The 127,007-nt window shown below is 41.9% G+C and overlaps 8 protein-coding genes and 6 non-coding genes across 23 annotated transcripts; 8 read left to right on the forward strand and 6 right to left on the reverse strand.

The window, feature by feature from the left end:
- The first annotated feature begins 415 nt into the window (after positions 1-415).
- LOC113150059 (zinc finger MIZ domain-containing protein 2-like) lies at positions 416-19,679 on the forward strand. Of its 3 annotated transcripts, none has more exons than XM_026342442.1 (21): positions 416-542; positions 5,156-5,259; positions 5,652-5,766; positions 5,983-6,191; positions 7,029-7,188; positions 8,349-8,591; positions 9,122-9,281; positions 9,594-9,712; positions 9,812-9,901; positions 10,649-10,838; positions 10,980-11,121; positions 11,241-11,319; positions 11,404-11,535; positions 12,010-12,115; positions 13,044-13,201; positions 13,422-13,489; positions 13,579-13,647; positions 14,112-14,401; positions 15,730-15,902; positions 16,174-16,371; positions 17,179-19,679. In XM_026342442.1, the coding sequence occupies exons 2-21, from the start codon at positions 5,210-5,212 to the stop codon at positions 17,284-17,286; spliced, it is 2,859 nt and encodes a 952-aa protein (XP_026198227.1). In that variant the 5' UTR covers positions 416-542; positions 5,156-5,209; the 3' UTR covers positions 17,287-19,679. The 3 variants fall into 3 exon arrangements, with proteins under 3 accessions (XP_026198227.1, XP_026198225.1, XP_026198226.1); XM_026342440.1 differs by having other exon boundaries at positions 9,809-9,901; positions 17,179-17,286; XM_026342441.1 differs by lacking the exon at positions 416-542 and having other exon boundaries at positions 5,210-5,259; positions 9,809-9,901.
- Positions 19,680-21,601: 1,922 nt separating this feature from the next.
- ppiaa (peptidylprolyl isomerase Aa (cyclophilin A)) lies at positions 21,602-26,003 on the forward strand. The gene is made up of 4 exons (XM_026342491.1): positions 21,602-21,761; positions 24,294-24,413; positions 25,170-25,342; positions 25,557-26,003. The coding sequence occupies exons 1-4, from the start codon at positions 21,696-21,698 to the stop codon at positions 25,687-25,689; spliced, it is 492 nt and encodes a 163-aa protein (XP_026198276.1). The 5' UTR covers positions 21,602-21,695; the 3' UTR covers positions 25,690-26,003.
- A 2,484-nt stretch (positions 26,004-28,487) lies between these two features.
- Positions 28,488-32,473, reverse strand: LOC113150096 (dickkopf-related protein 4-like). The gene is made up of 4 exons (XM_026342486.1): positions 32,059-32,473; positions 30,691-30,795; positions 29,582-29,696; positions 28,488-29,027 (listed from the first exon to the last, which is right to left on the reverse strand). The coding sequence occupies exons 1-4, from the start codon at positions 32,170-32,172 to the stop codon at positions 28,717-28,719; spliced, it is 645 nt and encodes a 214-aa protein (XP_026198271.1). The 5' UTR covers positions 32,173-32,473; the 3' UTR covers positions 28,488-28,716.
- Positions 32,474-35,238: 2,765 nt separating this feature from the next.
- Positions 35,239-48,192, forward strand: LOC113150068 (chromaffin granule amine transporter). The gene is made up of 18 exons (XM_026342452.1): positions 35,239-35,356; positions 35,495-35,554; positions 38,274-38,372; positions 40,061-40,353; positions 40,653-40,774; positions 40,987-41,045; positions 41,131-41,214; positions 41,315-41,407; positions 42,138-42,227; positions 42,826-42,869; positions 43,737-43,797; positions 44,249-44,344; positions 44,651-44,729; positions 45,072-45,123; positions 45,788-45,851; positions 45,937-46,056; positions 46,830-46,963; positions 48,082-48,192. Exons 3-18 carry the CDS (start codon positions 38,276-38,278, stop codon positions 48,190-48,192), a joined length of 1,599 nt encoding a protein of 532 aa, XP_026198237.1. The 5' UTR covers positions 35,239-35,356; positions 35,495-35,554; positions 38,274-38,275.
- Positions 48,193-52,107: 3,915 nt separating this feature from the next.
- Positions 52,108-57,214, forward strand: tti2 (TELO2 interacting protein 2). The gene is made up of 10 exons (XM_026342454.1): positions 52,108-52,237; positions 53,176-53,653; positions 53,833-54,050; positions 54,405-54,462; positions 54,735-54,863; positions 55,260-55,352; positions 55,616-55,809; positions 56,048-56,191; positions 56,297-56,456; positions 57,084-57,214. Exons 2-10 carry the CDS (start codon positions 53,177-53,179, stop codon positions 57,168-57,170), a joined length of 1,560 nt encoding a protein of 519 aa, XP_026198239.1. The 5' UTR covers positions 52,108-52,237; position 53,176; the 3' UTR covers positions 57,171-57,214.
- On the reverse strand, positions 56,724-87,473 carry cntrl (centriolin). Of its 6 annotated transcripts, none has more exons than XR_003297632.1 (39): positions 86,689-87,401; positions 85,444-85,553; positions 84,896-85,026; positions 84,392-84,533; positions 83,884-84,070; positions 83,583-83,776; positions 82,402-82,521; positions 80,889-81,090; positions 76,803-76,894; positions 76,466-76,642; positions 72,538-72,691; positions 72,302-72,390; positions 71,600-71,722; positions 70,766-70,924; positions 70,549-70,644; positions 70,010-70,221; positions 67,691-68,030; positions 67,396-67,467; positions 66,304-66,474; positions 65,549-65,755; positions 64,728-64,878; positions 64,421-64,653; positions 63,643-63,749; positions 63,148-63,277; positions 62,704-62,909; positions 62,470-62,533; positions 62,146-62,256; positions 61,545-61,662; positions 61,005-61,411; positions 60,607-60,701; positions 60,161-60,276; positions 59,958-60,031; positions 59,803-59,886; positions 59,362-59,461; positions 59,044-59,237; positions 58,735-58,818; positions 58,364-58,426; positions 57,634-58,095; positions 56,724-57,351 (listed from the first exon to the last, which is right to left on the reverse strand). XR_003297632.1 is itself a non-coding variant. In XM_026342421.1 (39 exons), the coding sequence occupies exons 2-39, from the start codon at positions 86,741-86,743 to the stop codon at positions 57,970-57,972; spliced, it is 5,496 nt and encodes a 1,831-aa protein (XP_026198206.1). In that variant the 5' UTR covers positions 86,744-86,767; positions 87,412-87,473; the 3' UTR covers positions 56,724-57,969. The 6 variants fall into 6 exon arrangements, 5 of the variants coding, with proteins under 5 accessions (XP_026198206.1, XP_026198207.1, XP_026198208.1 ...); XM_026342421.1 differs by adding an exon at positions 87,412-87,473 and having other exon boundaries at positions 56,724-58,095; positions 86,689-86,767; XM_026342422.1 differs by having other exon boundaries at positions 56,724-57,763; positions 57,953-58,095.
- trnaa-agc lies at positions 68,285-68,357 on the forward strand. Its single transcript has one exon. It is a non-coding gene; the product is annotated as a tRNA-Ala (tRNA).
- On the forward strand, positions 77,672-77,744 carry trnaa-cgc. Its single transcript has one exon. It is a non-coding gene; the product is annotated as a tRNA-Ala (tRNA).
- On the reverse strand, positions 78,534-78,615 carry trnas-gcu. The gene has a single exon. It is a non-coding gene; the product is annotated as a tRNA-Ser (tRNA).
- trnas-gcu lies at positions 79,553-79,634 on the forward strand. Its single transcript has one exon. It is a non-coding gene; the product is annotated as a tRNA-Ser (tRNA).
- Positions 80,218-80,290, reverse strand: trnaa-cgc. Its single transcript has one exon. It is a non-coding gene; the product is annotated as a tRNA-Ala (tRNA).
- A 1,012-nt stretch (positions 87,474-88,485) lies between the features above and the next one.
- c5 (complement component 5) lies at positions 88,486-102,146 on the reverse strand. Its single transcript, XM_026343756.1, has 42 exons — positions 102,024-102,146; positions 101,577-101,772; positions 101,340-101,493; positions 101,126-101,196; positions 100,945-101,042; positions 100,609-100,691; positions 100,447-100,537; positions 100,236-100,344; positions 99,810-99,942; positions 99,485-99,600; positions 99,138-99,326; positions 98,839-99,042; positions 98,540-98,752; positions 98,043-98,192; positions 97,713-97,839; positions 97,567-97,632; positions 97,077-97,268; positions 96,769-96,853; positions 96,201-96,283; positions 95,728-95,867; positions 95,372-95,605; positions 94,720-94,780; positions 94,550-94,639; positions 94,252-94,464; positions 93,923-93,998; positions 93,588-93,747; positions 93,384-93,488; positions 93,126-93,297; positions 92,828-92,952; positions 92,487-92,567; positions 92,264-92,416; positions 92,093-92,155; positions 91,921-92,011; positions 91,791-91,830; positions 91,104-91,206; positions 90,676-90,750; positions 90,356-90,461; positions 90,010-90,093; positions 89,791-89,880; positions 89,258-89,350; positions 88,969-89,107; positions 88,486-88,882 (listed from the first exon to the last, which is right to left on the reverse strand). The coding sequence occupies exons 1-42, from the start codon at positions 102,089-102,091 to the stop codon at positions 88,744-88,746; spliced, it is 5,061 nt and encodes a 1,686-aa protein (XP_026199541.1). The 5' UTR covers positions 102,092-102,146; the 3' UTR covers positions 88,486-88,743.
- Positions 102,147-104,344: 2,198 nt separating this feature from the next.
- prdm12b (PR domain containing 12b) lies at positions 104,345-108,510 on the reverse strand. Of its 3 annotated transcripts, XM_026343760.1 has the most exons (7): positions 108,249-108,510; positions 106,729-106,794; positions 106,260-106,384; positions 105,816-105,971; positions 105,163-105,277; positions 104,479-104,847; positions 104,345-104,448 (listed from the first exon to the last, which is right to left on the reverse strand). In XM_026343760.1, exons 1-7 carry the CDS (start codon positions 108,508-108,510, stop codon positions 104,345-104,347), a joined length of 1,197 nt encoding a protein of 398 aa, XP_026199545.1. The 3 variants fall into 3 exon arrangements, with proteins under 3 accessions (XP_026199545.1, XP_026199544.1, XP_026199543.1); XM_026343759.1 differs by having other exon boundaries at positions 104,345-104,847; XM_026343758.1 differs by having other exon boundaries at positions 104,345-104,880.
- Positions 108,511-113,926: 5,416 nt separating this feature from the next.
- Positions 113,927-114,008, forward strand: trnas-gcu. The gene has a single exon. It is a non-coding gene; the product is annotated as a tRNA-Ser (tRNA).
- Positions 114,009-127,007: the final 12,999 nt, after the last annotated feature.

Here is a 127,007-nt window from a genome sequence, read left to right on the forward strand (position 1 = left end):
CTCTCTCCCTGCCTGTCTGTCGGCCTCGTCCTGCCCCCTCCTCCCCCTGCCTGTCTCTCTCTCAGTAGCTCTGCCTCCAGACGCTGCATTCCTCCTGTCTAACCTGCTGGTTTCTACCACCGGCAGCAGCAATGCAGAGGAGACACACCGAACCAGCTCCAGTGTCAAACTTCATACAGAAACCGAGTCTCGGGTATTAATAATAGATCTGATTCATTTCCCTATCTACACTCCTGGAGCTGCGGGGGATGGTGTCGCCTCCTGAAGCCGGATAATCGGACGCGGAGGCCGGCGGCGGCAGGGACTCGGAGGTCTGGGTAGCTGGCCGGAGGTAACCAAAGCCAGCACCGCTGGTGGAATCTCGGCCTTCGCGGAGGATTTATTGTGACATCTGTCTGGATATTTTGGATCGTTTCGGAGCAGACTTTTCCAGCTGTGGTGTTTGACCTAAGATACGTTCGGATCTTGATGCCCTGGAGGCCCGAAGGAGCTCGGACCGCGGAGCCCCGGAGCAGGGCTCGGACACCGGGAAAGTAGAGGAGGTAGGTCGGCTGTGGGAAAACCAACATTTCTCTTCGGTGTTTCTGTAAATAATATAAACATTTATATAATGAAGTTGGTTTGACCCTGGTGATAATTAAGACATAGAGCGGACTGGTCCGTGTGGATCCAACTGTTGGCGACATTTACACAAAATGAGTGTTTTGTGTTGGAGGAAGAAGCTAGCTGAAGCTAACTGTTAGCCTCGCAGCATTCTATTGTCACAGCCCGTTGGGCTAGCTAGGCTAACGTGTTAGCTTGGTAACAGTCCATATGGGAAATTATTTTCTCTTCATTCGCCGTGATTTTAACAAATTATCTGATGTTTGGTGTGTCACTTTGTGGCTATATGAACAACAGCGTTTTGTAAATGATTTTCGGCCGTTTAGACGCATCGGGCTGTTGCCTTCTCGTTAGCATGCTAACGCTAACAGCGGTGCTCCCCTCAGCTAGGAGAAGCCTCATTGCCCGGCCGCTGTGCTCACAGGGAGCCGCCTGTTAGCATGTTAGTGTTAGCATCTCCACGGTTGTAACACTACGAGGAATCTCAAAATGTCTCCTGCAACAGTCATTTTGTCCGAGGTTTTTAATTCACACGGAGATTAGAAGACTACAGACCCGGGACAACACAGTGGTTTATTTAGGGTTTGATTATTCGGGATAAAGTTATTATTCCTAGTAGTAGTAGTAGCGTGCGTGTGTTTCGTGCACATCAGTACGGAGCCCCTCAGGGTCGTGGTGTGGAGCTCTTTCAGAGCCACTTTGCGTCACATCGAAATAAGTTTAATGAGGATTTTGCAAAAAAAACAAACGCATAGTTTAAAAAACGAAGTCACAGCCATGACCCTCCGGGGCCTCCGTAAAAAAGGTGAGTGGCGCAGATCATTTACCTGAGTAAACAGTCGTACCTGCTCAAACCACCAACAGCAGCAAATCTTCATTTGTCATTTCTGTGTGTAAAATGATGAAAAGAGATTTTGTAGATTAAACGAACTTTTTCAGCTCCACTTATTTGACTGAAGCTACGGAGCCCCTGAAGGGTCACGGCTGTGTTTTGCGTTACCTCGGGTCTGTAGCAGGTCCCTGCTGGCTGTGTCCACAGAGAGTGGGTTCACCCTGAGCAGCAGGTATCACTGTAACTCAGAGAGGGTAGAAGCAGCACTGCTGGGATGGAGCTGGCGATTATCCACTTTATAAATCCAGCTATAAACTGAGAATAATAATAATGATCATCTGATGGTGATGGTCAACTCTCTTCTTCGTCCACTGTCCCTCACTTCTTCTGTAGTGTTTACACCTCTCTGATTGTTTGGAATAATTTATCAATTATTTTATCAAACAGTTGAAATTGTTTGTTCATAAACAGACGTCAGCCTCCATGAGAGTGGAGGAGAATAGATGTGGTCGGAGGAGACCCAGGACGTGTTGGTCAGTAATGAAGAAGCTTCTGTTCAGGACAAACCGGAGGGAACATATTGTAACCTGCCGGTTTGTTGTTCTTGTTCACACATGGCTCACATTTCAGTTCAATCTGAGCATGTGTTTCAGTTTAGGAGTTCATCATGTTCACACCGGAGCTGGACACATGTCAGTGACAAACAGAAAGAGGGAATTTACAAAACAAAATCCAATTCCAGACTCTTAAAATGAAAATATGACAGCGGAGATTGATTAGTGAGATCCTCGACACTCAGCTGTGAGAATAATAGATGGGTTCAAACAAATATGTGATTAAAAATCCAGCAGCATGTGGGTATCAGCACATTCTCTTCTTTTAAAATTATATATAAAATGAAGTTTTAGTGTTTGGCATTACTAGTAAAACGTCACTGAACCCAGGTGAGCAGGTGCAGCAGGTAGGTTCACCTCAGGTGAGTCACAGACTTGAACACCCGATAGGTGTCATCAGGTGTTGGAATGAAATGCAAATAGCTGGGAGTGTCACCGTGCAGAGGGAGCAGTTGGAGAGTTAGGAAATTGTTGGCCGGTGCTGGTTATGGTTTGTTTGAACTGATTGACATGTCTGGTTAAATGATTTGTAGAAAGTATAAACTGTATCATCAGGTTGTTAGTACAGTGACATACTTTCTAGCATTTTGACTCTGTATGACACCACAGGGGAAACAAAGTGACCATGATGTGTTTAAAGTGTCTGACTTTTATTTAAGAGTTTGGTTGAAAATATTGTTTGGACTGTGTGGGAATAGCGATCATTCTTATTCATAGACTCACATTTGGTGGCTCAGAAACACTTGGTATAACGATGAAGGTTAAATTCAGTTTTAATAGTTGGTTTCTGAAGTTTTGTAGCCAGTGACTAATGTCTGAACTCATCATCAGATCCTGGGTTTCTGCACTAGTGATCAATAAAAAACTAGAAAAGCAGTTCCTTTGGCAGCTGTACATGTCCACACCATAACACTCCCTCCACCCTGTTACAGATCATGAGCTGTTTGTCTCTTCCCATCGTTTTAGTACAAATTGATCTTTGTCTCATCTGTTCATCCAGAACTCTGCAGGTTTTTTTTTTTTACATGTTTTTAACAAACTCTAATCTGATTTACATGTTGTTTTAAACTCACCATGTTGTATTTACTCTAGTGAACTCTTCTGTTGATTGACTGTGACACTGATACCAATATCTCCTTAAAGCTGCTCCTGATCTGATCTGTTGAAAAGGAGTTTACTCAGTCACTGGTGATTTGTGTTTTCAGTCCAATGATGGGTTGTTCACTGGCAGTGACATGCCGACAGTTAACAGCGCTTACAATCAACTCTAGACCTTTTATCTGCTCACCTGTAAATTATCTAATAAGGTAATAACACACCTGGTCATGGAACACCTGAGCAGCCAATTTTCCAAGTATATCAGAGACCCTAAAAGCAGTTTGTCTATGATTACAGGGTGATTGTAGGGTTGTAATTTCTACCCGATTCATACGATATTCACAAGAAAAACCCTTAAATTAACACTGAAAACACGTCTTGGTTTGATTTAAATCCATGGTGGTGGATATGTTCATTGTTGTTTTCTGTCTGTTTTATGTGGATGAGTTCCACAGTCTGCTTGTTTCCACAAACATTTTACATAATGTTTTTATTAAACATAAATGGGGTTTTAGTTGTGACATGATTTTCTTCAGAGGAAATTTAGATATCAGCCTGATGATGATGGTGGTGATGATGTGTTTAATGACACACAAACATCCAGGAAAGTTTAAACATTCATATGAAGAAAATCTGAGTCACCAGACTGTGGTTTTATCACATTTTTGGGTTTTTAGTTATTTGTGTTTTTTGATCTGATGTAACTGAGTGAAGAATAATATCTTCTGCTGCCTGTTACACGTGGTTCAAACTGGGGTGTTGTGAACCATGTAATCGTCATTATAATGTGTTTATCAGTGATGTGATTTAGTTCCGTCGGGTCAGAAGTTGACCGATGTCACTCTGATCTGCTGCTGGGGGGGGCTGATGCATCTTCATTACATCTGAGCTTAGAGTCCTCGTTGGAAAAACACAGCAAGAAATCTGTGTTTGATTGACTAGTCAAACTGACCAGTATGCTAATATTCAACTAGACCTTAACCAATTAGAAGTGGTGTAAACTAGTCAAAGGGAAAGCGAAAGTGGTCGGGATGACTACTGCAGCCATCAGTGGTGAGCAAACTAGTCTTACACACCTGAGTCTAACAGATATATACAGCAGTGACTGTAATACGTGAACTAGTCAGTATGACTAACTGGGAGACTAGTAAAACAGGCTGATCTGAACTAGCTAGCAGCTGTTAGTTGATACTAAACAAGTGAAATTTTCTCATGAGCTGGTCAGTGACACCAAGTAAACTGGTCAGACTGGCTAGCAGACTAGTATTTAGTGACTGTGAAACTAATGCAACTAATAAAACAGACGAAGTAGTTAAACTAGCCTAAGTAAACTAGTCTAACATGCTGTTGGGTGGAGTCAGTAATAGATTAGTAATCCAAGAGTCTTACTGTGCTAGTTAAAGTGACTTGGCCGAGCAGCTGGTCAGAACGCCCAGTACCAAAGTAAGAGGTACTAATTCTTTGTAACTCTTAGTTGCAGTAGAAATCTGGTTTAAAGGTTAAAGGAAATAAAACAAAATAGTTGAAATTCTTTTAAGACAAAGTGTTTGCAAGGTCATCAGGAACTCTGCTATCACTCGCTGTTTATTTGCCCTTTAACCACAGATAGTTACTGAACGTTAATCAGTAGTTAACTGTTAACGTTAACTTTAGTTTTCAGTCTGGTCTGATTTCACCAGTTTTTCACACTTTATAAATTAAAATATAAAAATTCTGATCAGGTAGTTAGTGATTTCATTTATTGAAAACAGTGCTGAACTATGGGATGAACACTGCAGGGCATTGTGGGTATTGTAGTCGTTATAGTTGACAGGCTGCATTTTCTTTAAATCTCTACATTTTTCAATGTAATTTGGCAGGCGTCAAAAAAATAGAGCTTTAAGGCTTTGTTACTCACAGATCACGTCTGTCAGGGGCAGATGGGAAATGTAGTTTGTTGGTTATAATTGAATTGTATCAGCTGACTGCATGTAATTAATCCTCTCTCTGTCTCTGTTTCTCTGTACAGGACTCTCTGTCTCTTTCTGTGTGACTGGACCCCGGTGAGCCCCGTCCCCCCACTATGAACCCTCTAAACCAGATGAAGGCTGGACTGGCCAACAACCCCCACAGGTACACACACAGCAGAAACATTTATAAACTGATAAAACGCCAAAAACGAGTTTCTTGATTAACAGTAAAGTTGTAAGAAGTGAAAGACGGCTAGTCTGTTCTGTTAAACATGTCTCAGAGAAAACTGTGAAGAGTATCAAAACATTCAGCTTCGTGGGGACCAAACTTTAGTCAGCACTGGTATTTATCTGATGTGAATGAATCATCCAGAGTCAGATCGAGTGCAGACTTAATGAATCAGAGGAAGTAGTGCTGACATCCAGCTCCACAGACTAAAGCTGGGTTTTTGAGTCAGAATCATCTGTAGAGTTTCAGAAATAATTCCTGCAAATAGAATAAAGAGTTTCCGTAAACACACTCACACACTGATTTTTCTCTCTGTATATCTACAGTGAGGGTTCGTACCCCTACGACCCCTCCAGCTGGCAGCAGCCCCCCAATCAGCCCACAGGATCCCTTTCTGTTGTAACCACCGTCTGGGGAGTGACCAATCCCTCTGCCAGCCAGGTATCACAGCACAAAACAAGACGGGGAAGATGTGAAACTATGAATTAGTGTTTGATAAACGTGTGTTCCTGTTCCTGTCTTCTGCTGTTTATTTGTTCTTGACTAGTTCTTCAGCTGTTGTTACTCACAAACAGGTCTAGAGGAGGTTTTGTCGATACGAGGTCCCACATTTTGATTTATGAGGTGTTGAGGAGTGTGTGTCTCTGTTTTCGTCAGGGTCTGGGTGGAGGGGTCATGGGACATGGAGCAAGCCCAGCTGGGGGGCCAATGATGCAGGGTCCTGGTGGGCCAGGCATGGCTGGAGGACCTGGAGGATACATGGGCCAGCAGGGCTACGGAGAACCCAGCAAAGGCTACATGAACCAAAGCATGTATGGAAGGACCACTGGGGGCTACGGCGGAGGCCCAGGAGGCTACACAGGGAGGTGGGTGTTGATGTGGCATATGTTGCACACACCGTCTTTTCCAGTATTATCTTAGAAACAAGCTGACCTACAAATGTTGAAGTTCCAGGAAACAACAATAGTACAAGTTAGTGGGAGTGTTTATGTGGCACAGGCCCAATAGCAACATACCTAAAGCCAGACGGTCTTCGTTCAGTCCACTTGGTGTAAGAACATTGTTGTCCTGAGTTTCTCAGTGACGTTTGTTTGTACAAGTGTTTCAAGTCAGATTCCCCAGACTGCACAAGCCTGTCATCAGTATGAAACGAGCGATTTATGAGAACCACCTACTGTTGAGGTTCGATCATTAGTGTAACCAGCCCCTTAAAATCACCTTATCAGGCTCCTTTTCTGCCTTAATTATGGAAAAGTTTAATTTCCTGAAACAAACAGGAGTAAAAAGCAGAATGTGACAGCGTCTGCCGTGGTCTGAGAGCAGCAACAGAAACATGTTGACAGTCCATACGTCAGTGAGCTGTGATCTGAAATAAGGAGGGAACGGCTCAGACTGCAGGAAGTTACACACTGAAAAACCATGTTTGTAAAGTGATGATGTTTGAGGAGGTGATGGAGACGACGGAGAATATTCCAGCTGAATGTTTCTGTTGGTGCAGAGGATGATCCCAGACTTAGACCTGAATAAAGACCATGAGACTAGTTTTACTTTATTTCAGATTAATCTATTGTTGTGTACAGAGGAAGTTGCTGGGACTAAATATGACAAGAAAAAGGATCTGATTTCTATGAGCTTCAACACTCCTCTATTAAAACAGGCCTGACATGTCTAATATAAACTATATCTCTAATATCTGTTTCCAGTTACCCATCGAACCCGGGAGGCTCCAGAGGTTCAGCCGACTTCACTCAAGCTGCTGCCGCCGCCGCCGTTGCTGCTGCTGCTGCTACAGCAACTGCCACTGCTACAGCAACAGTTGCTGCCATCCAGGAGAAACAAAACCAGGAGATGAACTACGGACAGGTGAGGAGCAGAGAGTGGTTACCATTCATAACAGTCTGTAATTGTGTAATTGTCTTTGTAGGTGGTTCCTCTTACTATCTGCTGAGCACCCATAGGAGAATCGCAAACGACAAAAAATAAAATACTTGCTCATGGTGATAGTTGTTGAAAAAGAGAAACTGCAGCTGGCGTTGATTCTCAAATTTTAACAGTTTATAGACAACAAAACTAGAAATTAACTGACAGATTTATCAATAAAGATAATATATAATTATATTTAGCTTTTCCTTACCTTAATTGATAAAGTGCTCCTCATATGAATTGTAAGTGGATGTGCTGTGTTTTAAACTGTCAGTAGTTGGTGAACAACCTGCTCTACCACCTGAGCCACAGCCGTCCTACAGACTCTCGTACGTTCACACATGCAACAGTAAAGTGCAGCAGCTAGATGTTTTTCTGCTCATGATCCCTGTTGGCTCTTGCCTGAACTGCGTCAGAGGATATTTGCATAAAGTTGAGTCTTTCTCAACTTTTCCTTGTTGTGGAGCTGGACTCGTTTTGAACCTCTGTGGGGGGAAGTAGGCTGCAAAACCAGGTCTCAGTCACGGTGAACAGCAGCTGTTTCTGGCCCAGCTTTCTAAAAAAACTGTGAACACCCCTTTGTGTTTTAAAGTGATTATTCTGAGTGGCTGGGTGTGTTTGCTCAGTGGGGAGCGGCACCTCAGGGACGCAGAATCATGCAGAAAGAAACCTGGATCTGCTTCAACTTCTGTCGTGGACGTCATCTGACAAGACGCTGTGTTGGCCAGTGACGTAGATGGAGACATGTTCATGGTGGATTACTGCGTAACAACTTGTGTTTGTATGACATCATCACAGCTAAAGATTAATAAGTTGGAAAAACTTTTCAGAGAACATCCTGTCTTTAAACACAGAAATCTCTTCCTTTAACCAGACGTCCCAGATCATATTTCACATTTTTGGAACCTGATCCCACGTTTTTCTGACCTTTCTCTCTGAGCTTTGTTCACTTCAGTGAGATTCACCAATTTAATTTGAGATGCTGAAACACTCGCTGAGCTGCTCATGACTTCCCATCTGAGTTTACGAGGTGACTCATGAGTCCGTCACAAACAAACAGTTCCAATTTCTTTTATTTATTATGTGTAATTGTTTCTTAGATGGGGGGGCCAGCCTACAACAACCAGTTCATGGCTCACTCTGGCCCCCGTGGTGCTCCTGGCATGGCTCCCGGAGGCATGGGTCCCGGTCCTGGCCCTACCAGGGGTCCACCCTCAATGGGCCCAATGTACGGACCTGGCGGTGGCCCCCAGAGGGTCCCACAGCACCCAAACTACGGCCCTGGACCACAGCAGGGCCACCTGAGGCCCCCACAAGGACTCAAACGTCCCTACAACTCTGAGGTGTGACTCAGGAGGTCTGATTAGACTGTCTGTAATTATTTGTACATTAGTTAATATAATTAGTGTTTAAATAATTAAAATGAACTGAACTGTAACATCACAGCAATATCAGAAATATTTCAGTCTAAATGTCCAGAATCATTCATTTCTTCATAATTAGGACACCACTCTGATTCAAACGGCTGTTTTCACTTCCAGTTTTTATTGTTGATCCTCAGTCTTTTACACTTTTCTCACCTTGTCATTTATCATGCTGTCGTCTCGCTGATACTGTAGTTCTATATTCACCCTTCAGTGATCCTGTTAAGATAACAAAAGCAGGTTTTTAGTGACTAGAGTACTGTAAAGTTCAGTTTTGACTCTGAGGTTTCTGGAGAAGTTTTAGTTTTGTGGCCATTTGAACCTATGATTAAATGTCAGGTTTGAAAATAACTCTGAAGTCAGTGTCACTGACCACTGCGCTATCCAGTCTGCTTACGTTGTTAATAATTAATAAATCCGTCATTTTTAAATTTGCTTTCTTCTCTCAGTCGTTCCCAGGAATGTCTCAGCAGTACGGCATTCCCGTTGGTTCCAGTGTGAATGTGATGCCAGGTCCTGGTGGTGCTGGCGGTTCGATGGCAGGTACAGGTGCAGGCGGTCATGCAGGACCTGGTCCGTATGCTGGACCCAACATGCAGTACCACCCAGGTGAGTCGTCTGCAGGTGGTGTCAACAGTACTGCAGCTTGTGTTCGTTCAGTCGTCCTGTCACTTCCTGCAGCCTTCTGATGCTTTATCATTTAGTTATATCGTTCTCTTGTTCTATTATTATTGTTCTCTCTGTAATTCTGTTAACTTGAAATTGGATCCAAAATGGAACCAGCTGTCAGAACCTGTCCCTTTTCAGGATTCTTAGCTTAGCTTAGCACAAGGCTAGGCTAAGTTAATTAGTTTCTGTAGTTCCGCAGGTTGTCTTCCAGCTGTTGTTCAATGTTCCAGGGTCTTGTCTGTTTCCCTGCAGGTCCTGGTGGTCCAGGTCCCACCCCACAGCGTTCTGGTTCCTCTCCCTCTTATCAGAGCCATAAGATGACCCTTCCACAGTACCCCCCCTCTGGACCCCCTAACTCACAGTACTACAAGGTGAGGAGGAGTACGATTCACTGTGAGCTAGTTAATTTATTTGAAAGTGATAAATGAAAAAAATCGAACTGTGTCGTTGATCATGTGTTTGTGCAGCAGGACCAGTTCAACGGTCAGGGCGGAGGTTTAAACCCTCTGACAGCAGGTGGCGCTGGTGGTGTCTACAACTCCTTCAACCAACCATCTGGGGTAAGAGGAGCTGTGTGTGTAACGGAGGCAGTAACAGAGTATATGTACTGTACTGTACACGAGTGTTATGACTGAACGTATGCAGACAGTCCAGATATAATGAAAATAGACATAATGTAAATGTACTCAACTCAATAAATGATTTCAACTCACCGCTAAGCTGAGGTCAGTGTTGTAAAGTTTGCTATCGCATATCAGTAAATAACACGTAAGTGCCAGGAGTCTTAATATATTCCTATGAACTAGGATGAACCTGTGTCAGGTGTCACAATAAAAATGTACATGTTATCACAGAGATGAGAGGGAGATTCAGAGTGTTTAGCAGGTGTCTGAACCCAGGTCCAGGTTTATGTGGAGCTGGATCTGTGGTGGGAACAGTGTGAGAAGCGGCTGCTGTTAGTGGCTCAGGTGAAATAGTAGAGTACTGAAGAAACTGCAGCAGCTGTCAGTCGCAGGTCCTGTCCACAGGTGAACTCATTCTAAACAGCCATCGATCTGTCCTAGCGGACTTCACTCTACACGCTTTTAAAGCCGCGCTGCTTCTCACATCGACTTGTGGACAGTTCATTTTTTTATCAGCAGTTTTGTGGTTTCAGTCTCCTGTGGCCGGGTTTATACATGCTGCTTGTAGCAGTACTACTGCTACTACTATACTGTGGATTCTTGATACTTATCAAAGATGAAAACTTTATCCGCCACAGTAAACTACGTACACAAAATAACTTGAATGCTTTCTCGTTCTCTCAGCCTGGTCGAGGGTTGCCAGGTTACCCCTCATCACCAGTACCCGGTAACCCGACTCCCCCCATCACCCCCAGCAGCTCCATGGCCCCACCATACATGTCACCTGGCAGCAGTGATGTTAAGCCCCCACCTTCTTCCTTTCTGCCAGACATCAAGCCCAACATGGCGAGCCTGGTCCCGCCTCCGCCTACAGGTAAACACACGTAGAAGAACATGCAGATCTTTCAGTCACAGAATAATCCCATTATTATTATTATTATTATTATTATTATTATTATTATTGATGTCACAGAAGGAATGCAGGTGTCTGACCACACTAACTCCCTGTTAACAGGTAACCCCAGTGACGACCTTCGACTGACCTTCCCGGTGCGAGATGGTGTGGTCCTGGAGCCCTTCAGATTAGAGCACAACCTGGCTGTCAGCAACCACGTCTTCCAGCTGCGAGACTCCGTCTACAAAACACTCATCATGAGGTAAAAACCCAGAAAACACCTGGGCCACGTTGGAATCAAGTGTTTGTACCTGAAACAAACGTCTGAACTATCTGGACAATCACCGTCCCTTCAGATCTTCACTGATGTGTGTTTTTCAGGCCGGACCTGGAGCTCCAGTTTAAGTGTTACCACCACGAGGACCGACAGATGAACACCAACTGGCCCGCCTCCGTCCAGGTCTGACCTCCGTCCTCATTCTGTGTTTGTGATAAACCTGTTTCATCACTGAGGTTTTTACTCATCTGCTGCTCTCGTGTTCAGGTGAGTGTGAACGCGAATCCTCTAACCATCGAGCGAGGCAACAACAAAACCTCCCACAAGCCTTTGTACCTGAAGCACGTGTGTCAGCCGGGCAGGAACACCATCCAGATCACCGTCACCGCCTGCTGCTGTGTAAGAACCGAACGCACGGAATATGTCGACTCTTCAGTTCACATTCAAACACACAACGTTTCAGACTAAACATGAAGAAACAGGAACTTCTGGACTTTTCAAGAAGTTCCTGTTTCTTCCAAATCAGAGGAACCTTTCTCAGAAAGAACAAATGTAAAAGCTGCATGTTTTGATATCATGACAGAAACATTTAAACTAATTTATGGAAGTTTGTTTTCCAGAAAACAGGTTTTATTTTGGTGACTGTAAAATCAATCAACCTGTGAACAATGATGAATGAGCACAAACTGGAAGCAAACCTGGAGCTAGAAAACCTCACTCGGCTCGTGCAACATTCAAACCTATAATCTATCCTCCATTAAACCAAACTGTATTTAGACCCTGATTCAAATACACGAATGAACGTGAATTTGAAGTAACATACATGTTCTTGATTTAAACGTTGACGTCTTTTATCCGTCTCTGTCTCTGCAGTCTCACCTGTTTGTCCTTCAGCTGGTTCATCGTCCGTCGGTTCGCTCGGTGCTGCAGGGTCTGATGAAGAAGAGGCTGCTGCCTGCAGAGCACTGTGTCACGAAGAGTAAGTTCATGCGCTCAGCTGCTCTTTAAAGGGTTGTTCTGTGTTACTAAAGGATTTCAGAGAAACGACTGAACTCTAGTAACTTTCTTTCCTCTCCCTGTTAATAGAGTATGCACATACATATACTTAAGTATCATATTAAATGCACAATTTATACTTTATTATTTTGATAGTTTTGATAGTAGTGGTACTTTTACGTATGTATGCACATACATATACTTAAGTATCATATTAAATGCACAATTTATACTTTAGTATTTTGATAGTTTTGATAGTAGTGGTACTTTAACGTATGTATGCACATACATATACTTAAGTATCATATTAAATGCACAATTTATACTTTAGTATTTTGATAGTTTTGTTAGTAGTGGTACTTTTACGTATGTATGCACATACATATACTTAAGTATCATATTAAATGCACAATTTATACTTTAGTATTTTGATAGTTTTGATAGTAGTGGTACTTTAACGTATGTATGCACATACATATACTTAAGTATCATATTAAATGCACAATTTATACTTTAGTATTTTGATAGTTTTGATAGTAGTGGTAGTTTTACGTATGTATGCACATACATATACTTAAGTATCATATTAAATGCACAATTTATACTTTAGTATTTTGATAGTTTTGTTAGTAGTGGTACTTTTACTTAAGTAAAGTTTCTCTTTACTTCTTTTACAGCTAGTGTTGCAGCTGTTTCACAATAAAAGCTTCATGATCAGTCAGTAAATGTTTTCCCTTGTGAAGCAGCTGGAGAAAATGCAGTTAAAGAAGAACTGAAATAATCCAGTTCATCAGAGTTTCTAATAACTACTGTTCAAGTCGTACCTGTTGCTTAAACCGTCCCCAAAAAACGTATAAAAACTGCTCCCCGAGTCACAGACGTGTTCCAATACTTTACACTCTGTGTTTCAGTAAAGAGGAATTTCAGCAGTGGTTCCATCCCCGGGACTCCCGGGCTCAACGGAGAGGACGGAGTGGAGCAGACGGCCATCAGAGTCTCTTTAAAATGTCCCATCACTTTCCGCCGCATCCAGCTGCCCGCCAGAGGTCACGACTGTAGACACATACAGGTGAGAGCTGCAGAGCAAACTGAGCTGGTAATCACCAGTACACAGGACCAGAACAGTTGGAACTCCTCATGGGTTCAACATTTTCAAGAGTGGGGAACCTACGTGAACCCAATGTGCGCTGTGTATTTTTCACAGTTTAATCATCTGATACAACACAACACAGTCGCTGCGTCTTCTGTGCCTTAACAAGTTGTGTGTGTGTGTGTGTGTGCGCGCACAGTGTTTTGACCTGGAGTCGTACCTGCAGCTCAACTGTGAGAGAGGAACATGGAGATGTCCTGTGTGCAAGTATGAAAAAAACACAAACACACACACTCAGACTGTTTCTACATGCTTCATATCTGCTCTGTAACGTCTTTGTGTTTGGGTTTGTGCAGTAAAACAGCTCTGTTAGAAGGTCTGGAGGTGGATCAGTACATGCTGGGAATCCTCATCTATGTTCAGAAGTAAGAAACTTTATTTCTGCAGTGTTTCACTTTATCCAATTAGTTAAATAAAATGAATTCATGCTGGTTGTCAGGAGAGTTCGTTTGTCCTGCTAGTGTTTCCTGTGACTAGTGTCGTAACTGTGAGTTAAGAACAGGACAAAATAAAAAGACAGTTTCCTCCAAAGTGTCTGAAGATTCTCAGTTATCGAGATTAAGTTATCTGGAAATTGAGTCATGTTGTTAAAGGTTTTATTTAAATCTATTTTCTTACATATTGGTTTAACTGTGTAAACTGTACAACAGCACTATAATGTCTAAGACAAAGTGAATAAAGTTCTCAACCCCTGCACGTCGTTTCTTTTCAGCTTGACGTTTTTTTAAAAACTACTTTTTGTGCATTTTGTTGTAACAAAGCTAAAAACTCTTGTTAATTATCCTTTCACCCTCCTTCTCCTCCTCCTCCCCTTCTTCCTCTCTGCCAGTTCGGAGTATGAGGAGATCACCATCGACCCGGTGTGCAGCTGGAAGCCGGTTCCCGTGAAGCCGGACCTACACGTGAAGGAGGAGCCGGATGGTCCGGTGTTGAAGCGCTGCAGGACACTCAGCCCGAGTCACATGGTCCTTCCCAGCGTCATGGAGATGATTGCGTCGCTCGGCCCCGCTTCTTCCTCCTCCACCTCTGCAGCCACCTCCTCTTCCCCGATGCCCTACCCATCCCTACCTGCAGGGGGCGGCAATAACAGCAGCAACACACCTGATTATCCTGGACCAGGTAGGGAGGGAGAAGGAAACTCAGCATGAGATCATTCCATTAGTCATTGCGTTTACATTCACTCATAATGATCTGGCTACTAGAATTCCTAATATACATGCAGCAGATGGGTAACATAATACAAACTGTGAGAGTTGTTCTGGATTAATTAATAATTAATATTTTAAATGCTTGGATAAAGTTGTTCAGATGAGGGACATTATAGTATTTCACTATTTTACTGCATGTCCCTCAGTTTACTTGAAAACCTTTTTCAAGACTGAACTCCCAGAATTGTTCATTGAAAACAGGCTGAAATCTTTTCATACTTTCATACAAAATTGAGTATTAATATTTATTGAGGTTCATCTGTTGTGGTTACATATGGTAAAACAACAGTAACTAGTTCGGGTGAAACAGACTGCAACGCAACAGTCTCCATTTTAAAAAGATGGACCAGTGGAACATATGCTACAGTCGTTTGTCATGAAATATTGATGCAGATCGATTTGAAGTCTGCACTGCATCTATACAACAGCATGTCTCTGACAAACACAGCTACAGAGAAATGTGAAGGATTTTCTCTCTGCAGCTAATTTCAAACCAACATCTGTCTGGAATGACGTTAATACAAAATCCTTTAAAACTACGACACGAAAACATTACAGATGTGCTCCTGCTTAGTCACAGTTCTACTGCATTTAACAGTAAGTTTTCATGTTTTATAAAAAAAAAACCCATCTGCCTGTTTAGCTGGAAACAGATTTGTGATGTTTTGATGTTCCTGTCATCTGTCTCCTTTATTAATTTCTAATGAGTGCACATTAAACTGAGCTGACAGTCCTGCAATAAAATATTAGGAAACCAATGAAGTGATTAACAAGACAAGAAGCAATAAAAACAGCAAAAGCAGTAAAATATTCATTGTTGGAGACAAACCATGTAAAACAACAAGAAGCAGCAGAACAATAGTTCAGTACAGTAACGAGCAACAGTTCTCATTATTCAATACACAGCAACTACTTTGAGCAACTACACACAGCTGATTCTAACATTATGATGTCACAGATCAATAATAAGAAAACAGAGCAATCAATGTGTTTCTCACAATAAGACACTGTAGAAGATTTGTCTGAATTTAGAAACTGGTTTATTGTTTTTTGTGTGGACACAAATTATGGTGACCAGTCACAATTAATCCTAAAATCTGGGGAAAGGTCTGTTAAGTCTGTTTCTTGGAAATTAAAATAAAAGCTAGTTGAAGTAGATGAATGAAACCTCTGTTGTTGTAATGTGAGGATGTTTAGACATGACGTGATGATTTGTTGATGCATCTCTGTCCCCACCAGCTCCGTCCTATCCAAGTCAGTCCAGTAGTTTCTCAGACTTCAGTGGTCCTGGGACTCCAGGGGTCGGAGGGGACTTCTCTTCCCCCGGTCCTCCCCCACTGTCCTACCAGTCTGAGCTCTCCAGTGCCCTCCTCACCCCTGACAAGCCTCCTCCACACCCACTGGCTGGACAGGTATGGTAACCTACCATCATCATCATCATCATCATCGTCTTATTTTCACCTTATTTCTTAACCTTTTTACACATTTCCTTCCCTCCTCTCCTCTCCCTCTGTTCTTTCTCTTCTACTTTCCTTCCTTTTGTCGTTTAACCTCCCATCCTCTCTCCTTTCTTCCCTACACATTTCCTTCTTCCCTCTCTCATTCCTTATTCCCTTCTTCCTCTTTTTTACCTTTCTCCCTCCCTCTCCGCCTCTCCTCATCTCCTCGCCTCTCCTCTCTCAGATGTCAGTGTCAGGTCGTCTGGACTCCACTTCCCATGGTGCTCCTCTCTCCCAGCAGCAGTCGCAGGGTCTCCACGGCAACGCCCAACTCCCGGGCAGCAACCAGATGATGCAGCATAGCAACCAGAATCCCCGTCTCCAAGGCGACGGCTCCTTCGGGCTTGGAGGGTCTGCGGACGTTCCAGAACCTTCTCTGGACGTGAGTAGAAACCAGATTCTTCTGAGTTTTACCTGGTTTTTAATATTGATGATAATAATAATTTTAAAAGTATATGCAATGTATTTTGTAACACGTTTAAAGCAGCTGTATAATTTTACAACTGCTGCATCTAACAACTATTTTCATTGAATTAACTAATGTAAATTAACAGCATTTGACTGTTGCCTGAATCTTTAGATTTTCTATTATCAGATATTATCAGATAAAACCATCTTTACCAAACCTTTAGACTTCAAATAAAACACTGTCTAGTTGTAGCTTCTCATTGCAGGTGTCAGAAGTTTTGATCTCTAAACGTCTCATATGATCTCATTTTAATATATATCTTTAGTGTTTTATAACCAATAAGCAAATATTATAGATTGGAGTTTCATAACGTCTCGTGAACCCTGTAGATTTATCCTGTGACCACTGTCATCACTGACATAAAGATAGCTGTAACAATCTGTACACCTGTGTGTCATCCTCTTGTCGCGTTGTATGTGAGCACTGGAAGTACTCGGATCCTTTACTTAAAACTGTTTGCAACAACATGCGACTGAGGCCCTTTGGATACTGGTAGTAGTTACAATCAGATCCGTTTGGTTAGAAATGCAGGTCTATATCTAAATTACTCATAAATTAGGCATTATTGGGAAAAATCTATCTAAATCATAAGTAACCAGATAAAAATTTGGATAAATGTATCCCATTACTTTCCACCACTGGAAATGTGAACAGAACTGGAGGACCATGTATTGAGCTCTGTGGAACACCATAGTCAATGTGACCTGTTTGTTTCTGCAGTTGCTTCCGGAGTTGACCAATCCAGATGAGTTGCTGTCCTACCTCGGACCCCCGGACCTCCCAAACAACAATAATGACGACCTGCTGTCCCTGTTTGAGAACAACTGAACACACACTCGCACACAAATACACTCGCACACCTCCAGAGTTTAACAGAAGACTTTACTGTAAAATACAAACTCTGCACAGGACAGAGCAGACAATAAGAAGGAAACAAAAAAACACAACTTTTAAATATGAAAACCCTTTGATGTGTGACTATGAACTTGATAGTAACTTTATTTTATTGTTTTGATTTTTTTGTTTGTTTGTTTTTTTTTTCCTGTATTTCAATGCTTCATCCTTCATTCCCTGTCAGCACTGACAGCCTCGCTGCTCACAGGCAGCAACTATTTAAAGTGACCACACTGCTGCTTTCACATGTTTTAGCTACCAATTGCATTCAGCATCACTGCTGCTCTTAATATCCATCACTATTTAGATTTCATTCCCTCCTTCCAGACAGATCCTTCAGGGAGTTTCAGTTCATTTCTATGATAATGCAAAGAGAAAATGAATCAGTCTGTTTTAGTTTTTCTCAAAGTTGTGTTATGGATATTCAGCAGTGATGAGGAGTAAACATTATTTGTAGCTAATGAGCTAAAACAGTGGTATGCTCCTTCAAAACCAGAATATTTCTGGTCCAAATGGGTTCAAATAGAATTGTGTAGCTAGTTGAAGATGAGCTTTAAACGAGCAGTCTCTCATCTGTTCAATTTTTGTGTTTCACCTAAGCTATGTAAAGACCCTGAACAGTAACTGTTGGTTTTGAGAGTCCAGAAACTGTAAGAAGCTAAACCAATTCAGCATTTACACTTAGCCACTTATTTGTTATGACTTCACTGTAAAACGTCGGGTTTCCGCAGATTCTCACCATAAATCATGTGCTGATGATTTTGAAACATTTAATCAGAAAATAGTATTTATTGTAATTTTCTGATTCTCTTCTTTTCTATACATATAATATGTGGTAATAACTGTAGTAGAGAACAGTTCCTTCTAAAAGTGCACTATCTTAGAGGTTATGTAATTGCTTTTTTAATCAGGTCTTCATTTTCAATATGTCTGAGTTCTTTAGGGAGAAAAATCCATCACATGCAGCTGATACAGTGGTTTGGATCGTTGTTGGTTTTATTCACTGCAGCTGAATCAATGTTCCACTTAGTCAATTACTCTTTTATTTCTTGAAATGTCTAATGGTAAAAGAAAATATCCACCTCAGTTTCCCTGAGTGTAATGTGGTGTCTTTAGATCAGTCCAGAATCCAAAAGGATTCAATAAGGTGATGTCAAGCAGATAAAAATAGCAACCTTTTTCTATATTTTTGCTAAACTATCCGACACTGCTGTCAGGTGAGGCGGTAAAGACCAGCATCTGGTACTCTGCTTGTTTCCTCTTAAAGGACAGACTCACCACTGTTTAACTGTGTTCAGCATTCTGCTGTACTCTACATAAGCTACGGACTTCTGGAGCTACACAAAGAGAGTTTGATGCACACGTGTAGCAAAATGTGTCATCCAAAATTTTGTACGTGTGTCATTTCACAGGTACCGACCTGTGATTCTACTGAGAAGAACTATTTCTGTTTTATGAACTGCTATATGGAAATGGCAGCAGTGGGGATTCAGCTTTGTTAAAGACAGCCACACCTCATAACTAGTACATCAAGTGTAAATCTTCTTCCAAAGGAGGAAACCTGTACTTCTACATCAGGCTGATGAAGCCTTTTAGTATTATTTGCACAAAACAAGGACTGGGAATTGTGTCGAACATATTGAAACAGAGTAGATCTTTTAATGGTCAGTATGAACAGTAACAGTGTTCATATGAGCGTCTGACTTTCTCCTGATTTCTTCTTAACCCAAACAGAATCCTGTTTACTGTAATCATGGCTCCTCAGGTAGAAGTCTCATCCTCCTCTTCTTTCTCCATCTGATCACTGCATGTTGGGTTTCACTCCCATCTGGACTTGTGGTTAAGTGTAAATGTGTTAAATTAGTTCAAATCGCATCTGGATTTTATCAGATATGAGAAAAGTGTAAATGCGGCCAAAGCTTCTTGATTCACTAAACAATGTCTGGAACCTTTTGCCAGAAGCGTTGTGGGTCTCGCAGGCGCTGAGGAGCTTTCATGAAGCGACAAAGAAAAGTGGAAAAATCACCTCGCTGTTGTTTGGAAAGTCGCAACGAGCTCGATCAACAGCTGTTTGTGTATGTGATAATAAACCAGGATTCATCTTCATCCTCCTCTTCGTCATCATCAACCTCATGCTCATTTTATGCTGTATGTTGTAAAGTGACTAGAGTCCAGACAGTTGTGGTGTCTCCATGTCCCAGTGAGTCCAGTGACTTCTGGAAAAAACAAATCTGTATATGATCATTCGGTATGATTCAGTAATGATGCTAATAACAATATTAATAAGAATAACCTTTGTAATTTAATAAACACACACTGGAAAGACAGAGGAGAGACTGTGGTGCTTTGATAAAGTCCTTTATCTATTATGTCTGAAATGTGAAATCTGAAGAAGCAGAATCTGAGACGAGAGAAACGACTGGAGTCGATCAGAATATGTAAAAACTTTGTTCACACACATGACAGCAGCACGAGACGAATCATCAAATATTAACCTGCAACTGTTTTAAATGTCTTCTCCAGCTCACAGGCAGTGATGAAGATCTACTCATACCACGATGAAAGTAATAAGTAAAAGTATGTAAATATAATCAGGAAAATGTGTTTAAAGTATGAAAAGTACCCTGTTGTACTGTTACACCTGTGAATTAAGGTGCAAACATTTTTATTGTGAAGCTGTTTTAACTGTTTTCTGCAGGACTGTAAGTAATAGATTACTTTAATTTAGGATAAATCAGCTGATTATTATATATATCAATGGCTTGTTTGATTGTTCAGATTGTTAAACCCCACGTCCTCAGTGATGCCGTCAACGTTTGTTTTGTCTTGTAGTATTTCTAGTAGTTAAATGTATACCTTGTAGTATTTTTATTGCATCAGTGCTCCTCGAACTAGTAGTGAGTTAGATTTCTTTACAGGAGAATCTACTGCTCATTTTAGCACCACTTTATTTTACTCCCAGATCTATAACAAAGACTTGAATGTGTTAATGGGTAAAATTTGTAAAGTAACTAAAGCTCAGATAAACGTAATGGAGTAAAAAAGTATAAAGTTTTATAACACAGCAATACTAAAGTTAAGTGGAAATACTCCAAATTAAATATCAGTCTCGTTTTAACTGGACTGTTTTACAAACCATTCATTTTCTGGTAAAACATAAAAAAGGTATTTTGTGCATGTTCCTGTTTAACCTGAGCTCTGAGCGCCTCCAGCTGCAGCACAGAACATCAGATCTACACCAGGTAGAAATAAACTACAGTAATCAGAAAACCTGCTCCTGTGTAGTTTGGTGAACTGACCCTTTATTCTAACTGGTCAGTGTCTCTCTCACTGGTTTAAACTGGAATCATCAGACACACAGCTGGCTTCAGACGGTGAGGGGGTCCGATCACCATGATGCCACAGTGCCCCCAAACCGGCCCCTCCCTGACTCCCACCTCCCTCCCTGTGCATCAACCGGATGTCCTAAAGGTCATCAAAGGTCACTGATCGATGGATCTGCAGTAAAACCTGCAGACTGATGAGGACTTTGATGATCTGGTCCAGACCAGGTTACCAGGTCAAACAGGAGTCCGGTTCTGGACAACAATAAGGCCTGGTTTGAGATAGATGGTTTTCAAAATGTCTAAAACTTAATTTAGAAAAGTGAAATATTTACTGGAGCCTGTCGAAGGTCAAAGTTAGTGCTCTATCAAGAGGGATTAAATACACTCATGTAAAGTACAAGTACCTGGAACATTGTACTTAAGAATAGTACATTTGTTAATGTGTAATATGTGGTTTAATCGCAGCTTTTAAACACCAAAAACAAACTTTATTAACTTTCTTTCTTTCTGCAGAGAACCGGACGGACCGCGCCCTGACCGCGTGAGCGCGCACTCACACTTCCTCCATGACAGTGGGAACGCGCTTTGCCTTTGACACGCATTGGACGCCTGAGCTGTCAATCAATCTGTGGCCCGCGCCGTTCAGAGAGTCCCGAACGCCCATTTTTTTTCATCACCGGAACATCGCCGCAGGGCGGTGCTGTGTGGGATAAAGCCTGAAGACATCCAACCTCCGCCGGAGCGGCCCGCGCTGACGCACGATTCAAACACACCGTAAAATGCGTTTACGCATAGCGCTAAAAGGGAGCGTCGGCTTCTCTGGCTGCTGATTTGCTAGAAGCGGTGCCAATCAATAATTCCGGCTTTGCTCATTGGCTCGCCGTGACTTCACGCCGCCCACCGTCGCCTTATATAAAATTAATCCACATTCCTCCATCTTTTTCGGTTCCTTGTGGTCCATCGTCTCTTATCGCCGGAAAACTCCTCAGTCTAAATCCTCCGGTTCATCCTGCTGAAATGGCCAGACCCAGAGTCTTCTTCGATGTCACCATTGGAGGTTCTACGGGGAGAATTGTGATGGAGGTAAACCGGTCTCTGAGATGAAAAGTGTAGCCGCCAGGCTGGTTGATGTTAAAGGCAGCCTGAGGCTCACCGAGCCGCTTCTCTGCAGTGTTTTGCGGGTGTTGAGTCCCTCTGGGCCGACCAGCGTTAAACCCCGACCCGTGTTCCGCAGCGGGTGTATTTAGCATCACAGGAGCTGACGTTAGCCGAGCTGTCACGAACACCGACACGGGACCATGTGCACGTGTTTGTGGCGTCTGTCCAGCGCTGCTCGATGCAGGCGACCGGACTCTGTTGATGTTGGTGCGGGCGTCTGTTCAGCTGGTGACGGGTCATTTAAACACTGTTTCCATGGTTAAGACGTTAATGTTTATCATTAACGCCGTAAATCGAGCGCAACGCTAACTGACGTGTTTTCATAGTGAGTCGAGCAGCGCCAATCACGGCCGTTTGTCGGCTGCAGAGATGCCACTAAAATTTGCGAGAATATATTTTAACACAATCGTTTATTGCAAAACGGCGCTAACTTGTCACCCTGGGGGCCAAGAGAGGCCCGCGGTCCTTGTATGACCCGTTAACATCCGGCTAACGGACTCGGCTAATGCTAACTGAGCGTGAAGTCACCGCCGTTCTTTGTTGCAGCGTTTCGGGCCCTCCTTCCCGGAACCCGGGAAACTTCAGCTTCAATAAAACTACTCTATTAAAACAAGCTGCACATTAAAATGTGTGTAAAAGGTGAAAACTGTCAGTATATTTAGCTTCGGTGGAGTCTGAAATACTAAATGTAACCACAAGCTAGCTACTTGCGGTGTTGAGCATGTTAGCCACTAAAGCTAACTGCACCGGTTCCTGTGTTCGCGGCCGGGGAGCGGTTCTGGAAAGTTCCACCGTACTGGCGCGGTCATGGGGGAGGGGAGGGCGTCTACATGGTTAAAAAATGCGGATGTAGGGAGACGGCCGGAGCTGCCGGAGCTGCCGGGATACCTGTAGTTCTTTGCGGCAACGATGAATAAGCACAACGTTACATAAGCGACAGCAGCATCTATAATGGCGCCGTTGTCGTATTAGTTTAATGTATCGACAGCTAGCTGCGAGCTAAAGGCGGCTAGCAGCCATTTTGTGTGCACAGTTGCAGCTGGGCGTTCCCGGTACATGGAACGAGTTCTCGGCTAAATTTGAACCCAGAGACGCCCCCGGTTACACGGTGCACGGCCCCAGAGCACGGGGAGTCATTTATGGCCCAGTTGGTGTGAGATTACGGTAATTAGACCTCCCTGGCACCTGGAGCATGCAGCTCTTAAATTATGAATCATTGAGATCCTGTTTCTTTTCCTTATTAGTACAGATGATCGCTGTAAGACAAAGACAGATAAACATAACTGTGAAATACATTTTGCATGTGATTTGCATTTATTTAAAAAAAAAAAAAAATCTTTTTTGGAATGGGGAGAGTGCATATTTATACTGAAGGCCTGCATCAACAGTTTTCACACATTGCAGGTACAAACGCATTTAAATTTGTTAAACTGATGCATCAACATCCAGTTGGGTTGTCCACCAGCAGTGTTGAGTCACTACATACAATCAAAACACCACTGGAAATTGGTTTATATGGGACGGATTTATCTTAGCGTTGGCGTAGAAGTGGTGCAACCCTCTGTACCCATTTCAGTTTGGTTGTATGAATTAGCTGCAGTTTTTGTAGTGATGCAAGGAACAGTAACTTTACAAAGTCACTGTCTTTATCACCTTTTAACAAGCAGTGTCATTATGGAAATGTCTTATTGATCTGAAAGTCATTGTAGGCTTTGATACTGCTGAGCAGGTGGAAAGCTGCACAGCTGTTCAGCCTGTCTGCTGTAGCTTCCCCCACCCAACCATCTGAACTTACTTGCATGGTAAGCGCCACTGCCATGCAGGACATGCAGATGCTGCAGTCCAGTGAAATGCTGCAGTCCCTTTTCACCACATAATACACTTACAATTTAATGGCCCAGAACTCCATCCTTCAGGCTGCTGTGCGTGCTGTTGCACATAGTTCAGTTTTTATTATATATTGCACTTATACTGCTTAACTTGCATGTCAAGCAAAACATTCTGTATTTTTGTAAAATGCTAGTCTGTAAATCTAGAGATATGGTACAACATGTTAAGTTTGATAGAGTAAAGGGGTAACTTAATTTTGTTTTTTTTGTTTTTGATTTTTTTCTGCAGGTAGGCTGCATGTACTTTACAGTTCAAAGATTAGATTTTTCCATTCCTGAATAAATGTAGAGTTTCACAACTGGTTGCTGCTCAGAACAAAGTGCAGAGTCTAAACCTGTTCTGCTCTTGGCTCAGGGCCTGGATGGTAACAATCTGTGTTCATTTACTAGTTACTGATTGCACAATTCTTGGGTTTTTTTTTTTTTCCCCCATTTTGTCCTCAGTTATACTCTTTAAGATGACTTCTGTTGTGGTTTAGTGCTATACAAATAAAATTGAATTGAAAATGAACAATTGACTTGAGGCTGTTTTTTGTTGACTGATTGTGGATCTGTTTTGTTTCTGCAGCTTCGTAATGATGTGGTGCCCAAAACTGCTGAGAACTTCCGCGCCCTTTGCACTGGTGAGAAGGGCTTCGGCTACAAGGGTTCCACCTTCCACCGCGTCATTCCTGGCTTTATGTGCCAGGTAAGGCCAAATGATCTGCAGTGGTTTTTATAAATGATGGCTCCCCTAAGTAAAAGTGCACATTTTAACATGTTGATACACATGTTTAAAGGATTCATATTTTAAGGTTATGATCAAGATCTGTCATCATGGATTCATTCTTTGATTTTCTGAGTTCTTAAAAATTAAACTTGACGCATGCAAAGACATGAATGCCTCTTATCTCCCCCCCACCTTCTCTATAATAAAGCACCAGACAAAAAACAGGATACTCCTAATCTGGGTCAGTTTCACAAACTCATCAAAGTGAGTGTGTGATATTGGAGTATTTTATTTCTTGGGCTCAACTTGGTTACAATGGTTTAGCAACAGTGGTGGAGGAATTCACACTTTTTTTTTTTAAAAGTGGTACAGCACAGTAGACCCTGTTTCTTTTGTAAACTGGGTATGCCTCCTTGGGGACACACAGAAGAGAGTGCTAATGTATCAAACATTTCCAGTTGAATTGGTGTCACAAAGAACAGGTCAAATGAAATTTTGAAGGTTGTAGTGTAGTGATGCTCTGAGAAATGCTAGTTGACCAAATTAACTGATGCTACTTCTGCATGTTAAGTATGTGTGATCTGCAGCTCTGGTGTCTAGTAGTTCTCAGAATGGATGAAACGATACATTACACGTGTAACTAGAACAGCAGCTGCATATTTGGCCAAATTATCCAAACTTGGTAACAGAATTGTGATTAAATGTTTTTGTTATTGTTGTTCGTTCATCACACAGGGCGGTGACTTCACCAACCACAATGGAACTGGTGGAAAGTCCATCTACGGCAACAAGTTCGCTGATGAGAACTTCAGCCTGACCCACACTGGCCCTGGCATCCTGTCTATGGCAAACGCTGGGCCAAACACCAACGGATCCCAGTTCTTTATCTGCACAGAAAAAACATCATGGTGAGAGTAGATGCATTCTTAAGTTGTTTGTCACATGCATCAGTTTTATTTCCAGGATCAGCATGATTATTAAAGATTTTAAACCTGTTAACAGAAAGTGACACCTCCTATTCCACCTTTAGTAAACTTTTTAGCTTTAATAACTCTACATCTATAACTAATCTGAGTGAAGTTGGGGTGTATAAAATGTTTAATGGCTCTCTGTGCACTGCAGGCTGGATGGGAAGCACGTGGTGTTTGGCTCCGTGGTGGAAGGCATGGATGTGGTGAGGAAGATGGAGTCACAGGGCTCCCAGAACGGCAAAACCAAAACGAAGATCACCATCACCGACTGTGGGCAGCTCTGAGCTCCAGCACTTAACTTTTCCTGCTCACCCTGTAGCCACAGGCCCCTCCTCCCACCCTCCCAAACCAAACCCACCCCACCCCAGTCATTTAACATTCCTATCGATGGAGAATTAACCTGCAACCCACCCCCAATGTTTGTTTTTTTTTTTTTTCTAGTTGAAATCATGTTGTTGCATTTGTGACTTTGCCTGAAAGTTTCTTTTGCATTAACGGTTTTTTGGTTCCTCCTCCCCCCCACAAAGTACCAACTGTATTTTATTTTTTAAGTCAAAAAATGGAATATGAAATAAAACGGATGCCTTGACATTTGAAATGTGGTTTGTTTTTACTAAGACAGAATTATTAGGGTTATTACTGCAGGTTGATGTAAAGGGTTGTCAGAGATGCTCTTGTGGGATCTACTGTGGTTGAAGAGTGGATTTGTTTCTTTTAAAAACTTTTTTTTTTTTTTTTTTTTTTTTTAAAGGTATTTGTCTTGAGAATGGAAAATATTTCCTAGCTTCCTATTGGCAGCAACATTTGTAGCTGCTCCAGAATCTGAATTTAAGCACAAACCAGATCTTGTAAAAATCCTGACCCTGAGCATCGTCTGTGATGGGACCAAAGTTGGAATTACAGTAACACTGATTTTTAACCTGCCATCTCCAAACTGAGCTCATTGTTATGTCAAAGTAAAATAATAAAATGCTTAAAATTAAATAAAATCCGTTAGGTTGGCTTCAACAATTTCTTTAGAGATTGTGGTTTGTAGTGGAGCAGCCTTTTACTTGTTTGTGGCTAAAGATGGATTCTGATGCGTTTTAGTCTGTTGGCTAAAACAAAAATGCAGAAAATCAGCGGATTGATCCTTTAAATGTTCAGGTTCTGTCTACAGTAGAGGGAAGAACAGTTTCACTGTATACTAGAAATACACTAAGTTCATTGAGAGATATATATGCACCCCGTTATATTTGAGGTGACTGAAGTGTCCATATGTATATGATTTTCGTCTTTTTTATACAATACTTTTAAGCTAACACATAATGGGATTTACAATTTGCATGCTAACGGAAATTAGCCTCACTGCTATTACTAGGACTCAGCAGCACACAGTCAGAGCTCGGCTGATATAAAATTACATTTTGAAAATCGAGTAATTTTCCATTTATAAAATGTAAATTTAAGTAAATTAAGTAAGTAAGTTAAGTAAATGTATTGTTGTCTCTGGTTTAGCAGCTGCTCAGAAAGTGACACCTGAAGAGAAGCAGGTGAAGCTGTGGAACAAAATGAGGCACATTCACAGAGAGCAGCTGCACAGGTGAGTCAAGGTTAGTGTTAGATAACTTCAGACTAAACTCAAGAAAAGATCATTTAGTTTCTAAATGAAGCTTAAAGGATAGTTCCAGTGATTTTCTGTGTCACCATAAAGCTCAGCTGATGTTCATAACAAGCTCTAAATGTGTTTATAAAATCTCTTAAATAAATTTCTGTAACAAAGAAATAAATGAAAAAGTAATATTTGAATAACAGGAGATCTGCATTTCTGCAGTGTCACCTGTAGAACCAATAGAAACAAACATGAATGAACTTTACCATCAGAACCTGATCCGTTCAGTCCAAGAACCGTTTTATTGTATATGTGCTGCCTGTTACTGGAAGAGGTGACTACTGAGCATGCTCTGTAGGCCCAAAAACAACAAATGGGCGTTTTGATGCAGCTTCCGGTTCTTATAATAACATCCACGGTGAGCTCACTGTTCGGTTTAGTCCTTTTTGGGGATTTGTGCACTGTAGCTAAAATATAGAAAATCACAGGTTTTATCCTTTAAGGTTTTAGAGAAGCTGTGGATCAGTTTGTAGAGCAGTCGTCCATGAACCACATGGTCTTTGGTTCTTTGGACACAACACTCAACCATCTGTGTACAGCTGTCCAACAACAGGTTCATCCTAGGAATCAAATGCAGTGTCACATACACAGATATACACAGTATAATATGCAGTGAAAGGTTTTTACAACTGCCTGACTAGACTACAAGTAACAAATATTCAAATAGAAATAAATATATACAATATTCAAAGATTGAATTAAATGAGGTCAGTACATAAATTATACAGAATACTTAACCAGGAGAAGTTGTTAAATTACAGCTGAGTGCAAACAGAAAAATGTGCAAGGTAATAGGGAGTGTGCAACAAATAGCAATGTGCAAATGTGCAACTTATGAGTGATGTACTACATCCTGATTTGTTATTGTATAGGGTCGCAGTCCCGAATTGCCAGTGGGACGAAGCTTCGGGGAAGTTTTCAGGGAGTGGCCGAGGTCCTTCAATGACTTCCTGCTGCAGCAGTGCTCGATGTAGACTGAGTGCAGGTCGGGGAGCTCGGAGGGAATGACTCATTCAGCTGATCACACCACCCATATCGAGCTCGTCTGTCTTATAAGGTTTATTATTATTGTTAATATTATTATTATGATTAGTGTTATTTTGGGACACATGAAACATGAGGAATGTGTTAGAGATGTAATAAATTTAAACTAGTTTTCCTTCAAATTAGACTAAATCTTAGATGATGATGACCTAAAGTAACTTTAAGGCTTAGCTTACTGCTTTTAATGAACAGCAATACGAATACTACTTTTAAAAAAAGTGTGTAATAAAAAATAAATATGAATAAAAAGCAAAGATTGGACGTCTTGAAGCAACAGTTGATAGTTTATCTTTTGCTGTTTAACTGCACTTAATCTTTTAGCTCGTTGTCCTGCTTTAAAACGACAGAATGAGATAACAGCAGTCAGAGTGTAACAATCATAGTCTTTATTTTAAATACAACACTAAGTTTTATTGAATAAAATAACAGTGGTGAGAACATATCTTTTACTGAAGGCCCGACCGAGGGACCCCTGGACTCTGCTGATGTGTTTTCCTGTGACTCCACGTTGAGACAAAAGTTCATCTCTCAGTATTTAGAGTTTCAAACATCTACAACATTTTTCTACCAAGTGAAACAATCTTAAATAAAATAAGAAAAATTAAACAAAAGTCTGTCAGCAGCTCCTCTCTGCCGTCCTCCTCTTCTTCCCAGAGTGCCTTGTTTTCCTCTGGGCCTGCTGCGGGCTGGGCCGACACACCCCCTGACCCTTGTTTTTGCCGGACTCGGTCTGGCTGGCGGCGGTGCAGGACAGCCCCCTGTCACAGCTACAGCGCCCCAGGTTGCTCTTCCGTTTGGTGGCGCCTCGCAGCAGACAGGCCTCTCCCTCCACCGGGATCCTCAGACACCGTTTACTGTTCAGGTACCGGGTACAGCACAGACCTTCCTCACAGTCTCTGGTTCGCACACAGGTCGACATCTCCGGAGCTGAAACATTAAAAGTTTTACATGAGTCCAACAACAGCAACTGAGTCTGCTGGACCCTCTGAGTGTGGATGGATTACATGGTAGACCAAGACCACTTCAAACCACATCACTTGTCTGCATGTGGTCATTTATTTGTGCGTTATGGTCGTCTTTGGTCTCTTTTTAGTCATTTTGTGTGACCTGATGAGCCTGAAGGCTGTTTCTGTGTCTTTGTGATTGTGTTAAGTTTTTTTTTTTTATCTCTCTGTTGTCGTGTGTTGTCACTTTTCTTTTTTATTTTGTTCTGTATCTGTGGGTTTTCTTGTTTCTCTGTGGTTATGCATTGTCCCTTTTTAGTTGTTTTTTTTACTCTTCATCATTGTTTAAGACATGATTTAAACTTTATCAGTCTAATTCTTTATGGTTCTAAGTTCAATATAAATCCTGAACCAAGGACGACTGCTCCCATACACTAATACCCGTATCATCCACCCGGTGGCGCCCTATGCCTAAAGCAGGTCCTGTTTCCTACAACAGTGCACTGTGGGAGTTGTGGTCAACTTCTACTAACTCACCTTTGGTCCTGTTGAACGTGTCGATGTTGCTCTGTCCATCTGAGTCTTTGTTTCTGTCCACCTGTCTGTCTGGAGCAGATGGTCTCCTCTGAGCTCTGTTGCTGCAGCTTCCACTCTAATAGACAGACAGACAGACAGATCGTCATCAGAATCAAAAACGGTGAATAAACTAAGGCATGATAAATAAAGGAGACACACTTAATTTGCAGAATTACACACCAGATTACACCAAACCGGCTCATTTTCAGTAATTTCATGCAGAGTGCAGAACTTTACTGTAGTGAAATCTGAAGAAATATAACTGTAAACTGCTTTTTTATTCCCTCTACATCATAATATCCTGTAACATTTGTGCATGATGTAGTAAACTGTCCACAGCCTGTACTGGACATGTGTAGACAAATGTGTAACTGTGCACACCAATCTGTAAATTATATATCTATCTGTGCACATTTTCAGATTTGTGTACACATACAGTATATTTTCGTGTACCTCAGCACAAAGATGCACATCTGTAATGGTGTAGTGATACATGTACATACTGTAGATGTACACACAACCTTCTACATGTGTAGACCACGCTACAAGTGTGTACTGAGATATGTGCATGTGTAAACTAATCTGTAAATGTTGTCACGACCTGGCTTTAAGGCTGTGATGGTGTAGTAATCGGTATGATCATGAAAGGACCTGGACAATGTTCACATATACAGTAATGTGTGTACTGTGACATGTAAATGTGTAAATATTTACACATGTGTACATGTGATAAATGTAAATATGTAGATAAATTTACAACAATGTCGTAAATTGTCTAAAAGTCTAAATAATGTGAAAATTACTACACATATCTGTAAATGTGTGCTAAGATATGTAAATATGTACACGTGTAAACATGGAAATGTGAATTAGATTTGTAAGTGTGTAATAGATTATACATATATGTGCACAGAATAATCAGAATGTAAATGTGTGTTTCTAACTAGGTCTAACTAAGTCTAACTAGGTGTAACTAAGTCTAACTAGGTCTAACTAGGTCTAACTAAGTTTAACTAGGTGTAACTAAGTCTAACTAGGTCTAAGTAAGTCTAACTAAGTCTGCCACTGACCGTAGGAGCGTCGCAGCCCGGTGTGGTACATCCAGATCTACGATTGGAGTTCGTCTCTGTTCGGCGCCGTGTGGCCTGCTCCACCCGATCACCGTTTGAACGATCCTAATGGACGGGTGACAGTAAAGTCACAGTCAGAATCTTTATATTTACTGTTAGTACTACTTCTAGAGCCTGGAAGATGTTTAGTAACACTTGTGAGTATTTGGTGCCTTTAATGATTCAGAGTACTTCATTCGTCCTGTCAAATGAGTTCTGCTGCTGTTACAGCTACTATTACTGCTGTAGCTGCTATTACAACTTAACTACTTAACAAATAAAATCAGTAATAAAAATAACTGTTTGTTTCAGGAAAAGTTTGGGACGTTTTGGTAAAGCAAAATAAAGTACTACCACAGAACATTTACACAGGTAACAGGAGCATTTTAGAATGTAGAATTAATTCAGTACTGAGCTGCATCTCTGAACTTCATGTTGATAAAAGAATGAAAAATCAGACAACTTTGTGTCTGTCGAAGAAATTATCCAAGTACAGGTGAAGTTATGCTCACACGGGTAAGAAGGCCTTAGATTTTCTTTTATTATTAATATAGGGGTGCAGTTTAATAGTGAGTTACAAAGTTAACTAGAGCTTCTCTGTAGTTATTACTTTTTCACATAGTTAATACTTTTTCATATAATATACATCATTTGTCTTGATGGTGATTTGATGGAAAACTAGTTACAGAATGAGAAAAAGTCAAATATAAGTCAAAGAAAATGTAAATGAAGATACTAAAATATAAAAAATATATATCCATATAACCACGTCCTCTAAATTTACTGTTTTTATTAAATTATATATATATATATATATTAAATAATTCTCTCTATGTGTGTTTCCATTCTAATTTGGGGTTAAGAGTTTTTTTTTGTTTGACAGATATTTATTGTTTGTCAAACTGTGGTGGGTGAAGTTTGACCAAAAATTACAATTCATTTTTGTAAGCAAAAGCTGTTTGTTGTGTTTTTGCATAATTTATGTTAATGATTTATGGTCAGTATGAACAGCAGCAATAATTAGAGCAGATAAAACGTGTTTCAGTGTTTACTTAGAAACCTGATTTTAAGACGCACTGAAAATGTGTGAACTTGTCTTTTAATTATATAATAGCAGCTCTTTTTTCTCATAGGAGTAATAATACTACTGCTGCTCTGCTACTCTACCACACATACTAAAAATACTTATATTAACAGGGGTTTATCCTGCAGTCCACTTTATAATAAACTGTGACTCCTCAAGTTCTGTGCTCAGATAAAAAGTAGAATATTTTGCATTGACAAATGGTGAAGTAGGAATAATGACGCAGAGGTTATTTCGTCTCTTACCAGCTGCTCGGAGCTCTGCTGCTGCGTCTCTTTGGAGGATCTGATGGTGTTGGAGTCCAGAGCCAGACCACAGACCAGAGAGACACATAGTACACTTCTCCACACCCACATCATCTGATCGATCAGTCAGTCACTCCTCTGTCAACTATCAGCTCCCGGATCCTCTGTTATCTCCTTATCTCACTCTAATGTGATGAAACGTGCAGTGAACCTTTGAAAACCTAAACTTTAACAGCTGTCTTCCAGTCTAATAGTGGATCTTGTTATTAGAAGAATTAGTTTAAGTCCTTCAGGTGTCTTCTACCTTTGCAGTTTAGTTTTAAAATGAGTTCAGTTCTTTAAGAAAACTTGCAGGTTTGTTTCCAGACTTGTAGTAAAATCTCTGCCTGTGTTTATTCTGAGTAAAATCCTGCCTCTGCTCTCTGCTGACTGACTCTGCTGCCTTCAGGTGTGTTTGTTTTTATACCCCTCCCCTCCCCTCTGATCCGTCCTCTTTCAGCCGCTCGTTCCTCTGAAGTCTTGAAGGTGCATTTGAAGCTTGACCGCATCAGTCGGCAGAGACAGCGCCGCCTTCACTTCCTTCCTGGAAGCCCCGTGGCCTCAGGTGAGGCAGGACGTTTGATACGTGACACCGCAGAGACCACAAAGAGATTAAAACACACCTGGAGACACGAGACAGGTAGAGCCAGTCTGAGGGGCTGCAGTGTGTGAAGGTGTGTGTGGTTTTGCTTTATGTGGTTTGAAATGTTACGATAAAGACTCATTAGAGCTGGAGCTGTGTGTGTCAGTCGGCGGATGTTTGAGTGTTGACAGGTGATTAAAGCTGATTAACACAAACAAGTGAATCAGAGATGAATGATGATACCAAGCGGATCTGAGCTCCGCACAGAAATCCAGCACCACCAATTCATTTTTTATTAATTTATCTTCAGTTATTTATTTATTCGTCAGGGTTGATGCACATCAGTTTAGGTCAAAGGGTCAGATTCAACCACAAGGTTTATTTTCATCTACAGGTCGAAGTTGAATATTAAATTGAACATAGGAGAGGATTGAACATAAGTTAAACAAAATAAAAACATTATAACTGAAAAAAACACATAAAACAACAGACTGAACAGATAATCGGTAGTGAGCCACTATTATCTCCACCAGCTTCACAAAGTCTTCTCTTCCATTAATCAGGAAACAGACGTGCTTGTTCAACTGTCATTGGTTGGATTCGATGCCCTCTTACTGTATTTCAGAACATCACTTCCTGGTTTACTGCAAATATCAAAAGGTGAACAACCAGCCATCGTTTTTTTTTTTTTGTGAGCACGCATCGTTCATTTGCTGACGTTAGGAGTTACTGTTGGAGTTAACGGGTCCTCGGATCAGAGCCCACGTTACCTCAAACTGATGCAGACAAACCAGGATGTAGTGAGGGAGAGGAAGAAGAAATACAAAGAGTTGACATGAGACATTGAGATTTTTGGTTAGATGTTTTTGTAACGACTGGATGCTCCCTCAGATCACCAGACTTCCACAGTCCTGAGACCTAAGCTCCACTGAGCACAGATGCTGCTATTTGTTCTTCTGACTCCTGGTTATTACAGTTTTTTTATCACTTACACACTAGCTGGGTCTGTTGGTTCACATCCCAAACCATAACACCACACAATCATTTTCCAAACTATAAAAACTATTATTAATAGTTTACAGATTAAACCACTGTTGGTAGCAATAAGCTCACCGAACTCTTCTTGTAGCTGCAGGAGCAACTTCCACGAGGAATATTGGACCGTTCTTCTTTACTTCTTCATGTGATTCCACAGCATCTCTGATGGGTTAAGGGCTGAACTCTGACTGGACCACTCCAAAACGTGGATTTTGGGTCTCAAAGGTCAGTATGTAGTAGATTGACTTCAAGTTTTATTTGTTCCTGGTTTGTTTAATTGTAGCTTCAACTATCTCAGAGTTTCTGCAAACTATTTAATCACTTCTTTATATGAGTAAGAACAGAACATGGACAATATTTTACTGTATTGTGCATTTAGCAGTGGGTGATTTCTGCATTACGTTTACTTTTTCATAATATTTTTATTTATCTTACTATTGTAAGATAATATAATTGTACTGTTTTTATTCTTAGAGAGTGAAGCATTGTGTTTGGCTTTTACCAAGAGGAAAACTGAAGGGGTCTGTAAACCTTCTCTGCCCTCTACAGGAGCTGGACCCAAAGCAAACTGAAGCTAGATGTGCACGCTGCTCCACAGGCTCCCAGCAAATGTAATTTAACAAAGCAACATTTCAATCTGGCAAAGATCCACATTAGACATCACAAAGCAGAACCAGTGAACAGAATATTCTGTAAACAGGCTCAGGATGAGCTGCAGCGTACGTGGTGTTGGTGTTTGTGCCCAGTTGGTTTCATCGTCTCTCTTTGCGTGCAGGGCCCTGCTCTGTGCCCTCAGGCCGCTCTGACGTTATCTCTGTTCCAGCTGAAATGAGCTGAAAGCTGCAGCTGCCTGGAAGGAAGTGAGGAAGTCTGTAACAGCCGATGGACGGTTCTGGATCAGCAGTGACGTGAAGACAGCAGGTTAAACTGAAAGTACATGCAGGCACAGTAGAGCTGCAGAAAGACGAAAAGTTAATTTGGCCAATCAACCTTTTCTGTCTGAGCATCATCACTTCCTGGAACACAGTGACTTCAGACACTGCTCCTAGTATCTGCCTGCTCTGTTTTCTAGAAAAGTAAATTTAAGTATTTTACTTTTCAAATCAGCAAATTCAGACCTTTGTTGGCTCAAGTGCAAAATCCTGTTTGCCTAAATTTTCCTTGAGATGAGTCTAGAAAATCTAGATCCTAAAGTTCACCTGTGGCCAAAAAGGAATAAAACCAAGGCCATGAAGTGATTTTACTCACATAGCAGGGCTGTAAAAAAGTGAAATCTACTTTTGACTGTAAATTAAAAACACATTTATTATATATATTTTTAAATATGACTGAAAGAGTGAGTCACTCACCCAGAACCCATTAGCAGCTGATGTTAGGTTACCAAACACAGACAGAGGCGGATCATTGTTTGGCCTGATTGATTCAGATCAGTGTATTAAATTCATAGTGTGTCCAACAGAGGGTTCATTTGCATTTGACTCAATGCGCTGTTTGATTTTTGGATTATTATTTGGCCTCATGTGCAGAGAGACTCCGTGTTTGAGTGGACAAACAGACCTGTGTGTGAGATAAGGTCTCCAGCCTGCAGGTTGTTCCAGGGCTCCAATAAAAGGACAGCAGATGCTCACAATTACACAGGTCAGAGGGTGGTTTGTGTGTGTGTGTGTGTGTGTGTGTTTGTGTGTGTGTCCATATTGTCTGTTTTTATCTGAATAAAACAGAGGAAATATCAACCTCCTCCTCCTCCTGTGTTCTTTCCATCTCTCCTCCCCTCAGGTCACAGATATAGTCGCTCCGACGGCAGCTGGAAGAAGAAGAAGAGCTTCACTCGTCCAGGTAGGACTCACCTGTTGTTGATTTAACTTTCCTCAGTATAAAAATCAGCATGTTTATCAAATCACTGTTTATTTAGATTTAAACATTTTTATTTTAGCTTTAATTTTTCTACATGGTGAGTTTTAGTTCAGCTATATTTTCCAACACTTTCAGTCAGCTTTTTTTTACTGTATCTAAATATGTGTTTTTGATTTTTATTCTATTTTATATACTTATATAGATGTATTAATAATTTATTCATTTATCTCTATATTGTTTTTTTTGTTATATGTATTTATTTTATATTTTATTTCAATATTTATTATTTTATCATTTATTTTCTTGGGTTTTTTTTTTTTAGCTTTTTTTAGTTCATGTTTATTTTAGGCACAAAGTGTTTTTGTAGCTTTGCATTGACTACAAATATATATTGATTATAAATTAGCATTAGCTCATATATTGATTATCGATTGTTACCTGCACTTTGTGTTTTATTTTGAATTTGTTTTGAATTTGTTTGCTTTTAAATGTACCAAAGATTTGCATTTAAATTACTGATCTGCAGAGTTCATCATGTTCAAAATTACATTTCATATCAGTTTTCCATGAAACAGGAGGGAGAGAAAGGTGGGGTGAAGCAAACGAGATGGACAGAGATAAGAGAATAAAAGTGTGTGTGTGTGTGTGTGATTGTGTGTGTGTGTGTGTGTGTGTGTGTGTGTGTGTGTGTGTGTGTGTGTGTGTGTGTGTGTGTGTGTGTGTGTGTGTGAGATAACTGAGTTTGTGTGTGAGGAAGGAGCCTCTAAACCAATCAGCAGCCAGAGCAGACGAACAGTAAACAGTCCGGTCACGTTCAAGCTTTTCAAATGAGAAAAATCTGAAAACACATAAATGTTTGTTTTCACTTTGTCCTAAGTTGCATTTATACAGTTTAGATTGTAACTAAGTAAATTTTATCAACTATTGCACAGAAGTGTAAATTGTTCTATTCATGCTTCTACTTTTTACTTCCACAACTTTCATTTTAGAGATTTTGTTACAAATAAAAAAATTGCTGATAGATCATATGTGAAGATATATAATATAAAATAATGCTACTCTGACACTACTGCAGTGCACAATACACAAATATATCATTTTCAAATTATTTGTTCCAATTGAAGTACCTGCTGTAGCAGTTCTGCACTAATGAAGATTTTTTTTTAAATATCATATAATCTAATCCAGATTTGTTCCACATTCACATTTCTACAGAAATTAAACATGTTCAGATTTTGTTCAGTTTAATTAATCAACAGATTCAGAAAGATAAACTTTCCAAAAACCTAATTTCTGAACATTTACTGTGTAAAATGTTGTAGCTTCAAATCAGAGAAAAGAACATTTTAATAAGGTAAAATAGTGAGTAAATAAACTAAACTAACTAAATAGTTAGTTTACTCTTTTCACATTTGTGCTGTAAACTGGTGAAAACATTTTTAGTAATGAATAATGACCGAAACAGTGATTGTAATTAATACCTAAGTGGGACCATAACATTTGTTTGCTAACCCAGTGAGAACATTTTGTTGGTCTTAATGCGGCTCAAGGGCCGTTTAAGGGTTAAGACTAAGTTTTAGGTTTTAGGTTTTAGGTTTTAGGTCAGATCAGACACTGGACCCTGCAGCAGTGGTTGAACCTTTAGGCTCAGACTAATATCTGGACTGTCTGGTTCTGTATTTTTATTAAAGATCAGCTGTGATATGAAGGAGCGGCTGCTCTCAGACTTCACTACGTTTCCTTTATTGCAGCACAGAATCATAATGAACACAGATGCAGTCAGACAGATACTGATTGTGCTGCATAAATCGTCGAAGGCCCCCTGTGGAGTTCCTGTTTGCATTCAGCAGCCCTTTGTACACATAGATCCTGGTATATTGTCTTTAAGTTGACTCTTTGTTATGAACACTAAACCAAACAAAGTCATCAGAACGACATCACAGTTTCTTTTTGCACAGCTGCTAATGTTCCAGTAGTAGTGTTTATCCAGTGTTGATAAGGTTTGACTTATTTTAAACATTTACAACATGAGTCAGACTCAGCTGTTAAGTTGTTCAATGTACAACATGTTAATGATTATTTTCACAGTTTCGGTTTCCTGATCACCATTAGCATGTTAGCATTATCACTGGGCACTTTAGCATGTTGGTGTTAGCTCAATGTACAACTTTACAGAGCTGCTGGCATGACAGGTGTCTGCTCATTGTCACGATGTAACTGTTGTTGCTGATGGTTCACCTCGATTTACATACATGCACATAATTAACATTCTTACTAATCAGTTCAACCTCAGTCTGACTGAGTCTGTTCGATTAAACCTTCTGAATCAAAGACTTTTTAAATACACAGAACACCAAACACATGGTGTTCTTCAGTGACTCTGATTATCCCATCCATCAAGACCTTCAATGACACCTGCATGACTCTTCCTAAGTAATACAAATACTACTGATACTACAGTTCACAATATAGTAACACATATCGTGGCCTTTCCACAAATGTCACTATATTTGAAGTAAAGTGAACTAAAGACTTTCTTCTTTGTTGTTTTTGATGACTGTTGTCATTGTTTTTATTAGTTATTAATATTTATATCTGCTGATTATGTCTAATTATTAAATATTTTCTTCTCCTCAGATCTCTCTTGCGAAAGTGACCTTAAACCTAAAGTTTAAATAAAACAATATACGTATGTTTGTAGAAATGCGGTGGCTCCATCAGAGTCGAGAGTCTCCGAGACTCGTCCTGGTGGTGGTGTGTGTCGCTCTGCTGCTTGACAACATGCTGCTCACTGTGGTTGGTGAGTGTACTCACACAGAACACACAGTGATTATATTCATCCTTTCCCACTCATGTCAGTCTCTCTGCTTTTATGCAGATGATACCCAGCTCTATTTATCTGGGATTTTGCCAATTTTAATGGGATTCTCTCCATTTTAAAGTGCCTTGAGGAAAAAAGAAATGTTGTGGATGTTTTTAACCCCAAAATTACAGAGAAACATGAATTTTAGTCCCAAGTTATGATCCAAAATAGCAGAAATCTCAATGTGTTAAGATGCATTTAGTACAAAATGCAGCCACCAGGATTTTATCAGATACATTACACCTGCTCTAGCATCTTTGTGCTTGTTGCCAGTTTGGACGTTACTTTGAAGCCAAGATGGCTCTTTGTCCCCAAGCCACACGTCAGACCTTTATTCTGTTGACCTGCTCCCTGAGGACCACAAATACAGTTTTTATTGGTTTCTATGTTCACTCTTAAACACAAAGCAGGTTTTTCCTGTCAGAGTTCCCAGGCTGCGGAACTGCCGAGTCCTTTTTTTCTCTTTTACATATTTATTTGTTTATTTTAGGAGAATCTATAAATCCTTATCATTAACATCAAAACAGTTCACAGAATTGTGAATCACTGTGGATTAATGAGCTTTGTGATTGTTCCTGATTAAAATAGATGTATAGTTGAGGAGGAAAACCTGTAATGATGGTTTGGGCAAACCCACCAGATTTCATGGAAACAACTGATCCAGCTGCTGAGACTGGATATTGAAAAACGATTAAATCCTTTGTTTGCTGTGGTTGCTTTTGTTCCCTGTGTTTTGGGAGGGTGTTTACTGTTGTTGATATATTTATCCTCATGTTTTATTAAACATCTTCGGAAACATGTGAATCATTTTTAAGGCGAACAACACACAAGACAAATATTTGATCGTGAATGCAGAGAGAAGCTGCATCTGTCGACCGTGTTTTTACACCTCACACAGCATCTCTGTGTCACGTTGCTTCCTCCTGTTTCAACATGACTGAACCTCATTCACAAAACTCCATAAAGATTCCCGGTTTTCTGTGGAAGATGTTGACTTTCCTGCACAGTTCTGACTTCAAAAGAAGTGGAACATCCACATCAGTGTTGGACTTCACTGATGCTCTGTTGTGTGAATGACAACAAATCTCTGCACACAATGTCGTAATATGTTCAAATACTTTTAGCCATGTGCTTTGTTCAGACGTGATTCAGTAACAGATTTATGCTCTAATGTTCCTCTATGAGCCTCAGCTACTGCAGATCTGTGACGCAACTGGAAACCTTGAGGTTAAAGCTGTCGTCCGCTGTTAGACTCTGAGCTGAAGTAAAGGCTGCAGATGCACTTCACCTCCTGACCGTGAACTTTAAAGCCTGATGTTGTGGTTCAGAGTTGTCTCCTCCAGTTTCTTCTCAGATCAAATCTTCTCTGATCTTTTATCCTCACACGGACGTCATACGTTGTTACTGTTGCAGGTTTAAATAGATGCGTTTTGCATCTGAATGAATGAATCAATCAGTTTTAACCAGGCAGCAGCTGAAGAAAGTCTAAAAGTTGAATCTTCTAGTTGAGAGAGACTTAAACAGAGGAGGTTGTAGCTAATGGTTTTGTTTGTGAAATAACTTTAATTAACCATTAATCTAATTAATGGATGAATCAATGACTCAGTCTCCACCTCCGTCCACAGTGCCAATCATCCCAACATTCCTCTACGCCATGGATCACCCCAGCCCAGAGCCCCAGACTGCCCAGACTGCCCAGCCCTCCCTGCACCCTCTGCCCAGCTTCAGTGCACCTGTCTGGGGTACACAGGTGCAGCAGAGGCCTCAGTTGTCTTCACCTACACCTTCACTCCTGATATCTCTTTTCAACAACGAGACTTTCAGTCTGCAGGAGGTCCAGACTGAACTGATCCCCAGAACCGAGCCCACAGACGAGACCAGTGTGACCACAGACCTGCAGATGAACGAGACCACTGAGGTAATTTCATCATCAGCGATGATGTCATCCTTTTTATTACTGATCATGTGTTGTTGTATTGTCTCCTCTTCTCTCCTTGTTTCCTTCATTTCCTTTTTTCCTCTGCTCTGTTTCATGTTTTTCTTTCTTCTTACTTTCTCTCATCTTTCTCTTTGCTTTTTTCAAACCTTTCATCTCCTAATTATGTCTAGTTTTTTTTCTCCCTGTGTCCTTGTTTTGTCTTTCTGTTTCTTCCTCTGTCTTTGTTTTGTCTTCTCACTTTGTGTAATCTCTTCTCCATGTTTTCACCTTTCTTGCAGGACTCCTGTCTTCAGGACAGTGTTTTTCTGGAACAGGAAAATGTTCGTGTTGGTTTGTTGTTTGCCTCTAAAGCTCTTGTTCAGCTGCTTGTGAACCCCTTTGTTGGTCCACTCACTAACAGGTAGGTTAACTATTAACTAATTCACTATTTCAGTATTTCCTGCAGTTGACGATTTCTTTAATTATGAATCAGTCTTTCAGGTACTATATTTAATTAATTAAAAAGACTGTTAAACAAAATTACCAAAAATTAAAAACCATTGACACAAGACGACAACAAACCAAACTTCAGAGCAGACAACGTATAAATGGAGGTTTTCTCTGTCTCTGCAGGATCGGGTATCACATCCCCATGTTTGCTGGGTTCATCATCATGTTTGTGTCGACCATCAGTAAGTCGTCTCACATAAAGACACACATGGTCACATCAGTGTGTTTGGTGCAGAGACTAATCATGAGTGTGTGTGTGTGTTTTAGTGTTTGCGTTCTCAGGGACCTACGCTCTGCTGTTCTTCGCTCGCTCTCTGCAGGGAATCGGCTCATCCTTCTCCTCAGTGGCAGGTCAAGAAGAAGACAAAATGCTTTTTATAAATCAGTCTGTGTGGACATGACCTCATGACCTCACTGTACATACGTGTGTGTTTATTGTGTGTGTGTGTAGGTCTGGGTATGCTGGCTAGTGTGTACACAGATGACGAGGAGAGAGGTATCGCCATGGGCATCGCACTGGGAGGACTGGCTATGGGAGTCCTGAGTAAGACACACACACACCTCCCCTCAGTACCTACAACAACAACAGTAGAAAAAACAATAACACACTGGATATTGATTTATTATCTATTTTTATTTATTACGGAACAGGTTCTGGGCCCCAAATAGAAAACAACCAAAAACAGTCAAATTACCTGGAAATTACCCACCTGTTCACCTAGGCAGTGATGGAGCCAGACCAGTTTAACAGATCTGAAGGGCTTCTACCTGAAAACACCTGATATCATCAGGTTAAAGTCACAGGAAGTGACTGCTAACACCTAATTCTACTTTATCTTATCTTATAGAGCTTTAAAAAGCCCATAAATTTATTTTGTTATCTACAGTAGACACACAAAAATAACTTGAATAAATTGACCAAGTTTTGATATAAAAATCATTTTAAACAGATGTTTCTTGTTTATTTCCCCCCAACATTTTTTCCTCTCTTTAATTATAATAACAAACAAGCTGGTTCTTGTGTTCTGTTTGTTATTGTCTAACCCTGAAACTAACTTTAACCTAAAACTAAACCCAACATTAACTTTACTCTGAATTTAAATCTAAACTCTGTGGTTTGACATTTTTTCTATTAATTATTGTGTTCTATTTTTGTTCTTGTATTGTTTACATTAAAATGTTAAACTACACTTTACAAAAAAACATACTGAACATTAAATTTTGTTTCTGTTCACATTTGTAATTATACATATTGTGTGTGTGTTGTGTTTCAGTCGGAGCTCCGTTCGGCAGTGTGATGTACGAATTTGTGGGGAAGAGCGCCCCCTTCCTGATCTTGGCCTTCTTGGCTGTGTTTGATGGAGGTAAACACACAAACAACCACACAGACCAGCTGAAGCTGTGGACTGAAGAGTTCTTTGATGGATCTCATGCAAAAACCAGTCGTACTGTCCTTAAACGCCACATTTCAGATTTTCTTGTCCTTTGAATTTTCTCTAATTTAAAAGTGGTGCAGACCAAGTTCTTCACAGGGTTAAACACACGTAACTTTATTATACTGGCTTCATGTGCATGGATTCAGTTCGGTTCCCCCCGGGCCTGTGTGGGTTTCTTCCTGTTGTACAGATGTGAATGACCTGAATTAGATCTGATCTGTCCAGGACGTAGCCTGCCTCTCACAGCTAGTTTCCCTCAGAGTGAAATGAGTATGTGCAGTAAACAGTATTTGGTGATTCTGAATCGTACCAACAAACCCGACAGTCCATCATTTGATTGATCATTACAGTGTAAATGTTTCGTATTTATTTTAGAGTAATATCAGTACCACATCAACTGTATTTTCCTTAACTATAAATTATGTTAATGCTGAATGTGATTCTATGACCTCATCAGGAAACATTAAAGATGCTCAGTTGATCCAGTTTGGATTTGTTCTGACAGAAGTGAATTTTTTTCTTGCAGCATTACAGCTGTGCATCCTGCAGCCTTCAAAGATCTCTCCTGGGGTGAGTTCACTGTAAAACTCAAAAACTGCTGCTACTCATATGATAACGAGCAGCACTGTGCAGCCGATCTTTGTCCATATGAAGTTATTTTAACATTTAATACTCTTTAATAGTCTTACTTTACCTCACCTGTAATTACATTTCAGATCTAATATAACTTAATTCATAAAACACTTTAAAACAACCACAGTAAATCAAAGTGATGTAAAAAAGTTTTAGATTTAAGTTTAAATTTTTTACTCTTCAGAGTTCTAATAAAGACATTTAAACCTTTTTTCTAATAATTAGTTTTTCTACAGATACAATAAAACCAGTCCACAATACCACAGACAGCATCTCTAATTTATTTGACTGACAATACAATTCAGTTTTGACAGTTCAAATTAAAAATCTCTGTAAATAAATTTTAACAAGTAAGATTTACTCATTAACTTGAACGAGGAAACTATTTCAGTTTGTTTGTCCAAATGCAAATAGCAGATATTTATAATTAGATTGTGACTAGTTAATGTTCTTATGAAACATAACATTAATGGAAGTTTTATTTACTTTCATTCCAGTTGATATTATCTTGAAGTGGGCACATTTAAAAAGTATCTTAACTATGTTTTTAAGATATTATTAGTCAAATTAAATTGGTGATATCTTAAATTCAGTCTTGTCGTCTTTAAAATTCACATTTGGTCATTTGGCACACGCCTGAGATTGAACCACCAACTTGAACTCTGGTTAGTGGACGACCTGCACCAGCTGCTGATCCACAGCCGTCCTGTAGATTAGTGCTAAAGTGATCTGGACTTTGTGGTTCATTTGATTTCAGTATGATCTGGTTTTAAATTACTTCAGTTTATGGTTTGTGTGTTTCAGAGTGTGGAGGGGACTCCGTTACTGACCCTGTTAAAAGATCCTTACATCCTCATCAGTGCAGGTAAGGAGACGACCCACCTGTACGAAGACCATTTCCCCAAAGACACAGAGAAAAACAAACAGCTGCTCTGTTTTGAGGATGTAGTCTGGGTGGAGCTGGAGCAGGAACCAGCTCACATGTGAAGGAAGGTAGAAATGGAAAGTTCCCATGATCTGTGATTACAGAGTTGGTTGTGTGAGGGCTAAAAGTACTGTGTATTAAATATTAAACCGACATTCATGGTTGTTTAGGTTTCAGGAGCCACTGTGTCATTAGCTCCGAGTCAGATCTGTCAGAGCTTTCGCAGAAGTTGTTTACACTATTTATATAATTATTATAAATATGACATGAACACATAAAAGGGCTACAACCACAGCCGACTGTGACAGGCCACTGACACGTTTTCTAGAGAAGGGGGTTCTGTGAGTTTGGGGGTGTCACAGAAACCTCTTCTTCACCTTTGTTTCTGCAGGTTCCCTGTGTTTCGCCAACATGGGCGTTGCCATCCTGGAGCCGACGCTGCCCATCTGGATGATGCAGACCATGTGCTCGCCTAAATGGCAACTTGGTACGATCCACTGTTTGTGAAGTCACGTTCAGACGATGAAAACAAACAACAGGGGGTGGGGGGTGGTGTTTCCAGCTCCATGTGTTAGTGCTGGAGTACTGCTTGTAGCGTAGTACTTAAGTACCATGTTATAGTACGACTCCACTATGAACCTGTGACGTTATTCTGTAACACGTTACCTCAGCTCTGAATATTTTACTGTCATCTGTGTTTCTGTGTTCCCATGATTATACAATTACCTGTCTCCTCAGACTACATCTCCTTCCTCCCTCCCTCCTTCTCTAACAGGTGTGTGTTGTGTTGCAGGTATGGCCTTCCTCCCTGCCAGTATCTCCTACCTGATAGGAACAAATCTGTTTGGTGTCCTGGCCAACAAGATGGGACGGTCAGTGTGTGCGTGTGGACCGTCATGTTTCAGTCTATTCTAACTCTGCAAACACTGACACAGTCACAGATGTTGTTGAGCGCTACAGAGGAAGAAGTTTAATCTGCAGATTAACAGATTAACTTTTCTGGAAACTCTTGAGTCCTGTTCAGACCTGATCCTGACGGTTTTCTGGTAAACCTGCAGGTGTAAGACAGACAGAGGGAATATTTAAGTCTCCCTGACTTAGATATTTTGCCTTGTACCTCACTCATAAGTTGCTTTGGATAAAAGTATCTGCCAAATGACTAAATGTTAATGTAAGAAGACAGACAGGTGTCTGATGGGTGTTTCTGTCTCCAGGTGGCTCTGCTCCATGTTGGGGATGTTCATTGTTGGCATCAGTCTGCTGTGTGTAAGTACAACATCCATCCATCATTCGACAATCTGTATTTCACTGTCAGCAACCAAACGTCATGTTAAAAACTAATAATTTAACTTAAGTATTCAGATCATTTATGAAAGTAATGGTACTAATGCAGCACTGTGAAATTTCTCCATTACAATTAAAAGTCTTGTAAAACAAAGTCCTGTTAATAAACGTAAAAAAATATATGTAAGTAAATGTGTAGAAGTATTGTAAGACAAATGTATTGAAACTTTATTCAGTAAAAGAAGAAACTGTGCCGTATACTGTGGGAGATAAAACCTTATTTGTGTACATAAAAAGCAGTGGGCCTAATACTGATTCGTGTAAAACACTGTCATTGATTTCAAACTATCAAAAACAACAATTGAACACTCTGTGCTCAAAATTAATTATTGTTATTAAAAAATTAAAAAATAAACAAAATACTACAGACTGATATAAAGATTAATCTCTGACTGATAATATTATTCAATTAATAAAAATGTAGTGTTTTATTAGTTGATTAGAGAAAAGAATGAGAAACTTAATGAACTTAGTGAAGAAGGCACCGTAACATACCCCTACATACATACAGTAATTAATCCAGTACAGTACAGTACAGTACCTGGCTGTCACTAATATCACATCACATGGTTTCTGTGTGTGTCAGGTTCCATTTGCCACCAGTATCTACGGTCTGATCGGGCCAAACGGCGGTCTGGGCTTCGCTATCGGTGACTATCATCACACCCGTTACCAAACACACACAAACAAACTTTGATATTCTATCATATAAACTGCTCTGTACCTTTGTGTCAGGTATGGTGGACTCGTCCATGATGGCCATCATGGGTTACCTGGTCGACATCCGTCATGCCTCAGTCTATGGCAGCGTCTACGCTATCGCTGATGTGGCCCTTTGTATGGGCTTCGCTATTGGTAAGATACACATTACATCTGTGGTTTTTAATTTTCAGGTACCTGTACCTCACTGTAGTATTACACATTTATGTGACCTTGTACTTCTTCTCTACTGCAGTACCAGAGAAGTTCAGTATTTTTTATTGTATTTATTAGAAGCTGCACTTTGTACATTAAGAATAAATTACTTACAGAATATAAATTATAGTTATTAAAATGAACTTCGCGTCGGCCACAAACAACATCAGTCAGTAATGATTATAATGTAGATAATAATTTAACACTCACATAAACGTGAAGTTGATGACACACTTTAACAGAACGTGATCTCACAATAACAGGTTATTTCAACATTCAGCATGATGTGACGTAACCTCACATTCCCTGTAAAGAGAACAACTATTTATACTCTGTGTATTTTCCTGATACCTTTGGCTATTTTTACACCATAGTAAAATATTTCTATTAGTATATATAATATAATAGTTGAGAAAACTGCATGAGAAAAAATCAGTAATTATCATTTACTAAAATTAGAACCACAATGTTTTAAGCCTCCGTTCAATCTCTGTAGAAACGTAATTGGTTTCTAACAGACTCTAATTCAACTGTAATTAAATCTGAGTGTTGATTTATGTATCCAGAAGCTGAGGCTGCTGTAGAAAGAGATGATGAACAACAATATAGTACAAGACCAGATACTGAAAATCAGTAAAATCCATCTGGTTCTTGGATCTGGTCATAAATAACTAATTTTGGAGGAATATGAAATTCTCTCCCTATTGTTCCAGGACCGTCCACAGGGGGCGCTCTGGTCCAGGCGGTGGGTTTTCCCTCTCTCATGGTGTTTATCGGTGTGATCAACATCCTTTATGCTCCGCTCTGCTTCCTGTTACGTAACCCGGCTGTCCGAGAGGAGAAAATGGTACGTGGTCATTTTCTCTCCAGTCGGCAGATGATGGAAAAGTTCTGTTACCAGCGGAACAAGAACGTCTCCTGTGTGTGAACCAACACCCAGAACAACACATGACCTAAAAGCCTTTCTGCTCTAAACTACCACTGGAAAAAGATTCGCTTTATACGAGTGAATCATTTTTACTGAGCATGTAAAATGTTTAAATATCATAATTATTATTCTTGTGCAGGGATCCGTGTGTAAACTGGAGAATAGTGACACATTTTCTATTTGTTGTCAGAAAGGCGATAATGTTACTGTATGTTTATTACTAAGGTCACAGTGGGGGGTGGAGTCATACTAGACAGGCCAACCTCAAAATATACATCATATATCTGACCCCAGTGTGACCCACTCCTCTGTACAGTGACTGGATCCACACCAGTGTTCAAAGCTGAGGTGGCTTCCACACACTGTAGCTTTATCATGTCACTCATACCTTTTTGTCGGTACTGATGTGAAACAGGTCTCGAGCTGCAGTCAGACTGATCTAAAGTAGCCGCAAAAAGTCTGAACTTGTTGGAACCTGTAGAAACACCCGGTTCCAAATAAAGCTTGCATTTGTGGTGGGACCCGTGGATTTGAACCACTGTTCTACAACAACCAGTTTCTCCACCGACACTTTCAGCATTGTTGTTGTTGTTGTTGTTGTTGTTGTTGTTGTTGTTGTTGTTGTTGTTGTGGGAAAGTTGAAAACCGTCCGTCTCTTCCTGCCAGTCGAGCTGCAGGCTTCAGTACGACTGCACCATGAATGAATTCCCCAAAACTCTGTGTCAGCAACTAAATACCTGTGATGATCTGCGTTTTATAAGGAGAATTACACTGGTAATTAAAATAAGCACACACACAGAGAGCAGCGACAGGTCTCAACACATCAGCAGGAAGAGTGTGTGTCTGTGATGTTGAAGCCAAAGTGTTTGTGTGAAGTCATTACACAGTGATTAGACTGATCACAGATCAGAAGCTGCTGCCTTCAAAGCTGCAGAGGAAACATTTCTACTTAATAAACTTTATTATTATTATAATTATTTATACACAGATTACAGAGAGGCACAGGCAGGTTTACTGAGCCGCTGTGTGTGTTGCAGGCGATCATCGACCAGGAGTGTGTGATGCACAGGAAAAGCTACAACACACAGAAGGAGAGCCGCGAGTTTCCTCTGAGCGACTACAGCGAAGAGGAGGAGACGGAGGAGTGACACTCGTTTTACCTTCATCATCAGACTTCACAACCCCACACGAACACGTCTTCACGTTTCTACATTTAAACAGAGTTGTGATGTTGGAGGAACGTTTCAGGTCCTCCTGGTTTCCTGCAGAAATGTCACAGAGACAAAGTTATGTAACGCACAGATGGATCTGAAGATCGAGGTCCTTTGGCATCTCCTGCAAAATGTGATGAAAGCTACAAAAAGACACCACACAACCACAAAGATACAAAGAGACAAGGAGACATTAACAAAAATAGGCCGAACAATGATCGAACTGAACTAAACAGATGCAAAAGACAAAAACAAAAACAGAGGCGTGAAAGACACACAAAGTTACTACAAAGATGCACAGTGAGAACAAAAAGAGGCAAAACAACAGAGCGACAAAGAGACATAGAACCACTCCAGATAAATGCAGTTTTATTTCTGCACTGCTGAGAAATCGGACTTTAAAACCTAGAATTTAGAGCTGTCTGACAAAACTAACATGCTTTCTATACAAGAGAACATACTGTTGACAGAAATGTCTCATCATTGAGAAAACAGACGACCAGAAATCCCTCCGACGTCACAACTCTGATTAACTGTTACTGTAAAATGCAGTTTACAAAATCTGAAACACTTCACTCAGCGGTGAGCAGTAAACTGAGCTTCTGTTATACTGTTAAATGGAACTGAACTATGGTGATTTTCTATGAACTGGGTTTGTTGGGACCAGTGTAGGTTAGTTAACATACAGACCTGAGAATAAACTGGACAGTAACCAGTTCCCTGTAAAGTAAATAGGAAGTGGTTTCAGACACATCCTGGTGTGTGGCTCTGTAATAAATTAAATTCTGTGACAATTAAGGGATTTGTTTTAGGTTTGTGCAGGTTTACAGCATTTACAAAGCTACTGATCAGAATATTCAATTAGAAAACAACCAATGAGCTCTCTCCATTAAGCCCCGCCCCCATCGTGTGCATGTAGCCTTCCAGCTAATGATGCTAAAACGCTAACAGTGCAGATTTATTAGTAATAATCTGTCTGAAAACTACAGTTAATTAATTCATGTATTAATGATGATTTATGTTATAATAATTTAACTTCGTAATATTTTTAATTGATAAATGCCAAATAAATGAGTAATTAGTAAAGTAATGTGATTACTTTTTTTAAACTGAGCATGCAGAATAATTTCTTATGGTTTCCTCAAGTAATAAAATTTACTTTATTTACTTTACCTTCCTGTAGGTAGGTGTCATGTGAAAAGAAGACATCCAACCCATGTACCAAAACAACCGAATGACTTTTTAAAAACTTTTTGAAAACATAACCATCAAAGTAACACTGCTGCAGCTCGGTACTCGTTGACCTCCAGTAGTGATTACATGTATTTTATATGTGTACATGCTTTAATGGCAAAGTCTCTAAAACTATTCATTTAACTTTTACATCACTAACATAATAAAAGTCAGAGACTTGAAGGTTTTTATCTACCTGAACCTGTCAGTATTTCAGTATCAGTAAAGATCAGGAGGTTGTTTAAATTAAAGTATAAAAAACTAACTGTTCTCCTGAAACGTGTATGAATCCCTTAATTATTATAAAGGGACTGTGGCATTAATTAAACACATTTTCATGTGAGTTTAAGGAAAATGTTTCACTTTATTCATCATTTGTCTCAGCTGTATCTGACCTCTGATCTGCGTCTCCATTAAAACCTGCTGTATCCTGGACTACACCTGTTTACCTGTGTGTGCATGTTTGCACCTGTGCTCACACCGAGAAGTCTCAGACTGATCCGGGTGGAAATGTGAGCGTGTTCACGAGCTTCTTATCTGCTCTTTAATTTCCTGCAACGGCTCGTTTGTTCGTCAGAGAAAATGACACCAGGACGGACGGAAAAGAAAACAGGAAGTGGATGGTTCCCTCATAAAGAATCACAAACACTGATATTATTATTATTAACTGTGATACCACACAGGATGAACTCAGCTCAGTGTTTATTCATATTTCCACACAAACAAGGGAGACCCGAGCCAACATAAACCCTGAACTAAATTAAACCTTAAACTAACTAAAGTGAAACCTGGTTTTCAGATCCTAACTGAATTCCTGTACAAATGTCAAACCTCAGCTATTTTAAACTCTGCACTAACCAAAAACCAAATCCATCACAAATCCCCTCTGTATGTTCAACTAAACTAACACCAAGTTAATCTAAACCAAGAGCTTTAAAAAGCCCAAGTTAGATTAAACCCTTCGCTTCAGCTAACATAGACCCGTTGCTCAATTTCCAGCTAATCTTCTGTTAGCTAACAAAAATCCCAAATTACCCCAAACCTAACTAACCTAACCTCCCTAACTCCATTGAACTCTAAGTAAAACGTATCTGAAAGCTAAATTAATCTAATTTCTGAGCTAAACTTACAGCTGAGTCAGAATTAGATCTGAGCACACAAGAGCCAGCTGATCATTAAACTGAAAAACAAAACCAGGCTGATCTGGACTGTGGGACGATGCTGAACCAAACTCCCAGATGAACTCGTTTTTCTGTTCACACACATTTTCAGAGTCGCTCACTATGAACTACTCGATTTTCCAGCATGAAAATGTACAGACTCATTTTGGGGGGAAGGGGAATAATATCGACTCTTTTATACTTATTGTTTAAATTCTTACTTTGTGGAATTATTTCAATAAATGATACGATTATGATAAAGCAATAATATGTATGATTTGCAGTTTTATTGTCAAAGTATGTTTGCACACACAGATAATTAGACTGAACTTACACGCAGTGATAATAACAATGGAAAAAACACATACAGTATAAATTATAAAACAACATGCAGCTGAACCTAAATTCATCACCTGCTGTACGTGATCTAGGTTTTTGTCCTGGTGAATTCTTCTTTGTCCTGATTATTATAATTTCTTAAACAGCAGTTTCACAGAGTTTCTAAATTCTGAAATATAGAGTTAGCTTGGAATTAACACACACAGCTGAAACATCAGGGCCAAAATACAACAGAGGTGAAAATAAGAATCACTCTGAGCTGTGTGTGTGGTTAATATTTAGTTTAACTGAGTGTTAATTACATCCTCTGACAGCAGATCACAGCAGCTTCAGCCCACACACACAAACGGCTTCAAAATATTTCCTCCTGCTTTGAAATATGAATATACACACTCAGAGTGGATACCACAGTAATCGCAGTGTGTGTGTAGTCATCAAAGGGGTTTAACCCTTTGTGTTTCCGCTCTGATGTGGCCGTGTCTGTGTAAACAGGTAGGAAACTGTTGGGTCTTTAACTCTGAATCTCTGAGGCTGATTTATGGAAAACAACAGAGGAGAAGATCAGATTTAAATGTGTATGTTGGCTTTTAATCCGCCACTAATGTCACCACAAACACCACTAAAGTGTGTCTCTGATGTTTGTCGGTCACATTTACACTCTTTGATATCACACATCTGTCCAACGTGTCTGAACATGCAACATGTTGTTGATGAAGTCTGAGCCGGAGCCTTTAATACAACATCTGAACAGGTTTTCCTGTTTGTAATGAAGCAAAAACTAATTTGAAAAACAGATTTTCACATAAACTTTAATTGAAGTGTTGAGTCCAACATATTGTAACTGAGAAAGATCCAGTGTTTAAATAAATACTTGTTCAGATGTTTTACATTCACATGATTATAATTGTTTATTACTTTATTTGGATTAAATACGAGCATTACATTTTTAGGATAAACTACCGAGATCGAGATATGATATGTGAAAATAATCAGTTTTATTGTCCAAGTTTGTTTGTACACATGACATATGCACATTTTAATGTTTGAGCTTCATTTGGAAACTTTCAGAGAGTAGGAACCTTTCTTGCAGAGGTTGTTCCCCGTCGGACGCCGTCTGCGAACACTCGGTCCCTCCCGCTAACATGTCCGCAGGTGTCTGAACAAAGTTTTAGCTAAAATTAAATAAATGTGTTCGTTTTTTTTCTTCATCGACACAAACAGAGAGAAGTGAACACAGCCGCTGATTTCAGGTCAGTTTTTACTTCGTGTTTCTGAAAGATTTTCTGAACAAAGTGACGCAGAGACGAGCAACAACAAACATTTAACGTTAAACAGTCATTTTATTAACGAACATTTTAAACATCGTCGTTTTATTTTTTCTTCTTCAAACTCTGGTTAAGTTCGTTCAAAATCTGAACTGTGTCCGTATAAACACGTTTAAAGGACAAACTGTTTAACATCGTTGCTGCAGAACAGAATTAAAATGTAAAAAATATTTAGTTAATTTATTCTTCACGTTACTGTGAAACAACTGAAACTTCACAAGGATAGTTTTATATTTTTAATAAAAAATGTTATTATATAAGTTGTTCGAAATGATCCAAGTATAATAATCGATTATTGAAGTTATATATTCTCTGTTTAGATTTGACTTATCTGTGTCCACTTGTACAGAAGACAAACAGATTATTTAAACTACTGTTCCGTGTGTTTATTATTTAAGATTAAATAATAATAATAATACATTATTGAAGCGTCTTGTTTCCATTCTGACTCAGATTTGTCCCTTTAAACCTTTTTTTTATCAGTCAGTCGTCTCTCTCCTCATGTTTCCTCTCTTCACTAAATTAAGACTAATTCAGAATATTTTAACTCATATTCTCAGAATATTCTGTCTGTGTTTTAAAATATTATTACTTATGTCACATTAAAGGCTTTTAGGTTGTCATTTATTAAAAGTAAATATAAGAAACAGAACCAGTCAAATAGTTTAAGCTGGTTATCAGATATTATCGATAGTTTAATTCTTATGATTTTGTGCTGTTTTTATTCTTATGTGTCTTTGTGTTTATTTAATTTTTATATTTTAACAACACTTTTATTTATTAAACCTTTTTTGTCTGTTTAAAATAAATCTGAACTCTTTAATAAAAACATTTTATTTCTCCTCGTCTCTCCTCTTCATCAGGATGGAGCTCTCCTCTTTACTTCAGGATCTTCATCTCTCCTCATCTTCCTCAGAGAAGCCCCTCCCCTCTTCCTCTATTCCTCCAATCACAGAGCTCCTCTCTCAGCTGCAGGAGAAGCTCATTGATGCATCCTCAGCCTCTGAAAAGAGCTCCCTGATTGGTCGTTTGGAGCGACTCTTCCAGACTGCAGACCCTGATTGGCTGTTCTCTCCGACCTCGACCGAGCTTCAGGTGGCGTACGGCTCTCTGGTCAATGCTCTGATTGGCTGCGCAGCTCTGCCGCTCTGTGGCGACGACTGCAGCTCTCTGCCGGCTGCAGCCTATCAGAGCGTCCCGAGCCGAGCTGTCCCAGTATGCTCGACCCTCAGAGCGCTGCTGGGAGCTCTGGGGAACTGGGAGAGAGGGAGCGGGGCACGACAGGGTCTGGTGCTGACTGTGGCTCCACCTGTGTGTGTGTTCGCTGTGACGCATTTCCAGGTGAGTCTCAGTATCAAGTGTCTGTACTCAAGTACCTGCCTAAAGAACTACTCTGCTACAGATAGAAATACTAATTCATACTATTTACTCAAGTAGCAGTATAAGTACATGCTCTAAAATGTACTTTAAGAACAAAAGTATCAATCAACTGAGTTAACGAAGTGAAATGACGTTTTCAGGACCAGCTGTGGACCAGCTCCTCGTCCAGAGCAGCAGCACAGAACCTGCAGAAGGCGCTGCTGAGGGCAGGAGGCTGGAGGGACACCACCCACCTACTGACAGGGGACGGGGGTCATGATGAAGAGCAGCAGCAGCAGGAGGAGGAGGAGGAGGAAGGAGGGAAGACGAGAGGAATTCTTGAGGGAGTCCTGGACGTCCTGCAGCCTCAACTCACCAAGTCTGTTTGAAGTAGTTTAATTACAACTTAGAAGTTTTTACTGAACTGCGTTGATGACAGCTGTAGTTACGTTTAGATTAATAAATCAAAATATGATTAACACATAAATTCAGATTTATTATTAGAGGTTAATGAAACTACTCAGCAGTAAATAAATACTTTAAAATCAGCTCCACTTTTATCAGCTGCAACATTACAACAACACACATTATGTGTCATTTTAATGAGTACTTTTACTTATGAGTACCTTTTAGTTAGAGTCAAAAAGTATAAGAAAATACTGACAGAGAGAAAATATGGAGTTGTAGCCTGATTCACTGATGTCATGTGACCTGATGTGTGTGTGTGTTGTAGGGAATCGTGGCAACGTTGTGAATCGGTGAAGCTGATTTTTGCATGGACTCTGCTGCAGGTCAGTTTGACGAGAGACTTTCAAAGTCTCGTAGTTTTTTTGTATCTTTGTAGTCGTCATCTGTTTCTTTGTATTTGTATTTTGCCTCTTAGTTGTTTTATTGACTTTCCAAAAAGAAGTGTTTACAGATTTCTTACCCGTTGGGCCTTTCCTAGCTATAACCTGTACCTACAGTCACATGATCAACATTCACTCTGTTTTCCAATAACCAGATTAAACAGCAATAACCTGATTTCAACGTGTTAACTTGTGTGTGTTAATGTTTTGTGCAGGTGACTCGGCCATATCTCTCCCCTCACCTGTCGCGCTTCTTTCCCCCCTCCCTCCTCCTCAGTGACCACTACAGACCAGAGAACTGCATGCTGGGAGTTCGCTGTCTGCATCACATTGTGCTGAACACGGTAAAAACATGAATCACAATCATAATGTAGAAGAAAGAATCACACATGAAAAGACTCAGTGTTAATGAGACGTCATCTACAATAAGTAAATAGAAAATATTAAACCTTGTTGGACTGTGACACTGGAGTTCTGAGACGTCACCACCTACTGTATGTGCCAGCGATGCATGTTAAAGACCCACAACATGACATCATCCCAGTGATTGATTTACAGTAAACGATATGTGCTGTGAATGTTGTTTAACTCTGAGATGTTAATGAACTCAGATGCTGCAGCTGCAGAATGTTTAAAATCCAGAAATTCTTCATTCAAATGTTCTTTAACTGTGTGTGTGGATGTTTTGATGATGATAATAACGACCATATTAATCTGTGTGTGTGTGTGCGTGCGTGCAGCCAGCTGCAGATCTCCGTCAGTTCAACAGAGCAGAGGTTCTCTACCAGGCCTTATTCAAACACCTGTACACCACAGAGGCTGATGTCATACAGGTAACAACAGTTAATAACAGTGAAACAGAACCAGTTTAAGACTCAACAGTTTTCAGATTCATCATCTGGATCTGTGTGAACTTTAGAAGAGGACCAGACTCTTAGAAGTTAACAAACAGAAAACCAGTGAATTCAGATGTGAATAATGAGCAACAAAAACCTGTTGCTGGTCTTTTTGTGCTCGGTTTAAAATCTGTAAAACGTTTCTTCATACGTGAGAATTTAAAACTGAGGCTGATAAAACTCTGACTCTGACTCTACAGCTGGTTCTGTCCTGTCTCTTGGACCTGTTGTTGGTTTTGGAGAAGCCCCCCTCCTCGCTCACATCCTCCTGTAGCTGCCGGAAGCCCTGTCGCCATGACGACGTGCTGCGTCTGGTCCTGACACACATGGAGGCGGAGCACAAGGTGGCGCTGCGACGCGTCTACGCCTCTGCCCTGCCTCTTTACGTAGACAGGTGGGTTTGATATTTACACCTGGTGCTGGTTAGACGACAGGAGTCAGTACACACAAGGTTTAATTAAAGGGCGACACGGAGCCTCACAGGAACTGGGTCGGCTTTCACTGTTCAGGTGGAGGCAGAACCTGAAACGTGGATCAGATCTGGTTTAAAAACGTTTTTAACTCTGTGTGTGTGATGAACAGCTGCTGCTCATGTTGTTTCAGGGTGCGTTTGTTTTGTGTATGTGATGCAGGATGGGTGTGGCAGTATGCCGACACCTGCGGCGGGTGGAGCGGGTGGTGCTGGGATACCTAGAGATCAGAGATCCACCTGGAGAAAATTGCCGTCTGAAGATCCTGGAGGTGCTGCAGAAAACCAGCAGAGCCGCCTGGCCACGGTCTGAACCCCTCAGATGAATCTAGTTTAAACCAGGTGTTAATCAGGATTTTACAGATTCAGTATCGAGAGGCTGAAGCTGCTGCTCTGACCTCTGTGTCTGCAGGATGGAGTGTCGAGTCAACGTGCTGCTGCCTTGTTTGTTGAAGTTGCTGGTTGACGTTTCTTCGGACTCTGAGCTCGAGGGTTCAGTCAGACAGAAGCTGATGGATGAGACCGTGCTCTGCATCAAACTGCTGGACGCAGCCTCACATGGAAAAATCCAGGTGTGTAAACGATAGATCTGTTTGTGTTGGACGTCACTGTTGAAGTCGAGTGAGTCTGAGCGTGGATACCACTCAAGTATGAGTACTTAGATTTGTGTGTTTAGTAATACTGAGTACTGTTAGGGGTTCTTAACAGTAGTACAGTACTTCAGCCAGGATTTCAGTTATAATATTATATTATATTATATGATATTATATTATAGTGTAGTGACTTTAGATCTGGTTTATTTTCTGATAAAATAAAAGTTAAATTACATCAACAACACATTAAATATGAAGTCTTTATTTAAAAGTTTTTAATTAACAAAGGTTGATGTCTGTATCAGGTGCAGACTAATAAAACAGTAAATCACATCTTGGGTTAAAATGCTGTTGATCCACAGATGTCAGGGAGAGAGGGACTGTAGAGCTGGAGCTCAGGTAGGAAGTTCTTGACGTGACCACACTGTAGGTGTCAGAGTTTAGAATCTGATGCAGCAGAGATACAAACAGTGATGTGATCACCTGGAGGGTCGACTGTGCAGTCGGTAACTTTGTCAGTGAGACGCTGTCTCTGATCTTTGTGATGCTGTAGAGGAATCTGCTGCCTGAGGAGGAACGGTCAGTGATGCTGTCTCTGTGTCTCAGTCTCTCCTTCAGCAGGTCGACAGCAGCTGTTGTAGCTCTGAGGTGCTCCGTTGCCTAGCGACTGTAACTGTGGCGACAGAGAGGTGACCCAGCAGCACACCTGGATGTTGGACTGTAACAGAACTGCTGTCTCCTGACGACATCAGGAGGACACGTGAGTGGACGAGTTGAACTGAGCTTGTCGCTGTTTGACGACGTTTTCATCATCACGTTTGGACTTTGACCTTTGGACTTTGCTCCGTCATGGGTTCGATGCTGGTTTGAGTCTCTGCAGGAGAAAAATATAGAAAACAACGACAGTGACACTGACAGACGGTGAATGAACAGTGAAACGTTTTTACCAAAGTGTTTCATTCAAAAGTAAATCTCAGCTCAGATCTTCAGGGAAACTGGTTTGTGACATTTCATCAGATTTATCAATGACATTTAACTAGAAATGGTAAAAACTGGTTTCTAACAGGTTTAGATCAATCAGGCCTCCTTCTCCTGCTGTTCACTTTAATCTAGTTTAATTTTCCCAAACTGTTAATGAACGTGGCTTCATGCTCACGTGTCGACACAGAGTTTGCTGGAAAACGCTGCTGACTGTTTATTTCCTGCTGTGGAGTCGATGATGTGAACCAGCTGTTTCATCGCCGTAAAACCGACGTCAGCAGATGTGCTGGAGCATGGAACGGTGTCTGGGGAAATGACACTAGATTAAACGCTGAACAGCAGGGAAAGTCGATAAAATAATGTAATAAACGTGTTCACGGCTTCGTTAGTCTGTTAGAAACCAGTTCTTCTGTTCAGAGTAATAAACGCTGCACAGTAAGAATAGTTTCTGTGTTCACACCGACTGTGACGTGACTTCAGTGTGAAAGACTCACGGTGACGTCACTTATCGTCAGTGTGTGAGCAGCGAGTCCAGCTGGTCCAGTCTGAGTTTCAGTCCCAGCAAACTCTCCTCGGTCTCCAGTCGTCTCACTTCCAGATTCTCCTGCTGGTTCCACAAACTGCAGCGCAGACGAGCCTCAACCACAAAACAGAACCCAGGTCAGTTTACTGTACAGTAGATGCTGTAAAGGACCAGTTCAGTGTTTTGTGTCTGTCACTGTTTCAACAGAACCACTTTTACTAAACTGCTTCCAAATTGTGTTTTTAAATTAAATCAGGATCAACTGGATTTCATCAGGTCACAGTAAAGTGAATGTTAGTTAAAAAAGTTAGTTTGTGGAGAATCAGCTGTAAAAGTGTATCTGAGAATTTACACGTTGTGCAGTGAATAAAACATCGTCTACCTTCAGTCGGTCCTCTTGTTGTTTCAGTTCTTCTCTCTGCAGCTCCACCTTCCACCTCTCCTCCTGAAAACACACTGATGAATCAGTTCCTGACCGTCCATGATCTTTAATCCTCCATATAAAGGAGCAGTGCTGTGTTTTTCACCAACTGTAACCTGATTACTCTGGACTTATTACAGACACTTTGTATTAGTGTGTTTGTTTTCTCGTGTTAACGTCTCTACTGTAAAACAGATTCAAATCACTGTGTCACCACCTGATTAACTAACACACTCACTTTGTGGGTTAGGGACTATCTGATCTCTACTGTATGAACCTGAACCACAGGTACAGATGAAGACAGGTGTTTGTTTGTTTCTGTCAGGACTCACCTCAGGACTGCAGGCTGTTCTCAGACCAGCTGTAGACAGATAGAAAGACTCGTCCTCCTCCTCCTCGGACACCTCCCTGCTTTCCTACACACATTAAAGAACATACGTTCACTTGCAGCTACAGAGACAGTCCGTCCTACTGAATCGTTTCAGTTGTTTTTAAACCTACCTAATGGAAATATTTTAAACATTCTTTGCTTCCTCGATTGCACTGATCAGTCAACAATGACACTAATCGTCGTTATACATTTACAGTGTTGTTACAATACTCATTTCTTGTTGCTGATTTACTAAACGCCCTCATGTTACCTCTTCTTTCTCGTGTAGTTCGTCCAGTTTCAGACGCAGTTTCTCACGTTTCTGTTGTAGCTCCTCCTCAAGCTGAATTAGCCCCTCCTCCTTCATACGTAGCCCCTCCTTGTGACGCTTTAGCTCCTCCTCTTTAACGTGTTGCCCCTCCCTCTGTTGCTTTAGCTCCTCCTCCTTGTGGAGCAGCTCCTCACCTGATCAGTCAGAACAAATGTTTTTCATTTATTTCCACGTTTTCTGAACAACGTATGTTTACGACTGAAGATATTTAAATATCTACACGTTTAAAGTGACAGAGACACGACAGCGTTGACTGACTGAGCTGGTTGAGCTGCAGCTGTTGTTCGGTCAGACGGCGCCTCCTGTCCTCCAGCTGATGCACTGCAGCTGTAACATCCTCAAACCCAACACATGCAGCCTGACAAAAGACAATGGAGTAAAACTTTTTTTAAGCAAATGATATTGCTAAAATCAATATGTTGCTGAGTCACACTGTAAAAACTGTTAAAACCCTGTTGTCTGTGCTGTAGAGTACTGGACACATGAATAACTGGTCGAACTTCCCTCAGTTTTTTCCTCAATCAGGTTTGTGTAAAATATAGTTATATCATATAATTATTATAATCTGTGATGTTTAATGACTAAAAGACTTGAGCACAAAAGAAATAAAAATGGTGAAACCTTTTTTTTTTTAAATAGTAATTTAAGAAAAAATACAAACTAAGAAGAATTAAAAAAAAAATATCATGTGTGTTGTACCTGTTTGAGCTCCATCTGTCTGTCCAGCTCCTTCAGCTCTTCTTCTCTCTGCTGCTGCTGCTGTTGCCTCGACGCACTCAGCTCCTGCAGACAAACACTCGTCAGGTAAAACAGTTCGGACACAGGATGAACCGGCTGCATTTCTGGTTCTGTACCTGTTCCACAGTCTGCAGTTGTTTCCTTCTCTCCTCCACACGTTCAGCGAGCAGGGACAGCAGCTCAGAGCTCTCTGAAACACAAACATCAGATTTTTCCCGTTGTTCACGTAGCAGCTTCAAATTTAAAAAGGGTCCATCATTAATGACATATTAATCGCCCACAGGACTGTGGTATAAAAGTATAAAGGCTGAGTTCAGACCGTTGAGCTGCTCCTGAGTGGCTGCAGCATCTCTGACCGTCTCCTGTTGGAGAAGCTGGGCGTGGTTGTGCTCCTCCCTCTGCTTAGCGAGCTCCACCTCCACCGCCGACAGACACCTGACACACACACAAACCACAGTTTCAATAGTTTTACACTTAAGGGTTTGTTTTTATTTGATTGTTGGATTTAATCAGTTTTGTTAGCAGTTCATCGACCGGTTGTTAAGTGAAAGATGCTGCTGTCTAAAAGCTGGAGATCACTTGTTTTGTTCCAGGTTATGAAGGTGTTTAATAACCAAGAACCTGAACACGACCTGAACCACTTCTCTATATACTCACTTTATTAGACTCAGTGGCTTCTGACACTTTCATGTTTTTAATTATACTTTGAGTCATCTGATTTTCTGAAGCTGCACATTTTTATTTTGTGGATGTGTGTGTTCTGACCTGTCGGCGTGCCTCCGTCTGGCCTCCAGGTGTTTACACTGCTCCTGCAAGCTGCTCCTCTCCTCCCTCCTCCTGCTCAGCTCCTCCTGCAGCTCCTGAATGCAAAACGTAACCAATCACTTTTTTTCTGTTTTACTTTGGAGAAGCAGTGTTACAGCAGTTTACTGTGAACAACAACAGTAGTGTGTCTGACTCCACTGAATTTATTTATTTTTCATATTCTTAAAGACTAAATATAAAGTATAAAGTGTTTTTTTGGTACTACTGATATGGAAATAACTACATTCATCAGAACATGATCCTCAATTCTTCTTTCCTTAGAAATGATGAATGTTATGAAATATTATTTCTTTTCTAATGAGAACTAAAAATCAACAGCTGTAAAGGTTTTTACCGACCTGCAGCTCTGTTCTCTGTTGGTTTATGGTTTTCAGACATGACTCTGCTTCTTTTCTGTGGGACTCGACTTGTTGCAGCAGCTCAGTCATTTCGTCTCTTTTCTTGTCCACCTTGTTCTGCATTTTGTCCAGGTCGTCCATCTTCCTTTCCACGTCCTGCTGCTTCTTTTCTAGCTCATCCTTCCTCTTCTCCACTTCGTCCTGTATCGAGTCCAATTGGTCCCTCATCCTGTCCAGTTTGTCCTGCTTCCCCTTCAGGTCATCCACTGTCATGTCCAACTCGTCCTTGGTCCTGTCCAGTTCATCCTTCTTCTTGTGGAGGCGCTGGACAGTCTGGGTGCGTTTAGTTTTCACTTCCTCCAACAGCTGCTGCTCCACAAGCAGCTCCTGAAGGACCAGTTTTAACTCTGGACACAAACACATGTCGATGTTTAAGAGGATTTCTGCAAAAATGTTGAACCTTGCTGTTCTAAAGACAGACGACTCCATAGAGTGTGAACTTCCTCATCATTCATCTGTCTACTGTCTGTGTGTTGTTACCTGCTCTGTGTGTGCTGAGTTCAGACTGCAGTGTGAAGACTTTCTGCTCCTCCTCTGTCACAGCTGACACTGCAGACCTCCTTTCACACAGCAGCTCCTCCTGCTGCTCCAGAAGCTCCTACACACATAAAGAACCAAATAATTACACTGTTCATGTTGGGATGATACCACGACACACCTCTATAAACTTGGTGGGGGGCTATGGTTGACCCTGCATCATGGCAACAGTAAATGTTCAAAAACTGCATCTGTGCAGGATTAACATCGGTGTGAAAGAGGACAGGCGGTTTGAGGCTGAAATGCTTTGTGAATTTTATTTGTGATCACTTCCTGTGCTGTTTCTCCTGGGGTCATCACATGTTGGTAACAAACAGGAGGACATGTAAGCAGCTGGAATAATAATATTACACTGGAGACCACGTAAACATCAAAACCTCGACCAGTGCAGCTGTGTAAAAACAACACTTGGGGTTTAGTTAGTGGAGTAAAGTAAACTGTTCACTGAACCAGGAGGTCTGTCAGCGTTTATCTCCTAAACTTCTGTTCCAACATTTAAGTGTCCAGAGGACTGGTACGTATCCTGTGACTGTCTCCTCCTCACCTTGACAGTGTTCTGCAGTCGTTGCTCCTCCTCTCTGAGGTCCTCCACCCTTTTGAGAGCAGCTTGATGCTCCTCGCTCCTCTGAACCAGCCTCTGCTCCTGCTGCTCTACCTGCAGGGACAACAAGAGTTTAAAACACTGAACAAAGACGCTTCATCTCTTCTCCTTCCTTTCACTAATCTGATCCGATTACACCTTTGAGCTCAGACTGTTGCTTTCAATAAAGATCATTTTTTAATAACTGTTTACAGACAATATTTTCTTAATTATTAAACAGCAATAATGTGGTTGTTTATTGGTGTGAAGATGAAGATATGAAGATACCTGACTGTTGACAGAGTTCAGACGTTTCTGAGCCTCCTGACAATCAGACAGCAAATCGGACAGTCTGCACAAACACACACACAGCGTAATGCTTCATTTTATGTGTCAAAACCTTTAAAACTAATTTAGTTAAATGATTTTATATTTGTATGAATTGATGTTTGATTACAATTTTAAAATAAACTTCACAGTAAAGAAATTACCTCCCACATGTTCCCACTCTGCTGTACCTACCTGTCTGCAGCCGAGTGGATTTTGGTGCCGAGCTGTTGGAACTCCTGATCTCTGCTCCTCAGAACCTCCTGCACCTCCCTCAGAGTCTGCTCTTCCTGCTGCCTCATCCTCCTCAGATCCTCCACCTGCAAGTTCTCCTGCAGACAGGTGGCGTTGTCCTGAACTCTGAGCTGCAACACATCTGCAGTCCACTGAGCTGCGGAGGCCTGGGGGAGACAGAAAGATTAGACCTGAACAGTCAGGAGGATCAGGACTTGGTTCCTGCTGTGTGTTGTTTAGACAGATCTGTGTGTCAGAGATGCTCACGAGTTAAAACTGTTTCAATCTAAGCAACATCAACATGTGTCTATAGATCTATACAGAATATCCAGACAGCGAGCTAAAGGTTTGGTGTTAGATAATTAGTTGTGATGGTTAATGTTAATATGGAAAGTGTGTGTGTACCTTGTCCCTGGTGGTGTGTATGCAGCTCTGAGCTTCTAGCAGCAGCCTGTCAGCCTGACGGAGCTCAGCTCGTCTCTTCAGCAGAGTTTTCTCCACACACTCCACCTCATCACACATCTCCATCACACTCCTATAGCAGATCAGATAGGTCAGCTCAGGTTACATTTACCTGACACCGTCAACATGGCTTTCAAGGTTTTTTGTGTAAAATAAAAACTTAAACCTCATTAAGTGAAGCAGTAAGATCAAGATGTTGGAGAGAAAATGTGGGACTATTTCAAGTTAATGCTAAATCAGACACAAACCACATGATCCACCTGTTTTTACAGCATCTGTGGTGCACTAGCTAACTTAAAGAAACTTTTTAAATTCATTATCATTGGAACAAACAACAGAAAAAAACTGTAAAACATCAGACACATAAAGTGACGTACAAACTTTCAAAGGGCTTAATGCTGCACTTCCCTGATGTGACCTGGTGACTGAGCATGTTACCTGTGTCGTCTCAGTGTGTGTCGAAGCCGTTTGGTTTCCAGTCGGAGTTTCTTCTTCCCCTGCTCCTGTTTCTCTGCTTCTCTGTGCTCACACACACACTTCTCTACCTGACGACACACATACACAATACAGCTGTGAAATCATCAGTTTGTCTGGTCACGTCAACAGAGCCTTTAACATCTGTGTGTGTGTTACATCACTGTGGGGGACTGAACGGGACTGTTTTATAGGTGAAGGCTTCCTGCAAGTGTAATTTATTTGATTCAGGATCAGTCACAAACCAACATTCCTATCTGGTTTGATTTTGCTACAGGAGAAATGTAAATATTAAACTACTGCAGTGTCCTATTGACCAGCTGCACCATCAGACACACATTACACGACTCTTCACACTACTGCACTGGCTTCCTGTAGCTGCTGGATCACGGTCAAAGCCCTGATCCTTATAGTGGTCAACTCAACAGCACTGGCATACCTGAACTCCTTCATCCTGGTCTACAATCCCTCTCGCCCACCGTCCTCTGCAAGCGAACGTCTTGTGGTTGCCTCAGCTCACCTAAAAAGATCCCAGGCTAAACTTTTCAGCTCTGTGACCTACAGACCTACTGACCTACCGACCTACCCACCTCGTCACGCTCAGCTGTCTCACTCTCAATTTTTTAAATTAAAATCATATTTAAGATGTTTTGTGACTTTTTAAGGTTTAATAAAAATAGAAACACAGCTCTGATATCTGTAGTGAATGACTCTACTGTACTCTACAGCAGCAGTCACTGACCATGTCTCTGTGTTCAGGGATGTTACAGTGCAGAACAGCGCCCCCTGCTGGATGACTGTAGACCACAGCTGAAGGTGAACCACAGAGCAGCCAGGTGGGTCCAACAAGGGGGGTGTAGCTGTCAGAGAGCCCTGCCGAGACACCTTCAGCTGGGACAGGAGGAGGAGTCCCACCTCTGGAGCTCCTGTCAGCGTCGCTGCCTCCACCACTGTCCCTCCACCCTGCTGCTGCTGCTGCAGAGAAATTCTATCAGTGAGAAAAGGCTCGGTAGAAAAACACGCAGTAAGCTCTGAACATGGGTGGCTACCTGTGTCAGAGTCAGTGTGTGTCAGGGGGACGTAGACCCAGTAGCCTCCTCCTGTGGGGGGCTTCTCCTGCTGTCGCCCCCTGTCAGGAGAACTGAGGTACTGCAGCCCCAAACCAGAGTCCTGAGTTCCCTGAGAACCAAAACTGGTAGCCTGAAAGACAAAGTTTGTGTTACGAATTGTGTTTTACAGCGTGAAATGAGCAACAGTTGTCCTTGTTGTTCAGGGTTTTAGATATTTTTATATTTTAAGCTTGTGCAAGATGAAAAATTTCAAAAGTGTATTTAATTTGGACTTTGGAAGTCTCCAGTGTAAGAATTCAAAAATTATTTTTAATTAAAAACATAAGAAAAGCCATGGAATAAATAGGTAAACACAAAATGAAGATACCCTGATGTTCTTAGACATGCTGTTGACTAACCCAAACCATTTCTGAGATATAATAATCTCTCACAAGGTATTTTAAAGGACACTGACACATCTGAGGTGATTCTTAAAAAAACATTAACTAAAACACTAAAAATAGAAAATATAGAAATCCTGGTATCTCTGTTCTTTAATAAAACATTTTAATTTAAAGCTACTTTAAAACATAAAGGATCTTTTTACAGATATGAATAATTTTCTACATTTTTCTGATAAACTCTGCATTAAATATAATGAACCATGTTTCAGTCATTTACAGATGTGTTTTCTGAAACTTGATTCCTGCTGTTTTACTGCAGGGAGGTGAAGATCAACTCTACAAACAGATCCATATGTGAACATCAAGAGCAGCAAGTTTGAAAATCAAAATATTGGACAGAAAACGATCAGGACTCACACTTTGTCCAGGAGGTATGAAACACCGCTGTCCTCTATCTCTGGCACTGATGCCAGTCCTGGTCCTGTTTCTGGTCCTGACCTGGTCCACCTGTTGTCTCTGGGCTTCAGCCTGCTGCATCCTCAGCTTCTCCACTGTGTGTTCATCCTGCAGGTCATGTGTGTGTTCTGCCTGGTGAGAAATGCCATCGAGCTCGTCTACAGATTTCTAAGAAACAAAAACAAACAAGCAAAAAAAGTGACCTAATGTGGCTACATTCAACAAGCTAACCCAGTAAACAAACCACACAAAACAGTCAGAATCAGTTCATCTTTGAGCTCCAGTGCTGAAATTATTCCAGCATCCGCAAACTGTGTAGAACACATATACTGGACTCTCGGTCAAAAACATAAAGCCACCGTTTATTTAGATACTGAGAGGACTGAGGAAGAAGAGAGACTTCTGCGTTCATCCTTACATCCAACAGGTGAGCACCGTCTGTGCTTTGTGCTCTACTGTTTTGCTATTTTCTGAGTGATTTTGCTGTAGCCAGGAAAAACAAGTCCAATTTTAACCTACTTAGTGTGTGTCTACATGCACTAGAGAGTAAAAAAAATGACCAAACCAAAAAGTGGATTTTGCATAATATGGGCACATTGTGAACTGGAAGCTTTGGACTAATTACCATTTGATTATTGTAGTGTTGTTGGGGGGCTTTAGAGAATGTTGATATAAAGTAAAAAATAAAATATGATACAACCAAATTCTGTGTGTACCTGTGTGTGCAGCAGCTCCACAGTGTGGTTCAGAGCTCTCAGCTGTTCGACAGTTGATTTCAACTGTTCTGAAGTCAGTTGATCAGAATCACACATGAACCTGCTGAGCTGCTGTAGTTTCCTGTTCAGGCGACCGAGGCTCCTTTGGTGACCGTCACTCTGTGAACGCAGCTGCAACACAGGACAGAACTCAGTCATAGCTGCTCAGCTGTTTCACATTTTAGCCCTCTGATTTGAATCTCATACACTTTCCATCATCAACAACTAGTTTCTTACTGGTTCAGCTTCTTTTCTGTAAACTTTTACACTTTCTGTAAACTGCAAAAACTGCTTCTCATGTTTTCCCTTTACAATAAGATGAGGTTGTCATTACAGTCCAGATTTGTAGCGTTTAGACAGTCAAACATTGTATTAATCAGACTGAAATTAAATGATGCTACATTAAAACAACTAACCTCAGCTTTAATCTGAGCGGGTTTACATTTTACAGATGATGTGTTTAAAACATGGCACCCACTCCTCCATGACTGCACATACACCTGTGCCACGTTGTTAATAAATCACTGGACCTGTGGCAGGTGTGGGAAACTTTCTACAGATTCCAGCGCATTGATCCGGCTCCTAACACAGGTTAAGACTTTGGACTGTTTTGTTAACCTCAGTCCGGGACCGTCTCCGATGCGGTGAGGACACCGTCCCGCACGGAGCCGAGTATTTCTAATGGTCACCGAGTAACGTGACCGGTGGCGTCCAGAGTAACTTCAGTCACATCCCGGTGATGACGAGCACTGTGCGTGTTACATTGCTACTGTGTGCCTCATGTTTGCAGGTCCCCTGGTGTTTCATGGCCACTAGAGTAAAATCCCGAGTTCACTACAAATGTGCAGGTGCGTCTTTGACCTGTTCTTCTACGCTACCAGTTCATTATCCTGACCGTCTATAACCAGCTCAGCGCCCCCACAAGGACTGTGGCAGTACTGCCGCTCCGGTGGGCTAAAAGTCCTGGAAGGGTTTTTTCTTATCCGAGTTATTGTCCTGTGTAAATCCTTTAACCAGCTCACAGTAATAAAGCTTTGACCCTTGATCTCTGACCTGCTGCAGCAGTTTGTCTCTCTCCTGCTGGACGTCCTGAAGCTGCAGACGACTCTGCTCCAACTGCGTCTCCTGCAGGAGAAATGAATCGGACTGATGAGAATAACAAACGTTATGAACACCGTGGTATCAAGCTGCAGCTCACAGTGATAATCACTTTGTCAGAAGTCAGATCATGTTTCTGAGCAGCAGCTTTTTATTCATTTATTTGACTGACCTCAGTTCTGTGTCTGAGTTCAGAAAATGAAAACACACCAAACTGGACTGTCTGGTCTCAGTACCAGCTGATACTGACCAGGTTCTGTTGGATGTTTTTAGTCTTCTGCAGTTTTCCTCTGAGTCTCTCCAGCTCCTCCTTTAGCCACCAGTATGACTCCTGATCCTGCTCCCCATCACGGGCCCCCCGGTCCTTGGCAACCCAGGCCTCGAACTGGGCTATGTGGTCCTGGCCCTGAGCTACTTGGTCTTCCAGGTGGCCTATGTGGTCCTGATTGTGGGCAAGTTCAGCCCGCAGTCTGGCTATCTGCTCCTGGTTGTGGTCCTGTTCGAGCTGCTCTCTGCTGGTCCTGGTCTGCTGGATGGTTCTGTAGAGCTGCTCCACACTTCTGGATAACAAGAGCTCAGGACTAACTGGACTGAAGGGAAACGGGTCAGAGTTAGAACTAGAAGGACACAAACTCAATAGTGAAGTAAAAATAAAACATCCATTAGTCAGAACAAATTTTGTGTTAGTATAGCTCAGAACATCTAAAACCTGTGTTGTTGACTGCAGGAAAGAAGAGTATTAACTTTCTCAGGTGTTTTTTGTGAACTAAATTCAAGGTTTTTACAAACATTTCCAGATCTGTATAACTGTATGTGCAGTGGACTACTTCACTCCTTTAAGTCAGGGGAATTAGCTCAAATGGTAGAGCGCTCGCTTAGCATGTGAGAGGTAGCGGGATCGATGCCCGCATTCTCCAGCAGGCTTTTAACCCTTTGTTCTCTCCAGTGATCAGTGTAAAAAGTATTTGGATAACGCTGAAGTAGAAACAGAACTGGAACTCTGACTTACTATCAGCTAAATCTACTTGATCTATCAGAAGAAAAAACATATTATTGCGAGTTCAGCAGACAAATAGCATAAAACAGTATCTTATAATATATGTTAAATTTAAACTCAAGGTTTTCTGAAGACTTTTCAGGATCTGCAGACACATCAGGATACCCGCATTCTCCAGAAGACGCTTATCTCTTCTTACACAGGAACACAGTAAACTGACTCCCTGCTGAGAGACAACATGCTGCTGCTTTGTGCACATTTGAGCTGCAAGTTCTTCCCTGAAGTTAAGCAAAGACACTTCAAAGTGACACAGTGGTGTTTAACATCATGTATCACAGTAACTAATGTTACTGTGTGATAAAACATTTGAACATCATCCAAAGCCTGAAACCCAAGTCAATACTTGTCAAGTCATGCAGGGAGCACATGTTCACTGGACTCCACTTTTAAATCACCATTATCTCAAATGGTAGAGCGCTTGCTTAGCATGCCAGAGGTAGCGGGTCGATGCCCGCATTCTCCAGTGGACCTTCTATTGTTCTTAGTTATGTTATCTTATTGGTAAATCACAGTTAGTTCTCAGTAGTTTCAGCAGAGATATATGAAGAATGACTCATAACTAAATAGATATAAATATTTATAGGAATTTGTAAATAAAATAAAAATAAATCCATTAATAAATAAATTACATTCATAAATAAAAATAGTTTTTCTATAGTAAAAATAGTCCTTATCAAACTTAATTTAATTTAATTTATTTAAATTAGCATACAGATATAGAAATAAATACTTTTTGAAATGTATAAATTAGTACATAGATAAAAGAGTGCATGTAGAAATATTGAAAAAATATTAATACATTTGGTTATATATGCATTTATTTTGTTATGTATTCATTCATTTATTTTATTTGTGCACATATTTATTAATTTATTGGTTTATTTATTTCTACATTCTTCAGGTAATTTTTTATCCTCCACAGGGCTCCCTAAAATTACATTGTTTAAATAATGTAACTAAACACAAGCATCGATCCTTCTACTTTTCTAATATTCGTGTGATAGTGTTTTTCTGTGCTATGCTCAACAGGGTTGGGGTTAGGAAGTGGACATGGACATGAAGTGTGGCAGTATGAAGAAGTGGACATACAGGAAAAGCTATAAATACGAATCCTTAAATGCATCTTGAAAAATTTAAATGAGAGTGGGTATGGGGAGCAAGAAGACACTAGCTTATGAACTGGAAATAGCCTTATTGTAGTGAAGTGTGTTGTATTTGTGATTTCTAATGTTTATTTATTTGTAGAGTTGCTTTGTTTTTTTATTTTTGTATTTGTTTTTGTTTTTATTTATGTATTTCAATACAGTATAGTTCTGCTTTTATATATTTTTGCAATATGAGTCATGGTTTGTCCTCCATACATCTCAAGTCAGTAAATATTCAGAAACCTTCTCTGACTGAATTAAAACCTCTTAGCAGCTGTTGTTCCAACTCCACCTGTGCAGCTCACTGTGGGTTCATCTACTACTAAACCACCATTGACGAGTTTTAGTTTTAAATGCAAACTGGTACCTCTGCTTGTCCTCATCCAGCTCCTCCGGTCCACTCAGAACCTCCTGAAGGTCCAACAAGTCAGCTGTAAACTGGTCCAGCTGAATTCTGGTCTGGTCTATGTGGGCTCTGGTTTCTTTATATTGGGTTCTGGTCTGGTGTAGCTGGGCTTTAGTCTGGTCCAGCTGAGTCTGAAGTTTCTGGACGATCTGCTGGAGAGATGATTTTTCATCCTGCAGACAGACAGAGATAAAGATCTGAATCTACTCATCGTGTTTTTATGTGTTTGTAATGAAACTTACTAAGATGGAGGAGGAGCAGTCCGTTACCTATCAAACTCCTTTAACATGTTTAAAAGGTGACAAACGTTTTTGTAGTATGGTGGATTAAAAATGACTTTAGCAGAAATACATATATAAATAATAAATATAACAATTATTTTATATGTGGTTAGCACTGTTGCCTTGCAGTTAGCTGTGTACAGTCTGCATGTTCCCCCCACGTCTACATGTGTTTTCTCCTGGTACCCCGTTTTATTTCCCCCTTGCCTTTTTACTGACCTGCAGGGTGTCGATGGCCAACTGCAGCTGAGACTCTCTGATCTCTCTTTTCTGTTTCTCTTTGTCCACAGCAGCCTGCAGAGCATCAAGCTGCAACTACACAGACACACACAAAACACATAAAAACAACATATGCTTAGACATCTGAACAGCACATTTTAAACACTGAAATTTATTTAACTATTGTTAATGCAGTAAAAAGTCTTTAAAGTGTTACCTCTCCCACTGTGACCTGCCGGGTCAGCTCTGCCCTCAGCTGCTGGAGCTCTGCCTCCAGCTCCACCTGCTGTCTGTTGCTCTCCACCTGTTTGCCTCTCAGAGCCTCCGCCTCCATCCGCAGCACAGACAGTTCCTCCTCCTCTTGGACGGCCATGCTCTAAGGACAGACAGACGGAAGATCATCATCACACATACTGTCCCTGAACTGTCACATCTCTTATACCAGGATACAACAACTGAGAGCTGTAATTGATCAAATGCATTTTATTCATTTGTTTCTTTTATTTTTAACAATGTGAAAAATGCATCAATTATAAAATAAAGATGAACACTTCCTGTGCTGTCATTCACTGGAGTTCACAGTAATGTAAGCTGTCACTGCGTGAGCTTCACTCAACATACTTGAGTAACAGCAGGTGTAGCTGCTGAAGACAGAAAATAATGAGGTGTTTCTCTCAGTGCAGTGACTTTGTTGTGCTGTTACTTTTTTGTGTTACTACCGCACAGCTGCTCCTAGTGTTAATGTTTACAATGTTCAAAAAGATAACAGTTTAACTTGTGACGTTTTTCTTTTGTGCACATATGGTCCTAGGTATCGAACAGTGTTTAGTTTTATTAAACAAAACTATTTCTGAATCGTTTTTTGTCTTGAGTTTATGTTGACAGAAACAGATCAGTTCAAATTGTGAATTGTTCACACAATAAAATTAAAGTTACTGTGACAGCATTTTGCTAGTGTTAGAGTTTGCAGCAAAAAGAAGAGTCAATTTAACTGAAATATACTGGGCTCTAAAGGGTTAACGCTCTGACCATAAACAATGAACACAACAACCTGTATGTGCATCCTGGTGGTGTCCTCCAGCTGTCTGCAGTGTCTCTGTGTGTCCTCCAGGTGAAGCTGTAGACTCAGGTTCTCAGCCTGCAGACTGTGAATCTGCTGCTGAGCACAGCGAGCCTGCAACAACCCAACTGCTGAAAAACTTACAGGAGCTAATCTGTGCACTGCTGTGAGGAAGCATTGCTCAAATACTGTACTTAAGTACAGTTTTATTATATAGATATATTTGTATTTCTATTTATTTTTCACTTCACAGTAATGTACTTTACTATATTTACAGTTTTAGTTACTTTGAATCTGTTCATGAATTAAACTAATTTCTACAGAAACCTCATTTATGTGGAACAAATCTGAACTAGATTCAAACATTCATGTTATCAACAGCAGTTATTGAAGTGGAGTACTACTACCTTTGGACTACAGCATCTACATGGTATTTCAATGATTAAAAGAACTTCAAATGGTAATATTTGCACATTTACTAGAGTATCCTATTTGTGTACTTGTGCCCCCTCAACTTAGCTATAGAAATATCAGAAAGAAAGGAAGACTAAGAATGTGCTGTAACTAAGTACAATAATTATTTTCATTTATAGTATATATAAAGTTTTTTTGTTTCTGGTCTCACAGGCAAACAACTAAAAACTCTCTCCAATTGAAAACGTGAGTATGGTTTAAAGAGGAAAGTGACTTTACCTGATCTCTGAGTGCTCTTAGATACTCCTGCAGCCCAGATATAATTTCCTCTAAATCTCTCTGAAGTGCTTCATTTGCCAAAATCTGACCTGTGGGAGGAGGAGGAAACAAGTGAGGAAACGAGGAGAAGGAGACAGGATAGAAGAGCAAAGGTCGTAAACTTTAACAACGTTTGACAGCCAATCAGAGGGCTCCATACTAAAAGGTACTCTGTGATTGGTCAGGAGTGCCCTCACCGTCTGTCAGCTGTTGCTCCAGCTCTTTGATCTCCTGCGTTTCCATGGCGATCCGTGACAGCATGTCATCAAGGCGCCCCTCCAGTTCACTCTGCTTGCAGCTCATCCTGTCCAACATCTGTCTGCAGCTGGACAACTGAGTGGTCGCATGGGCCTGACAGGAACAGGACAGTCAATCAGAGCAGGTACAGCAAACAATGCTTCCTTATTAGTCAGTTAGTACATTTTAACATTAGAATAAAATCTGTGAAACAGATTTTATACGTGAATTCAGACAGGAAACACTACTGAACAGAACTGTACGGTGACACAATAGTTTAAACTATCTACTATACTATAATACTGTAAATCAGCTCAACCTGGTGCAACATTAGGCAATTTACCATGTCAGTGTCATGTCTTCTACCTGTACTGTAAAAAATAGTATTACACCAGTTTCCACCTCAAATCGCAGTATTACAGAAAGAAGCGCTTTATAGAAAGATCGCTCCTATAACTCTCCTATAACAAATTTCTTCTTTAGACGGGGGTTAGGACCACCTACCTAATGAGCATACACATATAAAAGCAAATAAATGTCAAAATTTATAAATAAATGGAAATACGACTACATTAACAAATGCTAATATTTAGTTACATGTAGAAAAATACAGATAGAGATTTATTAAATGTATTTTTCTTAAAGAATTTTTTTTATTTATTAACTCTTTATAAGTCATAAATCATCTTTCATTCAAGCCTTTTGTTGGTTCTGGATTAACAGACAGTAGAGAGAGCAAAGGGTTAAAAGCATCTTGGAGAATGCGGGTATTGATCCAGCTACCTCTCACATACTAAGCGAGCACTCTACCATTTGAGCTAATTCCCCTGCACTACTACCTCCTTTAAGCTCGGCCTCTTGTCACCCCCTCTCCTCCCTCTAAAGAGAAATCCAAAGGAGGTGATTTGTCTGAGGGAAAGTAAGAGTTCCTACATATTGTACTATTGGAGAGGTACAAATACCTGGGAGTTCACCTGGACAACAGATTGGACTGGAAGTTCAACACAGAGGCTGTATACAGGAAGGGACAGAGTAGACTCTACTTCCTGAGGAAGCTCAGGTCCTTTAATGTGTGCAACAAGATGCTGCAGATCTTTTACCAGTCTGTTGTAGCCAGTGCAATATTCTTTGCTGTTGTCTGCTGGGGCAGCAACATCAGAGCCAGCGACACTAAGAAACTGAATAAGCTGATCAGGAAAGCTGGCACTGAGCTGGGGGCTTCTCTGGAAACTTTAGAGCAGGTGGTGGAGAGGAGGATGCTGCACAAACTGCTGAGCATCATGGAGTACAGCTCACATCCTCTCCACAGCCTGCTTATCAAACAGCGGAGCAGTTTTAGCCAGAGACTTCTCCAGCTCCGCTGTGACAAGGAAAGGTTCAGGAAGTCATTTGTGCCAACAGCCATCAGCCTGTACAATGACTTCCTGACAGAGAGTCAGTGTCCACGCAGATGGTTTAACAATGTGTAACTAAGTCACTTTACATTCAAGTCCTACTGTGTGTTTTGTTGGTATTACTGTCTATTCTGTGTGTTATTCTTGTACTGTGTCTCGTGTAGTGTTGTGTAGATCATGTTGCTCAATGTTCAAATGTTTTTGTGTGTAATGCCTGCTGCAACACCAAAATTTCCCCTTGGGGATCAATAAAGTATCTATCTATCTATCCATCTATCTATCTATCTATCTATCTATCTATCTATCTATCTATCTATCTATCTATCTATCTATCTATCTAATGTTCTTTAATTGAACAACGTGTATGTTTATTATCTTGCTGCTTGATCCACTTTCTGTTGATCTTCAGTTCACAGATCTTATTATATTTGCTTTTACAAATCATGATACTAATACCACCACCTCCATGTTTCACAGGTGGAATCAGGTTCTAAGAATGAATGCAGAGTTTGGTCCTCACTAACAAATTGCTTCTCAAAAAAAACGTTCTACTTTGGTCTCATCTGTCCACAGAACATTGTTCCAGCAGCTTCTGGTTTATACACACCCTCAAACAAACAAACAGCAGACGTGCACTAATATTAATATTAATAATATTTTGGAGAGCAGCTCTGTCATCAACACCGGCTTTGTTCAGTGTTCTCCTGATGGACTTCTGAACACTGAAATGATCCACTGTCAGAGAGACCTTCAGTTTCTTAGACGTTACCCTAAGGTTCCCTGTGACCTCTTGGACTATTACAACTGCTCTTGGTGTGATCTTGGTTGACCACAAGGGGAACAGTGGTGTTGTACACAATCTTCCTGACACTCGACTTGTGGAACCCAAACTTCTTTCTTTCATAACCCTTTCCAGTCTGGAGGGCATCAACAACTCTTCTTCTAAAGTCTTCAGAAACCTCCTTTATTGGAGCCATGACTCCCTTCTGTGTTTCAGGATCAGACTTTGATGGTGATCCGGATCTCTCTTCTTTAACTAATGCAGGACCTCTCAGACTTACATCTGACTATCATCCTGTTGATAGAAACAACTGACTGACTTTACTTTAAAATTAATTCCCAGATGCTTTACATACTTAACTGATTTTCACATTTGATGTTTTGTGTCTTTTGTTTAATTAGTTTTATTTAATTTAGTTTTACAACCATGAAAATCAGATTATAAAGATTTTAAATATTTATGATATATAAAAGATATTACTGGTCAGAATTTAAATTATTGTGTTTAAAATCAACTGTATCTCAGTTAATATCCACTGAATCAGAGCACTTGTTCCACTAAACATAAAGTGAAGAAAAATAATGTGAGACAGCTTAAAACTTAGCTTAAAACAACTGTTTCCTTCAAGACATCAAATGAGCACAAACCTCACAAAAACTAATCCTTGATGTGAGGTCATATTACTTATATTACTTCCCCGAGAAGTTTCCCAAACAACATTTAAATAAAAATAGTTTTGCATGTTGTACTCACAGCAGTCAGTTCAGTGTAACAGTGTCTTTCTGTTTCTCGTCCTCGTCCCCAGTCAACAGGGAGCTGCTGGGTGACATCCTACATGTCCTGCCTCCTCCTCCTCCTCCCCCCTTCCTCTCCTCTCCTCAATCGGTTTACAGTAAACAACATGTCACCTACTCCTCTGCTATAACAAACAAGTATTCACTTCTCATCTCCAGTCTGTGTTTTCCTCTCTTGTCTCTTCTCTCTGTTAAAACTTCCCTTCCTCTCCTCCTCGCTTCTTCTTCCTTTGAATCAACACAGGAAATCTTTCATCCAGCCAATCAGAGCTGACAGCTGCAGAGTGACAGGTCAGACTTTGTCCAATTGGAGTGAACTTTAGTTGGGAAGCTCCACTCTCAAAACAAGGGGGAGGGGTCTTGAGGGGAGCGGTCAGAGCGTCTTAAAGCAACAAGAACCTGTTGCTGTTGTTTCTGTCTGATGTTGGACACAGGGTTTTAGCACAGAAGCAGGAGTACTGTACAAGTACCCCCAAGACTGTCAAGGATAATATAATTATCAGCTGGTTGAGGTGAAGGCTTGTTTCTCTCTTTTACATATTGATGAATGATTTATTTGTATTTTATAAGTTATCATTTAATGATATCACTTCACTTCATATTCAAAAGATTGTCTCTTGTCTGACAGGGGAGCTTTCAAAGACAGGCAATTTATTACTTAATTCCTACTGCAAAGTTGCTGACTCCTGCTACTCTCTGCTCTCTACAGCAACCTGCACATGGTGCTGTATATGCAAATTCGAATTCGAAAGTATTTATGTTATTCCCTACTTTGATTTAAAACCTAAGTATGACTAACATCAAAGTTGGGTTTGACTTGTTAGTACATTTAAAATATGTAATTTCTGCTTGGAGGCCTGAAAGAAATTTGATTACTGACTGATTTACAATAAGAAAAGTCTAAAAGTAATAGACTCACATGTTGCTGGTCTGTGGTGTCCAGTGTTAGTAACTGTGTCTCCAGCTCTTCTGTCTCTCTTTCTGTCTTCCTACTCTCTTCTGTCTGTCTTTCCATCTGCTTTCTTGCATCGTCAACTTTAAATCTCAGATTCTCTAGTACAGACAGTTTAGTGAGGAGCTGACATCGCACCTCCTGCTAGGTACAAATAAATTAAACGAACACAAACAGAGAAACGCACATTTTAAATGTATATACATATATATATATGGATATATATATATATATGTGTGTATAGGATGTCCCTAGGATGTTCAGGTAAACAGGAGAAAAAATGTGAACTGAAATGAACTGATACCCATTTGTGTGTTTTAATATCCTTGGGACTGGTATGTTCTGCTTCCAAGTCCTTCTCTATTTCATGTGTCAATTGCAGTGGCTCAGCTTCAACTACAAAGAAAACACAAAACACAACACATGAATGTATACATCAACAATCAACCACAATCAGTGTATCTATTCATCTTTTATCCTAAATTCTTGGCCTCTTAGGGGTCAATGGAGTGCTAAAGCTAATCCTAGCTGTCATTGGGTGAGAGGTAGGTTACACTCAGGACAAATTGCCAGTCTTGCTCATCACTAACAGACCTGCCAGATCCACCGCCCTACTTTTTTTTGCAGGGGAGTAGAGTCACAGAGTGACATATCAGTACTGGACTCAGTTACCATTTGACAAGACCCCGCATCTGGTGGGCTTTCCAAAGTCAAATTTGCCTGCTCATCGGCTCATTGCCTCTGTAATTTGAAGAAAGACTAATATCTAGTGCCGTGGTAGATTTAAGATGAACGGACTATGATGAGATATAAGTCGATATCTGTTTTTCTCTCCAGAAGACTGAATATCTGTCTTTCTCTCAGCTCACTTGTGCATTAGCTCCGTCAATCTGGAAATTCAAACCAATTGTACCGACAGTATGTTGGAGTTCCCTCACGTAGCAAGTATTGGTGGAGCCAGCAGTTTTTTCTCTGTGTGGACAATGCAACTACAGTGTGTTCCTCACACTTGTGCCTGACATTGTTGGTTATCGCCCGTATCTGTAATGGACTCAGTTATGGTGTTGGTATGGTAGACTATAGATGAGGAGGCTTTGACGAGGATGGGATTCGAACCCATTCGTGGGCCTAGAAAATTTGGCCTGGGTACTTGAAGAGGAGACAGCAGTCAAGGGGGAATTAGCTCAAGTGGTAGAGCGCTTGCTTCGCATGCGAGAGGTAGTGGGATCGATGCCCACATTCTCCAGAAGTCTTTACTTTGGTCTCTCCTACATATTGAATTATTATTAGTGCGCCAATAATGACCCATACAATGTCTCTCAGAGACTTGCATGAGCTTTGTTACAAGACAAGAGCGTCAACTGCTCTTTTAACTTAACCATTAGAAAATTCAACACAACAACAAAGTGAATAGAGTAAAATTGAACCTGAACTTGTGGATCAAGTATTTTTCACTCGACCAGGTACTGGGCAATGGACTGGTTTATCCTGGACAGCTTGTCTGTAAGCCACTCAGCTGACTCATACAAACAGGCCACCAATCCAAGCTACAGACAGGCTCGTTTAAAAAATGCGGGGTTGGAATGCCGTGTTCGTCGCAGTCGACACTGTTGCCCATTTGACAAGACCCCGTATCGGGTGGGCTTTCCAAAGTCAAATTTGCCTGCTCATCGGCTCATTGCCTCTGTAATTTGAAGAAAGACTAATATCTAGTGCCGTGGTAGATTTAAGATGAACGGACTATGACGAGATATAAGTCGATATCTGTTTTTCTCTCCAGAAGACTGAATATCTGTCTTTCTCTCAGCTCACTTGTGCATTAGCTCCGTCAATCTGGAACTTCAAACCAATTGTACCGACAGTATGTTGGAGTCCCCTCACGTAGCAAGTATTGGTGGAGCCAGCAGTTTTTTCTCTGTGTGGACAATGCAGCTACAGTGTGTTCCTCACACTTGTGACTGACATTGTTGATTAACACCCATATCTGTATTGGACTCAGTTACCGTGTTGACATGTTAGACTAAAGACAAGACTGCGACGAGGATGGGATTCGAACCCACGCGTGCAGAGCACAATGGATTAGCAGTCCATCGCCTTAACCACTCGGCCACCTCGTCTGTTACAGGTTCAAAAAAAGTCATATCTGGAAACACCAAATTGAAAGAGCCCCGGGACACCATCCATATATCTGGAAACACCAAAGTGAAAGAGCCCCAGGACACCATCCAGGCCAAGAATATTTGGCCTGGGTACTTGAAGAGCAGACAGCAGTCAAGGGGAATTAGCTCAAATGGTAGAGTGCTTGCTTCGCATGCGAGAGGTAGTGGGCCCGATGCCCACATTCTCCACAAGACTCTACTTTGGTCTCTCCTACATATTGAATTATTATTAGTGCACCAATTTCTCATTACTCAATAATGACCCATACAATGTCTCTCAGAGACTTGCATGAGCTTTGTTACAAGACAAGAGCGTCAACTATTACCTCTGCTCTTTTAACTTAACTATTAGAAAATTCAACACAACAACAAAGTGAATAGAGTAAAATTGAACTTGAACTTGTGGATCAAGTATTTTTCACTCGACCAGGTACTGGGCAATGGACTGGTTTATCCTGGACAGCTTGTCGGTAAGCCACACAGCTGACTCATACAAACAGGCCACCAATCCAAGCTACAGACAGGCTTGTGTAAAAAATGCAGGGTTGGAATGCCGTGTTCGTTGCAGTCGACACTGTTGCCCATTTGACAAGACCCCGTATCGGGTGGGCTTTCCAAAGACAAATTTGCCTGCGCATCGGCTCATTGCCTCTGTAATTTGAAGAAAGGCTAATATCTAGTGCCATGGTAGATTTAAGATGAACGGACTATGATGAGATATAAGTCGACGAAAAGGTACTAGGTGATTAAATATCACAATGGATATTGCACCATTGCCTTAACCACTCGGCAAACTTGTCTGTCATAGGCTCGAAAGAGCCCAGATATATGGATGGTGTCCCGGGACTCTTTCAATTTGGTGTTTCCAGATATGACTTTTTTTGAGCCAGTAACAGACGAGGTGGCCGAGTGGTTAAGGCGATGGACTGCTAATCCATTGTGCTCTGCACGCGTGGGTTCGAATCCCATCCTCGTCGCAGTCTTGTCTTTAGTCTAACATGTCAACACGGTAACTGAGTCCAATACAGATATGGCCGATAATAAATAATGTCAGTCACAACTGTGAGGAACACACTGTAGCTGCATTGACCACAGAGAGAAAAAATTACAGGCTCTGGCATACTGTTGGTACAAGAAGCTCAACGTGACTTTGTTTAAGATGCGAGATTGTGTCAAAATGGCAACAGTGGCTGACCTGACGACGAACACGGCATTCCAACTCAGCATTTTTTACACAAGCCTGTCTGTAGCTTGGACTGGTGGCCTGTTTGTATGAGTCAGCTGTGTGGCTTACCGACAAGCTGTCCAGGATAAACCAATCCATTGCCCAGTACCTGGTCAAGTGAAAAATACTTGATCCACAAGTTCAAGTTCAATTTTACTCTATTCATTTTGTTGTTGTGTTGAATTTTCTAATGGTTAAGTTAAAAGAGCAGAGGTAATAGTTGACGCTCTTGTCTTTTAACAAAGCTCATGCAAGTCTCTGAGAGACATTGTATGGGTCATTATTGGCGCACTAATAATAATTCAATATGTAGGAGAGACCAAAGTAAAGTCTTGTGGAGAATGTGGGCATCGATCCCACTACCTCTCGCATGCGAAGCAAGCGCTCTACCATTTGAGCTAATTCCCCCACATTTGCTGAGCTGCATGTCACACTCACATCTGCTCTTTGTCTCTGTAATTTGAAGAGAGGCTATTATCTAGCTGATGTGGTAGATTTAAGACGAACAGACTGTGATGAGATACAAGCCAGGTATGCTCAGGTACTGGGTGATTAAATATCTTTCTTTATCTGAAAAGTGTAAAAATATGTGTTTACCCAGTGCAAACAATACATTTAAGCTAAGAAAAAACAAGTCACTTTAAGTTGCTTGAAAGTTAGCTTAATCAGGTAGATTATGCCTTGGGCCACCTCCTCTGTTTAATGAGGGTTAAGCAATTTAGCAGTAAGCTGCTTCCCTCACATCTTGTTTTAACTTTAAGAAATTTTCAATTGACCAGACACTGGGCAGTGGGGAAGTTACACCTGGAAAGCTTTTCAGTAAGCCACACGGCTGACTCATACTCAAACTGACTCAAACAGGCCACCATTCCAACCTACAGACGGCATGCTTGTTGCAGTCAACGTCAGGTTAGCTGACTAATCTTCAAACCCTTATATTTCTGTTGTAGAGATTACCAATGACCCCATGAACAGTAAAAGTTGGTAGAAAAGTCGGTGGTCCTACCTGTACTCTGCTGTGTTCTGTAGTCTTCTAACACAGAGTGCAACAGCTTAACGTCAGTGTGAACGCCTGAACCCTCTTGGATCTGCAGGAAGGAGGGGGAGGATGAGGAGTAGTTTTGGGGCGTGGAGGTGACGTTTTTCCTGATGTGTCGAGCTTTACCAATGTATGGACTTTCAGCAACAGAGTCCTCCACACTGACATCCTGATGAGATTTGAGTAAAACACTTGAATCAATGTGAAAACATCATTAAATGTTTAACATTTGTATTTGTAGTTATTTCATATATCAGTATAATAAATTCAGTACTCCATTATTTTAACTAGAAATTCTACTATAATTCAATAGAAACTGCTATAGCAGCTATTAGAGCTGTGAGTCTTCTTGTGTAAGTCTCTACAAGGTTTGTAAACCAAGATTTGTGTAGTTTATCCTGTTCTTCAGTTCCATGAAAATAGAGAGTAAGTGTCCTAACTGCTATATTTATATTTATATTTATTCACATTTCTTTGTGACACTGTTTTGTGTCTTTTACCATTGGTATTTGTTGTACTTTCATCAGTGGATTTTTAACCATGTGAAAAAAAGTAGTTTTGGTGGTGGTAGTTGACCACACTGGATGTGGGTGACTGTGGGAAGTGATAATCCAGTAAGGACTGCAACACATTACAGGGACTTTACCTATTTAACCTGAGTTTATGTAGTGTTTTAATTTAAATATTGTGGCAAACATGCTCAGTATAGATAGCAGACATAAATATAGTGATTCCCATGGTTATATTTACACATTAACAGTCTACTGACTCTATTATGGCTTGAAACAGTGAAGGTGCCAATTCTGAAATAAATGTTTGCCTTGACTTATTGACATATGAACATCTGATCTGTAATTGATGCTAGATCAGCTTATGTTTTTACTAAAAACTACGTCTAACTGTTTTGTCTGTGAGAGACTTTGGAACTAGGTTACAGACTGACAACAGTACATTTATTCTACTATCAGTGTTTAAATTGTGGACTTAGTATTAGTTAATTCCATTATTTGAGCAAAGGAGAAAATATTTCTAGTTAATGGAGCATGGATAGTGCTGTTCCCTCAGACAAAAAAAGAAAAGAAAATTATTTAAATGTAAAAATGGGTGGCCAAATGTAACAGTAAATGTGTGGCAAACCCTGCAGACTTCTGCCTGCTGGCATGCAGTTACATCCTAGTGCCGAGACAAAGACGGAGTGAGGCCAAGAAACAGTCAGTCTCAGTCACCTCTAGTTCTTTGATGTCACACTCTCAAAAACATTTCCTGAAGACACTCAAGCGTTATCTTGGCTGTTTATTTCAGGTCATTATTGTGCTGAGAGGTGGACCATCACAGTCTTAGGCCTCATGCACTCAGGAGCAGGTTTTCTTTAAGGACTTCTCTTTGACTTTGTTTGCATTAATCATTCCCTCAACTCTGACCAGTTTCTGACCAGTGTGCAAGAACTGTATGTGTATAAGTATGTGAGATTTACAGTTACCTGTATGCTGCCCGGGGGCAGAGGGCTGAGCTTGGTGTCTATCTTGTAGAAAGCCAACTCCTGCTCCAGCTCATACAGTTTGTGAAAGGCTCTGGTCAACTCAGCTGTTGTCTTCTCCAGCTGAAGACAGAAAAGGCTTTTACTGTGAAACCACAGAAGGGTTTTGTAGGTCTAACAGCAGAAACGTTACAAAACACAGCAAACAGATAATTATGTAACAATTTTAGAAACATACAAAGTAGAAATGTTCTGTTCTGTTTCCTTCAGTACTTGAGAATGTTGTTCACTTCAAGGAAAATATTCTCCGTATTGATAATTAACAGAAAGCTAAACACTGCAGACCACAACACACTAAAGATGACCAACAATCACACACAGTGTTGTGAGAGTAAAGATAACTCTGGGATCACACAGCAGAAATCTGAGGGTCTGTGGGAGCTATGGACGATGGGAGATTGAGTTTTAATGTGATGTCAGGTTACCTGACAGACCAAGCCCAGCTGAAAGACAGGGGGCGGGACTAGAAGGTGTAGATACAGAGAGCGACAGGTGATGGAAAAAGGAACAAGAAGCTCAGTGAAAAAAGTGTGACATTAAAACAGTGGAGCGCTCCCTCAATATTCCTGATGACACCAGAGTTTCACCTACAAGTCACTTTGAAATGTTGTCATGTCTAACTCACACCTTCAGTACTTTAGTAAAAGCACAATTACTTGTCCAAAATAGTACTCTATGACAAGCAGCACTTCAGTTACTTACCTTACTTATGCAATTACTTGTTCCCTGACCTGATGACAGGTAAACAGATTTTTGTTGCACTAAAGGAGTCTTTACTTGAAGCCTGTACTTTCAATGTAGTCAACCTATGCTTTAAAGGTAAATATAAGTGAAGTACAAAATTGAATCCATGTTCCCACCCCCACTGATACAATCTGTCCCTCCCAGCGAACAGTGATTGTGACTCTACCTTTAGCCAAAGAGGAAATAACTGAAGGAGAAGAAGAAGAAAACAAGACAGCTCTGGAGAACAGCTGCAGGAAATGACAGAGAAGCAGAAGAGAGACAGATGTTAAAGGCCAAACACTTTTTTCCTCAGGAATTCACTATGAGTCAAACTGTGTCCAACCTATGGTTATATTTTTATATGAGAAGAATGTCGCGTAAGTGTTTTTGTCTCCTACCAGCTGACTCTTGGTGTGTAGTTCTTGCTCCAGCAGTGTGTGAGAGTGTCGTTGTGTTTGTGTTTGAGCCGTCAGTGTTTGATTGGTCTCCTCCAGCTGGTGGAGTCTAGTCACTGTAGCCTGGTGCTTCTCCTGCAGCCTGCTCAGCTCTGATTGGCTGCTGTCCACCTCCTGCTGCAGACGCTTTAGCTCCTCTGATCAGTGAAAACATTTTCTTTCACATTTAAACTGATTATTTCATTTTCAGCAGCATGACTCTGAACCAGCAGCTGATACATTCAAATGATTTGAAATGACACACCAACACTGAAGCGCCGATGAGCATGTTCTCTCTCCTCCTGAGTGATTGGCAGGTCATCTAGCCTGTGCAGAGTCCTCAGGTGGTAGAGCAAGAGAAGGCGGGAGTGTGGCAGAGATGAGGCAGGGTTTCCTGACACAGACAACTCTGATAAGCTGCTCAGACAACGAAGTCTAGACACCTCATACAGCTGCAAATGTGGACACAGACATGTACACATTGTTAGTTGTATGAGGAGTGTAAAGATTCTCCAAATACAACAATCATCAACAATTCAGAACACCTCTGAACTACACTCTGCACTGTCCCTGAACACCTCCGCAGAGCAGCAGGTGACAGACGGCTCACACTGCAGAACAGTAAACACTACACCTTCTAAAAACATTTCAAATCTTTGCTCCCACACAGACAGAATTGCCTCAGTCTGTCTTTACTCCTAAGCTCTAAAACTCAGACTGATCCTCACAAAGAAAGTAGTACAGGACAGCCCCCACAGATAGGTTGTACTTACAGATGTGATGAGGTTGTGTTGCAGGTGGAGTGTGTGCAGTGAGTGTAGTTTCTTCCCCAACCACACGGGAATATGTTCGATCCTGTTGTAGGACAAGTTCAGATGCTGTAGGCTTGACAGGTTCTCCAGTCCCTCAATCCTCCTGCAAACAGAAACACACACACACACACACACACACACGCACGCATGCACACACACACACACACACACACACACACACACACACACACACACACACACACACACACACACACATTGCATTAAATACAAGTTTGTGAGTCACTACCTACAACACAACAACAGATTGAATTCTTCTCATGACTTCTTCCAGTTACGAACATGCTGGTTTGTGACATCAACATCTCTTTAATGACACATTTGTTTCTTCTCATCTTCCTTATCTGTCTTAAATATTGTGGATACCCACTGATTTAGACCAAAAGCTGTGACAACAACTTTGGGAATCACTGCTGCGTAAAACTGCACATAAATAAATTGACTCACTGGATGTTGTTGTGGGCCAGCTGCAGATCTCTCAGCTGCGTTAGAGCGTTCAGTCTCTCCATCCTCTCGATCATGTTGTGGTTCAAGTTCAAAACCTGCAGACGCTGACAGCCATGGAGGTTCTCTATGAACTGAAACACAAACAAAGACTTTACCAGTAACAGCAGCATGAGTTATAAAACTGCATTCACAATTTGACTGAGATAAGCACAAACCTAGGAGTCCTGCCTTAAGAGTAGTGATGAGGAGCAGTAAGGTGTTTATGATTATATGTGTGGGATTAGAGTAAGACAGCACAAGGACCTGAACAAGAGTCTGAAGAGTTCTCTTCTTTGTTTTTTCAAAAAATATCTTACTTGGAAAAACAAGACAAAGAGTGTGATATAGATTTTTAAAAGCATAACAAACAAAGGAGACTCTTGAGTTTTTTAAACAGGAGCAGTGAAGTAAAAGAAATGACTACAACTATAGTAGCAGGAGTACTAGGAATACTATGATACTACAGTATACTATAACCATAATATAACTGACAAGACGTTTGTTCTAACCTTGATGCATTTGTCTCCAGTTGCAGATGACAAGTTGAGAGAATGAATCACTGCCAGAGACCGACAACCAGTCAGCCTCAACAACAACTCCTCTGTTATATACCTTACACCTGAGAGGAGAGGAAACAAGGGAGGAGAGCAAGACACATGAGAGGAGAGGAAAGGAAACAAGAGAGGAGAGCAGGACGCAGAAGAGGAGAGGAAACAGGAGAGGAGAGCAGGACACAGGAGAGGAGAGGAAACAAGAGAGGAGAGCAGGACGCAGAAGAGGAGAGGAGGAGAGGAAACAAGAGAGGAGAGCAGGACACAGGAGAGGAGAGGAGGAGAGGAAACGAGAGGAGAGCAGGACGCAGAAGAGGAGAGGAAACAAGGGAGGAGAGCAGGACACAGGAGAGGAGAGGAAACAGGAGAGGAGAGCAGGACGCAGAAGAGGAGAGGAAACAAGAGAGGAGAGCAGGACACAGGAGAGGAGAGGAAACAGGAGAGGAGAGCAGGACGCAGAAGAGGAGAGGAAACAGGAGAGGAGAGCAGGACACAGGAGAGGAGAGGAAACAAGGGAGGAGAGCAAGACACATGAGAGGAGAGGAAAGGAAACAAGAGAGGAGAGCAGGACGCAGAAGAGGAGAGGAAACAAGAGAGGAGAGCAGGACGCAGAAGAGGAGAGGAAACAAGAGAGGAGAGCAGGACGCAGAAGAGGAGAGGAGGAGAGGAAACAAGAGAGGAGAGCAGGACACAGGAGAGGAGAGGAAACAGGAGAGGAGAGCAGGACACAGGAGAGGAGAGGAAACAGGAGAGGAGAGCAGGACGCAGAAGAGGAGAGGAAACAAGAGAGGAGAGCAGGACGCAGAAGAGGAGAGGAGGAGAGGAAACAAGAGAGGAGAGCAGGACACAGGAGAGGAGAGGAGGAGAGGAAACAAGAGAGGAGAGCAGGACGCAGAAGAGGAGAGGAAACAGGAGAGGAGAGCAGGACGCAGAAGAGGAGAGGAAACAAGAGAGGAGAGCAGGACGCAGAAGAGGAGAGGAGGAGAGGAAACAAGAGAGGAGAGCAGGACACAGGAGAGGAGAGGAGGAGAGGAAACGAGAGGAGAGCAGGACGCAGAAGAGGAGAGGAAACAAGAGAGGAGAGCAGGACACAGGAGAGGAGAGGAGGAGAGGAAACGAGAGGAGAGCAGGACGCAGGGAAGAAGTTAAACATACATAATATCATAATATGAGTCATGAGGTGTTAAAAGCTTTTTTCTGTACCTCCTCTCTTCTCCTGGGACTCTGCTACTCCTCCTGCGTCCCTCAGCTGCTCCATCTGTTGTGCAGACAACACGATAGTCTGTGAACAGAGCACAGCTAATGATTGTTAATATAATTAATGAATCTCTAATTAATCCACCAATCCACATCAAATCATCACAATGGAGGACAAAATGCAGTAAACGTGTTATTAAAGTGTTTCTAATTTATACATGTTTTCTAATGGATGAAGCAGCTGTCAGAACGTAAAGGGTTCAAATCAGCTCCCACAGAGTACTACAGAGCACAAGTTGACTACTGCCTTTGTGTACTTGTACCACCTCTGGTACACAGTAGTACTCACCCTGACCGACCGGTGTTTGTACCTTAGTGATAACTAGTTAACCAGGTTAGCTGGGTAGTTATCACATTATCTTAGCTCTAGATTAGATCTTTACTCAGTGTCTCCATAGAAACTACTAACCTAACTTTAACCAGCGGTAATTATTAAACGCTAACTTCTTTAACTCGGTTAGCTAACGTTAGCTAACTTTAACGTTAGCTAATGTTAGCTAACGTTAAAGTTAGCCGCAGCGCGTCGTCTCCATGGTAACTGACGCAAAACACGTTCAATTACGTTAATGTTTGTTGTTTAAGTTGGAAAAGAACAAACAAACAAACAAACAAACAAACAAACAAACGTGTATTTAAACGCGGAGCATCTTCACCGGTAACGGGACTGACCGGCTGACAGCGGCTGCTGTCCCCGTGTGTTTGCGGCTCAGTCTGAAGCTTTATCCGGTTACACCGAGCTGCAGGTGGACGCTGCCTTCACTGTCCGCTCACAAGCTCGTATTTTCCCATTTCAACTCATGTGTTCCCACATCCTGAGAACTTCGCTGCTGGTTCTTTAATACATCACACAGTGATTAAAAAATGTATTAATACCTCATTTAGTTTGTTATGTATTTAACCTTAAGGCCACCTTGTTTTGTTTGGTCTCTTGTTACTCTACCTGCAATAATCTTCAAGCCATCTTTGATTTATAGATGTTGTCTCCCTGGAGCCTGGGTCGTAACATTTGGGAGTTGGTCCAGGATGAATTCAGGATAAATTAACTGTAGTTTTGTTGATTTCCAAGTGAATGTTCAATAACTATAGTGTTCTTGATCCTAACTTTTGATTGTTTTGCAGCTTTTGGTTGTCAAGTGGTCGTATGTACCATGACTTTGTGTGCAGGCCTTGTTTCCTTGAGTTGGAATTGTTGAGTATTTTCCATTGTGTTTGATTGGGTAGTAGTCTATGATATATTAATAGCATGGACTTACACTTTTTACGTTTTGTCTTCTTGGAGGACATATGTTTACCTGAAGGAACACCTTCACCTGTGCCTCCAATCACCTTTGCTGATTCTGTTTTCTAACTGTATCTGCAAAGCATTGTTTTTTTATGGCGTTCAGTCACATTTAATGTGGTTAAACTGATGGTCTTTATATTTCCAGCATCACTGTAAAGCAACATAACTGGTGTTAGTACTGGTACTACAAATAATAAAGACCTACTTTATTCAACGCCTCGGGGAAATTGTTGTTTAGACAGTTCCAGTAGATGACGGCGCCACTGTGGGCCGTCGGTCACCAGGAGGAAGCATGAATCGAACCACTGACCCTGGTGTTTATAGACGTCTGCTCTAAAAACTGAGCTAACTGCAGCCCCTCTAATAACACTATGAATATAAAAGTTATACAAGTGGGTGGTAGCGTCAGTAGAGATAAGAACATTAAATAAAGAGCATTTTCTACACAAACAGCTGCATCTTTAGAAACATACTTTTATTTTTAATGATAGAAGACCACTGCTATAAGACAGATAAGATAAACTTTATCATCCCCAAAGGGAAATTCAATAATATTTAAACTTTATTGGCAGATTATCAAACACCACAGTCTGAAAAAGAAGGAATAACATGTTTAACCATGAGCTACAACACCACCTGTGTAGTTTCTCTGTTTTCCTTGTAATCTTAATCTCTGAATCTTACTCATTTCAGTGTTAAGTTAAAATGTTCAGTGAAACTTAGGAGTCAGGGCAGCTGGATAACTGCAGGTCCAGAGCGTAGTCCTCCAACTGGTTCATGTAGTCCAAACACTCAGGAGAGCTACAGTCTGTGGGCCACAGCTCCACCGTGGCCTCGCCGTCCAGAGGAAGACGGTACCTACAGGACAGAACGTCAGCAAATCAGAGTCGCTGCAAACTGAAGAAGAAGAACTACTAATGAGAGAAGAGAAGAGAGACACTGACTTGAAACTGCGGCCGACTGTGACCTCTGACCCGCTGGCCCCCAACACCAGGTACTGTTTGTTGTTGTGGATATTAACAGCGCTGCATGTGGCCTTTTTTATCAGGTCTACCTCCGTCCCTGAACTCACCGCTTCAAAGTCTGAAGGCGAGACGAGACGTAACAGGACGTGTTGATGTGAATCAACAGGTAACGAGACATTAACATGATGATAACACATGAAGCTTGTTGTCGCTCTGTTTGCTCTTGTTTAAAATGTCACATCTGAACGTGTAAGCGTGTCCGTCTCACTTTTATCTGTGTTCTTCAGGACTTCGACTATGGAGGCCGTGTAGGTCATAAAGTCTCCTTCTGCTGATGAGGACTTCACCGTCACCTTATAGGCTGAACAGAGAGCAGGAAGCAGAAACATGAAAATCTATCATCTCTGTCTGAAACTAAAGGATCATTTTGTCCCAACATGGATTTTAATTTCCCACAGTTTTCTTTCTAAGTTCATGCAGATACTACTGAGCTCCCACTGGAATTAATGAGGTTATCAGTTCATCCAGATCATCTGACCCGTTTTATCAGAACATCACACTGAACAGTTCACCTGCGTTTACCTGTTCTTTGTTCTTTTTACTGATGTGAACTTAGTGGAACAAAGTTAGAACTTAATTATCTTAATTGAACTGTGTGAATAATTACTAGCTTAACAAATACTCTATCTCTCAATTCGTCACATTTCTGATGAAACTTTGAAGAAGTGGGACCTTCAGGTGATATTGTGACTCACGAACTTCAGAAGTGATAAAATGTGAGCTTGAAGTTCTGGTTCTGACCGTATTTGATGTGAGGCTGGCAGGTCTCCTCGGTCCGTTTGGCTGTTGTCAGAGTCAGGTCCACGGTTCCTCTGTAGGTAGCACACGCAGCTACACAGCAACATACAACATGTAACACTGTTAAACACGTGTCAGTCAGCAGCTGGTGTTGTTCATGAAGGGAGGCGGCTGTGATGTGACGGCTGCTCTCAGCCAATCAGAGGCTGAGGTGGACGTTACCTGTCATGCACTGACACTGTTCACCCACGCAGAGGCGCACCAGCTTCTGATCCTCGTAGGAGAACGGTTTGGTGCACATGCTGCCTGGAAAAGGAAAAACTGTTCATGTGAACACATTCACAGAGTTTCTGTGTCTTGTCCAAGGACACCTCAACGTGTGGTCACGAGGAACCAGAAACTAAACCAGCACTCTTACGTCAAGACTTAGACCGAGCCACAAGGTCCAGGAACTCTCTGTGCACGTTCACGTTAATATTTTGTGACGAGGCAAAAACAGCACAAGTGTAAAAATCATTTTTTAAGTTCTGAGTGTTTCCAGGAGCACAGTGGACTGAATGACCCTCACCTTTGTCCTGAGGCTCATAGACGCTGAGCAGGGATTCACTGGTTCCGCTCACCTTGAACTCGGTCCTGACCCGAAAACCAACACACACGAAGATGTTAGAGGGAACCTGTGACGTCACAGCACAGAAGGGACTTAAATCAAGGCTCATTCCACAAGAATCCACAATCTTTAATGAGAAAACTGATAAAAGTAATAAGAAACTATTATAAACAGATTTTTGTTCCAGTCGTAAGGTTGTGTTCGGAGTAAAGACTGTAAATCAGTAAAAATAGTGATGAAGCTCATGCAGCAGGTTTTACTCAGCTGCTCCTGAGACTCACAGAGTCCATCTGAATGACCACGGTGCTTCCCTGAAGCTCGTAGTGGGAGATCACCGGCTCGTCTGTGTCTCTGAACTGCAAAACAACATCAACACGTTTAGAGTTAAACACACAAGTCGGAAAACCAGCAGCGAGGTTCTGTTCTGTTCTGAACTCCAGATAAATCCAGTATAATAAAACTCTTCTGAGGTGAACCGCTACAGTTTAGCTCCTCTACTTTTCTCCATCACTGTTAATTTAGCATCAGGGAAACTCAACAGTTAGAAACCTTTATTAGGTGTCAGATGATCTGTAAATAAATGAAAATCTTTTTAGGAAACTTTTCAAATGAAGTTTTACATCTGTTTCTGAACATTTCTGATAAATGACTCCTTTTTTGTGTGGATCATGTCAAACTAAAAGGTTTTTAGTTTGACATTACCACTCACCTGTTTCAGGTCCTCCAGGTAAGCCTCCACACCTGTTGGCAGCTGGATCTTCATCACTGTCAGCGTGGACTCTGTGAACGCCTCATTAGGAGGAGGTTTATACCTGTAGCACACATGGACAGTTGGACACAATGATTATCTGAATTTTCTTATTCTTTTGTCCATGAGGGGAAAATTGAATAAAAACTAATTTTTCCAGATCTGACAAAAGAAGAATCATCATAAAAATGAGAAATGACGATTATGTAAAGCAACATGTGCCAAACCACAGTCTGCAGGATTTACAGCAGCACGGCTCAGTATTAAAGAGTACAGGTGTTAAACTGTAGTTCAGACTCTTCACCCAGTAATAGCATTTGAAGCTATAAAGAGACTTTAGTGTTGAACAGACGAAATGTTGTATTAAGAAGAACTAAAACAGTCGATCTGCTCAGTTCTTAGTGTTGTTAAAGCTCCTGTCCCAACTTTTATGAAACATGTTGCTGCATCAAATTGAAGTTAAGTAAAGTAAGTACTTTTCAAATTGATCAGTTTCTACACTTCATATGTGTCTTTATAATATTTGTAATTAAATATATATCATATCTATATCCTATATATCAGTTTTACAACTTTTCTGGAAGCAGTGTTAGACTCACACATCGTCATCAGTAAAAATTAACAGTGACTGAGTTTCAGTTTTCTTACTTTACACATGCAACCAGGTGAGGATAGCGCATACTGGAATCTGAAGGAGAGAAGAAGACATTTACTCCAGCAACACACGGACACACAGGTGTAGAGACAGGTGAGCATGAAGTCAAACAGGTGAGCTCACTTTTAGAGAGGTCTGGTGTGACGACCTCTACAGACAGGTCAAAGTTACATTTCTCTGTGGACGAGGTGGTCTTATAGTAAACGGTCTTTATCTGGAAACACAGAACATTCTCATATTAGAGAATTATTAGTGAGTAAACATCCAGACAATAAACTCACGAAGCCGCACACACCATCACTTTGGACACGCCCGTCCCATAACCTGTGGACACGGTGAGGTCGTCATTATTCACCACCTGAGACAGAAACAGGAGCACGAGGAAGAAGAAGAACAGTTTAGAAGGAGTTTAACAGAGAGGAGCAGCAGAACCTGTCTCACCATCCTGCACCTGTCTCCTTCTCACCTGGATGGGCGTGGCCACAGGTCGGCTCTGGCTGATTTGGACTTCTTTCAGCGGCCCCTTCCTTCTGTAGCGGATGTTGATGTCCTGGCTGAGGACGGCTCGAGGGATGGTTCTGCTGTACTCGGTCAGAGCCTCCAGAGTCAGGACTGTGTCCTGAGGGAGGTCAAAGGTCACCACAGAGACCAGAGGTCAAAGATGTGTGTTTGTGTGTGTATGTCTGTACCTGTATGGAGTAGAAACCCTCTCCGTAGTGCTGATCCTGGGTCAGCCAGGCCACGATGGGGTTGGAGTAGGGAATCCTTCCCTGTAACACAAGACAAATTATTTTAAACTTCAATAATCAATAACATTGATCTGAACTTTGAACTTTGATCTGAAGAGACTGTGGAAGATAAAACACTGAAAAATCTGAAACTTGAAATGTTCAGTCAGCTGGGAACTGATCCTGAAACCACTACGATGGAACAGGCGACAAAATCCACAGTCCAACAGGAAGGAGGAGTCAAGATGTGAGGTTTAACACTGTAGAACACATTTTACAGGGGGTGGGGGGGTCGTGAGCACCTTGAGCAGCATAGTCAGAAGGACGTAGGCTGTCGTCTCTACTGTCAGACCGCTGGACTGGTCGGGTTTCTCCCAAACACCTGTCGCATGGGAATCCTGCCAGTACCTGAGGACAGGGGGGTTACCTGTACACACACACACACACACACACACACAGTCATATCAATGTTAATTATTGGTTTTGTGTTCGTGCTGTGATTCTTCCTCCGTCTGATCCATTTGTGTAATGGATCCTTTCTTCATCATCTTATTGTTGATGAAGAACTAATCTGAACATTTAAATAAAGGTTTTAAACACCTTTCTGTCGAGCCAGGTCCTCCAGGCTTCTGAGCAGCTCTGAGGCTGTCAAGCTGTTGGGGTCTTGAAGCGTGAGGGCGTAAGTCGCCACTGCTCGCACATACACGCTCTTCAGACCCAGAGCATGCTGGGAGATGTAGTTTGCTGCTGAGCTCATGCTGTTGTCATGGAACTGAGAGAAAAGGAACGTGGAGACGTTCAAACACTTCATCCTCAATAACAGGTTAAACCAAGAGAAGAATGAACAGCTGGTCTCACTCTGAGCTGCAGGATCGGGTCTTTGATGCTTGTCACTCTGTGTAAGGCGATCAGCACGAAGGACGTCAGATACACCGACTGTTCGACTGCACTCATACCTGCAGCCTGGAGCCAAAACACAAACACGTCAGACTGTAGATTAATGAATCCCCTGAGGATGAAGGTCTCTCATCCAAACAGAAGAAGGAGCAGAGTGTTGCTGACCATGACTTTGTTCGCTCTGAAGGGTGAAGTATCTGTGAAGGATCCATCCGGCTGCTGAGTGCTGCGGATCAACCAGGATACAGAATCTGACAGAGACTGATGGTTCACAGAGACCACCTGATCCACCAGGGACAGGGTCTTCACCACCAGAGCAGTCAGCCTGACAGACAGAGAGGAGGGCAAAGATTGACAGAGTGTCATTCTTAATAGTGTGAAGCCAGAGAAGAACTGAAGCTTCTGCATCCCAGAAATACTGTGTACTACTGTGTTTGTGTCTGGAAAATACTACACTGGGAACTGTGACTAGAGGTTTGGGTCAACTTGTGTTTTCTGACCAGGTGCTGGGTTCTCTCTTTCTCCACATACTGTAGCTGGAGTCTCCACCTCTGAATGAGCTGATACCGACCAGACCTGCACACACACAATAAACACTAGATGTAAATCACAGAAGATCACAAAGGACCACGGAGGGGAAAAATGGCTAACCGGCCTCCAAATGATCCACAAAGACACAAATAGAGACCTGCTCTTTATTATTTGAATGTTCACGTGACATCTCGTGTTTTTGTGCTCGGTAACGTTACTTTTTACTGATTTCTGTCTCCTAACTCTGAATCCTTCTTTCTCCTCATCAGCCAAACGGTTGGGGTCAGTGTCTCCTCACCGTTTCTGATCTTCTGTCTCAGATCAGCTGATGTCTTCTGGATGTCTCCGCCCAGGACGCCCCAGCTCCTCGTCGTCTCCAGGTACTGATACACGTGGATGAGAGGCAGGACTCCGCCCAGCTCTGCCTCCGCTGACCCGGCCGGCAGGTTGATGAGCTGTTGGAGGCCTTCAGGGCTGTGCATCACTGTCAGGATGTCGCCCAGAACCTCACCTGGTACACAGCAACACGCACAATGTAGATATCCGACACACCACAGGAGAGCAGCAGACAATAAAGAGGCAGTAAAGTGTTTCACCGTTGATTGTCAGCATTCTCTCCACAGCTGTTTTGGGAACGATGTTTGGCGGCACTTTGTTCTTCAGCTCCACTGTTCTCTTCTCTGAACCTGCAGCAGCATAAAGTGATGTTAACAAACTCCTGCTGGGAGAACAGAGCTGCTGACGCTGAAGACAACACAAACCCTACCGTAGATTCCCTGTGGGTCTAGCGTCCCTGCAGAATATTCCTCCGTCCTCACTCCTTCAGGCTGGAAACACAGAATTTAACGACTAACTGTTAAACCAACAAACCTCCAGGTCACATTCATAAACAAACTACTTCTCACTACTGCAGCCTTCATGTTTCCACTGTGGAGAGAGGAACACAGCTCTGACCAGATGATTTTTAAACTGCTGTTCTTTCAGCATTAATCAAACTGATCAGGATCGAAGCACCATTGTGTTAAAGTCCAGAACTTCCACAGCCGGAGACTCCTGTTCTGGCTTTTGCACATTTTGTGCATTAATTACAAACAAAGCGACTTCTTCAAGTTTCTGACAGGACTTGAAACAGGGACGGTGCAGAGGGGACAGACACAAGTCCAAGTACCATGACTCAACTTCCAGACGTACACCACTGTCTGCACCCCTTAATGTTCCCTGTTCCAGTAAAACAGAGATTCTGCTGACATCAGTTTCATGAGTTCACGTATTTCCTTCCTCATAAAACATTTGAAATTTTGTTTTAAAGGTTGAACTAGTATTTACTGAGGTGGAGTCATCGACTCGTCATGTCTGTCTGGGTTTACACCTCCTCATACCTGTCCCCCTGTCTCCGCCCACCCCTCCATCATACGCACCACCACTCTGAGCTTCTTCTCCAGGATGTCTCTGCCTCTGTCGGTCGTCCTCAGGGTGAAGGTCAGGGGGTGCTCTCCAGGCTCCAGGCCCATCACGGTGAAGCTAACTTTGCTCACCCCTCCTGCTGGCAGATTGGCCCAGACGCAGGGTGTGGAGTGCTGACCTGACCCCCCCGCTCTCAGCTGGGACTGGACCAGACAGAGCTCGGGGCCGACTGTCAGCGTCACACAGTACTGAGGACGAGATGAAGTAAGATTCAAACACTGTGTCACTTAACATACGTGAAGAGTCAGCCCCCAGCAGCAGAGAGCCGCTGGCAGTGCATTGTGGGATTTGTAGATTTTAGTTTTTTAACCTTGATGCTGTCGGGATGTTGGTTGTACACTGAGCCCGTCAGCTCCAGCTGCTCTCCTCGGACCACCTGATAGGGCAGCGGGACACTGACACTGAGCGGCTGACTGACCGACACCTGAACCGGATCTGCGACACACATACCTGCAAACAACACAACACAACTTTAGTCGGTCATCAGGGTAGGGAAAGGTATACATTTTACAGAAGATCAACAGTTAAAGAGTAAAGAGGAAGAAAAATTATCAAAGCTATAAACGTATAAAAAACATGGAAGTAAGTGGAATTAGTAAAAACACCTGCACAAAACAGCAGCAGTGTTTAACATCACTTTGAATGACAGGAAACAAGAAAGAAACAAAAGCTATAAATGTGTTTTTGTGACCATTTCCTCACACTGACAGGAGAAAAGTGTTGGACAGAGGAGGAACAGGAGGACGACGAGCTGCTGGACTGGAAGCAAAGACTAACACTCACCGTTCTTAAACATGCCGACGGCCTTAATGTCCCAGGTGGTGAGGGAGTCCGGTAGAGTCCTCCTGACAGGAATCCGTCCTTGACTGAAGACGCACAAAAACATGAAGTGACCACACTCATCACCTCAGATCTAATCAGAGCATAAAGAGCCGTGAGCTCCTTCTCCATTGATCATACGTGGATATTTGAGAATATAAGTAAGAGGCTGCTCACACCATTTTCCCAAACTTGTGTTGCCCCCCCAGGACCGAACCCTGCAGCTGACGGCTTTGACATATGGTGATGTAAGAATTTAGCTTTTCTCGACTTCTGTTCGTTATGTAATTATACTGACCTCATGTTGAACTGTGTCTGTCTAATTATGAACTCTAAATACCCACCTCCCTGTAGCCTCATCTGCTTCAACCGCACCATCATGATCCATGGTTTTGTTTGTTTGTTGGTTCCTGATTATTATAACTAAATTACAGAGTCAAACACAACTGAGCAAAGCTTCAGATTTTTTTCCATCTATGTGTCCAAACAAACAAATAAACAGAAACTCAGAGGTGTGTTTGATTAGTGTCACCTGACACGCTGCACCTCCCACAGCCAGCTCTCTGGAAAGTAGCTCCGCACCAGAGACGGAGTTTCATCAAAGTCTGCACCCAGCTCTGGAGACACAAGGACAACGGTTACAGAAGCTTTCTACACAGCAGGCGTCTACAACATGACAGTCAGCACCGCTCCAGTTCCAACCACAGAGGATGAACATCACAGAAACATGGTTTCACATGAACAGAACTGTTGTTAGATGTAACAGTAGATGTAAGATTTGGAACAACATCAGCCGGTGTCAGTGTGTGTCTGAGTGTGATGTGATGAGCCCACACTGACCGTGGCGCGCCAGGATGAGGGTCTGGCCATGGTCCAGATGCTGCTGGATGAACTCACAGCAGGCTTTAAAGACGTCTCTGCAGCGCAGGTGTTTCCTGATTACCTGCTCAGCGAACTGTTGGCAGGTCACACTCTTTGGGATGTACTTCATTCCTTGCTCACAACAGGGCTTCAGAGCGCCGTAACTCTCGGCTGTTCACAGACAGAAACATAAAGACAAGCTGCTCTCTGCTTCTGTCCTCATGTACTCAACAAGTAGATGAAACTGAGAAAAACATACTGACTATGATGATTATTAATGTTTTACAGATATTAAGAAATTATTATTATTATTTATTATTATTATTATTAAGAAACTGTGGTTGATTGATCCATGGTTGTATTTGTCTCCATGTAGTTGTTGTAGTATGAGTATACTCAGTAGTATTTTCACAGGTGTACTGTAGGTTAATATTAACGACCCACAGATGACTGACAGGAATAGTTTTACCTTTCTTTATCTTCTCTTCTTCAGACAGAGCTCGCTTTGTACGCACCACTGCTGTGCACGGCTCATCTGCACACAGACAGGTTTATTAAACCACTAACACCAGGCAGCATGTGATAATTCACTGACTGGTTGAAAGACGGACGCACCTGCAGTTGACGGGTGGGCGTTGGCGTTGGTGAAGAAGGTGAGACCGGCCAATCGAAAGACGTCAGTGCTGTCTTTGCCACCTCCTCCGCCGCAGCCCTGGTCACTCTGTTCGATGTGGCGCAGAACCTGCAAAGCACCAAACCCCCGTTACTGCGACTAGTTAGTTTGTAGTTTACACAAACAGCTCATAACATAGTTTTATTATTTCTCTGCTGTGTCGCTCCAACATTTGTTTTTCTATTTCTAACTGAAGGTTAATAATCAGAAATCAGTTTTTTGAAGTGGTCTTGAACTTAAACTGAGGTACTATGTGATGTTTTCACTGTTACCGTGGCAACGGGGTCTTTGTAGTTGGGTCGTAGGATGTAAAGAGCCGAGTCCACGGCAGACAGAGCCACCAGACCCTCCTGGTTGTTGCTGATGTCCAGCATGAGGTTTTCCTTTGGCTTGTAGTCGCTCTTACGAAGTAATAGCTCAGTCTGACACACACACACACACACACACACACACACACACACACACACACACACTGTTAACATTTTTAATAGCACTGCTGAAGATATTTGTCACTGAGAATGGGGCCAGAGCAAAAACTCACAAGAATGCTTTCATTTGAATTAGTGAATTAGATTTAATTGTTTGTTAATTGTGACTTTCTGATGGTGGCGGTAGGTAAGATAGGTAAGTAGGTAAGGTAACAGTCAGTCTAATCATGAGGAGGACGCACACAGTCACAGTGTTTGTCTCAAAAGACACAGATTCACAGGTTTTACATTTAGTTTCTGAATGTTAAAGAGTGAGATGAGCCGCTCGTGTGTTGCTGTACCTGCAGTCCGTTGACACACTTGGCTTTGACGTCGAGCCAGACAGAGTCGGCCACCAGCTCAGACGTCCCCTCTCCGTACAGGATGTAGTAGACCAGGAGCCTGATGGACGGGACCATGGAGCCCGTCACCTCGAAGCTCAGAGTCTGTTTGTTATCAACATTGGAGAGAAACTTCTGACTGCCGAAGTGCACCACCTTCCCTTTAGAGAGCACCTGAGGGGACCACACAGTGATGTCATCAGTACCTCTGGAAGCAGGACGAACCCTGAGCAGGTGAGTCATCTGTCTCTTTTTCTCACCAGGTAGCTGATAGCAGGGATGGCCACATAGGAGGGTGTTGCTGAATACACCTTGATGTTGGCGTAGCGCCCCACCTCCAGTCCACGTCCGGGCAGCGGGGGGTCGATGTAAAGGTAACGTTGATTTGGAGAGTGATAGGCCACGGCCTCCAGAGACAGTCTGGCCTGGCTGGCAGCTGGCAGGAACGAGTCCACTGTCTCAAACTGGGTCAACAAGAAGTTCAAAAATGTTAAACAACCCTAACACCAACAGACATGAAGCAGAAGCTCCTCTTCCTCCTCCTCCTCCTCCTCCTCACCTTCAGCACCGCCCTGACTCCACTTCTTGGTGTGTTGCAGATGAAGAGAGCGATGCCGTCTGATTGGCTGTTGGCACTGTTGGTACAGGACATCTCCTCGTTCTCTCCCCCCTGTGTGAACAACTGTTTCTCCACCAGACGAACCTGAATCCGGTCCAGTGGTTTCTCTCTGTGGTCTCTCACCAGCACCTGAACAGAAATTGATATATATATGTTATAATGACTCTTCCACTGCAAACCATGCACACTCTGCAGCAGCAGGTGAGACCATCCATCCATCCGTTATCTGCACCGCTCCCCTCAGAGAGACCAGGTACTACTGATACTACACTAACACCAATATTCACCTGGATGTTGAAAGGAAGACCAGGTTTGATGAAGGGAGGCGTGGACACTAGACTCAGACTGTACGGTGATTTAACAAACTTCACTGCAGCAAACTCTGCTTCTTGACTGAGGCCACCTGAAAGAGTAAGGGGGGGGGGGGGGGGGGGGGGGGGGGTAAGACTCAGTGTGATTAGTATCTGATGACTGTTATTGTACTTTTGTCCTGATACAGAAGATCCAGGTCTTTGAAAGATGAACTATCAGCTGTAAACATCTGGACTCTAACCCTAAACTAAAATATCTAGAACCTTCGTTGTCAGGTTCAGAGGTGAACTGAGCATGTACCTGTTTCCTCCTGCAGCAGTACAGCAATGTACAGATACTTCCCGGCCAGACTGTTGAGGTCTTTGGGTCCGTTGTGTCTGGACAGAACTTTCTCCATGTTAACAGTGACCTCCACCTCACCTTTGTAGGACAGCTGGAGGAGACACACAATATTATTATTATTATTATTATTATTATTATTATTATTACTCTAACACCTAATGATTTCACACAAGTCCATTTTCTGGAGTGAGCAGAACATTGTACGGTGTAGAAACTGATTTTAGGCATCGAGGCTTTGTGAAGATAGTTTCTAACTGAACATCATCTTTGAAGTTTGTCGGTCGACGTTTATAGAAATCGAGCTGCCGACCAACTAAACTTTTCTGATCACATGTCCTCCTCCTCTCAGCAGCTGAATTATCTTCATGTGTTCATGTGTCTTACTTTCTCTCTGACCACAGAGCTGGGGATGATAACTGGAGCGTTCTTCCCACTGACGTAGCCGTAACGAAGGAGCAGCTCACCTTCTACCACAGGAGCCCCGTGGAGATACCTGCAACAGGTAGACGCACGTTGAGTCCAACACACAGCACTCGCTGCTCCTTTGTGCTGTTTGATCACACTGATGCTGATCATTTGTTAAATTGACTCTTACGTGGCTGTGATTTTAAAGGTGAACATGTTGAACTGTCTGTAGCTGATGTAACTTAATTCTGGTTCCACGAGGATGGAGAAACTGGGAAGAACTAGTAAAGGATGACAACATTTATTAATTAACATTATTATCATTACGAAACAGTTTAGTGTGATAAGTTACCATATTCTTTGACTTCAAAGTCCGTTCTTGCTACTGTGGTAAAATCGTCTGAGTAAGAGGCTTCAATGGTCCAAATCCCCAACCTGGAATCACAAACAGGTGGAATCACGTTCTGAACATTAGACATGTGGGCACAGACAGCCCAGCATTAACACATAGAATAACATTAAATAACCTTTTTAAACATTATGGGCAACCTAACTTTACAGTATCTGAGTGTGACCTTAGGATCATAAACACAGTGTGTGATCGGTTTAATAAAACCTGATCCTGATGTTCGTTCATCCCACTGACTGTGTCATGGAGCTGCAGTTCATTTGTGTTTGAAGCTCTTACTTTGGTTTGATGGGGATCTTAAAGGGGTTTTGCATTGATGGGATTCCATTGTTGACATCAAACATCTCCACGATGTCGACGGTTGTCTGATCCGGATCCTGGTGGGAACAGAACCACTGATTTTAAAACAGGTTCGGACTTGTGGCTGCACCGTGCTGCTCCTGGAGATCATTGGACTCACCTTGAAGGTCAGGAAGACGCTGCGATTGGCCGGCCTCAGCTCCTGGTTCAGAGAGAACGCCCTCACTTTGACTGGAGATTAAAAAACACACAAGACCCAAAGAACACAACAAGAGAAGCAGCTGATTTGATGAACTTGACAAGATCTGATGAAATAAAGACTAACTGAACCAGGACCACCGGATCAGGAGAATCTGCTCCTGTCAAGCTCTCACCGCTCTGATGGGGGGTGTACAGCGGTTTGTCGGTCTGGATGAACAGGAAGCCGTTGGAGCGGCTGACAGGAACAGACAGGTGCTGGTTGATCTCTGCTGATTGGACGTGGAGGATCACATGGGTCAGACTCTTCTCCAGCTGATTTGGGAACAGCTGGAGAAGAGAAACACACAGAGTCATGAACATGTTTCAAATACTGTGTCAGGTTATGATGGGATGGATCACAGCTGTCTGACCCGGAGTTTGGCGGCAGCCTGGTAGTTGTTCTGGTTGTTGAGGGTCACGACTTCTTGAGCCAGGACCTTGTGATTTGGAGCCATGGAGGTTTTCAAGAACACGTAGACCCTCGTCTCCTCCGAGAACCCAAACAACTGCAGCAGCACAGTCTCCACAGCATCGAGTGTGAGCGAGCGAGGAGCTGTGATCAGATACCTGAGAGAGACAGAGCACGACGTCAATGTGATTCCTACAGAAATAAATGTTGGATCAGGTTCAGGTCTGGTTCTGTTTCAGGAGCCACAGCTCTGCACCATGAACATTTAAAACAAGGAGGATTGAGTTTAAATATTCTGAACAACACAGGTCTTACATCACCTGTTCCCACAAAGCTTCACTCAGCAGCTTCACTCAGTGCTGTTTTGTCTCTAACACTCGTAATATAATAAAAATAAAAGTCAACTTACGATCTGGACTCAGCCTCCGTCCTCCAGCAGAGCCAACACACACACATCAGGAGGACACACACCTTCATCGTGAAGGTGAGGAGAAAACACACTGAGCTCTGCAGACACCGAGCGAGAGAACGGACTGACAGAAAGTTAAATTTTATTAGTTATTGATCAACTCCACTTTTGGCAAATACGAGTCATCAGAAACCTGGAGCTCCGTCTGTGTGTGTTGGTGCCAAAGGTGAGTTTGCTCAGCCTGTGTTTTCCGATCTTACCCAACACTGCTGATTGTGAGCTTCTTCTTATCAGCTCGTCAGTGAGTAAATCACAGAAAACGTTCACATTTGGTTTGTTGTCTGCTGTAAAACACAGGTCCAGAAGTATTTGGACGCTCTCAGTGGGTTTAAAGTAAAACAACAGATCTCCTATGGTCTCTGCTTTTTGTCCAACACTGGACGACCGGTGTCGGAGCTGCAGCCGCTTGACTGACTTATGTTTAATATGAACAAGCTCCTGAAGTCACCTCACACTAAACGTCTTCCAGACGCTGCAGTGTTCATCACAGACACAGTCCAACTCACTGAACATGAGGTTTGTACTGCAGGTGGCGCTAGAGGAGCGAACATGGAGCCACTAACATGTTAAACATTCATCTGCTGAAATACTCTTAGAGCTTCATTAACTGATGTATTTTATACTGTGTTTTCAGTAAAGTACCTTTAAATTACAGTTCACACAGTAATCATATGTGTGAAGTGTGGGAACGACCAGAACCACCGACTGAACCTGTCCTAGTAAAACCCAGAACATCCTCAGTGAAACGTTGAGGAGCAGACGTAGGAAGTAGTACAGCATTAAAGTATTTGAGTAGAAGTACCTTGAAATTGTACTTGTACAGTAGGAGTTACTTTCTATGACTGCTGAGCTGCATTTATCTACACAGATGAAAACACAGAGGGTAAAGGTGAAGTAATACTTTATTAGGAGTAAATAGGAGTTTACTGTGGATACAATGTGCTTTATAGAAGTCAACATAACATATTTTATATACTGACACGTGTCATATACGACCTGTTACATACATATAGAGATAAAGTGACAGTTCATTATAATCTGGCCATAAAGCAACATCTCATGTTTATATTCTTTTTTTTCTGAAGCTTATTTACATGACAGGAAGAGAAAGAGCATCATCGTCATCATCATCATCATCATCATCATCACTTCTTTCATTATTAACAACATATTTTTACACAAATCAGAAAAATCATGTGGAAACATTTACAAAGATTAGAAATAATTTCTAATATTTTCTAACTAAAACCCAATTTGGGCGTCAACTCATAGATTAAAACCATCAGACATGAACCAGTGATGATATTAAAAAGCGATGAGATGTTTCTGTGTGTGTTGAACACGTGATGAGCTTCTTAAAGGAACCTGCTGAGCTTTTAGTAGATTTACTGACCGGTCTGTAGAAACCACGTCCTCTTACACACTAGATACAGGATCATGTCTGATTTTATTCAGCAGCGAGGACAGAAACACCTGCTGTTACGTCGGTCTGAGCGACTAAGAGTCTAAAGTCCAGTTTGCTACAGTATGAGCTCTAACTCAGCACCATGTGTGTCAGCTGAGCTGCAGAACGACCTGCCAGGAGCTCAGGGTTCCTCTGAAGGAGCTCACTCTGCTGTGTCTCTTAGTTCTCACGGTACGACCTCTAACAGAACCTTTAGGATGCAAACCAAAGCACGACATCATCATCTCAAAGATACATGTTTCTAGTGACATGAACAGCTGGAGTCACAGACTAACACTGTCTCATCATGCAACTGTTAAAAGAATGAAGATCAGCGTTCATGACAAGCTGGGAACGTCCCGAAGAACAAACACTGGAACAGGAACAACTTTAACATGTGTGTGCATGCATATAACGCAGTCGGACTAGTCTTATTTATCCTGTTGGCTCGGTTGTTTTCCTTGTAAATTATTACCCAGGTAGCAAAAGGTCAGCTGTGGCCTGGACCCGGTGCCAGTGACGGAGAAATGAAACCAGTTTGAAACAGGTCGACAGATGTTTGAGAACATCTGCAGCTCAGAAATCAGAATTATATTATTAATAAAATAAGATAAATGAGTCTGTGCTGCAGTAAAAGTGTGTTTGTAGCACAACACAGTACCTAGAAAACCTGGTTCTGGACCCACAGCAGTCCAAGTCCAACAACACCTGTCAGCCGGCTACCTGGGTAACTGCAGACACGTTCCTCTGGTTCTGGTTTTAGTTACTTTAGTGGGAACTTGTCTTTATGTGTGTGTCTGCCTGCCCCCCCCCCCCCTCACAGCACCATGGTGGGTATATGATGAACCAGCGATGCCGGGTGAGGCACAGCGGTCAGCTGTGGTGGGTGAGGAGGTGGAGGAGAATGAGCGGAGTGCACACCTCCTCCCGCACCTCCCACCACCACGACACCGACTCCCGCGGCGACGGAGTCTCCGTTGGGCCGGTGCCTGGCGCTCTTCTGGTGCGCCCTGAGCCCGGCCAGCTGCGAGTACGCAGACTGGCAGACGTGGCACTTGTAGGGGCGCTCGCCGGTGTGCAGCCGGACGTGGTTCCTCAGCGTGGACGACTGGCTGAAGCGGCGGTTGCAGAAGCGGCAGACGAACGGTTTGTCCAGGGTGTGGATGCGCATGTGGGAGCGCAGGTTGCTGCGGGAGTTGAAGCCGCGGTGGCAGATGACGCAGCGCATCCGGCCCAGACTAGCGGAGGAAGAGGAGGAGGAGGAGGAGGAGGAAGAGGAGGAGGAGGAAGAAGAGGAGCCTTCACAGGTGTGGAAATCATCTGTCAGGAGGAGGAGAAACGTTTCAGACAACACTGATCTGAATGATCAGGAAGTACTCAGTAAAAGTACTACAACAATACTGTTAAAATACTCTGTTACAAGTGGAAGTACTGCATTTAAAATGTTACAGAAGTAAAGTATTCAAAGTATTCAAAGTAATCAATAGAAACATGACGTGTTGATGTGTAATCAGCTTCAGTGAGTCCACTGTGATGCCTTCACTGTCTCCCTGATCCAAACCTCCTAAGTATTAAAACCATAAACTGACCCCCCCCCCCCCCCCCCCCCCCCCATCACTGATCAATAATATTTACCGGTCTTGGTCTTCTTGCTCTGTTCCTCGTCTCCTCCAGGAATTCCAGGGATTCCCAGGAAGGTGTTGTGGGAGTTTCCATACCAGACCAACAGCTCCTGGTCTGGAGGAATCGTCTGAAGGAAAATTAAAATAAATTAAATTCACTAGAGACTAAAAACAACAAATCATTTACATTTATCTGAATCAGTTTAAATCAGCAGAGGGCGACACAGACTGTTCTTCATCTGAAGAAACCTCCAGACATCCAAACACATCTTTATGGCTTCGGTTTAAGAACAAGTAAAAATAAAGTTCAAGTACTGGATTTATTGTTGTAGCTGCTCAAAGTTGAACTTATATATATTATTATTTTATTCAGTAGTGAGATCAGAGTTTGGTGGGAAAAAATCAAGGTTAAATGAATTTAGCACCTTAATGTTGATTTAGTTCTGATATTTTAAAACAACAACAGTGAAATTTCACATGTTGTATTTTATCTTATGTAAAATTTAAACAGTTTTATTGTTAAAACTCAAAAGTTGAAAGAACTAACTACAAATGTAGAGAGTAAAAGTACTGTTTAATTAGCAATATACCTATATATAGGATCAACGTTAACTTTTTTAATTTGACAGGATAAACTCTGCAGACACAGACGATGCGTTCACTGACCTCCACAGCCCTGTAGAAGATGCTGCTCCCGATCTGAACCACCTCCAGGTTCTGCTCCTGCTCGTTCCTCGCACACTTGATGTACGTCATCCAGCTCCTCTGGTCCTCCTGACTGGCATCAATGAAGTACCTGACCGTCCCGTCCTCGTTGAACACCTGAGAGGGACAAAGGACAAACGTGTTAGTTATTTAAAGAGGGGACACTAACCAGGTAGGATACCTGTGGGTCATCAGTCACCTTTCACCTGGACTGAGCCAAAGTTTGATTAATTACTAAACAATGAACCAGTTAACTGGTTAAATGGTTGATTAGCTAAAAATCCGACCCAGGTACCAGACAGTGAGGTCACAGCTGGTTAGGTTGGTATTTTATTGGTGGGTTAGTAACTCTACTAGTGAACAAGTGTCAAACTGAACCAGTTCAGAAATAAAAAGTCTCTTCACCTCCCACATGAGGTTGTTGTTCTTGTACAGGTCGATGTGCTCAGGTGAGATGAGGCGTCCGGTGAATGGTCCCATCTCTGTCCCTGCTTTGATCCAGGTTTTAGAGAAAATCCCCAAACCTTCTCCTGGAGTCCAGAGAGAAACAAACCGGGTCAGAACCACACGTCTACTACTCATGTTATTTACAGCTGGGAGATAAATAAATAGCAGTGATACAGTAAAACCTGAGTCCAGGTTGAGTTTAAATAAATATGTTGAGTTCAGAATCAGCTGTTTGTTAGGGAAAAAACAATAAACTGAGTTTTACATTAAATAATTATTTTGTGGTTTTTTTTCTTAATGTGTCTTTGAACTAACAACATGAACATGAATATTCCCTCCACACTGTGTCTGCTCCTCATCTGTTTATTCACTTTCTGTTGCTGGTGTCCTGTTCTACTCACTAACAGGAATAAAAAAGACAGTTTACCTGGGACTGAACTCTGAGCGATGATCACCTCGCTGGGTAAAACCAGACTGGACAACTTCTGCACCTCTGAACACAAACACAGAAAGAGATTTTAAAAAACCTAAAAACTTAAACTAACAATAACAAATTCATTTCTCTAAACCAAACTCCATTGACATTCGTGCGGATTTTACAGTGATAAATGCTCCATGTTGGATCATTTTACAGAACATAATGTTCCTTGATGCCGAAAAACCGAATAAATAGAGTAAACAGCATGAAACTGAGCTGGAAAGAACCTTGGCAAAGAGAATAAAGGAGGTTAAATGCTCTTTTTTCCCCTTCAGTTCCCGCTTTATGTCTACACAGTTCCTGCTGCTGCACAATGAGCCGCTGAGGAGAAATTTAAATTCATGACCGGAGTTAGAAAGAAAATTCATGTCACGACATTTTATACACAGAATAAAGAAAAAGTCAACAGAATAAATACAGAAAATGGAAAATAAAAGAACTTTAAATCTAAAGAGAACCAGAGAAAAGAATTCTCTCCTCTTTTTTGTCACATCGTGTTTCACGCTCAGACAAAAGCGTGAAACACGATGTGACACAGAGGAGAAAAGAGATTTAAAGAGAGATAAAAGTTCTGGATGATAATCCGAATTTAAACTAGAAAAAACTCAGAACTGTTCAGTTCTGCGGCTTCAATTCACAGGACGAAAAAAAAAACGGATTTAAATTCCAACAGAGGACAGAAATCAAGAATAACCCGGTGGAAATAAAACGGGTCCATCAAACCCCGGGATCCAGCAGGTTCAGCTCCTCTGAAATTATTCCTAACGAATTTCAGCGAAAACGGAAACGAATGAAACATCAGAATTAAAAAACAATTATAAAAAGACAAACGCACGGACAGTGAAGCTTCTTTTATTCTGAGCCGAGATTCAAAGCGCAGACGGTGAATCATCAAACATGAGTCATATTTATTTAGAAGTGAATTAATTAACCAACAGGAGCTCGATTCATTAGTCGATTCAATCATTTATGACAGTTTTAAGGTGAAAAGGTCATCGAAAAGTTTGATCAGTTACTGATTGGGTTAATTATTAGACTAATTATTAACTAATAATCAGCTGGCTTTACAAGATAATTTAAAAGGTTTAATTAAGACATTTTGGGCCAATTCATAAAGACTATTAGTTCATATTTTAATAAAAACATTTGACATAGTCTGTAAATTTAATTTAATTCCCCATAAAACAAATTAATATCTCAAAACAAATGAATATTTCAAATGATCCAGTGAAGTAATTTGTAAAAAGAAAAATATTTACTGTGTGAAAATATCTTTTAAAAATCTGGTGGTTTGAGACAAAAGTCTGAAAACAAAATGTTAAAACGAATCCAGTGAAGTTAATTAAATATTATTATTCAATAGAAACATTTTTCTGTTTTGATTTACTCAGGTGAAAAAATCGAATTAAAAGCTCTGAGATAATTAAAGTTCATTAGTTGTTAATTGGTTAATTGAAGTCGTCACTGACCTCCGGAGAAGGACTGCGCCAGCACCTCGGCGGTGAACGCGGTTTTGGGACTTGCGCTCGGGGCGGTGCGGTCCTCCGGCTGCAGGTGGTGCTGGGGCGGGTGGTGCGTGTGGTGGTGCTGCTCGCCCAGCACGTGCCTCCAGCGGCCGTACAGGAAGCTGTGCAGGATGTCCGAGGTGATGATGTCCGCCAGGGAGAGCGGCTGCTGCGGCTTGAAGCCCGGCTTCAGGCCCAGCGAGGAGCCGGGGAGCACGGAGCCCATGGCGGGGTGGAGAGAGCCGAGGTCCGGGGAGGAGCAGAGGATCCTCCAGGTAGAACTGAAGAAGGTTTTAGTGGATCATAGAGTCCACTAGAAACAAGGTGAGAGGAGCAGATGGAGCAGCTCAGGTCGCTGCAGCAACCTGCTCTTCTGGTTAAGATCAAAATGAAGTGAAAGAAGTTGAAGTGAAGAGTTGAGAGAAGTTGTGAAGAGCTGGAATGAAGCAGGGAGAGCAGAGGGAGCAGGGAGAACACAGGGAGCAGGGAGAGCTGAGTAAGCTGAGAGAGCAGAGGGAGCAAAAGGAGCACAGAGAACACAGGGAGCAGGGAGAGCTGAGTAAGCTGAGAGAGCAGAGGGAGCAGAGGGAGCAAAAGGAGCACAGAGAACACAGGGAGCAGGTCTATATAGACGTGAGAGTCAGCTCCTCCTGCACAGACAGAGGGAGGTGTGTGTGAGAGAGTGTGTGAGAGAGTGTGTGTGTGTGTGTGTGTGTGTGTGTGTGTGTGTGTGTGTGTGTGTGTGTGTGTGTGTGTGTGTGTGTGTGTGTGAGACCCCGTAGAGACACTCAATTAAGTCCTAATTAGAAAACAACGACTTCAGAACCTCAGACCAGCAGTTAGAGACCCGATCCTCTGGACCCTCTGGACCCGGAGCCCCCAGGTGTGAACATCAGGTGAAAACTCAAACAGGAAGAGCTTCTAATAAATGTTAGTTTTTATTTATTCCAAAACCTTCCAGCCTGTTTTAAGGACTCACTCATCTGTCCATACAGACAGTCTGGGTTATTATGAGTCCTGGTTTTTGTGAGTCCAGGTTTTTGTGAGTCCTGGTTTTTAGAGTTTTGTCCCTTAGATTAAAAACAACATTCATCAGATGATGAACTGTCTTCACACACTGACGTCTTAAACCCGTTAGACAGTCTTTACTACTCTTTACCTCAGCCTCAGCATCTTTGGGCTGAACCGGACTGGGAACCGGGCCTCATCCCCAGCATCAGCGTTGGACTCTGCTGAGCTGGTCCCTGACGAACCAGACGAAGACTGTGGGGAAGATTTAGACGTGCAGCTCCAGCTCTCCTCTGCCGTCTTCAGGTTTCCTGATCCCAGACTGGAACCACCTGCTGCCTGTTCTTTAGGTCTTAGACTCAGGACTCAGGACTCTGGACGTTTGGATTCATAGTTGTGCTCCTGAATAAATTTGGGAGAATCACAGGTCTGCAGACCAACAAACCTCGGACTCTGATGAAACAGTTTTTATTCCACGTGGACTTTCAGACCCTGTGACTCTGACACCGTAAGATGCTCGATCACCTTTCCTCCAGTACTTTTGTTTTAAGTTTGACCTGTGACATCTGGAATTAATGCACATTTTTGGAGCCTTCATCAGTTTGATGACTCTGTTTCTGATTTTCCTCGACACTCTGCAGTAACAGAATATTTCCATCGATTCCTGCTCTCCAGAGGATGAAACTCTCACAAACAAACCTGACTTTGAAATTCTGATCATTCACATTTGTTTGCTTGATTTTTGTTTTTGTTTTTTACTGATGAATCATTTTTATTGAATGTTTCTGCAAAGCTGAAGTTTAAAAGTAGAAGAAGCAGCGGAATGTGAGGAGCCGCAGGAGGAGGAGGAGGAGGAGGAGGAGGAGGAGGAGGAGGTGCAGCAGCAGCAGCAGTGTGAGTGACAGAGCAGGAAAACAGATTATCAAGACAACAGCTGCTTTCTTCACCCCCCCACCCGTCTCCTCTCAACAGGATTATTATTCTCTCTTTCGCTCTGATCTGTATTTATGAGCTTTTAAACATTTATTGTCGACACACACTCACGTTTCTTTGTTGCTGGAGAGAAAAGTCCTGGAACACGGATCATTCTCAGTGTCACCAGATTAATGAGAGATGTTTTAGTTTGGAGCTGCAGAACAAACCAATGAAGAAGCAAATCAGAGCTGATTTGACTCTAAATTTAATATCAACACCTGCTCTGGTCAAAACTATAAAACAGGTTCCATGTTTTCATTTGATAGATTTTCACTGATGATTTAAAATGATTTAACAAAACTTTGTTTCCTCAAATAATCAGACTCCTCTGATTAAATGAGTTCATATTATAATTCATTTATGTGAATGTGTGTGGTAAAGTCTATTTTCTATTTAATAGAATATTATATTTGAAATTATTATTATTATTATTTGTCTTCTTTCCTCTTCCTCTTATTTCGTTTCCTTCTTGGCAGAACAACCTGTGTATTTAATGTGAAATGTTGGAAAATCTAAAGAAAAAAAAAACATATTTAGTTGGGAAATGATTTCATCCTCCATCGGTGTCAGAAGCTTCACGCGGCTCGGTGAGCCTTCTAACCGGCTCCGTGCACCCTTCGGGCGGCTCCACCGCGGGGTCTCCCCCGTCGAGGTCTCTGGAGATCCGTGCGTAACGGGTCTGTGCCAAACACGGAGGCTGCGCGCTTTTGTCCCGAGAGACAGATGAGAAATAAAAGAGAGAAAATCCGGGAATAATGGCAGATTTGCAAATGTTTCTGAATTGATTTGACTCAATCAACGCTGGATTTTCTTTTTCTTTTCTTTCTTTCTTTTTCAGGAGCGGAGGAGAGTTTGGCTGCAGCCGCTACGCACGCGGGCCAAGCGGGAGATTATTAATGGAGAGCCGCGTCTTTATTGAAGGAGGACACGCTTTAATGAGCTTTTTACAACAAAAAGCCCTCAGTGAGTGTGTCCCTGTGTCCTCTCCGCCTTTATACTCTCTCTATACAGCCAATAAGAAACCACTTTAGTCCCGAAAAGACGACGGGAAGTCAGGAGGCGGAGGGAGCGGCAGGTGACTGGCACGCGTAAAGACAAGAGGACAACAGTAGGAGAGGAGGATGAAGGACAGCACAGGAGAACATGGGACAGAAAAGAGGAGACAGACAGAAAGAAAACGAGCTGAGGATGGAGAGGAGGTGAAAGGAGAAGTGAGGAGGAGGTGGAGGTGGTGGGAATGAGCCCAAATGGCGCACTAATATTGTTCCGCTAACGCGATTAGGCGCTGCTGCGGCCTCATTAGTATTCATGCGGGCCGGACAGACGCAGCATGTGCGCCGCTAATAACCTCCTTTAAAAAGCCTTTTAATAATCATCAGCAGACTGTCAGCTGCTCGGGAATCGAAATCAAACGCTCCTTCTTGTTATTCAGAATTCTTTATTTTCAACAGTTTGTCGCCGATTTCTCACCGCTCTTCATCATCATCATCATCATCATCAGCTGCAGCAGCAGCAGCAGCTCCGTTATGTTTCCGTTAGTGAACAACAGATTTACACTGACATGTTTTAATGAGGTGTAATTTACAGAAGCAGCTGATATGTTAAAGATTAAAACATGAAGTTTAAATTTAATTTAATTCAACGAGAGATCAGCACCAACTGTTGTAGAACAGATAGAAAAGACCAGAGACACTGAGACTCACCGGTGGATTTAATGTTTTATCAGCCACACACTGACTCAGCTGATCATCTAACATTTAGCTGCACACAAGAGGCTAGAAATCTGAGAAGAGACACAAAATATACCAGACTGTTATTTTCTAAAATGCAACAAAATCAGTGAGTTTTTAACATTTTTACCAAAACAAAAAAAAAGATTTTCAGTGTTTTCAGTAAAGTGTGATCCACATGGAGCATCTACAGTTCAGTGTTCTGCCCCGGGATCCCAAGGAGACGGGGATCAAACCACCGACATTGTGATGTTTCAGACTTTTATCAGTCAGTCAAACGTGTGAAGGTGTATGTTGGGAGTTTAGAGAGCGTGGCTTCATAGACCTGCCTACAGCCCTCATCCGTCTGCTACTGAACAGACTGATGAGCGGTTTGTATCCAGTTAGAACAAATGTTCCACTTTCAAATCAGGCCTCAGTTCTAAAGTGTCCTTTAAAAGAAAGATGCTGTCACACAGAGAGGAACACGACACTATGAAAACACTAAATATTACTACTTTTCAGACAAATAAATGTTTGAGTAAATTAACAAATCACAGATTTGACATTTTAATTATTAATTATTATTTATATTATTTCCCATCTTCGTTAGAAAATAACTAAATGTGTCAGACGAACGTTTTACTGGGTTTAAGGTCATTCGTCATCTTTTTGTTATTTTAGTTTCTTTCTTGTTGTTTTGTGTCTTTTAACTGAGCTTCCAACAACAATTATTGAGTCACATCAGAGGCCTCTGACGCTAAGTGAAGTACAAATACCATAAAGTAGTAATACTTCAGTAAAGTACAAAGACCCAGAACCTCAACATACGTGTGGAGTGGAGGCTGTTAGAGCCACGCATTAATGACCACGCAGTCCCTGTCACATATGTGCAGCTGTCCACATACTTTTGGCCCTGTGGTTTGGTAGCTTGAGACACTTTATTGCCCCCGTTGCTCCTGGGAAAACATTTGGACTGGATCCAGATCACCATTACTTTAATGTTTAATCAGGTCTGACACACACACACAGTTCATCTGTACTTACCGAGCTCTTTCCTGTACTTTATGACCACAACACACACACACACACACACACACACACACACACACACACACACTGCCAGTAACCGCGGAGTCTTTAGTTTCCTGTTTGATTCCTCCATCAGTCATTATCTCCATCCATCATCTCTCTCTTCATGTTTTCATCTCCATCTTCTTTGTTTCATCTGACCTCTCCTTCACAATAAAAGTCCCCTGCATTGTTCATTTACTGATCCTCTGACTTTATTAGGATCCTCATCAGGTCATCAGCTCCAGCTTAAACACTTCACGGCACATGCAGTCGTTCATACAGTTACAGACACAAGATGGGGGTACCAGGATCAGGCCCAGGGTCCAATCTGCTGTATGAAGTGACTGTAGTGAAACTGATGAATAACAAACCAATAAATTAAAAATGACGTAATCCTATTTTAAAATATCTCTCTGCTTCATTTGGAAAATTCCAGAGGTAATATGTCAATGAGCGTCCTCGCAATTATAGAAAGAAAATGTGTGTGTGTGTGTGTGTGTGTGTGTGATTACAGTAAAGTCTTAATGACAGATGACATCACATCATCAATCAGACCATCTGTCTTCGCTCTGAGAACATGAATAAATGATAAATCCCACTCTTCATGTCAGGACACGAAGAGATGCTGCGATGGTAGATCACACACACACACACACACACACACACACACACACACACACACACACAGGCCTTGAAGCTCAGATCTGATGTTTAACTATGACATCCTCAGAATTAACGATAACATCAGGAACACTGTTGCATGTTCAGGTTTCAGTGTCGACAACTTGATTTTGGAAAACTCATCAGATCCAGGATACAAAGTAGGAGTAGATATTCTAGACCTGGGTGGTGTCCCGGTTGTGCAGCCCTGCAGCTGACGAGGTGGCCGAGTGGTTAAGGCGATGGACTGCTAATCCATTGTGCTCTGCACGCGTGGGTTCGAATCCCATCCTCGTCGCATAATGCTGCTGTGTTTTTATGAGTCAGCTGTGGCTTAGTGACAAGTTGTCCAGGTGTGTGTCGAAACCTGTTACACTCAGATATTCAGTCACCTGATACCTGGGCATGGGCTCGTCCTGTTCTTCCTAAACGTACCACGACAACAGGATAAGTGCCTTGAAAAAGGAGAGACTGGGAGACAGCTATGGTGCTCATGTGCTTGAGAAAGGTGCAATAATCTCACCAGCAGGACAACATGGACAATACAGAGACCAACACAGACCCACAGGTCAACGTTTGGTTGGCGACGGCGGCTCTGGATCGACACACCTCAAATCTCCAGCTCACAGTTCTGACTTGTTCGCCTCTAACTGCCTGAGAGACCGAGAATTAAAAAATCAGGGAGGAAACTGACGCGTGACTCTGCAGACGACAGCGAACAAGAAGGTTTCATGAAATGTCAAACTGCTCCTGTAATAAACGTCCACATTAGGACGACGCTGTGCAGGATTTCAAGCGTGCTCCACTCACTGCTAAGTGCCAGCAGCAGATTTTTTTTTAAATCCCCCCGCTGGATGAAAAAGGTGTAATTCACTTGTTCTGAGTGTTTCCTCAGTGGAACGGAGAGCTGTCAGGTTCCAACCTGCTGCTCAAATGAAGCACAAAGAATTCAGTCACATTCACATTCAGAGAGGGAGCAGCCACAAAATGATCCCCCTTCAGGCTGACAAGTGCCCCCGTGGTTCTCACACACACTCACACCTCCTTCTAGAACTGTGAGGACACACTCCCTTGCCCATAAACACGAGTCACACACGTCCACATTTCCACAAAGGTTAGAAGGTAAATGTACACAGCACAGAGAATACTTTTAGATTTTACACCATCAAAGTCTCGTATCTGTTGATCAGTTCACGTTCATGTTCTTCTCTCTGAGGACAGAGGATGGATTCAACCTGCTGACAACAGGCTCCTTACAGCATGGCGTCTTTATGGTGGACGGGTAAAAGAGCTGGTTTTCTAGTCTTAATATTTTAAAACATGCTGATTTTAGCTTCACCGCTGCTCTGGGTGACATGTTGGATCCATACGTCAACAAAAACTCCAGCTAAGACGAGAGCAGCTCTGTGAATCCATCGCATCCAGCTCAACATGTGCACTGTTGAAAAACTGTTTGACTTCATGTGTAGTGTTGTCACAAGGCCACCAGCAGCAGTAGCATGTTGAAAACATTCATAGAACAGAAATGAATGAAATATTTAAAAACTCCAGCCTTTTTCTTTAAACTCGATTTAAACTAACCCTCAAACAGCCTTTTGAAAGTGTGAGGACAAGACCAGAGGTCCTCACAACAAGGGTATCAAACGAACACACACTCCACAGTAGGCCTTAATGACAGCTGCCTTTTAATACTGCACAGGGAGGGGAGGTTAGCTTTGTGTGTGTGTGTGTGTGTGTGTGTGTGTGTGAGCTGCCATTAGGCGCCCACCGTGGTGAGGCTCGGTCCACTCTGGCCCATGGCATGCTGGGAAAATCTTCAGCTTCCCTGCCGGTCTGAGCCCAGAGCCAGAGAGCTAAATGACAGGGTTGACTCCTCCTGGACGCCCCGCACCGCGAATCCAACGCTCCCTCCACTGCTGCTACCCTGCAATTAACACACTGCTAAGAGGAGGAGGGTGGAGGAGAGGAGGTTGGAATATGAGGAAGGTCTGATCTGAAAGTACACGGTGTATTTGTAGTACACACAGTAGAAAGACATTTTCTGGCTCATCAAAAAACAACTTAAAGGGCTGTTCCGCTTGTTTTTTATGTGTCTCATCTTTTCCTTCCAAGGCTGGTTTGTATCGGTCAATCTGACGTGTACATTACTAATGCTGGCTTCTGATTGGCCCAGGCTTCGTCAGGTAAATGAAAGATGATGATCTGCTTGTTTTAATGAAGGAACATGACAAACGTGAGTGTTTTGATCCCAGAGCAAAAATAATGATGCACATTGGAGGTAAACGCTTTAAAGGTGCAGTGTGTAAGATTCAGAAAGATCTAGTAGTTGAATATGTTTTTAAAAAGTGTCATCAGTGTGTTCACCTGAAAACATCAACCTTTGTGTTTTCTTTAGCTTAGAACGAGTCTGTTATATTTACATAGATTCAATCTTTGCACAGAGGCCTCCATGTTTCTACAGAAGCCCAGAATGGACACTAGAGTCATGTTTTACTGGTCTGCACAGGGGCCCATTCCCTCAGAATCAGTCCATGTGTGACCCATATCCATACCTGGCTTGTACCTGGAGGGTCAGTGATCAGATGGACTGTCAGCACTTACTGTCCTCTCAGCCTCTAATTGATAATTGGATAATTATCCAATCAAATGTGAAACAGGTCCGTCCGTCAATTAGCTGCTAATTGACCTGAGAGCCTGAGAGAGTCGTATACATCCACCCCCACTACACCACCACTGTGTGTGAGTGTGTCTCAGTAGGGGTTACTAATGGAGCAGGTAGGCTGTGAATTCATTACTGTGTCATCTATCAGGAGGCCGTTTAAATGACCGAACCCCACAGAGCAAAATTACTGCTCTCTGTCTGTCTGTCTGTCTGTCTCTCCTTTGAGTCTCTCTCTCTGATTCCATATTTAGTTGGTCCCTGTGTGTTTACATCCTCCACACTGCAGCCAAAGACTCTGAACACAGAACTCAGGTAAAAACAACAGAAATTAAACTGAAATAAAAGCTCGACAACAGTCGACTGAGACGAGAGGAGACTTCTCCAAGTTATCACCAAAGAATTAATAATATTTCAAATCTTCAGCTTGGTGATCTCATTTTCACTTTATTAAATCCAGTCAGTTTCCATTGTTGCTTAAGAACATCAACCTCGTTCTCTTCTAGATTCAGGACACGAGGAACCCAGCAAACAGATTTCTTTTACCCCTGATCTCTGAGCTGGTTTGGAGTTGGGGCCTAATTTAAGGATTGGTAACTGGACCAAAAGCAGTTATTTGCATTTCCACAGTAAAATAAGCTTATTTTAACCAGGAAGAAGTTCATAGAATGAACACAAATCAAGAACCTCTTATGTCAGGGAGTGGGGGCTGGATTATTGTGACCGAAGCTTTGTTGTAAAGATAAAAATCAGTGTCTCTTCGAGGTCAAATCAAAAGCAGCCTCCAGGAGATAGAGGTATCTGTTTCACAGCCAACAATCAACAGAAGACTTCACCAGTGTAAATAAAGGTAAACTGTAAATCGCAAAAAACAGTAAGATCTGATTAGAGTTTATTAGACAGGTGTAAATTAAGAGTTCTAGATCAACATAATGAGAGTCAAAGATCAACTTGTACCAGAAGGATGAAAAGAGATGAACAGCTCATGATCTGCAGGCTGGTGGAGGGAGTGTTATGGTGTGGACATGTTGGCGTTTTATTGATACATTCTGTGTTTAGAAGGCAAAACTCCCAAAAACAATCAGGAGGTGAAGACGACTTAAACCAGTAATTTAATATATGATTCTGTTAGTTTGACAGACGTTACATTTTCAGTTTCACCTCTACAACTGTTCACACAGTTTTTACTCAAACACATCTTTCCTTTAACTGTGAATGTCGTGCTTGATGTTTCTCTCTGGTTTCTCTTGTCGTGCAGTTTTTTCCTGCTGTAACTCACCTGGCAGCTCGATGCCTTTGTGTTCTCTACGGTAAAGCTCATCGAGTTGTGTGTAGCTGTGTGTCAGCCTCCCCCACACGTCCTCCGCTGACTGACGGCTGACAGCTCTCAGCCAACCACAGGCCTCGGTGAACCCGCTGTCAGGGCTGAGGTTAAAAACACTACCTGTCAGGCGGCGGCAGGGAGACGAGTGTGTGTCAGTGTGTGTGTTGGTTCTGCAGGTTTTCGGCTCGATGATCCTCACTGAGCTGATTGTAGATGAAACCTGTTGGTCCACCCTGTCCCCCCACAACCAGGTTCATGTACAAATAATACGAGAGTATCTCTGTGTGTCTGTCAGTCTTATTATTATTTACAGTCTTTCTTTATCTTTGTAGTTCTACTGGAGAACAGTGACTCAGAGAAACACTTTACTGGAAAAACAGCACAACAGGTTCATAAATCAATAGTTCATGGTGAAGAAGCCTCCTGTGTGCAGACTGAGGAACAGTTTGACTCGGGTACGTTAGATGGTTTCGTCTGATTTGAAGACTCTGTGATGGTTTTGTGTCTGTTAGGATTCGCATCTTCTTACACCCTTAAGGTGTTTTAAGGTGTTTCTCTTCATCTTGTCTGAGAATCAAAGAGTCACAGGTTGTGATTAATCAGGACTGACAGAATTAGGATTAGGGTTAATCACAAATTTAAAATGATTGTAAAATTCCTGTTGTGTTATTGATGAACTCGCCTCTGTCAGTGTCGATTGTCGAGTGCAGCTTGTTGACTCAGTCTCAGCACTAGTATCTGTGCTGACATTAACAAAAAGGTGCTTCAGCTGAAGATGGTACTTCAAACGTGTTCATCACTGCAGTATCTGCACAAACCTTTCATGCAAATCTTCATCTGGTTGATAATGAAACATAACGTTCAGAACACATTAACGATCAGCGCACAGCTCTAATTAAAATTCAACCCTGTTCATATTTAACTAAACAGTGGATTTGATTTTGTAGAAAACTTGTTTGCATCCAGATTAAGTTTTGTGTTAATACGATGATAAAATGTTGACAGTTAACATAAATGGCAAGTCGTCACTCTCTCTTGGAGCTTCATTTATTCAAGACAGACAGACGGACAGACAGACAGACAGACCACAGCCCAGAGTCAAGTGTCTTCCTCGACACATCATTGAGTTCTAGAGTCTACAAGTTTCTGACCTGTAGAATCACCTGCTTCACCTGAAGACGTCCAATCTGAATTATACCTGGTTTATTTCACAGAGACACAACAAATTATCAACAAATCCTTGTCTCACAGAGAAAACTGGAGGAACACAAACACACTCATTATGTCTGATAAGACAGTAAAAAACAGATTCTCCATATAAACATGAGAACAGTGAGGACACGTCTGTTAGTGGGATGTGGACGATTGTTTGATTCAGGCGGAAAAGAAAAGAACAGATGCAGAAGATGGAGAGTGTTTGTGTTCAGGGTCTCTTCGCCAACAACCAAAACAAAAGAAACGACATTTTAATCAGCTGCAGCTCGAACAAAAAACTGAAGCACAAAGAGATCGTGTGAGCTCAGGTGTGTGCGTCTTTCTGGAAACAAACAAACAAACAAACACAATGAAGACGGACGAGGAGCTTTTCACTCAACTTCAAGTCTCTAAATAAACTTCATGTCCCTGAGCACAGACATAAACCTGCGTCTCTGTCGTCTCCACAAAACAGAAACAAACCAACAATTTGTATTTTAATGGTTGTGTTGTGGTTTTGTGAGTCTCTGAGTCACTTTATGAACACGTTATATATTATTATCAACAGCATCAGATTCAGTAGTGTTTAAAATACTTTGTTAGTGTGGTACTGTTAGGTTAGCATGTACTCTTCATATACTCTCCATATACTATTCATGTACTCTCCATGTACTCTTCATGTACTCTCCATGTACTCTTCATGTACTCTCCATGTACTCTTCATGTACTCTCCATGTACTCTTCATGTACTCTCCATATACTCTCCGTGTACTCTTCATGTACTCTCCATGTACTCTCCATGTACTCTCCATGTACTCTCCATATACTCTTCATGTACTCTCCATGTACTCTCCATGTACCCTTCATGTACTCTCCATGTACTCTCCATGTACTCTCCATGTACCCTTCATGTACTCTCCATGTACTCTTCATGTACTCTCCGTATACTCTCCGTGTACTCTTCATGTACTCTTCATGTACTCTCCATGTACTCTCCATGTACTCTCCATGTACTCTTCATGTACTCTCCGTATACTCTCCGTGTACTCTTCATGTCCTCTTCATGTCCTCTCCATGGACTCTCCATGGACTCTCCATATACTCTTCATATACTCTTCATGTACTCTCCATGTACTCTCCATGTACTCTCCATGTACTCTTCATGTACTCTCCATGTACTCTTCATGTACTCTCCGTATACTCTCCGTGTACTCTTCATGGACTCTCCATGGACTCTCCATGGACTCTCCGTGTACTCTCCGTGTACTCTCCGTGTACTCTCTGTGTACTCTTCATGTACTCTTCATGTACTCTCCATGTACTCTCCATGTACTCTTCATGTACTCTCCATGTACTCTTCATGTACTCTCCGTATACTCTCCGTGTACTCTTCATGGACTCTCCATGGACTCTCCATGGACTCTCCATGGACTCTCCATGTACTCTCCGTGTACTCTTCATGTACTCTTCATGTACTCTCCATGTACTCTCCATGGACTCTCCATGGACTCTCCATGGACTCTCCATATACTCTTCATATACTCTTCATATACTCTTCATGTACTCTTCATGTACTCTCCATGTACTCTCCATGTACTCTCCATGTGCTCACGGTTTGTCCTCCACGCCGTCGCTGGTGTCACTGAATCCTCCTACGACCTGTTTCGGCTCCAAATGCAATTGTGGTTGTGTCAACACAGAAAATCGAATCAAAGTGACACTAACAGAAGATAATCGACTTAACAGAAACAGTCTCACTTCATTCATGTTAATCTGAACTAAATCACACACACACACACTAACTGCTACATAATTGACTCACAATTGTTTTCACGCTGAGGATCAACTAACTCACCGTGACTTCTAATGGACATCAACACAATACACACTCATTAGTCAAAACACACACACACAGGGCCCCTCTGAGGCCACAGCTGTGGGAGTTCTTGCAAACAGATGGACACATTTTTACGGTCCGACCCTCAACGCAACACAAACACCCCCACACACTCAGGCTGCATTGTAGCGGGACAAAGAGCAGCTGGTATTTAGTACCTGCTGCAGTGATGTTAGACACCTCCTGAACGAAGAGTCAGGCTGACGGAGCTGGAGGAGGAGGAGGAGGAGGAGGAGGCGGCTCCTGAACTCTGACTTTTAATGAACACACTCATTTGTCAAAGACAGTTTCTTCTGAAGAGAGACGAGCTCGGTTCACACTGACACTTCAAGTCTCTCAGGGTTAAAGGTGGATTTGAAACCGTGCTGCTTAAAAATGAGACAAATATTATATTTAAAAAAATAAACTACATGGAATCTACTTTTATTGGTTGTTAACAGTCACTGAGCTACATTTTATTTTCAGTGACCGTGACGTTATGTGACTCCTCCACGTCACACAGTGTGTTCGGTGCCTGAACCACCAGCGTAAATTTAAAACTGTCTCAAGTTGTAGTTCAGCAGCAAACAGCAGGTGAACAGAGACTGGACCACAGGTGAGAAAGTCAAGGACCCAAATAACAGAACCAGGACAGAAACAGTGAAACAACATTTAAGCTTTTTGTTTTATGAGGTCAGTTTCTTCAGTTTCCACTTTCAGCACGACGTCGTCTGAGTTTCATTCGCAGCCTCGACATAGAAAGAAAAGAACATTTTTCAGAAAGTGATGCTATTATCGAACCACATGACTTTGTCCTCCACAGACAGACGAGCGCTAACGTCTCAGTGAAAAGAACCCATTGAGGAGGTGGATTTTCTCCTCGGCACTGAAACCATTACTGTTATTATTGTTCTTATAAAAAAGGAAACGTAAGAAGGTCGACGCGTTTCCAACCAGGTCAGAGGCAGAGAAAGGCTCGGCCATTAGCAGACAGATGACAGCTGATGGGAGGCGGTTAAAGAGAGAAGTGAACTAGACCTGCAGAGCACACACACACACACACACACACACACACACACACACACACACACACACACACACACACACACACACACACACACACACACACACACACACACACACACACACACAGTGGATTCAAAAACTGCTAATTGAATTTCATGGCCTGTCTTTGTTGCAGACTCGCCACCTTCTGTTACTGTTGTCGTGCTCTGTAACTGTGTGTGTGTGTGTGTGGATGAATGAAAGTGTGTGTTTATAAGGGTGGGGGGTGGGGGGGTTGTCTATGAAATGGCTCTTTTGCAACAAATGGCTCTTTTCAGCAGCTCAGTGTGTGTGTGTGTGTGTGTGTGTGTGCAGGTAATAGACAAGCCTATATACTCCTAAACAATAATGCTCCTCCCCCGGCGGTGGTGGGGGGGCGGCGGAGGATCAAGGCCTTTACAGCCCATGAATTCATTACGGCTGCTTTCTCGCAGAGGAGGCACGTTGCCTCGTCTTTATCGCACTGAAATGAGCAATGAAAGAGGCTTAGGGAGGTGATGGGAGGGACTGGGGGGGTGGAGGAGAGGGATGATGGGAGAGGGAGGTGTGGGGGGGAGAGGGGATGATGGGAGAGGGAGGTGTGGGGGGGAGAGGGGATGATGGGAGAGGGAGGTGTGGGGGGGAGAGGGAGGTGTGGGGGGTTTAGGGAAACAAGAGAGAAACTTTTGTGGAGGAGGAGAAGAAAGGTGGTGGAAGTGTGGAGAATGGGGAGTGACGGGTGGGTTAATCTGGTCCATCTGCTGCTGCTGGTATTCATAACCACACACACACACACACACAAACACACACACACACAGAGACACACACACACACACAGACACAGACACACACACACACACACACAGTTAATAGACTAAAACTTCAGATAAATGAAGTCTGTGAGTGAATGGAAGCTGTCTGTCTCTCTCTCTGTCTCTCTCTCTCTCTGTCTGTCTCTCTCTCTGTCTCTCTCTCTGTCTCTCTCTCTGTCTGTCTCTCTCTCTGTCTCTCTCTCTGTCTCTCTCTCTGTCTCTCTCTCTCTCTCTCTCTCTCTCTCTCTCTCTCTCTCTCTCTCTCTCTCTCTCTCTCTGTCTCTCTCTCTGTCTCTCTCTCTCTCTCTCTCTCTCTCTCTCTCTGTCTCTCTCTCTGTCTCTCTCTCTGTCTCTGCCTGTCTCCCTGTTTTTAGATATGCAGGTCCGATCTGGACCAGCTGCAGAGACCTGAGGCCTCAGAGGATGAAGGTCTGGTAGTCCAGCAGGAGGCAGCATGAACCCGGAGCGAACCAGAGTCCAGAAGACAGAACAACAATGAACAGTTCTAACACAGGAAGATCTGTTTGTCTGTTGTTGTTGTTGTTTGTTGTTGATGTTGCTGCTGTTCTGTGACAGAGTCTAATCTCAGCCGCCGTGCAGCAGATTGAAAAACAGAGAGATGATGGTTTGAGTTGGAGTTTTCTCAGCAGGAGGTGAAGACTTTCCCGCTCTTTGATTTCACTTAGACTCTCAGACGGTTCAGTGTGAAATCAGGCTGTTTGTATTCAGTTGGACATCTATCAGATAAACATGACTCCTCTTCATCACCTCCTCCTCCTCCTCCTCTTTCCCGTCCCCTGCTGCTCTCATTTATATCCTACAGTATCTGCAGCGACTGTTCCGCTGCTACAAATACGTTGGTACCACTGAACCACAGCTGCTTTATGTTTTCATCCCGATGACGATGTGTCGTTAACACTAATCTTATAAAGATCCTGCAGTTCTAGTTCTGCACCTACCAGTAGGACAGGGGGTTTCCTGTGTTATTACACAGAACGAGAACCACGAGTTCGGTTCCTGTGTCCGTGTTGTTTATTTTAACCCAAATCGTGATTTTCTCCCTGATTCATTTTGTTCTTGTGTCTAATCCCAGTTTTGTAGTTAGCTTCATCTCAGTTCACTCGACAGCGTAGCAGAAGAAGCCTCTCACAGACTTGGGGAGAACATAGAGGCTTCACACAGAAATGTGGAATCGAACCTGTGACCTTCATAGCTTGAAGTAAAAATAAAAAGCTCTTGTTGGACCACAAATGAATTGGAACCACAAAGTTCCTCTTAGTGGATCAAAACCCACGTGAATCCTGATCACAGATCAAAACCAGGTCTGATGTGATGAAATAAGATTGGGTTTGTTGACACTGAGCTGGTTCCGGTGACCGTGGAGCCGGGTCCACCGTGGAGAGTTTGAACGTTCTGTCTTGTCTCTCTGCAGACTCGTCAGGTCCGTCGTCTTCCAGCGTTTGAACGGAGCGTGCTCAGTGGTGTGGACGACTTTAAACACAGAGATCAGAGGACGGTTTGAGGCTCCATACATTTAGATGTGTTGGTGGGTCTGTAATGTGTAATGGATTCAGTCCACGGGAGGTCGCGGTAATGAGTCGTCTAAAAGCAGCAGCCAGCCTCTGATGGCCCGTCTGTCTGTCTGTCTGTCTGTCTGTCTGTCTGTCTGTCTGATTACACCTGTCTGTCTCTAACCATAACCTCTGCTCTACAGTTGGGAACAGAGGGAACATGGATTCCAGAATCTGGCTTCTACATCAGGACCATGACCCAAAGCAGACCTCGAAATCCACCACAGACCACGTCAGGGAACACGTGTTCAGCGGTTCCCATACCTTCAGCTCTGACAGTGATGTTATTGCAGAACTCAGCGGGGGGGAGAGAGATGGGGGGCGGGGGGGGGGGGGGGGGGGGTATTGGAGTGAAATGTTCCGTGAACTGAAGCCATGTTGAAAACGAGTCTGTTCTATCGACTGAAGTGAAACCATTTAAAGGACAATTCCACGTTTCTGTTGTGTTCTCCACCGATAGAATCAGTGATAATGAGGCCGTTCTGAAGAGAACACGGAGAACTTACTGAAAAGGAACACCACAGTGTGAACCAACACTTCCACATAGAACTTCAAAATCGGTTCTCCTGAGCACAGTGATCAAAGTACAACAGCAAGATGCTTTGGGTTCTCCACTAGAACCTGTAGAGCCTCCTCAGTTACACTAGAAATCCCAAGAGGATCTCCAAGTTCTCGGTGAAATGAATTCTAGAAAGTTCAATGAAAACTCAAACCTCTTAATAAATACTATAACCTAGAACGTCCTACCTGACCTCTAGAACCCCCTAGAGCTCTAGACCATACACACTTTAGACTACAACCTCCTAAAGATCCACTGAAACCACAAACCACCTAGGGAACCACTAGAACTGAGCAGTACCAGCTTTAGGTCCATGTCTGTTTAATCAGGATTTTACTTTTCTTTTATGTCAGTTGTTGTTTTTTTATTCTCTTCTTATTAGAATTAAAACAAATTAATACACGTAGAACGATGATATAAAAAAAGAACCCTACGGTGTCCGTGTGTGTGTGTGTGTAAAGAGCTCTGCAGAGTGGAAAATGATGGGTTCTGAAGAGCCTGTTGTTGAACGTCAACAGGAAACACTAACAGCCTTAAGTGGCATTAAAGTGGCACTGCAGAGTGTGTGTGTGTGTGTGTGTGTGTGTGTGTGTGTGTGCTGCTAATAACGGCGGTTCCTGTGTGTTTGACCACATAGAAACATAAAGTAGAAACATTTACTGCAGTAATATTACTAGTACCAATACTGCAGTGAGTAAAGTTTGTATGTTACTGAAGAATATTGAGGAAAATGTTTTAAAGGATTTAAAATAAAAAGTTAAAAGTCTCCTGTCAACAGATCTTTTTACTGATGACTACTGAAGAACATACTGTTTGTGAAGCTAGAACCTCTTAAATAATTTTTAGAACCATTCAGTCACCACTAGAACTCCTCAAAAGACCTGTCAATTTCTAACAGTGATACTAGAACCTTCTAACAACCTCCTAAAACCTCTTCAGTTACAACTAGAACCCCCTGAAAGACAGCTAGAACCTCTTCAATAATGCTAGAACCTCAAAGGACATATTCATTCACAAACCTCCTAAAGACCCTTAGAACCCATTCAATCAGTAGAACCCCAGAAGGACCTCTAAATTCACCTCAGTGATAGATGAATCTCCTAAAACCGGATTCACCCCTAGAACCTTCAGTCACCAGAACACGCTACAAGAGACTAGAACCTCCTAAGAGAACATCCCCAAAGACCACTGGAACATTTAGGGAACCTCAAGAACCTCTTTTAACATGATGTTAAATATATTTATGTATGTATCGTGAATTCTGCATCTTTTTTTAATTCTAATTAATCTCTCTGCTGATTTTTGTTGTTATAAAGTAATAAAATAATAAACGAGGTCTCTGGAGCACAACAACAGTTCTTCAGATAAACGACACTTCCTGTGTTTTAGAATAGAAAAATATTAGATTCTATACAGCAGATTAATGACCAGTCTGGACCAACTGGGAAAACTGGTTTACACAGCTCTATAATTTGATTTATCACAAACACAATGGGAACAAACTTTGTCTCTACTGGTTTCTGCATCTTATGGCTTCAGGCTTCGATACATGATCACTCACCGTAACTCTGTCTCCCACAAACACCTTCATACCTCATAAAAACTGATACTGAACATATGTCAAACATCTTCCCAGACATGTTTTCCACCAACAGTCTGATCCTGCTGAACAACTTTGCTCCAGCTTGATTTGACTATTTTTTCACAGAGGTTTGGTGCAGGTTGGGTCTGACTGAGAAAACAGTTAGAGATGGAAACGATCCACACTGAGAGCTTCCATCATGAGCTGGTGATGTGCATCAGTGTGAAATAAGAGATTTGAGTGTGCGAACAAACCTCAGTGAGGAGCTGGTCTTCAGGATCCTTCTGTTTCCGGTTCTTCTTCTGAAATCAGATCTTTTTCCAGATAAAGAAACAAACAGCTGAATTCTTTCAGTTTCTATCAGCTCCATCACCTGACCATCTGACACCACCTGCCAGGTGTGTGTGTGACAGGTCATCTGATGTCATCAAAGGTCACAGTGAGGTCACAGGGTCACTGCAGGTTATCAGAGATCTTACATGTTAAAGTCAGAGGTCTCACTCTGTTTTTCTTGAACACGTTTCCAGAAAAGCAAAGAACAAACTTTTATCCTCCTGCTGATGTGTTTATGATGCACAGACACCTGGTAGCAGCAGGTGGATTACTGTCTGGTAATTACTGACAAATGAAGACGAGAAAAGATCCAGATCCAGAATCTGCAGCAGGTAGTGCATGT

The sequence above is a fragment of the Anabas testudineus genome, chromosome 9 (assembly GCF_900324465.2).
Source record: "Anabas testudineus chromosome 9, fAnaTes1.2, whole genome shotgun sequence".
In the NCBI taxonomy this organism is placed as follows: Eukaryota; Metazoa; Chordata; class Actinopteri; order Anabantiformes; family Anabantidae; genus Anabas; species Anabas testudineus.

Bases quoted from the DNA above. Each gene is read 5' to 3' on its own strand.
- cntrl (XM_026342421.1), bottom strand. From the start codon at position 86,743: ATGGAGCAGCTGAGGGACGCAGGAGGAGTAGCAGAGTCCCAGGAGAAG. The intron at 85,027-85,443 runs GTTAGAACAAAC...TTTGTGTTTCAG, and splicing joins CTGGAGACAAATGCATCAAG to TTCATAGAGAACCTCCATGG. The intron at 64,654-64,727 runs GTAGCCACCCAT...ATTTCTCTGCAG, and splicing joins ACACACTGACTCTGACACAG to CAGCAGCAGCAGGGTGGAGG.
- tti2 (XM_026342454.1), top strand. From the start codon at position 53,177: ATGGAGCTCTCCTCTTTACTTCAGGATCTTCATCTCTCCTCATCTTCC. The intron at 55,810-56,047 runs GTGGGTTTGATA...TATGTGATGCAG, and splicing joins CTGCCTCTTTACGTAGACAG to GATGGGTGTGGCAGTATGCC. The intron at 56,192-56,296 runs GTCTGAACCCCT...CTGTGTCTGCAG, and splicing joins AGCAGAGCCGCCTGGCCACG to GATGGAGTGTCGAGTCAACG.
- LOC113150059 (XM_026342440.1), top strand. From the start codon at position 5,210: ATGAACCCTCTAAACCAGATGAAGGCTGGACTGGCCAACAACCCCCAC. The intron at 11,122-11,240 runs GTAAAAACCCAG...TGTGTTTTTCAG, and splicing joins TACAAAACACTCATCATGAG to GCCGGACCTGGAGCTCCAGT. The intron at 11,536-12,009 runs GTAAGAACCGAA...CTGTCTCTGCAG, and splicing joins CCGTCACCGCCTGCTGCTGT to TCTCACCTGTTTGTCCTTCA.
- c5 (XM_026343756.1), bottom strand. From the start codon at position 102,091: ATGAAGGTGTGTGTCCTCCTGATGTGTGTGTGTTGGCTCTGCTGGAGG. The intron at 99,943-100,235 runs GTAAGACACATG...TGTCTCCTCCAG, and splicing joins GCTCTGTGGTCAGAGAGAAA to CTGTCCTACAAAGGTGAGGT. The intron at 90,751-91,103 runs GTGAGTGGTAAT...GTTGTTTTGCAG, and splicing joins ACCTGGAGGACCTGAAACAG to TTCAGAGACACAGACGAGCC.
- LOC113150096 (XM_026342486.1), bottom strand. From the start codon at position 32,172: ATGATGTGGGTGTGGAGAAGTGTACTATGTGTCTCTCTGGTCTGTGGT. The intron at 29,697-30,690 runs GTCAGTGGCAGA...TCTGTCTATTAG, and splicing joins CGGGCTGCGACGCTCCTACG to AGTGGAAGCTGCAGCAACAG. The intron at 29,028-29,581 runs GTGAGTTAGTAG...TTAATGTTTCAG, and splicing joins CACGTTCAACAGGACCAAAG to CTCCGGAGATGTCGACCTGT.
- prdm12b (XM_026343758.1), bottom strand. From the start codon at position 108,510: ATGGGCTCCGTGCTCCCCGGCTCCTCGCTGGGCCTGAAGCCGGGCTTC. The intron at 106,385-106,728 runs GTAAACTGTCTT...TCTGGACTCCAG, and splicing joins CGCTCAGAGTTCAGTCCCAG to GAGAAGGTTTGGGGATTTTC. The intron at 104,881-105,162 runs GTAAATATTATT...CATTCAGATCAG, and splicing joins GAGCAAGAAGACCAAGACCG to TGTTGTCTGAAACGTTTCTC.
- ppiaa (XM_026342491.1), top strand. From the start codon at position 21,696: ATGGCCAGACCCAGAGTCTTCTTCGATGTCACCATTGGAGGTTCTACG. The intron at 24,414-25,169 runs GTAAGGCCAAAT...TTCATCACACAG, and splicing joins TTCCTGGCTTTATGTGCCAG to GGCGGTGACTTCACCAACCA. The intron at 25,343-25,556 runs GTGAGAGTAGAT...TGTGCACTGCAG, and splicing joins TGCACAGAAAAAACATCATG to GCTGGATGGGAAGCACGTGG.
- LOC113150068 (XM_026342452.1), top strand. From the start codon at position 38,276: ATGCGGTGGCTCCATCAGAGTCGAGAGTCTCCGAGACTCGTCCTGGTG. The intron at 42,228-42,825 runs GTAAACACACAA...TTTTTCTTGCAG, and splicing joins CTTGGCTGTGTTTGATGGAG to CATTACAGCTGTGCATCCTG. The intron at 44,345-44,650 runs GTACGATCCACT...GTTGTGTTGCAG, and splicing joins CTCGCCTAAATGGCAACTTG to GTATGGCCTTCCTCCCTGCC.